This window comes from Tachypleus tridentatus, chromosome 6, assembly GCF_004210375.1.
Source record: "Tachypleus tridentatus isolate NWPU-2018 chromosome 6, ASM421037v1, whole genome shotgun sequence".
NCBI lineage: Eukaryota > Metazoa > Arthropoda > Merostomata > Xiphosura > Limulidae > Tachypleus > Tachypleus tridentatus.
In genome coordinates, this window is record NC_134830.1 from 81,674,790 (window position 1) to 81,818,968 (window position 144,179).

The following is a 144,179-nucleotide window of genomic DNA, read 5'->3' on the forward strand; positions in this document are numbered from 1 at the left end:
TGTGGCAGTAAACTTTTAATTCAATTTTATTTTAAAGATGTTTCATCAGATTAAGATACAGTGATTGTGGTAGCCAAAAAAATGACTGAAGGTAGTGGCTTTATGCTTATTAAAAAACAAACAACAAATAAACATATTTTTTACTTTCAGCACTAGTCACTGGAATAGTTGGTTTGATGAAAGGGGAAGATACAAGCTATTCTTGAAGTTTTGAACCCACAAACTCAGCTCATAACTCCACCTTCAATAAACACCTAAATTCAACTACGATTTGTTTTTTGGTTTGTTTTGAATTTCGCGCAAAGCTACACGAGGGCTATCTGCGCTAGCTGTCCCTAATTTAGCAGTGTAAGACTAGAGGGAAGGCAGTTAGTCATCACCACCCACCTCCAACTGTTGGGCTACTCTTTTGCCAATGAATTGTGGGATTGACCGTCACATTATAACGCCTCCATGGCTGAAAGGGCGAGCATGTTTGGTGTGATGGGGATTCGGACCCGCGACCCTCGAATTACGAGTCGAGTGTCTTAACCACCTGGCCATGCTGGACCATTTAATTACGAAGGTTTTGTTTGTTTGTTTGTTTGTTTTTTGAATTTCGCTTCTTAAATTTGGTTTCCTTCTTACTGGTTTCCCGATGGCTTAGTGTTAAACGTGAGACTTATAAAACTTATTGAATCTAGGGCAAGATTCTCCAAGGTAAACACAGCTCAGACAGCCCATCGTGTAGCTTTTTATTTTAATACAATAACATACATTTTCTTATTATTATTGAAGGGGACATGGAAATGAAGCTCCAGTTTCATACTGTTAAGATTAAGTAGCAAAGTAAAACTACTTTATGGTAAAAAATTTAGTTTTTAAACTATTTTAGACACTATCTTATTAAAATTTGACCAAAAGTTTTGTAATAATTTCAAAAAAATTAGTGCTTTCCGTATGATATTGTTTATTTTTATAAATAACTCTTTTTTAATTTCCAGTTTATGTTTACTTATGTAACTTATCAGCAAATGAATGAACAGCTAACTTCCAAATAATTGTAATTGCATTGATGCATGAAACACACGAAATGTTTCTAATAAATTATGACTGTAGAATGGTATGTGGTGACATCATTACAACAATCACGACATGGTAGCCAACTTCTACTACTTGAAGTGGTCCTTAGAGCTTTATGGAGGAGATCTTTATAATTTGTCTAATGCAAAGAGAAGAAAATGTAAAAGGGTGTCACACATTGTTTCAAACACACGGAATTGCTTTTTCATATCAAGACTATGCGTGATGATATAAAAGTTGTACAATTTGTACAGTCTTCTTTGTTTGTTTTCGAATTTATTTCAAAATTATTTTCCATGTTTGTATCCACTTGGGTGTGTGAGTCATCATTTTCTATGCTAGATTTTTTCAAGTCTAGATACAGATCTCGGCTTATTTACATAAATTTAGAGGCAGCTCTAATATGCTCTTTGAGCATAGATATTAAGCCAAATTTCACGAATTTGTTGATGAAAACCCCATCAATTTTCACACTAAAGATCAGTTGAAGTGCAATTATTTTGATTAAACTAATATCATTCAATATTTTTTTTAATAATGTGGCCAACGTTGTTTTCATTAGCCACATTTGTGGCTGCTATGAAAAATAAATTACATGTCCCTGCTGTAGATCTATTTATCTCTAACTTATTTTGGCTATCTTTATATCACTTGAGCTAGATTTTGGTCACGTATTTATAAATATCCTAACTGAGGTCTAGAACTTTCCATAAACTAAGATATATTATGTTGTAATAGTTCTCGATAATTTTTGTTTGTTTGTTTGTTTTTGAATTTCGCACAAAGCTACTCGACGGCTATCTGTGCTAGCCGTCCCTAATTTAGCAGTGTAAGACTAGAGGGAAGGCAGCTAGTCATCACCACCCACCGCCAACTCTTGGGCTACTCTTTTACCAACGAATAGTGGGATTGACCGTCACATTATAACGCCCCCACGGCTGAAAGGACGAGCATGTTTGGCGCGACGGGGATGCGAACCCGCGACCCTCAGATTACGAGTCGCACTCCTTAACACGCTTGGCCATGCCGGATTCAGTACTCGAGGAAAGCATGTGTTTTTCTTATAGCAAAGCCACATCAGGCTATCTGCTGAGCCCACCGAGGGGAATCGAATTCTTAATTTTAGCGTTGTAAATCCGTAGACTTACCGCTGTATTAGTGAGGGGCAGGAGGAAAGCTAAAAAGTTTCTAGTAACATAACACAATAACCACCAATTCAACTACCCGCGGCGTGATTCGCACAGTTACGTAAAGAAACATGGTGTGAACTATCGCTTGCAAAAATAAAATTCAAAACTCCTACTAGAAAGCCGTTTAAATCTAACACACCGTCATAAGATAATTGTACCTAACGTTACTCAAATATTAAGTTTGTTTTACAACTCTCACCCATAACTGGAACATTTCAAAATTCCCACAATCCATTTATATGGTGAGTAAACTATATGGAGTGCATGGATTGTGAAGAAAGTTGTGACACTTTAGACAAAATCCACTTCTGCTGTCATAGATCTCAGACTTGCTTTTGAAGACCTTTGACTAGCCCTACTTTTCTAAGTTTGAGCTCATTCATGCCAAATCTTTCTCTCTCTATGGTACAAACTGGTGTTGTGTTGCTATATCCTTAGCAAAATGTTTTAAATCAAAATTATTGTGAACTTCTTTTTCTAGCTTCAAGAACTTGCAGATTCGTTAAACCTTGGCTTGCTTTATATTTCACGCAAAGCTACTTGAGGGTTATCGGTCCCTAATTCAGCAGTGCAAGACTAGAGGGAAAGCTGCTATTCATCACCACCCACTGCCGACTCTTGGGCTTCTCTTTTACCAACGAATAATGGAATTCACCGTCACGTTATAACGCCTCCACGTCTGAAATGACGATAATGATTGGTGTGACGGGGATTCGAGCTCGCGACCTTAATCACCTCGATTCGCCAAACTTACAGTCGAATGCCTTAATGCAAGACACCTTGGCGTCACGATGTCGTATGGATGTTGCAAACTCAGGTGTGTGTGTGTAAGTATACATGTGCATGCTAGGTGTGGCACATGTGTATTAAACTACATAAAGTTATTCACAACTGTTGCTCAACACAAAATAAATCAGTCACTGACAGCATAAGGAGCAAAGAATTAAGTGATAATAGTTTCATCTGAATATTTAGAGTTATGAAGCTAACTGTTGACACTATCCTCTAAGGCAGTAGATGAAGAAATAGTAAACCATTGTTTCATTTATACTTGTGTTAATGTTTTAGTTCAAAGTAGTATTGCATTTTCTGGAAATGCATATGAGAAATGGATGACTTCCATATCATGCTTGCAGTAAAACAGTTCTTACCTGTATTTTACAGATGTTGGCTATCTACATTTAAGTTGGCTTGATCTGAAATGGTAGTAATGTGATATCTGTAGAAAGGAAGATTCATAAATAGTGCAACTGACATGATAAATGTAAGTTTTAGGTACCCAGATTTTGTTTCATTATGATGGAATTGTTTTCATTAGCAGACTGAAATATTCCTTAAGTACTTAATTTCTTAAATAATTTCTAAGTATTCACTACCAGTATAAAGTAAGTCATAGTGCACAAAAATGTAGACTATGCATAAGTGATGGAGGCAAAAAGTAACAATTTCTTGTGAGATGAAGAAATTCTCCTCTGCTTAACTTACAATTGAAGGAAATAGAAACAGAAAGAAATGTTAGTGTTATGGAGTTTTAATGGTCAGATGATCTAAGTCAACATTCAAATGACACTTGATCTAATTTGTTCACTTGTGGAGGTAACTAGATTAAAGTCTCAATCCTCAATTCCTTTCTACAAGACTAGTACTCTGTCTTGGACTACCACCAATGTCCACGTGGTAGTGGAGAGAACGTAGTAAGGTTACAGGAGATTTCTGTACCATTCTTAATGCTTATGAGAACCTTCAAGACAGCTAGTTTAGGTCAAGCTGAGGTTAGTTGTATCAACTTAGTTGTCTGCAAATAGTTGGGATCATGTTCTACAAGCAAGTTAGCAAGCATACACTAGTCTTTAAACATATAACTTGGCCAAGGTTTATTACAAGGTTTTTCAAACTTTGGTCATAATAGGACTTTCCAGGACAAATTGTTGTTTTTGGAGCAAAGCCCTACATCTTAAACCCACACTCTTAACTATGTTTTCCTGACCAGTTATAATTCTTTTTCATTCTGTATTTTGAATTATGACTATTTCTGTGTAACAGCAAACTTGAAAACTTTCTGGCTATTTTGAATCTTTTAACCTACTATTTGAGGTGTTTTATTCTTGTTGCTGCTCAACCCCAAAAGTTGCCAAATCATGAATGGATCTATTGATAAGAACTTCTTTTTTATTTTAGTGATTTTGTAGTTTCTGTTACTGCATTCTATGCCTAAGGCTGGTCTGAAATTTTTATTAGAGCCAATGAGTGAGAATGTACTGTAGGACAGTATACGGGTGGAGCAACCAATGGCAGGGGTTAGCCCTCAAGACCCTAGAGAATCCTCCAATGACTCCATCTGCTGTAGATCCAGGGAATATGGGTTCATCCAAATCCATAAAAGATTAAATAATATAGTGCAACTGACATGATAAATGTAAGTTTTAGGTACCCAGATTTTGTTTCATTATGATGGAATTGTTTTCATTAGCAGACTGAAATATTCCTTAAGTACTTAATTTCTTAAATAATTTCTAAGTATTCACTAACAGTATAAAGTAAGTCATAGTGCACAAAAATGTAGACTATGCATAAGTGATGGAGGCAAAAAGTAACAATTTCTTGTGAGATGAAGAAATTCTCCTCTGCTTAACTTACAATTGAAGGAAATAGAAACAGAAAGAAATGTTAGTGTTATGGAGTGTTAATGGTCAGATGATCTAAGTCAACATTCAAATGACACTTGATCTAATTTGTTCACTTGTGGAGGTAACTAAATTAAAGTCTCAATCCTCAATTCCTTTCTACAAGACTAGTACTCTGTTACTTGGAACTACCACCAATGTCCACGTGGTAGTGGAGAGAATGTAGTAAGGTTACAGGAGATTTCTGTACCATTCTTAATGCTTATGAGAACCTTCAAGACAGCTAGTTTAGGTCAAGCTGAGGTTAGTTGTATCAACTTAGTTGTCTGCAAATAGTTGGGATCATGTTCTACAAGCAAGTTAGCAAGCATACACTAGTCTTTAAACATATAACTTGGCCAAGGTTTATTACAAGGTTTTTCAAACTTTGGTCATAATAGGACTTTCCAGGACAAATTGTTGTTTTTGGAGCAAAGCCCTACATCTTAAACCCACACTCTTAACTATGTTTTCCTGACCAGTTATAATTCTTTTTCATTCTGTATTTTGAATTATGACTATTTCTGTGTAACAGCAAACTTGAAAACTTTCTGGCTATTTTGAATCTTTTAACCTACTATTTGAGGTGTTTTATTCTTGTTGCTGCTCAACCCCAAAAGTTGCCAAATCATGAATGGATCTATTGATAAGAACTTCTTTCTGATTTTAGTGATTTTGTAGTTTCTGTTACTGCATTCTATGCCTAAGGCTGGTCTGAAATTTTTATTAGAGCCAATGAGTGAGAATATACTGTAGGACAGTATACGGATGGAGCAACCAATGGCAGGGATTAGCCCTCAAGACCCTAGAGAATCCTCCAATGACTCCATCTGCTGTAGATCCAGGGAATATGGGTTCATCCAAATCCATAAAAGATTAAATAATATAAAATATTATCTTAACTACTTACTTAGCTACTGAAAGTTCACAAACATGAAAACAATAAAATAATTCAAAAGACCACAGAAATATGCATACACATAAATACAATTTAAGAACAACAAGGGGCCTGTTGATCTATCTAGATTCACAATAATAAACTATAAAATAAAAACAAAACACTCAGTCAATAATTACCATTCAAAAATTTATCAAGCCTTCTCGTAAACTCCCTTAAATTAACTGCATTTACCAAATTTGAAAGCAATTCATTCTAAAGAAAAATAAAGCTGTTTTAGCTGAAGATGAATTCTACCCCACCAAAATTTACATTTCTATCTTCAAGGCTTTTCAAATATTTGATTATAAAAATTTTACCATCCAAAAATATGTTAAGTCCTTTTGTTTTCTTTCTGGATTTGCAGTATTATGTTTCTTAAACATGTGGCAGCCATAGTTATCATGGAAGTACTAGTTTGTATAATATATAAAATTTTTGTAATATTTTCAGACTTTCATAGACAACAGTAAACCTGCAACTTGAGATTGAAATATTTCTCCAGAGGTCAATAGCCATGAATTATTTCTGTTTTTATAGAATTGTATGACTGAAACTTATTGTTGCTAGCCCAATTTTCCCATAACAATGCAGTAGTCAATTTGCAATATTGTGTTTGATTAGCTGAAGTTAAAAATCATAATTTCTCTCTTCTTTGATTGGAAGCCTGTCTAAAATTTGAGTCAACTGTGTCCTTGTCATCACATAATGAGCTTTAATAGAAACACTTGTCCTCAGTTTTGTGCTTTAAAACCCATTTCATGTACTGTTGGTTTTGTGTAGTTCAGTGAAGAACCAAGCACGACCAAGAAACAGCATTATTGTTCAATTATTTTGGTGTGTACAATGTTTTTCTTCTTCATACTACACTACTTCATTAGGTTTTTCACATCATGATCTTAAATTTTAATCTTCAACACACATAATTTCATACACTGAGATGATTCCACCTTTATTATTTTAACTTCAGTGGTTCAGTGCTACTAGATCTTTATCTTCCTCTGATCACTGTGGTTATGAATTACCTGTATGTATCCTTTTACTTAAAAATACCACAGTCACACACACAAGTAAAATCATTCTATCCTTAATTTGCTAAGAAATAAATGTTTCCTTATCATAATTAACACACCTATAATCTCACTCTTTCTTTTTGTATTGGCAAATGTAGAAAATCCTTCAGATGCATTTTATATAAATATTATATGTATCTAGTAAAATAATGCAACTGTATATAGAACTTCTTAATATTTTAAATATTACAAGTATGAGACTTACACCCTTGTGCAAATTAATTGAAACAAGATAGAAAATTACGATTTTTTCAACTTTTTGCATTTTATTTCTGAGAATCCAAAATTACTCACAAATTAATACATGATATGGCTGCCTTTATTTTTCAGAAAATCATTAATCCACTTTGGCATCGAGTCAACGAGTTAACTGCTATCTTTACTAATTTTTGGATCGCTGTACCACACCTCAATTATGGCCTCAATTAGCTTATCTTTCATAGTACAGTCTTTTCCCCAAAGCCTTTCTTCACAAATCGCCCAGAGATTTTCCAGGCCAATCCAGCACCTTTATTGTCACAAAATCCTTCACAAGTTTCGATGTGTGGCACAGAGCCAGATCTTGCTGAAAAATGCCAGATCCATCTGAAAGTCTCTTTTTTCAATTCTGGAACGACTCTTCTCTGCAAAACTTCGATGTACTGATGCCATAGTAGTTGAAAAAGCCCCAAAACATCTTCTTCAAGGGATGTTTTACGAACTGATTGATGTGAGATTCTCGAAGTTTCTCACCTGGAGATCTGCAAACATGCAGACTTCTTTGACCCTGTACAAAGAAATGAGTCTCATCACTGAATAACACCTTCCTCCATTGTTCTTGCATCCAGTTCTTGTATTTCACATCCCATTGATACCGTTTTTCTTCATTGAGTTGGTAAGAAGTTGTTTTTTGACTGGTCTCCTTGCCCTTCTAATGCAATTTCGAATGATGTAATATTCCTCAAAATTCTGTCATATATCTCAAAAATTGATCAACCATTCTGCAAAACACAGCTAATGATGCTGTCTCTGTGAAAAAATGACTATTAAAGGAAATCAGCAGGTCCAGCAAGCCTACACTGGCTGCCATGCTGAAAATATTGTAAAATTGTTTCAATTAATTTGCACAAGAGTGTAGGTGTAGTAAGAGTATAACATAACAACTGACCTAATTATTTTATGTGTTTCTAACAAATCACTCTTTTACTGCACACAGTAAGAACACTTGAGTGAATTGGTGGTCTTTATTTGAAACTGGAACAATACCTATAAATATTAATCTTCATAAAAAAAAAAAGCAACAATACACTTTTATTAAAATACTACATTTTTATAAACATAAAATCCTTACAAACTCATTAAACCCTAATGACTATATATGAAAAGATCCCCCAAACACTTTCTATTGCTCAATTTCATCTTTTCCCTAATGAATTCTTCAAACAAAACTTTTGAATTTACAAGGTAAATTGCTATCAGAAACAAGTTATACATTTAATTAATATTGTTAACTAAATTAAAAAGGATAAAACCATATAGTTCATCATTTAATATTAACACTTCTTGAACCTACTTTTTTCTAATATCATGGACTTAAATTAAATATTATTAAAATATGTTCTAAGTTCTATATTGTAATGTATATGTTAGTTTTTATCTTTTTTTGTGTTAACTTTTTGTATAGTTTGCCTTATTAGTTATGAGTTACCACTAGTTTTGGTATAAAACTAACTATCAATGAAAGTGAAAATCTTTTAAATGATTTTTCTCATGAAATACTTGGGAGCAATATATCTTATTACTTGTACATTTTCTACTTTTTTCTTTGGATATATATGAAATGTTAAAAATCAAAAAGATGTTGGAAATAAAATATACAAGTACAAAAAAGTATAAAGATTTAATAATCTGCAGTTTCTCTGTTCTTGCAAGATTTTTACTTGGTTGTATGAAGCACTTTTTACTTGCCTAAGCAGAAAAACTCCTGAAAGGAAATGGAAATATTACAGAATATAAAATAAAATAAAAATATTTGCTGTATTTTTCCAAAGCAGTTTCTTGTACATAGGACATTTTTAATGCAAATTTCTGATTGTCTCGATTACAAATATAAGTTTGCTATTATTTTCAGAACAACTATTTCAGTCTGAGCACATTTAGGTAAAAAACATAACAGCATGCCACACTCTACAGTAACACAAGAATTAAAAACTTTAAAACTCAAAACAAATTTAATACAAGTAACATGTTAGAAAAGATTTGTAAAATTAAAATCTCATAATGAAAAAGTATTACTAAATTTAAGTAACAATTTTTAAAACCTATAACTAGAAGTTCCACATCAAATGCTACAATTGACTCGTAGCTAATATTCCATCTGTACTATATATTGTATGTTCATTTACTTAAGATTTAATTAAAAACAAACCATTTCCTATTTTACACAATCCATTTCACACAAGGAAACTTACCACACAACATGGTAAACATAGCTTTTTAGCACTGTGTGTGTATGTATGTTAATTTTTTTATCTAACAAAAAGAAAGTTTGACTAAGCAGAATGTTCTGATCTTGGGTGATTTATTAAAATTTCCCCAAACTAACCATAAACAAAAAATATCATTTACACAAGACACAAAAATAAAGGCATGATACAAGCTACAAGGCAGGAATAGTAAGATTCATCTTAATACAATATGAAAGAGGCCCACTTGATGGTGGTAATACACTATCTATAAGTACATAAGATTGAGTCCAGAGTACAGTACTGAAATCATAAGATGAACCTTGGTAAAATAAACAACTACAGAAATGGTGTCCACACAGTGTTGGAGATAAACAATCTGTTAGAAACTACAAATAAAAATAAAAGTTTTATACTAGAGGCAAAAATGAATGACAGTAGTAGGTATTAGATTATCTGCAATCAAGATGGGAAAAGATAGTTTATTTTAATGACAAAAAGAAACAAGAAATAAGAGGAAAACATATTTATAAGACAGGTCACAACAAACAACCAGGGGTGACAAATAAAAATCTTCTACTATACACGTATTTTAGCATACAAGAAATCAAATTTACATTATACAACAACCTTCAAGAAAACAAATACTAGATTAGCATTTCTCTGCTGAATTGAGGGTATGTAAAAAGGTTGTAACAGCCCACATCAGACCCCTATATGAATATGGATGCCCCATTACATGTAATATGCCAAACATATACAAAAAGATCCAATAGCAACAGCTCACTCATATCAAGACAACATTCCATCTCTCAAACTAACCACACAAATGTATGCCAACAACCTCACTGTCCTACCTCTTATTAAGGATTGTATTAACACTATAGCCCAAAAATACTACAACAAAGTTTAAAACAGAAACAACCAAACTAGTGCCTTTCTCATTCTCCCAACCTGACCTTCTACATGGCACACATACATTTTTTGTTCAATTACCTTTATAGAATTTAGCATGCATGTATTACTCAATTATTTCCTTTTCAGTTTCACATCTTGGACATGAGCCAGGTAGATTATTTGGCACTTGACCTGTGAAAGTATGCTTTCCCTGGGCATTCTGGTTTCCCCCTGCTTCAAAATTTCTCAGGGCATGGGATTATTTTACCCAGCCCCCCTTAAAAGGGGTGTTTATCTAGCAAGTCTATCAGACTCACTTTAACCTTAAAAAGTTTTCTTTAAATCTCTCAGAAATCTATTAAAAAAGAATCATGCTCACTCAGTATGTATCCCTCTGCTCCAGTCCTCATCAACTGCTCTTTCATACTGATGCCATTGCATTGCCATGTGGACAAAGAAATGCACATTTTGCTCCAACTATAGAATGATGGTCTTTTCATTGCTTCCCTGGCATCTTCCTCATCTTTGTGCATTTTTCAACAATATATGCTATGTGTAAAATTAAACTAAGCCCAGTGGCTATATCACAGTTCATTTGGCATTAACATTTTCAAAATACAGAGTAAAGAGAAGCAGAAATTTCTAATCACCTTGGGTTGTCTTTCAGACTCCCAAAATCTTTTTAGAGGATTGAAAGATTTTTAAAACTAAATTTCTGCAATGAATTTGATTTAGAGCATAAAAAAACAACTGAATGTACATAATTATATCCTAAGTATAATACGAACAGCATAACAAAACCTAAGCATAGGTGATGGAAAATCTGAATTTATCATCCACTGTCCAATATATTGTAGAAGTCTGTAGAAAAAGATTGTATGAAATAATTTTTGAATAGTTGGTTATTTTTAGAGTATTAATTTGTGTAAGGTTATCGAAACAAAACTTTATCTCATTTGTACTATCATCTCATGCCTGCATAAACAGCATTTTTATATACTCTCTCTTAATACAAAGCTCTATTGATGCCTTCTTGAATATAAAATATTTTATCTTCCATTTAATATTTAACATCAAACAGCTGAAAATTTGCTCTTAATCACATCTGAATATTTTAATATATATATATGTATACACACACATATGTATTAGAAGTTGAACTGAAAAGGACATGTGACAGTGTTCAAAATTTGTTTCCATACAAACTTGTTTTTTTAATAGTGGATCTTGGCTGGCTTCATTTTAGATTAAATGATATTGTCTAATTACCTACTGTTGTGATAGATGTTTTTGCTCTATGAAACAATATTCAGAAGCTCATTTGCTATTGGTAATTGTTTAAACTGTACTACAGATAATGAACCATAAACATCTATAATTTATTATTGCTAAGGAAAAGGTGCTTATGCCATAATTATATTTAAGGTACAGCTGTCTATGACATAATTACATTCAGTCTAAAGTAGGTTTGTATATCTTATCCAATATCTTATTTACAAAGAAATAAAGTAAGGAAATAGATCTATATGAAGCTTGCATTTGTACTTGCTCAAATTCAATACACAATTAAAAAAAAGCAATATAAATATACGAGTGTTGGCATATATTGAATAATTTATAAGCATGTAAACACACAATACTTTTTTCATTTAATACTGACCTAGTTTTATTTTTGAAGCTCATTACTAATTTGTACACAAGACTTAAAACAATTTAACTCATTTGATCATGTTTCAGAAATATCCTAATTCATTAACATATTGTTTTAATAATTTTAGAATTAGAGTAGGCTTATTTGTTTTTATCCTACATTATAATTTTTACACTGTTCTTCATATACAAAAATATTTGCACGTATCAACAGACAAAGTATTAGAGAATAAAAATGACTAATGTGCAAAATGAGTTTAAATACTGTAATACATGTGAGAATAGTTTAAAAATATTGTTGGTGAAAACTGTTTACTTTCTTAAAAATTTAACAGGTTTTATTGTATGATGTGAGTTTGTACTGTGTATTAAGATATTTCAAACAAAATGTAAGGTTAAACTAAGTGCTTGATCCACTAAAAGGTGGATAAACTTAAATATCTTTTTCAGACTGAAAAAGGTTTAAAGGGTAGAGTATGAATAAAAACATACGTGAATATTATTGTATTTTCAGGGCTTATGATTTTTGCCTAATTCACTAGAAGACCAGTATATATTTTCTCCAAATGAACTTTCAACTGACTTACTTGGGTAAATACATATATAAATTAACTCCCTAAAGAAATTCTTTACTGCTAATATATAACTACTTAATAGCATCAAAATTTATCTGTTTTGATAACTTGCTCTTTCAAAGACCAAACAGTGTTCTACATTATGTTCCAAAATAAGAAATCTTATTACCTTTTAATCAAATTTCTGAAATATAAGAAAAACATGTATAATCTTATTATGGTCAAATTCTTTATAAATTGATAAATGCACTACAAATTATGGATCATTCAATTAATCAATATTTATAAAGTAAGGGAACACTTGGAATTTTAAACAAAGATGTGCAAAAACTGGTCCTATATATTATAGTTAGTCAATTAAAATACTGTTTACACTGTCAAATACCACTGACCTGTGTCACAACTTGATTTATTTAAGAAACGTTAACCAACACTAATTTAAGTTTATATCTTCACTGCCTCATATCCTTTTATTAATATTTTATTAATCAACTCACACTAACCTCAATTCTATTAACATATGATGTTAATTGATCAAAAATCTTAATAAATGCTGATTTTGAATAAAGTAAAATAAAAAGTTAATTTTAACTTCTCATAAAATATATAGATAGATATATTTTATAACATCTATGTGTAATTTCAAACATTTGTAAGATTTCATTTTGTGCACTCCATCAACAACTAAATTTTGGTAAACAATACCACCACACTATAATGTTTATAAATGCACCCATATGTTATCATGAAATAGCAATTACAAAAAATGAGTTTTTTGGGTTTAAAAAATAGTGTTTTGTGCTCATAAATGTGGCTGAAAAAGTTTATTAACATTAAAATACTTTCTTAGGAGAAGCTGCTGCCCTTACAAGAAGTACACATCTCTAACGATGCCCTTATTTACCAATGTATTTATTTTTCTTTTTAATATATATATATATATATTTATGAATTTTAACAAATACTTATATTTACACAAGGCCACTAAAACTAGCTAACAATAAATTGGACGGATTCACAAAAGATATTACAATATACATTCCTAATTATTCCACACGGGGTTCTGTGCATCTTATATGGTGAAATGCTGCACACAAAATACATGTGTAAGTAAACTGCTATGGTTTGAGGTAAGAATTGTACACAAAACTAGCTTAATAATCTGAATAATTTATAGCATACAGTGTCAATTATTTAGTTTTATAAAAACAAGAAACTATTATAAAAGCAAAATATCTAGATTTAAAAATCAACTTCAAGCAAAATTTTGAAGAATAATTACATTTCTACCACTGTGAATGTTTCAAGAAATTAACAAATCAAAAATTAAATGAAGACAGAAAACAGCACTTACTACTTAAATGCAACTCTTTACAGTTTAAAATAAAAAAAGATACAAAAATAATGATAATGGTAAAATCTGTAAGTTGTGTATAAAGTTTATATTTGTTAATACTTAAAAATCTAATGGTTGAAGTATTGCATCACATTTAAATATTCATAACCAACATGTGCATTTCAATGCATTGTATAGTTTCTGTTACTGAGAAACTTTTTAAATACTACAGCATGTCACTTGCATGAGTCTGTCCCTTAAAATGGATAAGAGTTTTGTTAAATCTTACTTAATCTGCCTGTTAACATAAAAAAACAACCATTACCATGATTGAAAAGGAAAAGATATTTGTTTTAGTACTTTAAATATTTTGAAGTGTGTAGTAAAAAGTGTATTTTTAGATTAAGGAGAAGGGTTAACTTCTTAATCTAAACATTAATTTCTATGTTGAAAGAAGGTGAAATTTTAAATGCAGTATTAATTGAACAAAAACTAAAAAAATTACTATATACAATATTTTCCATTTTCAGAACTATATTCTGTTTTCAAACTAAAATGTTCACAACTTTTAATGATATTTTAATAAAACTATTTTTAAAATGTACTCATACAGGTTACTACCATATGTTTACATAACTTTGGATGCATTCTAGAGATTAAAAATAACTATACTCTAAATGGCATTGTATGTACAAAATATTGTTACTTGTGAAGCAATACCACCATCCATCCAGATGGTTAAGGTGCAGTTTACTATATAACAATATTACTTCAGCTAGTATGTGTACTAAAATGCAACCTTTGAGAAAAGGTTCCAAACATGCAAATCTTTAAAAACAGAAAGCTTCAGGCACTGCTTAAAAAGGGTACCCCAAGCCCCAGACGCCTGGCACCACACTCACAGCAATATTTTGCACTTGAAACTGGATACCTAGTTCCACACTGGTGACAGAAACGAGTTGTAACAGATAGTTCAGAGTTCTGTGTGCGAGTGAAGCCTGTTAATGAACTATCACTACCACTACTAGTGCTAACCCTGGTTTCACCATCACTGGCTGGCCCAACAGAGCTTGGTGATGTCACTTCACTGCTAGAAACCATTGGAAGGCCTGTAATCTCACCACCATGGGGTACTTGTTTAGTCCAACTGCAAATAATAGTGTGCAATAAGTAAGAGTATAAAAATTATTTTTAATGAAACACATATAACATTATTACAATTTTAATATACAGTATTCAATATTAAGACACTAAAAAATTAACCATAATAAGGTATGTGCAGTGGAAGATCTTATAACATTTTCAGAAATGATTACTGTTATGTTTTAAAACAAGTACATGTATAAGAACTTAAGGACCAACTAAAGCTTGTAAAATTTTGTAACCAAACAAGAAATAAAATGGAAGAAAGAACTTTGTAAGAAGAATACATTTTAATATGAAATAAATCTGAAACTTCTATTTCATATGTAAGTAAATGTAAGAGAAAAATAAACAAAAAAACAAATATCAGAACAAATGGAATGGAAAACTTGTTAAAAATATAAACAAGTATTCATCATTAAAATAAAACACACAAACATAAGAATTAAACAATGAACATCACAAATTAAAGGTGTTTAATCCTATCAAATAACCAAGCATGACCACATTAAATGCATAATTTGCAGAGGATAATACTTAACTTTAAAATAATAACAAACCTCTCACTGGACCACAGGAAAAAAAATATTAAAAACTCATTTTACTAAAAATCTATGTAGAACAAACTGTGGTTTCACAAACCAAGAGTTACATATATACTACTAATTTATACCAATTAACAATAAATATGAATTTCTACACACATCTCTAAAATTTCCCTGAAGACATCCATTATTTAATTTTCATCTTTCCAACAAGATAATCATACAAATGAGTCAGATGTCATTCAAAGGCACAAGTAAAAGATGTTAATAAACTGAAATAATAAAGACCATAACTTCAGTCACACAAGAAAATTTAGTTTACAGTTTTTTGTGTCCTCCCTATTCTGAACTTAGTTTTTTATAGTTTATGTGTGAGAAATTTTAGGCTACTTTTCCTTAAAAGGAAAGAAAGGTTATCAAACCTTTGCATACAGTTTAAAAAGGTTATCAAACTTTTGCATACAGAAAAATATACTCATTTTTAGCTTGGACTGCAGTAGGTTTAACATTTATATTAAATGAATTTTGAATATTATAAATTATCAAGTCATGTAACAATTACAACTGATATAAAGTTGGAGTGAAAAGGCATATATCAGATCTACATTTTCAGAGTTATATATAAGTTTTGAGATAATTTCCAAACACAGAACCATAAATAGGACTGGCTAGAAATATTCAATGCAAAAACCATTGAAAAGTATGTGAATTTTTCAAAAAATAAGTTTATAATTCAACTGATTCTGAATCTTCAGACAATTTTCCTGATATCCTCAAATTACCAAAAGTAGTTTTTCCTTCACTTTGCAAACAATCAATCTATCTTAAAACTGTTTCAAACTTTCTTTCCAGTGATTACTAAACTTATTGATAATCTTTGAGTTTAGAAATCCAACCACAAATCTGAGGATTTAAAGAGTCTTAAGATAATTTTATTAAAATAACATAAGGCAATACTAAATTATTCTAAACAAACATACAAACAAAACTTTTTCATGCATATACCAAACATAGAAGTGATTAGCTGTACACTATAGTGTTTCAGAATGACTCCAATCCTGGATCATAACTAAACATTTCTGTTATTAAATAACTTTCTTTTTTCAGCAATTCTTTCTAGTTTCAATTTAATAGTGTTAATTGTGTGAAGCTCAAAGGTCTAAGTATGGAAAATCTAGTTTTACCTGTTTTAACTAATATATTTATTATTATAACAGCAGAAATTACTATTTCCATCTCCTCCCCATACATCAACTTTCTGGATTCATAATATGGATGACATTTTTAGACATGTTTTAGGGATTAAAATTCAATTCATAGTTTTCTTTTTGGTTTTACCTTCAAATAACAAGCTTCACTAACAAAAAATTTCATGTTCAACAAATAGATCCTTCCATAAACAGAGCTTTTATAGAACCCATTTTAATCAACTAAATCAGAGTCAATGCAATGCATAGTATTACACCCACAGTGCTAGATGGATAGAAGATGTAAGCTCAAACAGTTCTTTTGGTATCCCAAAATACTTCATTTTTATCTCAGAATGTATCATGCACTCACTGTCTAATTTGCATGAAATTCAATAAACTCTACATAAGAGACCACAAAAATGTTAGAAAGATTATGTCAGAAAAGTGACATGTTATGTATTAAAGTGGGACAAGTGATGATTCTGCAAAGATGCACAACAAGCTATATGTGCTCTGTCTACCACAAGGAATTAAATAATGGATTTTAGCACTGCAAGTTTGTAAACTTAGAGCTGGCTCATGGGGTGATATGATTGTCAGGAACATTTTTGTTTTTAATTTTATTTTACCAATTTCAGTAGTAACCATTTCTGGTTATAAATCATAAAAACACTGCATAAACTGATATAATAACATTTTTTACAATGAAAATATATTTCTGATAGGTACTTCCCTTTTCTCACAATATTATCATTTCTTATTTTGAGCTGCCCTCTGAAGATGATCTTTTTTATAACACATGCCTGAAGCCTTTAGAACTTCCCTACTGGAAGAAAAGATTTCAACGTATCTCTCGCACAAATCATCACATGTCACTTCTCCATCAGTACATGAAATCTGTGATGTATATGACTCCCTCTATACACCTATACCAAACTATCACTTTGAAGTTTGGATGTAGATGTAAGCACTGAAGAAAAGTAGGGAGGAAATGTGGAAGTACTTATTAGAAATACATTTTCAGCATAGAAAAATTATAACTTCTGATACAATACTTACCTCCCCTTACAATATTAGCTAGAATCTCACATTGTAAAGGAGGAGGGACCAATGCAATGAAAGAATAAATGCACCCCTTGTAAGTACCTGAGAGATACCTCTGTAGATGAAACAGATCATATGTTCTTAGGAGGAGCATTGCACCTCTTCTGAATCAGATATCTCTTTTCCACGAACAGAAATGAATCAACACGCCAGAAAAGAAAGGGAGCACATTTGAATGGAAGAGGATAAGTGAAGAAAGTGATCCCAATCAGATAAATAACTTAATCCTACAGAAGTTAGTGAATAAAGGATGATGTGTCCCATGGTGTAGAATGGCTAGGGCACAGCTGATCACACTTAGTAAGTCAATTACATCCAAAACCCCTTGCTGGGAACTGATATCTGCATGAGGTAAGGATAATGATCATATCATCTTCACCCCAAGCCCTAAAATGGTGGACATGAGGAAATGACCAACTCTAGGGTATGACACAGGAGTTGCATTGAGCTAGGTATCTGGAATTGTGTTGACTGGTATCTGAAGAAAGTCCATCATGTGCAATCAACTTCTGCAACTGTGAAATTGGTCTGAAATAACCAAAGAACAATAATATCACAGTTGCAAGAAAATGAGGGAATTTCCTAGACAGAAAAACTCACACACACTTTCCATTACCTATGAAACACAGAGGGAAGAATCACGGGCAAAAAATGGACAATCCCCAAGCCTGTGTGAGGACTTATGTTGATCTGTTCATATGATATTCAAAACCAGCCTGTGGGGTACTGACATCCATGTGAGGGAAGAATGACAGCACACAAATGAAGAGGTAAATTGCATTGAGATGTCTCATTCTGTTGTATGTGGATGTATCCAGATGATGGTATGTCTTATATACCAGCAAAACACCATTGCCTTACTCTCAAATGGATGGTTATAGCCATCTATGTAGAACCCATCAATGAGGATGCCTCCATAGTCAACTACCCCAGTAGCTGGATCTGGTAAGTGGCAAGGACTTCCATACTCCACTTGAAGAAGAGTTGTTGAAAATGTGTTGGAGAGTCTAGAGGAACTAATACACCCAGTGCAATGGGTGATCATGAAACCCTATTTTGAAAAGCACATCACACAGTTATTCAATCAAAACATAGCAGGGATGAATAGCTATTCCCTCCTGCTTTACCCATGCAATCCATGGATGGTATGATCTAGAATGGGCCTAGTTAAGAAACATAGTGAAAATTTGAGAAAAATGAATACCTGGCCAGGTATCATCTGCCACAGAGTAGGCAAGAAAAAGCAAGGTCCCCTGTAAGAAGAAAGCATTTATTAAAACTTATCTAGTGTTATTGTTGCCCCAAAGTCTGAAGTTTAGCCACAGGATGCAGAAAATATGACATGATGGAGATAACTAGAAATGAATGTCTGAGGGGTGGACCATATTCCTGATTACAGAATTTCCTCCAAAAGCAACTAAGACAAGAATTCATGGAAAAGGTGATGTATTGGATTTGATGGAAGGTAACACATACTAAGAAGGGAACAAAGAGAAATAAGCCAATTGGATTAAACAACAAATTCAAATGGTAAGGGTAAACGGAAAAAGATCATGAGGGAGGTTGCCAAGAGATGAGGAGATGGGAACAAAATCTCCTGAAGGAAGCCATGTGGGCAATATAGCAATGAAAAAACACACACAGGGCAAAGAAATCTATCTGAATCAGGATGAGGGTAGAAATAAGAAACAGAAGGAAGGGAAATGGATAAAAGGAGGTTACCTTCTCAAGTCACCAAGGAGAGCTAGTCACCGAGCAAGTCAGACGTGCCAATATCTCTGCCAACATGCTATTTAGAACGAAATGTTCATCCTCGCCAGTCAGGCCGTTAGTGCCGCCGGTAATTGTCAACGGCCTACAACCGAACCTCATGCCGTACCAAGTCGCCACGTTGATCTCCCGAGCCAAGCCTGGGGCAACCATCGAACCGTCCAGGACCAGAATTTTACGCCGGGGCAGAATCCTCATCCAACCAACCACTACTGCAGACCAAATTTATCTGTGCCAGCCATGGAACACTAAATTTAAAGTAAGCTGTTCCCCACTAAAAGTCCAGTCAATCTTTATTCTGTATTCCTCAGGGGCGTCGACCCATCAATTCAACCAGAAGAAATCAGACAAACCATAGAACCCCAAATACAAGCCAAGGTATATGCAGTTCATCGAATTTTTTCTAAGAACACTAACCATCCTACGCACTTCATGAATATAGTGACAACGTCAAAGTACAGTGCTGACTGTATTTTACGTGACGGCTGTTATTATCATACATTTCATTTTAGAGCCGAACGCTCACATCAACAACCACTCAATACTGGTTCAAACAAAGCACCCAGATATCACAAACAACCAACGGAAATCTTCCAACATGAAACTAACAAAATACCGCCAAGTCCAAATCTAATTAGAAGAAACATGAAGACAGATTCAAACAACTCGACTCAGAAGACGACAACTCCCACTGTTAGCAACACGCCAAGTTCCAGTAGTTCAAGAAAGAAAAAGGACAGTTCATGCCAGACTTCAATCCCAGTTCCACAGAATTCAACAACCAGCCAGACTGAAACCATTACCAAGATAACCATCGACGCGACAGTACAAACAGAAAAACAAACTACCTCCACACAGAAAACTCAAACCAAAATCTCGAGAAGAAACAAAGCATCACAGACCAGCGAAGAACAACTCACCGAAGAACATCCAGTAGTTCCACTACCGAGACCACGTTTTTCACTTGCACCAATGGGCTTCAAGTGTGAAAACAAGTTCATGACGAAGTTACCACCTGATCTACAAGACTGCAGCTAACAGTTTCCACGTATACCACCAACATAGTTCATCAGTTGTTTTTGGTTTTTTTTTCTCTTTCCTTTCTCTTCCCATCTACTTCCGGGCACGGTCTGGGTAGATTTTTTGGCGCCCAGGCCATGAAAGTGGGTTTTCTCGGGGTACTCCCGTTTCCCCCCACAGCAAAAATCTCTGGCATCGGATCTGTAGGTCCCAGCCACATTCTGAAAAGGGCCGTTTATTTAGTCTTAGTCATAGTTCAACCAGCCATAGTATAGTAAATTTTAAATCCATTTGCCAGCCGCCAGTGTACTCCGTCCTCGGGCCAAGGTGTGGCCCGCTTCTCTTCACTTATGCTGATCTCGTCCAGTTCTCCCGTCTTGTCTCTTACTCACAAATACTCCACCTTAAAAATATTAGAACAAAAGTAAACGAAAAAACCTATGGATATTCTAACAATTTATCATGAGAGGGGACGAAAGAGGAACTACAACGTTCCTGAACACCCCAGTTGGAGAGAGAATTCTTCTGATTTCTCCCTCTCTAAACTAAACCCCTGCCACGTTAGTTTGCGTTTGCATAAGTCACCAAGGTATGGGAAGAAAGGAACAATCTGAATAAAGGAGAAGATCATTGGATGGTACAGTGTGACAGTGACATCAATAATGAATATATTCAACTAATGCCACCCCACAAGCCAAAAGGAGAAAGAAATATGCCTTAATGGAGAGGTGGAACAAAGTGCATGAGAGATTGGGTTGAAACAGAGGTAAAATAAGGGAATGGAGTACAATGTTAATGTCCCAGTCTGAAAGTACAGGACACCAAGGCAATCAATGTATCTGAAAAGAACAGATCAAAATAGTATGAACAAGGGAAGGAAAGACCTTTGTTAAAAAGCCATGAAATTAACTTGGAGACATCAACAACTGTTGGATAAGAAGCCAGAATTTCCCTGAGTCAAGACTCAGGTGCAAAAAACATTCCACTTCTGGTAATAAACAGCTATAAATGAAGGACAAATGGAATGAGCTAAACAAAACAAAACTTAACTGGAGAAACCAAATCTCCTCACCAGAGATCATACAAAAGCCAGGTGTGAAGTGTGGAATAGAGGACCAACAACTGTGGTTAACAAAGCAGGTCAGTGTATAAAGGGAGAGGGATGGGTAGGAACAAATATATGTGGAGTAAGTGAGGGAACCACAGTTTGGTGGGTCAGTAAGAAGCAATCAAAAGAACCTAGCATGTAGTGTTATGGATAGGGGAGGCCAGTGATAAAATAATCAAATAGGAGAATGAACTTAGAGGAATTTGTTCAACCAATCCTGGCTGAAGGCATTTATAGTTAAAATTTAAGGGCAGGGGCAAGGGATCAAAACAAAGTCAGCTGGAAATTGACAGAGGTAGCAAATGAATCAATATGAAGGGTACCCCAACAATTGTAAAGCCACATAAAAACATGGGGATGAAGAGACCACTCTGCCAGGTAAAATCAATCTGGTTGCAAAAACCAATCCACCACTAGGTTGAAAACAGCTGGTATCTTACATGTCATCAAACAAATGTGATGATTGTGCTTCATCAGTAGTGATTCCCACAGTAGCAGACCAGCTGTGGAACACCTCCATGAAAGAAGAACATATGAAATGAGCATGAAGAAAAGCTGCTTGATGGGGAAAACCAGATCTCCTCACCAATGAATGGATAAAAGCCAACAGTGAAGACATAGGACATAAATGATGGGATGTAGAACTGGTGACCAATGTTGATGTAAAAGGGAAGGAGACAAGAGGTGTACTGGAAAGAAAAGTTGCAGCTGGTTTAATAACTGAAACCATTGTTAATGGAGCGATCATAAGGATTCAACATGAAGTGGTATAGATGAATGAGATCACCCAATGATAAACACAAAGGAATTTATGGGAACAATCCTGGTTGAAGGCATTGACTGCTGAAGTCCAAGGATGATGTATGGGGACCAAAAGTGGGGTAATTTGTGATTTAGGGTTGGTCAAATGCATCTGTGTGAAAAACCCACAGATTATAAATCTACCATAATATGAGGAGATTTAAAGACCATTCTATTGGATAAATATTTTTTGGGCAGGAAAGATAATCTGTTATGAAATTGAAAGTACCTGGAATGTGACATACAATGAAATAAATGTGGTGCATGCCAGCCAAATATAAGAGATCCAATTTATGAAAACAGAAATATCATGGTGATTGGCATGTGTTATAACAATTGTTGGAATGAATCATCACCAGAGAAAATCTGGCAAAAATAAAAAAGTGATTTAAAGCCTGACAAACCACAAGAAGCTTAAGAATGTTGATGTGCAAAGGCTACTTGCTGACATACCAGCAACTCAAAGTCTCTTTGTGATTGACCCATGCACCTCATAGTTGAAAAGATGTGTCAGCAAACAGATGTAAATCTAGATGAGGAGGAAAAAGCAGGATACCTGCCAATGTATGGGCCTTGTCCAACTATCAGAGCAGACTGTCCAACAGGGTGTGAGGAAGGATTACAGGAGTTGCCAATGGATCCCAAGCAAGGTTCCACTCACTGAGAAGAGCCCACTGAAGGGATTGCATATGTATACAACTGACAGGGACCAGTGATGTCATTAAAGACCACATTCCCAAAAGTGATACAACCTAATGAGCAGAAAGTGAGTGTACCGAAAAGGTATGGCTAATTAACACTTCCATGGAATGAAGTCACAGAGAAGAAAACTGGGCCCGACTGAGATGAATGTCTAGAAATACACCTAAATGAACATGATATCATGATGGACTTCTCAAATTTGATTAACCAGCTCACCTGAGGTGCCACATGAAGGAGTTGATAAGTGTGACAAGCCAACTTCAGTTCAGAATAAGCCTGAAAAAGCCAGCCCTCCATATAATTGTGGAATTGCAGCTTCAAAGCATGAAATATGGTGAGCAAAAGCTCTGACCACCTGATAGAAAACATGGGGCAGAAACAAGCTCAAAGTGTGGGGCATAAAATTGGTGAACCACTTCTTGAGGGATGAAGAGAATACACTGAGATAAGAATCTGGAGATAATCAATGGTGATGTCCATCTTGGTCATCCATAAGTCTGCAGATAAAAGCTCACCAAAGGGTAAGAAATTACCTCGTGGTAAAACAGCAAAGTTGAAGGAATCAAATAGGCAGGACTAATTGACAACAGCCTTCCTATTCCCGTTTTTTTTTTGGGGGGGGATGAAAAAAGTGGCATAAAAACCTGGTTAAATATGTAGAACAGTTTCAATGGTCTATTGAGATAGTAGATCCTAAAATGCAACTGACAGATTCTGGCCAGTCATTTGATACAAGGCAGAGGGAGGAAAAAATATAGGAGACCTGTGAGGTGGGGGAATAAAATAGAATATCACAAAAACCTTCTTATAAAACTTGATGAACTCAATGATCATTGACAAAAAGACACCACTGATGAAGAAAATAGGCAATTTGAGCTCTCATCAGAGCAGAACCCAGTGGGTAGTCACCGATGTTGTTAGAAAGATGACGTGTTGTCAAGGAAAATGACAAAATAAACTACTCTTGGAAACAGGGACAGGTAGGGTTTGGAAAGGGGAAGGATAAGAAACTGTAACAGATGTCATACAGGATTCTTACCAAGACAAATGGGCAACAAGATTGGAAATGGTAGGCTGTTGTTGTATTGATGTAATTCAACTCGTGACTCCAAGGGCTCAAGACTCATATTAAATATGTAATGCCACAAAAATATGGGGACACACATAAATTCCAAAGATAAAATGTTGCTAAATGGATAAGAATTAAGGTCATATTATGACCTATAAGGTCCAAACAACGGAAAAACCACGTATGCAAATCCAGGGCCAAAGATGACTAATGAGTCAGCATGGAGAAAAGAAGGGAAAAATGTCACTAGAAATCTCTTCAAAATTTTGGTGGAGAGTCTTAGAGTGGAGATGGAAGGTAGAAAGACACCATACAAGAGTTGTGAGAGTGAGACAAAGTCAGAAAAATTGGGCATGGCCAGACTTAATAGAACACTTGGAGACTGTCCCTTACACAGGTAAAATAGAAACTAACAATTGTTGGTCTAGTAAAGGGCAGCCTTCCTGATGATATGCAAGAGCAAACTGATCTGAAGCCTGTGAGGAAAGGCATGCCAATCTTGTCACTTAAATGTGAAGCAAATTGGTCAGTATGCACCCAAATGTCTGAGAAATGGGGAAGAACCAAATAAGGACATGAAGACTGATCATGGAGTAAGGAAGGATGTGGTTCATAGAAAATGGGGATAAAGGGTAAAACAAAGGATGAATCAAGAGTATAAAGTATTATTTTTCTTCTTGAAAATTAACACTCAGTAAGTGTCCATTGAACTATATATGTTAAATCACTTCCTTATAACAGTTATGTGTTCATGTAACTCCACATAATTCCGAATTATTGTAACACATTATTTTTTACTTGGAAAACAAGAGTTAGATAACATTTTGTGTCATGAACCTAAAATGATACTTAAGAAATGATATTGTTATAGAACATTGTTTCATTTAAAAGCACTTGCAAATGACATATGCTTAACCCGATACATCTCAAAAAGACTGTGGAATTATGTTTTATGGTTAATTAAATGAGAAGAACACACACATCAATTCTAGTTGACTGAAAGTTTGAGCATATTATTGTAGTCACATCTGATTACTTGATAAAATCAACATTTTCTAATACAAATATTTAAATTCAGATCCTTATTTCAAATTTTACCAGTATATGTCCATACTCTTATTTACAGCTATCAGTGCTACTAACAATACGTTTTCATTATTTGATCTCACATTTGGCATAACTTACATTATTGTAAATTTCATTAAATAGAATTCTGAAACACATTTCTTTAAATTACAGGATGATACATAAAAAAGAAGTAATTTCACTCAATTTTTAGAAAGTTTTTACACTAATATATGCAAAAGACAAAGGTATAAAATTACTTAATGTGAAGTAATGTTCAAATCTTACAAGCAGTAAATGGTATATAAATAAGTTGTCAATTTGAAGGTTAACCACAAGTAACATTTTTTAGAAGTGGATAACTAATATAAAGAACAAGCCTTAAATAAAAATCTGTAGTTCTGAGCCAGATTGGAAAATTTTAATACATTTTACTGAAACTTGTTAAACCTAAAAACCATATACCAGCAAATAATCAGAAACACATAAAATAACTTGGATAATAATCAGAGATATTACAGCAACCTGTTTATGGTTTAAATTTTTGAGACAGGATATACATATATATGCTCATTTTCAACTACTGTTACTATACAGTATTTATCAAATTTGTCTCTGCACCTGTATGAAATTATTTGTATCATAAAGTAACAGAGAAACAACTCTTTACCTTGTATTAAAATCTGTAGGAAATCCATTTGGTAGTCTGATAGAATTTCCCAAGTTGGCCAGTCTCATCTGGATAAGTGCAAGGTCTGCTTCTGGGTTACTTACAAGTCTAATGAATGAAAAAAAAATTAGGAGGCTTTCCTAATAAGGCTAACAATAAATAACTGAAATAGAACTACAAAGAAGTTTCTGAACAAAATAATAATATTTTGCAGTTAGCATTATCTAGTTGACATGGCCATTTTTTTGGGACCTAAACTAAAACAAGGTAAGAGGTAACTATTCTAATACATTTCAGTAGTTCTCTTCTATTTTCAGTTTTAGTTTTGTTAGTTCAAAAATATTTTAGGCCAATTTTTGATAATTTCAAAATATGTTGACATTTTACATTGTCTTGTCCTATCATCCATCAATGCATTATGACCCATAATTTGGGAAAAAGTGGTTTAGCAGATAAGTAATTGTTTGTAAAACTTTGAAACACACTTGCAAATGCTTGATATTACAATATGAGGTTTTACTATATGCATTTCACCCACTTAATTAAAAATCATTTTTTATTGTTCCTCAGATGGTGCTCAAGTAGGTTACTAAATTTCACTTTTTTTAAGAGACAAACTAGATTAAGTGAGGAGTAAGTAACCCACTTATTTGATTCTCTTACAGCAAAAATAAAGTTGTTTTCAATTACTGAGTTAAATTACTTTTGTCTGATAATTCAAAAAAAGAAATGAATGGATTCATCTTTGATCTTCATTGTTTGTTGTCCAGCTTATCTTACAAGAACCAACAATTATTTCTTGAGCCAGGAAGCTGAATGTTTATTGACATATTTAAAGCAGTGTTGGGGCTTGGGAGAAAAGATTTATAAAAATTAACAATTTATGTAGAATACTGGAGATTATGACATAATATTCATGCAATGTTTCCACAACTTTTAAATTCTATATGAGAACTTCTAGTATTGGTATATTGTTCTGCTGTTTTATTATCTAAGAACTCCTTGAGTTTGTTACATTAAGATTAACTTTCATTTTCATTTGTGCAGGCATCCTTTGGTTTACAATTGTAGTTTACTTAAGTTGTTTACATTTACCAAGATTGAGCTTTGAGTAAATTACTTCATGAAATAGTGGAGTGTAGATTTATATTTAAAGTATGTATTATTATTGTTGAAGTGAAATTTAAGTAGGAGTTTAGATTTCACAAAGATGAGCCTTAAACATCAGTATTTTACATTTTAGCTTGGGAACACTTATTCTCTGCATTTCTTGTTTATATTCTAAACTAAGTTTCAGAAGGAGGAACCTAAGCAGTCAAACCTTAACCACTGTGTACTGCTAATAATAAATAGGTGCTAGCACCTTTCAAGCTAAATAATACAAGTCAAATAAATCTCAGATGCTAAGCCTGCATAAGATATTTCATTTGTGAACATAAATAAAGTCATAAAAATATTATACCATAAAAGTGAAAATAATCAAAATACCCCAAATTACTTTTAGACTTCTATTTTACTTTTGTCACTAATAAATAAGAAATAGTACCTGTTGGTAGCCCAGTAACCACTCATGTCTAATCCACCAGTACGTTTTCCAGGAACAGTGCGAGGCCCTTTGTTTGCTACAGTGTTAGTTTTATGCAAATCTTGCAATTGTAATGCTGCCTGTTGATAAGGGTCATATCCATCCTCTTTTTCTGCATTCTGAGCATATCTACAGTTAATAGTATTTCATTATGCTGATAGACTTACATTTTGGTAAAACTTTAAATGCAATAATTCTTTCTATAGTGAGTTATCACATCCTAGTTATCACATGTATTACTTCAAATATAAAGAGGTGCAGGACATATTATAGATATAAAGCAAGAGACAAAATTGCATGTTGTCAGTTTTCCCATAAAACCTTATGAATAACTCAAAAACAAAAACAAAATTAAGATTGATCAGCAAGCTTACTACAAATTTAATAAAGTTACTGATGGAAACAATTTTCCCATACACTCTCAATTAGTAAAGAAAGGACTAAACATGTTATTTTGCCACTCAAAAATAATTTTTCAAATTTAGAAACCTTTAGAAATCTTTCTACCTTACTATTAACAAATTCTTGCTTGGAACATGTGTTTTTGTTACCATATCCATGAATCAAAAACCTCTTAAAAGAAATGTTTTAACAATGAAAACAGAATTTTGGGGGAAACAAATTAAAACTACATTTCTGCATAATAAGTTACATAAGCCACATTCAAATGATAAAATTCACTAAAGAGCTTTCAAATGTTTTCAGTGACCTCTTTCTCCTGAATTTGATGATTAGATATGTAACAGTCAGTGATCTCAAAAAATTGTAGAAAGCTGCATGATAATAATCTCAAGACATTTTCCACAATGCCTTTATTGAAAACTTTCTTCTCAGTTTTAGGTCTGCTCCCCATCTCCATTAAAATATTTAAGAATGACCAAGGAGCAAAGTGCCTAAACATATTAAAGTCGTTTAATATTTATTTATAAGAGGCAGTTAGTTTTTTTTAAACAGATCATGTCTGTATAAGAATGTAAAGTGTAATAATTAAATTAGATTTCATTTTTTGATTAAAACTGTTAATCTATAATTATAATTGATATTTAGCTTATTAATATACAACTGTATTTCCCTTTTTTAATGACGTAAAGCATGTTTAATGATAAAGTTTTATAGAATGGTAAATGTGCTTGAGTTAAAAGAAATTCACACAGATTTATATATGTATTATGAAAAATCATTTGTATGATGCAAATATATAGTTTTCTAAATGTGTTATATAAAATGAATGATATTTAACTTACTTTGTTGTTGCTCGATTTGGAAACTTTTCCTTGAACTTCATAACTTGCGGAGGCTTGTTATCCTTTTTATTTGTTCCTTTTTTTTGATCTCTATACAAAAATTTTAAGAATGAGTTTTTTAAAACAAATATATATTTCATTTCAAAATCCACACCCATGATTATTACAAAGATATGAATAGGATTATGCCATTTTCACATAAAATATCATTATGCCAATTTCCTCAAAAATCATTGATACCAACTTTTCTCAGATTCATTTGGAATTAATTAATGTCAGAAGCAATTAACAGATGATCTTGTTCCCAAAAAGTTTGGAATTTTACTTCAATCAAAGATCTATTGTTGTACAATGCACAATTAAAATTCTGTGAATGTTTATAAAAATCTATGGTGTGTAAATTACAGAAAAAAAGAATATATAATCCAGCAAAATACAGGTTAAATGTAAAGAATGTTTTAATCAAAAACAGCAAAACTTTACATACTGAGAAAATTAATACATTTAAAAATATAAACAATATGTAGACAAAATTCACAACGAATGTTTAAACACATAAAAACAACATATAACATCAAATGGTTACACAGTATGTTACTTAAAAATAATTTTGTGTGTTATTAATTTTGTAATACTCACATTAGATGTATTGCAGTAGACTCTAATAATTTCCAATATTTTAAAGTATTTCAAATTTTTCATTTGGTGGTTGTTTTGCAAAACTGATAAATTAAACTTTAAATAAATGCTGAAAACAAATTAAGAATGAAACTAAGAATTGAAGATTTCAAGAAAGTCAAATAAAGAAATGTTATTAAGTGTAACCTGAACTTTATAATTTCTAAGAATAAAGAATATCTAAAAATAATAGCGACATAACTAACAATTATGTTTGAAAGTACTGAACAATGCTCAAATAACATTTAAAAATATTAAATTTTTATTTATTGATCAAATAAACAAAGTAAACAGGAATAAATTCTTCTAAATACACTGGAGCACCTGACAATTTTCTTTTTCCTTTAAAATAAACATTATAACTGAAAATTCTAAGTATCATGGAAGCGAAAAGTAAAGTGGCTGATATATTTCAATATAAAATTTAATTAAAATATTGTGGGTTATTTCTGTTTCTTCTAACAAAAAATATTAAGAAAAGCAAGAACTAACTTTTCTGTTTTTTTATTGGATTGGTGCTTCTCTTTATGTTTGACATTCATTTCTTTACCCATGACAGCAGGTGGTGAAGTGAGAGGACCTTCTTTAATGGTTTCTTCTACTGGCTGTTTCCTTGATGCAGGAGGACCACCTGATTTCTGACCAGGTGATGGGGCTTTATACTTGAATAAGAAATAAGTATACTTAAACATTAATTTCTAACAATGTTCTTGAATTGCATGTATAATTTATTATATATATATAAAACAAATTAAATGAATGTGGGGGGTATTGTCTGAACGAAATTCATCTGAAACACCGTAAAATTATATTTTAACTGTACTGAAAATAAACCTACTTCATTACAGTGTAAAACATTCATGAAACAAAAAGATAATTCAGACAAAACCTTCAGGTGAAATTTCAATAATTAATCTTAAAATTGCAAATCAGATTAAAAGATTGTTATTCATGTACATAAGATTAGGTTTCAACGAAATTTCAACTGGATCAGATTTTATGTTAAATTTATCTATATCTAGTTACACACACACAAATTAAAAATACTTCAAAGCTCATTCCCACACCTGTGGTTTCATTAGATAATAGTTAGGAACAGTGAAAATTTTGTTAGTCCATTCACCTAAAGGCAAAACATCAGTTAAAATAATGTCAATCAGCAATCATCCATTTGACTCACAAAAGTATTAGCTAATTGCACTAAGTAAAAATATTCAAGTTGCACATAAAAGTTATTAAGAAAAAAAGATTTAACATTACACCAACAGAAAAAGCAGCAATGAAAGAGCTCAAAGCAAATGACAAAGTAATAATAAAAGAATCAGACAAAGGGAAAAGTTTTGTAGTTTTAAGCAAAAATAGTTACCAGGGTAAAGTTGAAAAACAACTTTAATAAACATCCACCTATGCCACACTAAACAAAAGATCCATCCAAGATGGTTGAAGAAGATGCGAAAGATAGTTAAACATCTAAAAAATGAAATTATTTTACCAGAAAATTTTCTAATAGAATCAAAATCCTCTCACAGCTATATATGTGAACTACATGAAGTCCCTAAAAGAAAATAAACAAAATTTATCTTTAAGACCCATAGTGTCAGCATATGACCCTGTAATAGCAATCACATCCTAGTCACTAAACAAACTGTTTAAACCATGTCTAAAGTATTTTGCATTACACAACAAAACACTTCTTAGAAAAGATATGCTATTCTACACAAACAAAACATGCTTTCTAATTTTCTTTAGACGTAACTGCCTTGTGCTTGTCCATACTCGTAGAAGGCACAGATAGCATCAATAACTTCATATCTTCACTTTTACGATGCATTTTACCCTGAAGATCACATTCAAATCATCTGTGATAGGCTTAATTTAGTCTTGTGTATCAGTTATTTTAATTTCAGAAAAATTTGTACAAACAAAAGAAAGGAATAGCAATGGATAACAGATCAGCAGTCACATTTGCAATGATATATATGCATACACTATGAACCAAAGCTCTTGACACACAGAGAAGAAAAAAGGTTTAATTCCAGAAGTATGGTATGGATATATTGACAACATCTTTGATATATGAAAGCATGGATAAAAATCACAGCAACAGTTTTACTATTTCCTCAATAACTTCCAACTGTTTACACTAAAATTACTCAACACAGAAGGAAATTTAAGATATCTACGACTCTTAGATATAACATTAAAAATTCAAAACAAACAAATCTGGAGTTCTGTGCATAACAAAAACATATAAAACTAATGTTTCTTCATTAAAAATCACACCACTCAGAACAAGTAAAAAGTGGAAAAATAATAGAACTAAAAGAAATAAATCAAAATTGCTCCACACCAAATTCCATTCAAACAGCACAAAAACACTTTAAAACACTATTATGCAAAACAGATATCCTGAATATTGCATTGACAAAGCAAAAAAAACAAAACACATTACAATGGAAACAGACCCCAAAACAAAAAAGGCATATATGAAAACACCTATAAAGAATATTCCTTTCAAAAACAACACAATCCCAATCAGCAATCAACATAATGCAAAAAACACATAAAACACTGAAAGAACTATTAGTTTACAATTAATACTTGGAAAAATATGTGCCCAAAGCAATGCTACATCAGAGAAAATGGAGCAGGATAAATGTTCCAGACCAAAAATGTAGTCTTTTAAATCATATTTAAAATGTGGTGATGCATTTAAAGAAAAAAATGGAAGACCTTTTCACACATGCATCTCAGAATATATCATTGCATTATATACACTTAACTACCACAAAATCTTCTCAGCAGAACACCATTTATACAAACACAAAAAATCAAAACTCATTTACAATTTCAATCTTACAAAGAAAATCAAGATTATAAAGATATATATACAGATGAGTGCTATACTTATTAATGAAGAAAAAATCCTACAGAAACAGAGACAATTGATGGTAAATATAATCAAACTAAAATGTAGATCCAGATCAGATGAGGACAGAACCTATTTGAAGAGAGACCAATCAATTTAACATACCAGGTGATTTGTCAACTGATTACTCAATTTACTGTATAGGCAGTGAAACTTAAAACAATGGACATGATAGTATTGTTACCTTCAAAAAGGAGGGATTGGAATCATATACAGAATATCCAGTGCTGAAGTTGAAGCAGATGCACTATACATTACAAGATGATTTTCTAAGCAGTTATCAAATCACAAATATCATTTTTGCAAATAAGAGTAAATACAATAAGACTGATATAATATCCATGATGGTACCACCATAATATACTTCATATAGATTTGGTCATGTCACATTCACTTTAATAAATAATTTTTATTTTTCAAGTTGTGTTGAGCTTCATTCATTAAGATGTATCAAAATAACCCTAAACTGTTGGTTTTTGGAATGACACTCTCCTCTTATTGACCATCCTAGACTCGGTACTAAAAGATGCTAGACTGACTCATGTGGCAAATGTTAATATATTTACAAGAAAATTCCAAAATACTTATTTTGAAAATCAAACACCACTTTGTACTCTCTAAGATAAAACAAAATACTTGTGTAATAAAATGTTATATCTGTTTGTATGATGCAAATAACACTACAATAACAGAAATTCATTCTACATTTCATATTAAGTGCCCCATGCACTCTTGCTAATCAGAATGCATCATTTACTGCATTAGCTTTAAAAGATGTAACAAATTACATACTTGAGAAATAGTACATATATAAACAACTTTGTATGTGATGTCATAAAATGTGCAAGATCACACACATGCACATACATATATATACAACAACAGTGCATATTATCCCACATGTCAACAGTATCTGAAAATCTACCAATGACTGGAACACAATAAATAAACAAACACATACCGTATTTTACACCTTGTAAGATGCTACATCATGGAACACACACCCAAATTTTGAAAAGACAATTCTAAGAGAAAAATATTTTGACTCAGCAACCAACACATTAATGCAGCCTTTTTTGAATTTACTGAGTAAATACAGACAAATACATCATATTCTTCAAGGTATATTGACAATATTTGTTAAAATGAATGTTTTATGCTATTTAAAATACTTTTAATAGGTAAGTAATGAAATTACGATCTGTATGAGAGTATGTTTTGAGTAGATGCTAAGCTAACCTCTTGCCTTAAACCCATCACTTTTGTCTTGAAAGATGCATTGGGATTTTTCAAGGTATTTTTAAAGAAAAAAGTGCATCTGACAAGGTGTAAAATACAATAGCACCTTTCCTACTACTTACATCCCTAGAGCCATACTACCAGTTACTGTTCCACCATCTACAAGTCAATAAATTCAACTCTCTCTCTCAACATAAGTAACTGATTACAATCAAAATTCAGCTTAACTAAGACTACTCATCTTTAATTTATCCAGTCTGAATGTTATAATTTCTTATACTGAAAATGTATTTTTGATACATACTTTTGCTCATGTAACAGTTGTCTTGTTCAGTGCTGCCTTCTATATGCAAATCTTTTACTTGCCACTAGCCTTGATACTCAAACCTACTGCCATGTGTTTATACATGGTAAAGCTGTACTGTAGCAGGTAGATAATCATGTAACAGCTCTCCACTAACAGGAGTGCAACACACATTCCTAGTGCAGTGGACTCCTTCTACACTGTAGAACCTTACCTTCACTTTGAGATTAGACAAGAAAAAAAGCCCTAGAATTCTAGTAGGGAGGATGAGTAAGAAATGTGAATAGAAGTAAGTATCTATCAGAAATACATTTTCAGTACAGGAAAATTATAACTTCTGATACAGTACCTTAAATTTGCAACTGTAGTAGCTAAAATACCAGTGCAAAATGTACTTAGATGAGCACACTTTAGAAACCATGTGAAATGAGCTTACGGAATATGAAACTTCAATGTAGAGCAACACATCTGAGGGAGGCCATGCCACAACTGTACCAGGTATACTCTTTTCCCCCACACACAACATAGCTTATTGAGCTTGACAAATGGCACAGAGTAACAAGAGTGTATCAGAATGTATTCAGTGGGTGAACTTCAGCTTAAATCAGGAAGCATTGGTATTTATCATTTGGTATGGAGTAGAAGAAGGCTCAATAATATTTTCACTTCAAGGTTAGGAAGCAGAAGGGAAAATGCCAGGGTACATATGTGCAGAACCAGTATACAACTAACACCAAGCCTCTTGGAAAACAACATCTGAACAACATTATAGAGAGGGAAATGCAATGTGGTGGGTCAACTCTAGTCAACCTGGTGGTTTGGGGAATTTTTCAGTCTGCAGAAGGAGGAAGGTCTCTACCAGCATTCTGTATGAAGACTTATGTAAGCTGGTTCTGCTCTAATCCAACATGAGACCACTTGTTAACCGATATCCAGGTAGCAGCAGGAGGAGAGGTCCCAGCCAGAAGGGGAGAACTGGATGTGGTGGATCCTCTCCTGTCCAAAACCATATGAGGTCAGGAATTTTTCACCCATTGTGTGATAGGAGGAGAGTTCACACCATGTATCCCAACAGAACACCACTACCTTACTCTTAAATAAGTGGCACTGATTACATCCAGCAGGATACTTTCATAGTCCACCACCACAGTGTCTAGTAGCTGAAAAATGGTAAAGACTCCTTTACTCCATTCTAGAGGCAACGACACAGTGGGGGAGAATGTAACACCAAGAAAGTGAATAGGTGACAACAAAACCCTAGTTTTAAGAGGGTACTTGTCCTGATTGATTCAACCAGGTATGGAGGAATAGGCAGCTATCTCAACACTGATTTACCTATAATACTCCATGAGTTGTATGGTCTGGAATGGACTTTACATATGAGGGAAAACACATTGAGAAAACCTCAACATTCTTGTTAAACACTCCTTTTGAACAGTGAACGTTATAGACCTCAGTGGCCATACAGTGCAGATTTATGGATTAGTATACCTGGATAGGCACCACTTACCACTGATTGGGATTAAATGAGCAAACATTGCCACTGCAACAGAAATGAAGAAATACTTACTCACTCAAAATTGAAATGAGGTGTGTACAAAAGCAATGGGCAGTATTCAGCATCCTTGGAAGAAAGAGAAAGTCACATGATGGAGATAATAAGTAAAGAAGGTGGGTGATGTGGTCCATATGCTGGCCTAAATGATCGCCCCTAATGGACAACAGAAATGGGAAGCCAAGGAAAGGGTAAAATGAAGGATCAGGTATGAGGATACCTGGACAGGAAGTGGGACACAAGGAAGAATAAAACAACTGAATAAGATGGCAAATCCAATGTGATAGGGTGAAAGATGAAACATCTTGGGTAGAGGAAGGGTTCCAATGGAAAAAAAAAACATGCATGAACTACAGAAAGATGCCATTGGAACATCACAACACTGAAGAGCATGAATATGACAGAGAAGACAATCTGGACTGGAGCAGGAAGACAAACGGGAAATGGAAAGGAGGGAAAGAGGTGTGAATATAATATCACTTTCACGACTTGCAGACATCTGGGGAAAACTACAATTTGAATACAAGAACTTAAATGTGAAGGTAAAGGATATATGCCATATTCTTTGATAAACCATTAAGAATGAAGAAAAATCTGACTGGGAAAGAAAAAATACAACACATGTGGATCATCTGGACATTCTTGTATGAGACTAAACAAATGCCATGAATGAAGGCAGAATGTAGTAATGATAAGATGACACAGACAACTGGGACTGCTAGAGAATGGAGCAGGAAACTATAAGTGATAATGGAGGAGATGACTGAGATAGGTTAAGGACTAAACACCATGATTGAGTAGGCTACAAAGGAACAATGAGAAGGACACAACATGGACTGGTGTGCAGAAGGAATAAAATCTGAGGTAGGAGGCAGATAGGATAGAAACAAGGGAAAAGGTTGGAACAAAAGTTGTGGAACTGAGTACCATACAATGGATAGTTTGGAATTGAGGTAGGTAGTAAATGTATCCAGAAATGGGGTACCCCACTGGGCACATATCCACCAAAACACCTGGGGATTGAGAGACCACTCCAGGGAGAGAATGCTATCAGAATGGTACAAGCAGTCAGCAACAAGATGCAGAGCACCTGGGACATGATATGCCATTCACTGTATGTGAAATGAATGTGTCCAGAAGAGGAGTTTCAATGATCTAAAACAAAGCAAATGTGAATAAGTGTCCCCTTGTCAAGAGGTGTAAGATACAACAGTCAAATTATCAGGATGAATCATGATCAATTTGCCTCATATCAAAAGTAGGAAATGTTCCAAACCTCAATAAATAGCAAGTATCTCCAGAGGATAGATGTACAGAGCTGATTCAACCAAAGACCAATGACATGAAACCTCCTGGTAATCCATAAATGCCCCTCAACCCATCACAGAAGCATTATAAAAAGAATGCAATTTAGGATGGAGAGGTGGATGTGGAACACTGTGTCCTGTTAAACCACCATGCTAAATCAAGATATAATGAGGAGGGAGAAGAAGAATAGAGCTCAGGAGATCCTGAGCAAGATTCCATTGATCATGCAACACCTGCTGAAGAGAATATATATGAATCACCTAAAGCAATAAGAAATTCCACAGAAGCCCAAGTTCCCAAAAGAGACAAAACTTCACATGCAGTGAGGGAGGGAAAGAATTAAACTTTGAGAATTAATAGTTCCATCATTCTCAATCAGAGAGGAGAATACTGGGTCAGACTGAGATATGAGTTAAAAATACTTCCAAATGGATGAGGTATTGGGTTGGGATGAGAAAAGACTTCTCCAATTTGACTAGCCAACTCACACAAGAAGCTTCTCAGACAAGTGAAATGTGTGTGGGATGTTTGTTGGGATTGATCTAAAAGCAAATAGTTGTCCAAGTAACAGTGAAACCACAGACTATGAGAATGAAGAAAATGGTCAAAGGCCCCCTGACCACATAACTGAATACTTATGGTCTGGAAGCCAGACTAAATGGAAGAGTGCAAGTTTGATTTCCTTATCTTTGTTGACAAATTGGTGAAATGAGTCAATAAAACAGTTAAGACTAGAGAGATCTATGACAGTATAACAGTTCCCTGTCTTCTTAGAAACTATGAACAACCAAAAATAGAACCCAGAGAAGAGTGACTGATGGGTTTGATAGTGTCTTTGTGAAAAAGATCTTGAATCACTTTGGAGATGCTGGAAGGAAAGTGGATCCTGAGGAGAAGGGAAGGAATGGGATATGAGGAGAATGGGGTTGGGGTTAGAAATGAAAATGAAGGAAGAATCCTGTGGGTAACAACTAAAGCATCCAAGGATCTTTGGTGAAACAGCTCTATAGGTGAACGAACCCAGCTAAATGTTTCCCAACTATGCCAGAACTGGTAATGTACTCACTATTACAACTCATAGAAGGAGATCTGGTGATAAAAAATCTGCTAGCTAACTGTAAAGACTCGGGAGAAAGAAAAGGCAAGGAATGAGAAGGGTGAGATACAAGAATATGCAAAGGCTACAAAAGTTGAAAGACCAAGGAGGAAATGAAAGATTACTGAAAAGTAGTCTCTACTCTGGACTTCAAAGAGTCAGAAAGATCTCCAAATATGAACTGCTGTTAAAGTTTGTAAAACAGAAGGGAGTAAGCATTTGCTGAAATCCCCTCAGGGGAACAGTGTATAGCTTCAGATAGGAGATGAAGAGAGGAGAGGTAATGCAGAATGATGGTGAAGAGGAAAATCTCAAACTAAATTCAAGTTCAGATCCTCACACCTGACTGAAAGACTTAAATGCTGTGAGTATAGAAAAACAAATTTCCAATTATCAGACACTAATAAATAAGAATTATAAGGATGAAGGATATGAGGAATGCTTATCTCAGAATGTAATTGTGCTAGATAACTGAACATTATGAACCATAATACACTGAGATTGTAGGAAGCAGTAACCTGAACAAAGGGTGGCATGCAGGAAGGAAAAGGAGGAACTATACAACACAATGGACACAGACAAAATGTATATTTTTCACAGATAAAATGTAACCCACCTGGGACACCATATCAAGAAAGGTGTAAAAAGGTATGGGAGCAACCACAGATGTGACCCACAATTGCATAGAGAAGTAAGGAGGTGAGGAAATTGCAACAAAATCCTTGTCCTGACTAGGTTCTCCAGGGAATGAAATGACTGATTATGGGTCAGGAGATACAGTAAGTTGCATGATGGACTTCAACTCCTGGCAATTTAAGACTGAAACCATTTCTGCAGAAAAGAGAAGCCAGAAGCCTAAGAAACTATAGGTTGAGGTTCAGTGACAGTAGTAACAAGAGCAGTATTTGTTGTAATTTGAATTCATATTTCAAACTGAGTGGGAATTTTCAGATCAACCAACAGTAACCAAGTTAATCAAAGAAAATGAATCAACTGGAAATAACAAAAAAACTTCCATAAAATCATTGGAAAAAAACACTAAAAGCTAAAACAAGTGAAAATTAAATATGTCTGCATTCTAATACATGAAACTGAGAAGTGAAGATTGTATTCTACAGTACAGAGGAACTTTGTTGCACTAGGAGGGTGTGTCAAACTCCTATTTGTGGGGGACTGTCACATGCTTATTTGCATGCTACAGTGCAGTTTTACTACATGGAGGTAGGTAGGAGTATCAAAACTATCGGCAAGAGAAAATTGCACATACAGTGGGAAGCACTGAACAAGAAAAGCTCTTGTATGAGAGTAGGTAAGAAACAATATTTTTAGTGTCTACTACAGAATAGATTAACACATACTAAAACTGATGAAAGTACAATGTTCAAGAGCAAAATATATTTACTATTCTAGAAAGCTAAAACACTACAGCAGAGCCATCACCATATCTTAACTCCATGATGAATCTATCATAGGCTGGCACTGTGGAAAAAGAAACAAACAAGTATTAATGAAATACAGTGAAGCAAGGGCTTTTCCACTGTGGTGTATTGTAGCTATATTAATTTTTTGTATTAACTCTCTTATAATGAAGTCAGTCAATTCAACAAACCTTGTAACCATTTTGTACTTATTATAGTTTCCAAACTACAACTTTTATAGAAGTAAGTGTTATAGTCACAAGATTTGGCAGACTTTTAGTAAATATTACAAGCCTTATGTACATAAAAAATTAGATTTTTTAATGAAGTATTTTTGTTAAAGATGTATCCATGAATATATATATTGTCTTTTTTTAAATTAGTCCAAGTGCAAAGTGATTTCCATGTTCACAACATTAAAAACACTTTTCTTTTTCTAAAACCTCCTAAATAAGTTTCAAAATTTTTCAATTTGACAAATCTTGTAACCAGCAGAAAGGAAAAATGTTAAAGAAGCATAAATTACCCCTTTTTCTTTCTAAATAGCTGAAAGTGCAGCTCATGCTCTACTAACAATTTTTTTTATATACAAACTACTTAGGAGAGTGCCTCACGAAAATATTTTTATTATTTGTTTCACTTAATCTAACCTTAACTCACCTGAAAGTTTCTTATTTTTGCATTTTAGTTACTTTTGTAATAATAAGTACAGACACGAAAAACAAGAAATAAAGTTCCTACCTAGATCATTTTTTTTCTTTTTTTGGCTTTTGATTGTCAATAGCACTTAACCCACATTTTTATACTAACAATTATACTAATGGCAACAACTGCACTAAATATTTTTTATTTTATGAAATAATGCACCAAAGAATAAAAATATGCAAAGACCAGTATATGTCCCATAACTAACCTCCACCAATCATACTGTGCCATCCACACTAGTGTAGTTAGTTTCCTTTACTAATCTAGTACAATAACCAACTTTGAGAACAGGCAGTTACAAATGAAAATGCTGGCATATCAGTGGGAAAAAGGGTGGGAAGTGGATGAGACAAGTCAAGTACCTATCAAAAATTCATTTTAGCAGGGAAAATGTTATCTTTCAAAATGATACTACCTTCCTTTACATGCAAAGGCATGAGAGCATTCAAACAGGCAGATAATAACTACCTGAAAATAATAAGTGTGTCAGGAAAAGAAAGTAAGGCATACAAGTGGGGGATAGTACTACTACTACTGGAACAAGTATGCTCCTCACCCAATAATGAAACAGTAATATATATAGTGAAGGCACCATATACATAAGAAAAGATTGGTTGGTTGGTGTTTATTGATGAAAAGCAATTAGGCTATCTGCATCAAATAATTGGTAAAAATATTAAAAATAAAACTACTAAAATATGTAGAAAGTGAATCATGTTAAAACAAAACAATGGCAAATTTTCAAATTCAAAACTTAAATAGAGTTAAAAAGGCCAATGACTAAAAATTTAAAAACACAAATGAGGATGATAGTGTCACCACCACCAATGACACTGTCCATTGTCAGAGGTGAATATATGGTAAAAATGTCTAAAATGTTACCATCGCTCATGGTTGTAACAATGGCATGACAGTAAAAAGTGGGCTAATGTGACTTGAGTGCCATACATTGGTGCATCAGCCCCAAGTAAAAGAAAATGATGAGTTAAAAAACTGTGACCAATGCATAGCCTAGCCAGAACAACCTCTTCCTTCCAATCCTTATAAAAGTAAGATGGCTAAAGAGCAATAGAAGGTTTGATCTAGAAATGTTTGTTATCCATGTCAACTGCCAACTGGCTCAGAGCCGAGCCTTGAATACAAGACCGTAATCCATGTATGGGACAAATAACGACATGGCCCAATATCTAGAAGAACTGGATATGAATGGATGATAAAGAGAAATGGGACAGTCAGTTTTGAATATCAACAAGAATAGGGTAAGAACTAGTGTAAAATGACTCCAGAGCCACTAGAGAGCTAAGTGAGTTGGATTAAATAGTACAATTTGTGTACTGCACAGCTTCTACATAATCCAGGGCAAGAGATATGGCATACAATTTGGCAGTGAACACAGAAACTGTAGAGGGATCCTATATGCAATCACCGAACCAAAACATACCATGGCAAAGCCCACAGAGTCACCTGATTTTGAATCATTGGTATAAGTGGGAATGAAAGGATGGTGTGAAAGATATTTGGCAAAAAGAAGATGGTGCTTTTAATCATGAATATCTACTTTCCTCATATGACTCAAAGAAAAGTCACATTTTGAGATGGTAATAAGCCATGGTTGGATGGGCTTACCAGTCGAGACATAGCATCATCCAAGGTCAAACCCAATTCAGGCAAATGCACCTGGACACAAAGCCAAAAGGAACAATGGCAGACTGTTTATTTTGAAAAAGCTTGGCTCACTGAGGAAGAAAAACACAACTCTAGGAGGAATGCTGTGGAAAGGATCAAAGTTTTGAAGTGTACAGTACAGACAATTGCAAATGACAGAGGTGTAGAGGAGAATCATAAGACTCAGTGTACAAACTCTAGACTTGAGTTGAGCAGAAAGTCCCCATGCAGAACCAAAGCCTCTGATGGTGAATGAGGTCCAACATATTCTAGACAGAGGTCCTGGCAGTGTCATAGATCAGAGACCCATAGTCCAGTTTTTCAATTGAATGAGAACACAGTAGATCTTTAGCACAAAACTTCAATCTGCTCTCTAAGAGATGGAAGATATGACAGAGAGGATGTTCAGTGCCCTTGTACACTTGAAGCATAGCTGCTTAATATGTGGAATGAAAGTTAACTTATGATCAAATATAAGCTCCAAGAACTTAGCCTTGGGGACCCCAGGAAGTACAGAGCTTGGGATTGGGGTGAATATCACATTAGTGGCAGAAGTGCATGAAATGGTTTTAGAGAGAAAAAAGGTAAAACCTGTTTGCTATGAAATTAATTGAAGATTCCTTCTGGCTTTGCTGAGCATGCACACAGGCTGCTGGAAAGCAAAGCTCTTTGAAAGTGTGGGATGCTTACAAAAGGTATTCCACCATAAGTGAGAATATTGTGGAAAATGTGTCGAGGGTTTAGGAATACACTGAGTAGCTGCTTGGATAATGCATGCAGTTATCTATTGATGGCTTACAGATGATGGCTGGATCATGTTTCAAGAGAAAAGAGAGTCAGTTGATATGGTCCAGCTTCCACTGAGACACATGGGTTTGGATAGCATCAAAAGTGGCCAGTATCCCTCAAAATGATAGGAAAATGATCTATGCCAAAGTGAATAGGAGCAGATAGAGAGGTCAACAGCAGTAAAAGAATGATTAGGTGCATAAAAATAAGTATATGAAGAGAAAAAGGTTGTGATCTGAGAGCACACACTCTATGGAATGATTCTGCTCATCAATATCAGCATTACCCCAGATAGAATTAAATCAATTAAAATCCCCCAAAATTAGAAAGAGAGATGGCAACTGTTCAATGAAAGCATCAAGGTCTAACTGTTCATAGATCTCTCCAGGAGACAGGTAGAGAGAACAAACAGTGAAGATACCACTCAAGGAAACACTGATGGCTATGGCTTCCAAGGGTGTATCAAGTGGCAAAGACAGGATGGGCTCATGCTGACTGACCAGCAGTGCCACTCTTTCATGCACTCATCCATCACACAATTTGTCATTTCTGTACAAAGAGAACAACCAAAAGGTGACTGTATTGGCAGGTTTCAGAAACATTACCTGTAAGAACAGACACACAGGATGATAAGAATCAATCAAATCCTTAATGTCATCTATATTCACACACAAACCTCGACAGTTCCACTTTATCAATGTGGCCATGTTTATTAAGGTGGAAACCTGGATGGAGAACCTTTCAATTTATGACCACGTCTTTTTTCTTTATTAAGAGGAGGTCTTTCAACCTTTATAGATTCTGCTCTGGATCAAGTGGACAGGTCTGTGTCAGTAGATGTAGAGTCCAGTAACTGAGGTCAAAAATAAACAATCATTTGACATCTTGGGGCCAAAGGAAGTAGACAGAATCAGTCACTGGATGGATTTGTAGGTACATAGATTGAAGTAAACATTGACTGGTCTACTCTATTAACCATGGAGGGCAAAAGACTCTTCACATAGTTGGAGAACAACTCTAATGAAGGCAAAAAAGACCTGTCTGCACTCCCACTGAAGCAGTGGAATGAAGTGCAGCAGCGTATGTCTGAGATAGAGTAATGAGCAGTAACTTTTGAGCCTTGGGGTAAGAAATGTTGTGAACCATTATCAAAGGCTTTTTCCTCCACTGACATAGGGCAAGAATGAAAGTAAGAGGGTTAAGAGTACTACAATTAACACAATAAGAATACATTTCACACTTGTAGGCATTACAGTCCTTGCTACCACAATGAGCACATGTCAAGGAACCACAACACAATGTCTTTGAGTTACCAAACCACTGAAAATGGAATCATCTGTGAGGATCTGTAATATATGGCTGTAACTTACAGTTTAAATAACTTGCTTTGATGGTGTCAGGTGGTCGTGGTTGAAGTTGACTCATATACTTTCTTAACCAAGGAGGGCAAAAGACTCTTCATACAGATGAAGAATTACTCTGTTGGAGGCAGAAAGATCTGTCTGCACTTTACTATAGCAGTAGAATGGAGTGCAGCAGCATATATCTGAGATGAAATGGTGGGCACCAACTTCCCAGACTTGGGATATGAAATATTGTTTACAGTTTTTAAATGTTTACCTCTTTCTCTCCCACCCATTTATGGTATGATCAAAATTACTAGAGGTATGAACCATTACAGTTAACACTATGTGGTTCCAGTTTGCACTTGTAGGCATTGTGGTCTTTGCCACCACAATAACCACATGTTAAAGATACATAACAAGAGTTCTTTGAATGTCCAAACATCTGGCACTGGAAACATCAGAGAAGGTTGGGAATATATGGCTATATCTTACAAATTAAATATACTGCTTTGATAATGGGAGGTGAACATGTTATGTAAATGTCAAAATTTGTACATTTCTAGATAGCATTATTCCATCCATCTGATTAGAGATATGGTGCACCACACAAATGCCTTGGCTGGAAAAACCAGTGAGAATCTCCAACTCAGGAATGCTCTTTAAATCATTCTCAACTGTACGTCCTCTGGAATAATTCAAACTTGCATGGGAAGTAATCTGGTAGAGTATATCCCACATGGTCTTTGACTTCAAGAATAGTTTGGTGTGTTGAGGTGAAGATGTTTCCATTAACATGTCTCCTAAGGACAGCTTTATTACAGACTTGGAGGAGCCAGCAAACCCCTCTAATCCTTTTTAAAGAAAAAAGGGGACATCTGCCCTAAAGATTTCTCTGACAATGAATGGAGAATAGGTAATATAGGTGCTGAGTCCAACATTGATAGTGATTATACAACTGTTGTCCATACCTAGTCATTTTACAATAATCTGTTGTTTTTTCTCAGTACTGAGTGAAGGAAGAAAAACATAATAATCAAAATGAGGTTCTCACCCATCACGAAAAGAGAGAAATCAAAGGTTAAGGGTGAAGTGCTGGAACATTTGACATACCTAATCAATGAGGTGCAGAAACAGCAAACTCAACAAACTCTCTTAATTCTCAACAATATGAGACTGACCAAAAAAAAACTGGGGCTGGAAAAATAGGGTCACAATTATTTTCTCCACATATAAGTTATTCTTCAGAAATTATTCAGGGAAAGGAAAGAACAAACCAAATGCCAAGCAAAAGTGCCTAACTACCTGCATATTAAGGCTTGAAATTTCTCATTACATATTGTCAACCTACACTGATGGGGCTTAGTGAAATTATTATCCTCAATATTGGTGGTAACGTGATCCTCCACCACCATAAAATTTGAATTTGTACTTCAAATTAGAAATGAAATTATGGAATAATTCTTTTCTTTAAGAAACAAAACTAAAGTTTGAAAGCAAACACTTTGTAAGTAAATATATATCTGTACACTGTAACGGGAATCAAGAAAGTAAGAACTGTGTTAGGATGGTAAAAGGAGCTACTTCCACTAGTATAAGTTAAACAGCATAATTTGTGGAGGGTAGTTGCATAATATGCACATTATGGAACGGCAAAAATACAGAAAGATATAATACACTGGTGTACTATTATAAAAAAAACAAATAAACAATGCTTGGAGGGCAAATCAAGGCCAAGATATCTTTGGGTGACTAGATGTAGTACCATTTCAGAAATCATGATACCTAGTCTAATATAGATTAATGGTAATGCCTTCTGTAAAACTCAGGTCCTACAATACCAACAAATCTGTCAGTTTTGGAGTTTTTTATTATTTACAGCTAGAAGTTGCAATAACTGAAATCAACAAAACAAAATATTAAAATAAACATGTTAGTAATAACAAGGAAGTTAAAACTATTTGGATATATAAAAAATTGAAAGTTTCCAAACATTAATAAAAAACATAAATTTAAAACAAAAAAAATGATCTTTAATATTTGTTAAAGATGTGTCACAACAAAATTTTGGAAATTTCACTAGCTAAAACAATCATACAATTTTTTGAAAGCCAAAATTACATGCTGGTACTATTTAAGTTTGTACTAAGTTTTGTGGAATTAGGTTATGTATTTCCACAGTAAAAAGCAAAAACCAAGGGATACCAGAATTTTGGAAATTTCACAACCTAAAATATGACAGACAAACTATATAAAATGATATAATTTTTTTAAGGCCAAAACTACACATAAGCAGTATTTATCAAGTTTGTACTGAGTTTTATTCAATTAGGTTATATTTCCATTGTAAGAAGTAAAAAAGCAAGGAATATCAGAGACATTCCAGCAGTTCTGGAAAGATTAATCTTTACATCAACAAGCTGTTCTAAAAGGTGAGCAAGCCAATAATCATAGAGATAAAGATCACAAGATAAATGATGGCCTTCTATATGATCACTAGAGCAGTCAAATTTCTCTCCTCAGACAGTCATATAATTTCTACAAATATCTTCTTCCTCATGCAAATGTTTTATTGAGTCAAATATTTAAGTGTCCAGATTTGACATCAGACATTGCACGACTTGTTCCTGAGTATATTTATTCTAGCCAGTTACTTGACTTGAATACTTAATGAGAAAGTCCAGGTCTTTCTTCATAATCCCATTCATTATTATTAAAGGTTTCTATTTCCCCTCACTGCAAGTGACCTGTGCTTATACTTTTGGTCATCAGAGTGACACTTTACTGAATCAAACTCATTTTTCAGCATTTACTTGATCACAAACAGCTCTACTCTTCTCTCAGATAAGATCCCATCAACCCACTATGTTAACAGCTCCTTCACCCTATTTTTGATGCAAGATAAGGTAGCTAGATGGACTTCATCCTCCATCAGCACATCTAGATGACAGTGACTAGTTGCAACATTCTATTCCATTTATCAACAAGTTTAGGTGCCCTATAAAGACCTCCAGATTACAAGACACAGAGCAAACCTCAGTTACTTGTATGCCCTGCATTTTCTCATGTTATAAAGTTGCAAAATTCAGTTTTTCCACAAATAAGCAAGTAGCAACTGGATGTAAACTGTGTATAAGCCCTTTTGCACATGTAACTTAAGGCTGACTTCCAGGAGAGGGCTTCTCCAAGATCTGGATCATAACTTCCTTTCCTTATACTCATGAACTCCTTGGTATGGAAAGTGTTACCTCTAACTTTCATCAAAGTTTAAACTTGTATTCTATGAAGATTACACAAGGAACAAATCAAAGTCCACAGAAATGCACTGAACAAATTATGTGATCATGGTATCAAAGTTTCAACCTTACTACCTACTCTGTGATTTTATTAAAGCTTAGAGCTGTAAGCTCTCTAATTAGAGAATTGGCAGAAAATGTGTTACAGAGTTAAACTCAATTCCGACTTTACAGAACTATGAAATAAGATGGACATCAAATTTGATTGTCGACAAACATTTCTGCTCAATGAAGAACCATACTCATTAGAAGAAAGACAGATGAACTTATTTTGAGATTTATGTGAAGTAAAAAAGCATCTGGATAAGGGTCTGATCTGAATGAATTGAAGGAATCATCCACTATAAAACTATCTGAACAGGGTCAAATCACCTGGTTATCTCACCAGCAAAAATAAGGAAAGCAGTCATCACGTATTTCCAAACATCTATACAACAGATGTTACTAGAGGTTATATCAGTGTACATCTCAAGAATCTTCCAGAAACATATTTCACAGGAAAATTGAAATATAGTAAAGATACTTGACAGGTTGTGACTATCTAATAATAAAAACTTTCTAAAGATGGTATTTTCTGTGAACTACATACCCAACATGGGGGCCAAACACAGGAAATTGTTTAAAAAACTGTAGCATTTAATTACTGAAAAATATTTATCTTTTTAAACTAAAAAAAAAAAAAACAGGTATGTTTACACAAAGATCATTCATTGAAACTCTTAAATCCTATTATTAGTTTTTAACAATGGTTAACTGTTGAAACAGTTGTAAGAACAAACACAAAACAATTTATAGACAGTTTAGTAAAAGTATTATAATGTGCACTATAGGAATGCTTTTTACTACGAATATACAGGGTGTAAGTATGTTTAAATTCTGTCCATTTTGACTTAATCTGTACTCTCCCCAAGTATAGGAAAAAAAATCATTTCAGTTTATTTCAGGGTATGCTTTATAAAATGCTTCTACAGTGTGACTATTATGTTTTGTACAATGTTGAGTCATAGAATATTAAATTTTGATATTTACAAGTGATTGTTGCTGAAGTGTTTTATAACATTCCACATGAAAAATAACTGAAATGTTTAGAAAAGTTAATATACATTTTTTAAGAGTACAGTAAGTATTTTCTTCAATGCACTGTGAGTATTAATCCACCGACTGCTGATTTATCATATAGTGTGTGGTATACCTGTGGCAGTTAACTACAAGTGTCATATACAGTGTACAGCTTGAAAGATTCCACACACTTATAGAGCAGTCACAATCAATAGGTTAATTTCAAAATCACACCTGTCTCTTTATAAGGTACATTTATGTTTTAATAGTGCATCCTTTGTGCAACTTTCTCTTCAATCCTCTTGCTCCGAGGGTTTAATAATAAGTATGTCATGACATTTATGGATTTAAAAACATGGCATCAAAATGTAGTTAAATCAAATTTTCACATTACATAAGTTTTAATTTATTAATTTCAAAAGGAAATATTTCAAAAAAATTTTAATAAACATTTGTATGCACATGGTGACATTTGTTCACAAAACTTCCTCATTCTCTGTTTTTCATCACACCTCTCTGATGTTTTGAGTTTAGTGTAAATTATTCATTATAGTATATATATCAAGGTATACCATAATTTTCATAGCTTTCAATCTTCTTTATTTATAAAGATAAGAATAAAAAATCAAACTCACTTGCCACACCCACCAATCATATTCTTTTTTTCATAAATTGCCAGTAACTCTTACTGATGTTTTTTATTATTTTATTTATAACCAACAGAAAATTTTAATTTTCTTATTTTACCTACAGACTGAAAGTTGTTATCTCAAGTTCAGATTGAGTAGCTAAAGGATTTATTTATGTTACTACATTTTAATAAATAATTATGTAGTTTTGTTCCTCTAGCTTTTGTAAAGGTATATCTTTGATTTGACAGCTTTTTTGTTTTTTTTATTATTATTATTCAAAATATTATGCCTCTTTCACCACTTTTCATTACAACTATTTAGTCATTGTTACTAAAAACTTCAATAATTAATTTTTATTTACTGGATTAACAGGTTTGAATCCAAAATAATAACTATTAAGACAAGATTCACTTAAGTTCTAAAACTTCACAATTATCAGACTTGTTTTTTTGGTTTTAAAACCTGTTGTAACAATTGTTATTGTACAAGATAATTTCCAAATTCAAAAAAAAAAAAAGACAAATGTATTTTCTAACAATTTGTTTTCTTCCTCACTCAGGTGTAATTATAAAAAACTGTATATTATATTATTAGGGTAAATAAAAAGGGTTTCTTTATAAAATATCTTCTCAACTGGTTAAGTTTATCCAAATATTTTTATTTTTTATTAATACTTTATTATTTTATGCACTGCTAAAATTTACAGTTTCATATGCTGTTTTTTAAATTATTTTCTTCAAAAACTCACACTATGTAAAGTTTAGATTTCTAAATTAATTAGTTGTTTTTTTAATGAGTTAATATTATACAGTGATTTTGAGGTGCAATTCCAAAGATGTTGAGTTGCTAAGTACTGTACATTTGTTATCTGAAGATCAATAAATTGAACTAAAAACTATAAAACAAATTGCTCTTTTATATATATATTGTATTTTCTAACACTTTATATATATATATATATATATATGCTTTTAAATTCTTCTACAAAACATTTTATTCTGTACCTGATGATACTTTTCCTAGCAGTAGGATGGTCACAATAAATAATGTATTTGTGAAATGTACAATTCTCTTGTTTTTCCTCAATTCTGAAATTATAGAATTTTATCAAGTACCTATGGTTTCAAGCATCAATTGTATGAAACTTTGTAGATAGATGTATAATGTTGCACAATAAAGGAAAAAGTTCTTGATACAAAATTAATTTTAATCCTACAAATTCTACCTGAAGTTCATACTCATACTTTTAATATATAACTTTAATACAGTAATTAGGATTGTGTTATTCTAATGCACAGCAATTCATCTTACACATAACAGTAGTAATGAAAATAATCACAGTAATGGCAGAAAATATATCACAGAGTAAAAACTGATTTTCATATAGTAACTGACAGAATTAGGGGAAGAGACTGAACAAAGTTGGTAGCAAAAAATATGAAATTTATTACTGAACAATAAAACAAACAAGTTAGAAACATCAGAATTTTTCTCCTGGTGAGTGGCCTGTATTAGAAAAGCTCAATTAAAATGCAGAGAGAGCTAACCACTATAGAGAACTAATAGGAACATCTGCCTCTGACTGCATGCTTTATTAATGTTACTATTGGTCATTTTGTAAGTGAAAATATGGAAGTTAATTGGGTATCAGAAGATTACCCAATAGTTAACATTATATCCAAAACCTTCACAAACTGTTTAACAATCAATTTCTATGGCAAAATTTAACACAAGGAAGTACATTTGATACTAAGAATTAATGACTCAGAATAATGCTCATCTAGGAGAGAATGAATTTAGCCATTTTTCAAAACCAATTCTCAACCTTTTACTAAATACAAGCTAAAATACATGTAGATGTGGAAAATTTTGATAAATTTTGTGAAATAAGAAAGGTTGACTTGTATAAACAAAAAGGAAAAATAATCATTATACTTTAGTATGCCTGCATACTACAAAGTTAACAAACTGCCCACCCCTGATCTACAGTCAACTGAAACTACAAATCAAAATCCTAATACATGAGAGAAGAGAATATCATATTTTGTGTTATTTTGCAAAGAAACTAAAATATATAATAGTTTGTTAAAACAATAAATAAGTGACAAAGACAAAAAGATTCATCCAGGTATTTTGTATGGTGTTCCAAAGGTACATGTAAAAAATGCAGTCCTATTAGACCTAAAGGTTCTTCTACAATTACATATTATCATGTAGTTGGTTTTTATGATCAAGTTTCTTCAACACTATACACATAAGAAATACACCATAAGAGATAGTTTGATGAAAATGTTTATTGTAAATTTTCTATCCACAAAAATTCCTTTGGAAGAGACAATGCAACAACAGATATTTATAAAAGACAACATTATAATAAAGTTTATAAAATGTTTTCAAAAGTTACTGAGATATACTACCAAAGGATCTAATTTTTTTATTTCACAACTTTGTATATAATAAAACACATGAAGATGCAATGGAATCAGGTTTGTATCATCACCTGCCAGCGTGTTTCTTTGCTACTATGAAAAACAGTGGTGGGGAAATTGTTGAGTTTCAAACAAACATATTACTGGAGATATTATACTTTTTGAAAGTATGGAAAGAGGTAAATGAGGCCACTGTGTTTGATTCAATACAAAATCAATATTTCAGCAAAATAAAAAGATATGAGGTTCTTATTTTATATTCTAGTTTGTCAGCATTGGTTAATTTGGGTTCCTAATTTCTACAAAACTATAGACTTAGTATTTTGATGTAAAAAACATCTAATTTTATTACTGTTGCATTCAACATACCAAATGACTCACTAAATTATACATTTAGGTGGGTTTTTTAACATTTACCTTTAAATTAAGAAATTAACTCATATAATATTACAGTTTGAATTGTAATCTACAATTTGATCTCAAACTTATTGACATAAATTCATAAAATAGTAGTTCACTAAAATTTTTAATGCAAGTTAACAAACACGATGACAAGGCCTTTCACCTGTGACACATCGAGAAAGCGTTAAACGTAAAAATAATCAGGTTTCATATCCAAGGACAAAAACAGATAAAAAACATCACACTCGAAAACATCTAATTTTGTATATGAATTTATATTTTCTAGATATAATTCTACACATAATGAGTTAAACACCAGATGTCAAGAGATAAAGAAAATTGCATGTAAATTTGATGGCTAATTATAATTCCTTTATTCTTATCCACACCCTCAGTAAACATGACCTAGAAACACATTACAGCTCACATAAGATTCTTGCTAGGGAAGCAATAAATTAAAGGTTTACAAATAAAAAAATGCCTTTTAACAAATAGATCTGAGTCACAGATCAACGAAGCAATTTACTGTAGCCATACCTGTAGTAACATTGTCAAACATTTTAGTGAAAGCTTTGATAGGACAAGAGTGGTATATTTGTTAATACTGAAGTCCTTTACCTTTGTCCTTGCTTTTAATCTTTCTTTAGCATCAATACTTGCTGGACTTTTTGGTATTCTTGCCTTTTGCTCTTGACACCATGGGATATGTCTATCAGCTGCACGTTCATTAAAGTAACGCCCACAAGAAGGACATTCTACATAACCTGTGAAAGTCAATTATAAAAAATAAAAACATAGACTACATCCGTTGGTAATTTAGAAATTAATAAACTATTTATCAACCCAATAACAATTTACAATTGAAGACAACAACCTTAATGAAGCAGTAGGAAGTAAATATATATTTGATAGTTCAAAACACTGATCATCCAGTCCATCAAAGTTACACCCACAATGAAAGCATAAATGCTTGTATTTAACAACAAACACCACACAACGACCACCAAAGACTACATTTTCATGATATACCAGTTCTCATTATCTCTGTGAAGTTCAAAATAGGCAGTGTTATACAATGTAATTTTATACTGATTTAAACTATATTTTAAATGTTTTATTTCAGATGTCAGCTACAGGGTGCTTGATATTAATTTCATGTAAGTTCATAAAAGTATCATAGAATGCCCAGAAAGATTACATGTTGTCAAGACTTTGATAACTTTAACTAATATTCATAAGGTATATAGCTATAAATATGAGCAATTGGTAATGAAGTAGTAGTTAGTTCAGTGATTGAGAAATTAGTAAAATATTCATTATGTGCAAAGAAATTAGTAAAATATTCATTAAATGCAAGCTGTTCACTGAGATCAGATTGACTGAGTAAAGAAAGTTATTCAGAAAGAAACAGTGCATCTATAAATTATTAAGTTTGTTAAAGGCTGGTTGGTTGGCATTTATTGATGCAAAGCAATTAGGTTATTTGTGCAAAACAACAAATAAAAAATAAAAGTAAAATTATTAAAATATGTAAAAAGGAATCATGTAAAACAAAGTCCAATTTTCAAATTCAAAACTTAAATAGAGTTAAAAGGGCCAATAGCACTTGAAAAGCTAAAAACACAACTGAAGTGGATAGTGTCACAATTCACAATGATGCTGTTCAACAGCAAGGGTGAACCAATGGTAAAAATATATCTAAAATGGTGCCATCACTCATGATTGTAAAAACAGCATGACAGTAAAATGTGGGCTATTGTGACTCAAGTGTCACACAGACCATGCACTGATGCATTAGTCCCAGATTAAAAAAAAAAGTTAAAAACTGTGAACAATGGGTAACTTAACTGTGACAACTTAATCCTTCCAGAAACAAGATGGCCAGAGGGCAATAGAAGGTTTGATCTGGAAAAGTTTGTTATCATGTTGCTCACTCCAAGTCAACTGCAAACTGGTGCAGAGCAGAGCCTTGAATACAAGAATAGTCCATGTATGAAACAGCCACAGTCATGATAGCATCAGAGCAGGTGAACTTAGCCACGATGTTAGTGAACTCATTCCTGTGAATATCAATGTGGCCCAGTATCCAAAAGAACTGGATAGAAATGGATGATAAAAGAGAAATGTGCCAGTCAATTTTGAATATTGGTGAGAAAAGGGTGAGAACAAATGTGAAGTGATTCCAGGGCCACTATAGAGCTAAGTTAGTTGGTATAGATAGTACAATTCAAGTATTGCTTAGTTTCTATGTGACATACAGTTTGGCAGTAAACACAGAAACTGTAGAGAGGATTCTGTGCACAACCACCTATCCACAACAATTCATGGCAGAGCCTACAGTCACATGATTTGGAACCATCGGTATAAATGGGAATGGAAAGATGTTCAGCAAATAAAAGACAATACTTCCAACTGGGAGTATCAGATTTCCCAGATGACTCAAAGCAAGGTCACACTTGGGGATGGTAATAAACCATGGTGGGATGGGCTGATCAGTGGATACAGCCAGGTCATCTAAGGACAGATCCAATTCATTCAACTGCAGCTGAATATGAAGGCCAAAAGTAACAATGGCAGATCATCTGTTCTGGAAAAGCATGACCCACTGAGGAAGGAAAACACAACCCCAGGTAGAATGCTATGGTATGGATTTAAGATTTGAAGCATACAGTAAAGATAGTTGCAAATGGCAGAGGTATAGAGGAGGTTCATGAGAGTTAGTGTACAAACTCTGGACTGGAGAAGCATGGAAAGTCCATATTCAGAACTGAAGCCCCTGATGGTAAACAGGGTCCAATATCTTCAATGCAGAACCATATACCAGAGACCCATGGTCCAGTTTTGATCAAATGAGGGTATAATAGACCTTTAGCACAGAACATTGATCTGCTCCCAAAAACTGGAACAGAGGGCACACAGGATGTTTAATGCCTTTGTTCATTTGATAAGTAGCTGATTGATGTGTGAAATAAAGGTCAGCTTATGGTCAAAGATAAGCCCCAAGAACTTTGCCTCTGGGACTACAGGAAGTATAACTTCACCAACATGAAATTCAGGGTAGGGGTGAATTCCCTGTTGATGGCAAAAGTGGATGCAAACAGTTTTAGAGCGAGATTAGGTAAATCAACTTGCTGTGATCCACGTCAGTAAACAACTGAGGGCAGACTGTAGCCTCATGCCTGATGGCTGACACAAGATGTGGAAGTCGCAGATACAGAGTCCATTTGCAACTGAACAGTGGAGTTGTCTTGTCCACTGATGGCATTAATCTTTATAATGAAAAGTGTGACACTTAAGACACAGTCCTGAGGGACTCCAAGTTCCTGTGGAAAGAATGGGAAAGTGTTGAAACCACACAGATTGAGAATCACCAGTCCATTAAAAATATTTAGTGAAAATGAATAAATGAGTGGAGGTCTTGAAGGATGCCATACCTCCATGTAGTATCATAAACTTTTTCAAAGTAAAAAAATTAAAGAAACAAGATGTTGTCACTTGAGAAAGGCTTCCTTGTTTGACATTTTAAGTTGAATCATGTGGTCCATTGTTGAGCACTGTCATCAGAAACCATGCAGGGTGGGTAAGAGGAGGTTGTTTAATTCAAGGAACAAAACAAAATGAGCATAATCCATCCTCTAATATCTTATAAAGAGATTTTGTCAAAGCAACTGGATGGTAGTTTGAAGGAATCTTGAGATCATTACCAAGCTTATAAAAAGGGAGGACAATAGCATGGTGGTAAGCATCAGGAAAAACATTCTCCTGCCAGATCCAGTTAAAAACAACCAAAAGAATAGCAAACAAGGTAGGAGAGAGATTGCACAGCATCTCGTAGTGAACATCATCAGGTCCAACCGATGTACTGCCAGATGGATGAAAAGCAAGCTTGATTTCCACTAGTGTAAAGAGATGAGTATAGTCATAGAGACAATCAGCCCAAAAAGAAAGAGACAACTGCACTGCCCGAGTCTTGATGGCTAAGCAAGTAGGCGATGAGGCAGAAGTGCTAGATGCATGAGAAAAGCTTTTGCTGGGGTATCAGCAGCTTCCTGGCCACCAGAGAGCATGATCAAAAGAGGGAAGAAAGTATACTGCCCACTGACCTTCCATATCTTGTCCTATATGACTTTGGAACTGGTGGTAGAAGAGATGCTAGTTGTGAACTTAATCCAAGATCCCTTCTGGGTTTGACATCTTACCTACCAAGCATGCACATGGGCTTGCTGGAAAAAAAGCAGTTTAAAAGTGTGGAATACCTATGAAAGGTATCCCAGGTCTATTTTTGAGTCTTCAGTGGCACATGGCAGGCAGGATTCCACCACGGACAAGGATACCTTGGAAAACGTGTAAAGGTTTTAGAAATAGATTGAGCAGCTACTTGGACAAAACAATCAGTTATTCTGCCACACAACTGTCTATTGATGGCTTACAGACAACAGCAGGGTCAAGTTCCAAGAGAGCAGTGAAAGAGGGCTAGTTGGCCTGGTCCAGCTTCCACTGTGACACGTGGGTTGCATGGCATCGACCATAGCCATTCTTCCTGAAAATGATCACTGCCCTGTAAGTTACTGTTAACCCTCCAAGAGAAATGCAAGAAACGTGAAGGGAAGCAGATAGAGAGATCAACAACAGTAAAATCAAATTGATTAGAAGTTTTCAGGGGTATGGTATGCTGATTCCCTCACTTAAGTATGAGACAGATTGATCAGTATATACCCAAACACCATAGGAGGAAGGCAAAAGAAATATCGTTAGAAATCTCATTTATAAAATAAGGAAGGATTAGGTAAATCAGAGATAGGGGAAATGGATAAACATCACAAACCTTAAGACACAAAATCAGTAAAGACCAAATTAGACCTTGGTGATACCTCAGGCTGGGAATGAGAAGGAACGGAATCTCTGAAGGTGGAAACAAATGCTCAAAGTGTGCATCATTCTGCACAGGTTCAGCTGACTCAAGAAGAGCATGAGTGATCCTCAATGTATAAAAACTGACAGATTCATCATTGAGTTGCCCACATTTGAGGCCTGAGAAAAATGCTAGGCACTCTTGTGACCTCTAATGTGGTTACAGGAACTTCAGAATTCTTTGTACAAAAAAAGGTTCACAAAATCTGAGTGCAGAAATATGTGACAAGAATGAAGTGATAAATATTAATGTATGAATTAGTGGAATGAATGAAAATAAATTAAAATAAACCACTTCATGTGAAGAAAAAATCATTTGTTACACTGGAAGCATTAAACACACAAAAGAGTTTATCTTAACTCAAATACTGCTGAATGAAAAGTGACAGTTTGGTAGAGGGAGCCACATGCATCATGTAAGCATATCATGTTACTACTGTTTAAGAAGTGACATGAGAAACATAATAATTCCAACAGGGGATGTGGAAGGCTTGCAGTATGCATAAAGAAAACGTTTGCATATAAGGGGTAGCATTGAACAAGAATAGATAATCTTGTGAGAAAAGGAGAAAGTACTGTATCTAAAAGGTTGTTTTACTAAGCATAATACCTCCTTTAAAGGAACTCATTACTAATATTAAGGGTATTTGAAATGTTTCATATCATGCTTAACCATCACTCAATGGGCTCTGTTAATTTAACTGACTTTTTAACTCTTAAATTGACCAAAATTTTCATACTATAACTTTCAATATGTAAGCTTTTACATGCAAGGGAGACATCAGCTAAAACTAACAGTGACATTCAGAACATTAGAAAAGAGAGTATCTGTGTCAAAAGTAGTGAACTGAACTGTAAAGAACCTATTCAATTGAGCAACAGATTTCAGCTCTTGACTAATGTTGACAAGGAACTATTTGAGAAGGGAAAGCAAAAGGAATAGAGAAGGATATAAATTACAAACTTAAAGAGTTTATAGTTATAAGTGATTCCTCAACATGGCATATGGAAAGAATAACCTGTTGAGTAAAGAGAGAGGAAAGAGTTAGATTATGCTAACCTGGGGCACAAATAGAAGACATAATTGATAGAGCGAGATATATAATGAAGAGTGGCAACAATGCAGTTTTTGTTGTGCAAGTCAGGCCTAACAGTATAGGGAAGAATAAGTCAAAGAAGCTGATTAATAAGTATAAGGCATTAATAAAAGAATTTAAAGATAAAGCCCATAAATTTACTCTGTCTGGGATACTGTCTAGAATTAACTGGGGAGATGAAGTTTGGAATAGGTAACTAGGGCTAAATGCTAGACTGAAAGTAATATGTAAGAATGAACAGGTTAGCTGGTTGGACTTGTGGAATCAGTTCAGTGGGAGGAGGGAAGTTTACAGAATGGATGGTTTACAAATAAGTAGAAAAGGGTCTGGCATATTTGTAAGGGCTATTACCTCAGCTGCAAGGGAAGTTTTATGCTAGGACTAGATACTGGTGAGGGCAAAAATAAACTAAATAAAACAAACTGAAGTGTATAAGAGAGTTTAGCATAGGAAATTAATAAAAAATGTAATTACAAGGATAGACTTAATTGTTACTACTGTAATGCTAGTACTATAAAAAATAAAATACATGATTTTAGGGCACTTGTAGGAACAGAAGATTTTGATATATTGGGAAAAACAGAAACATGGTTATATATTACTTAATAGGGACAGAGTATTAAAGAGAGAAAGAGGAGTAGCTGTGTGTGTAAATTGGGTTACATCCTACTAAAGTTGAGAATATTAAAGGTAATAGCAAGGAGATAGAATCCATTTGAGTTTCTGTTAGTGGATATCAAGGGAAAAAGCTCTTAGTTGGAATTTGTTACAGACCACCAGATGAAACTGATGAAATTCGTGAGATCAAGATTTTAGCTGTTACTGAAGTTATAATTATGGGTGATTTTAATTTTGGACATACTGATTGAGAAATACTTGAGTCAAACCATGAAGAATAAAGGTTTCTGCAAACTGTTCAACATGCATTTCTACATCAATTGGTCAAGCAACCTACTAAGAATAAAGCTATTTTAAATTTATTGTTAACTTTTAATACAGAAATGGTCGAGAAGGTGGAAAGTGTGGAACACCAAGGTAGATGTGATTATTGCTGTATTAGGTTTGATGTTTTGCTGCATATAAAATTAGGAATAATGTTTTGATTAAAAATTTTTAAAAAACTAAGTTTGAAGGAATGCAACAAGAATTATCTGTTGTGAATTGAGCAAGTGAGTTATTTAGAGATGCTGAGTAAATGTCGAAAATGTTTAAAGAAAATGTTTTTTAATATTTGAAACAAATATATTCCTTACAGAAAGAAAAGCATCATGAATTTAAGAGATCTAAATTGACTGGTATTGTACGAGATCAAGAAAGTTGATGAAACAGGACATTAGGACATTCAAAAGGATGTATGAAAAAAATTTGTTTGAAAACAAAAATTAATAGTAAGGATTTTTTTAAAGTACACTAAATGCAAACAAAATATTAGGATGGGGATAGTATCCTTGAGGGGTGATAAAGGAAGGCTTGTATCTGATGATTATGAAATGGTTAGGTTATTAAATTCCACTTTTTTTAGCTTTAACTCAATAGTGAATGAGTAACAACAGACCAGAAATTAGCTAATGTCACTCTTATCTTGAATGGAGGTAACAGAAGTTCTCCCAGTAATTACAGGCCTATTATACTTAAATCAATTGTAGAGAAAGTTTTGGAAAGTATGATAAAAAAATACTTTGCAAAGTCATTTAACAAAGTTTTGAATTTTATCTGGTAGTCAACATGGTTTCACTAAAGGAAACTCTTACAGCACAAATCTTTTTACATGTTTTGAAAATATTACTGTATATGAAAAAAAGGGTAATGGTATAGATTTGGTGTATCTTGATCTTCATAAAACATTTGACAAAGTGCTACATAAAGGGCTTGTAAAAAAAACATATCAATAAATGTTGATGATAAGTTCACTTATTAAATAGACAAGTGGCTTAATGGAAGAAAGCAGAGGGTTATTACAAGTGGAGTTCAGTCAAACTGAATCAATGTTGCACGTGGTGTACCTCAAGGCCCATTCTTATAACGACTGCTCTTTTTGATCTACATTAATGGAACAGAATAAATTGGTTGGTCTTTTGGCATTGTATGGCATAAAGCAACTAAGCCACCTGTGCCAAAAAACTGGTTAGAAAAAAAATAAAGTAAAATTATTAAAATTCATAAAAAGAAATCAAAATAAAACAAAGTTTAATTTTTGAATTAAAAACTTAAATAGCATTAAATCCTATTTTTAAATCTAGTTTACAGCAATAAGGGAGAGAAAGTAAAGTAATACCAGTTTTAAATGTCTCTCTATAGCATAATTTTCATTATTATAACTCATCAGGACGACTAGCAGGTAAGTTAAAACTTACCGTGATATCACGGCCATTTTCTAATTTCATATTGAACTAATTTTACTTAAATTCATCAAAAGAAATCATGTTAAAACACAAAGTCTAACTGATGAATTAAAATTTAATAGCATTAAAAAGGCCAATGGCCTTTAAAAAACTATGTGTAAGGTAGATAATGTCACCATCACCAATGACACTGTCCAATGTTAGGGGGCCCGGCATGGCCTAGCGCGTAAGGCGTGCGACTCATAATCCGAGGGTCGGGTTGGCGCCAGTCGCTAAACATGCTCGCCTCCCAGCCGTGGGGTGTATAATGTGACGGTCAATCCCACTATTCGTTGGTAAAGAGTAGCCCAAGAGTTGGCGGTGGGTGGTGATGACTAGCTGCCTTCCCTCTAGTCTTACACTGCTAAATTAGGGACGGCTAGCACAGATAGCCCTCGAGTAGCTTTGTGCGAAATTCCCAAACAAACAAAACCAATGTTAGGGAAAAGGCTTGGGACAAAACATGTCTAAATAGTGTCTTTAAGAATCGTAATGATCACATGACAGTAAAATGTGGGCTTTTGTAACCTGAGTATCACACAGACCATATATATTTGTGCATCAGTCCCAGAAAAAAGAAAATGATGAGTTAAGAAACTGTAACCAATGTGTAGTCTAGTTATGACAACTTCCTCTTTCCTGTAGAAAAGAATGAGAAAGTGTCAAACCCACACAAACTTGGAATCTCCTGACATTAAAATATTTTTAATAAAATGGCTACATAACCCATATAAGTGGGTCTTGCAAAATATCCACGTAATATCACAAGCCTTCTCAAAGTCAAAGAATATTGATGCACGATATTGTCATTTGAGAAAGGCTTCTGTGATCGATGTTTCATCTCGAGTGGTCCATGGTGGAGTGCTGTCGTCAGAACCCACACTGGGTGGGTAAGAGGAGGTTGTTTGATTCGACGAACCAAACAAGAAGAGCATTAACCATCCTCTATAAGGTCATAAAGAGATAGCTCCTAAAAGCAATTGGACACTAGTTTGAAGGAATCTTGGGATTCTTCCCAGGCTTAGAGAAAAGTAGGACAATAGCCTGGCACCAGGTATAAGGAAAAACATTCTCCTGCCAGATACCATTAAAAACAACCAGAAGAATAGTAAGAGAAGCAGGAGAGAGGTGGTGTATCATCTCATAGTGTATATCATCAGGTCTGACCAGTGTACTGCCAGACCGATGAAAGGCCAGTTTGAGTTTTACCAGTGTAAAGGGGTGATTACAGTCAAAGAAACGATCAGCCCAAAAAGAAATAGACAACAGTTCTGCCTGAGTCTTGATGGCTAAGAAAGTGGGGAATGCTCTGGGTATCAGCTATTTCCTGGCCATGAAAGAGCAAGATCGTAAGAGAGACTGAATTATACTGCCAACTGACCTTTTGAATCTTGTCCCATATAACTTTGTAACTGGTGGTAGAAGAGATGCTGGTCGTGAATTTAATCCAAGATTCCTTCTGGCTTTAATGTCTTACCTGCCTAGCATGTGTACAGGCCTGCTGGAAAGCAATGTGGTTCAAGAGTGTGGGATACCTATGAAAGGTATCCCAGGGTTGTTTTTGAGCTGTCCATGCCATGTGGCAGGTAGAATTCCACCATAAATGAGTATATCATGGAAAATATGTCGAGGTTTTAGAAATACATACAGCAGCTGCTTCTACAATACAGTCAGTTGCTGCTGCCATGCAGTTGTCTGATAGCAGGATCAAGTTCTGCAATAACTGAAAGAGAGCCAGTTGACTTGATCCAGCTTCTACTGGGACACGGGGGGTCAAGTGGCATCAACCACAGCAAGTCTCTCTCAAAATTATAAGAAAATGATCACTGCCTCTTGGATTACTGTCAATCCTCCATGAAAAGTGAGAGAATAGTGAAGGGGAGCAAACTGAGAGAACACTAACAATAAAAGATTGACTAGGCAAATGAAAATAAGTACACAAATAAGTACTGAAGAGAGAAAGGTTGTGATCTGAGAGCATATGCTTCACAAAACCTGTCATTTCTGTACAAAGAAAACTGCCAAAAGGTGACTGTATCTGCAGGTTTCAGAAATGTTTTCTGAAAGGAAAGACATACAGGGTGGTGAGAAGCAATCAGTGCTTTGATGTCATCCAGATTAGAACATAAATCTACAGACTTTGTATCAAAATGGACATTTTATTTATGATCTGAGAGCATATGCTCTATGAAGCAACCCCTTCCATCAATATCAGCACCACTCCAGAGGAGATTACGTCTATTAAAAGTTCCTCAGGATTATAAAGGGAGACAGAAACTGTTCAACAAAAGCATCAAGGTCTAACTGATCATAGGTCTCTTCAGGAGACAGGTAGAGGGAACAAACAGTGATGGTACGACCCAAGGAAACACGGATGGCTACGGCCTGCAAGGATGTGTCGAGTGGCAAAGACAGGTTGGGCACATGCTGGTCGATCAAAAATACCACCCCTGAATGCATTTCTCCATCATACAACCTGTCATTTCTGTCCAAAGAAAACTGCCAAAAACTGCTTGTATCAGCAGATTTCAGAAATGTTTCCTGTAAGGAAAGACATACAGACACTAGTAAGAAGCAACCAGTGCTTTGATGTCAACCAGATTAGAACACAAAACCTTGACAACCTATATACTTTGTATCAAAGTAGCCATTTTTATTTATGTGTAGGCAAATTGGGTGGAGAGCCTTTCTGTTTTCAACCATGTCTTTTTTCTTTATTTGAGGAGAATCTATTGACCTTCATGGATCCTGTGCTGGGTCAAGTGGGCAGATCTTTGCTGTTGAAAGAATATTCCAGTGACTGAAAGTGTAAATGAATTACTGTTTTGCATCTGGGGGCTGGAGAAGATGTAACTGAGGAAATGCCCATACCCAGAACCAAAGGAGATGGATCTGAGGGTTTGCTGGAATGAATGGTAGGGTTTGGTTTCTTTTGAATTTCGTGCAAAGCTACACGAGAGCTCTGTGCTAGTCATCCCTAATTTTGCAGTGTAATACTAAAGGGAAGGCAGCTAGTCATCACCACCTACTGCCAACTCTTGGGCTACTCTTTCACCAATGAATAGCAGGATTGGCCATCACATTATAATGCTTCCATGGCTGAAAGGGTGAGCATGTTTTAGTGTGACAGGGATTCGAACCCATAACACTCAGATTACAAGTTGAGTGGCTTAACCACTGGGCCATGCCAGATTGAATGGTAAGGACAGAGATGGGTGTTGATGTTGATTCATCAACTTTCTTAACCATGGAGGTCAAAAGAGATTTCATATGATTTGAGAATGATTGTTTTGGAAACACTGAGCGATCTGTTTGCACTCCCACTGTACCAGTGAAACAAAGTGCAGCAGCATACATCAAAAGTGAAGTAGGAGACAGTAACTTTCTAGTCTCAAGGTAAGTAATGTTTTGAATTGTTTTCAAATGCTGTACTTCTTCTTCCTCCAACCACTTAGGGCAAGAACAAAAGTAGGATGGGTGTGAGCCATTATAATTAACCCAATAAGGGTATGTTTCATGTTCATAGGCATCGTGGTCCTTGCCATCACAATGAGCACACATCAAGAAACCACAACATGATGTCTTTGAGTGACTGAACTGCTGACATTGGAAACATCTAAGAGGGTTCAGAATATACGGCTGTACCTTGCAATTAACATAATCTGCCTTGACAGTTGCAGGTGGACATGGTGATGTAAATGCCAAAATTAGGACATTGGATGGCATCATAATTCATTCTTTGCAAGTGGAGATATGCCTCACTGCAGAAACCTCCTTTGATGGAGAAACCAGTGAGGATCTCTAATCAGGAATGCTCTTCAAATTCCTCTCAACAATAACCTCTTGTGACAAATTAAAAGTAGCATGGGGAGTAACCTCAATGGTTATATTCCCAATTGCCTTCAAATGCAAGGGGAGTTCACTGTGTTGAGATGTAGATATTTCCACCAATATGTCACCAGAGTGAAGCTTTTTTACTGACTTAGGAAAGCCCTCTTGTCCCTTCTGAATAAAAAAGGGGAGACACTTACCCTAAAGGTTCATCTGAAAGAGAATGCAGTATAAAAAATAAGGTACAGGTGTTACAGAGGTTGAGATTGCTGTTCAGAATCTTCAAAACTTGGTCATTTACCTGTGGACTATTTTTCACTATTTTATTTAAATTTTTATTTGGGGAATCCATAATAAAAAAGAATATTTCAGTATCCACTAACCCCACCCACCATGGAGCCCTATGAGGGGACACACTACAATGTCAAACAAGGACACTGCAGCATTGTCAAAGTTTCATAAGCACTATAACAAAACACCAGCATCAGATACAATGTCCACAACACCTACTGAGAATATGCAACACTGGTATTTGGTTGACCCCAGCCCAAGTAGACCAGCCAATTGATGCTGGGGGTACACCCCAAAGCCGCCTGTCTACAGGAATTCAAGGCCAAAGAAAGCTTGAGAGATATATGAAAAATAAGGGCTGGCTTTAAATTTTTTTAAACTTATTTATTTTATATTTTTATTTTAGCTAAGAGTCTAACCTCCATAAAAAACTATAAAATAAATTAAATTTACCATTTTTCTTTCTAGAATAACTGTAAATTGTAACAGAATACTACAATTCTTTATCCTACATTTATTAATATTTAAACTTTTTTGTTTTATCGTTCATTGATCCATGTCTAGTTAATAATTCCACCACCCAACTTTAAATCACTCATTAAATGCATAATTCATGTTACAGTATTGAATGATATGATACATAACCTGCTCACAAGCATACCTCATTAAGATTCTTTTCTTCATTATTTTACTTAATTTAACTTTATGTAATTTAGTAAGTTTCTAATTTTTACTTTTCTGTTAAATTTATAATAATAAAGAAAGAATACACATGAAAAACAGGAAATATATTATCTCTGACTTTTTTCTGTCAGTAGCTGATGAAATTTAAGCTTATGTTTTTATACTATTGGTACTAGTAAATTAAACAATTTTTATTTACTTAACTGATGCACCTAAGAACACAGAATAATGATACACACAAACCAAACTATATCATAAGAGCCTTTAAGTTTTATCTTAAGCCTGTCAATATAACCCCAGTTAAAGTCAAATTCAAGATGAAATGGACAATACTCTGTACTGAAAAATAATTTCAAATAACATGTCATTTGATAGATTAGAACTTTGCTGTTTTATTGGTTATAAATAATAAAGTATAAAATGTCAGAGAGAACAACAAGTGAGTTTGGCAAGTAGGTCTGATTTTCTAATTTATAAGTCCATAAACAAATAATATTGAAGGCTGTAAAAATTAAGCTTTGCCTTAGTAATATCTATATTATAATGAGTAATGTATTTTGAATTCTGTACTTCTCAGAGCAGTGATAAATACATTAGAGAAGAGGAAAGACCTGTAATATATATGTTTCAATTCTCATAAAAGGGAAGACTAAGGATATTTTAAATATCAGGTCATCCCATAAGTAATGTCTGAAAATTTAATACAGAAAGTGCATCATCATTTCTGACTTTGTATAAGGCTTTAATGACTAAAATATGTAGTAGGGCATGTATAAAAATGTTCAGACAAATGAAAGAAACTAACCCAACTCCACTTTTTCATATCATTCATCAAATAAACCCTTATGAAGATGGATGTGTCTGAGAAGCACTTCAGGCATATAATGATTTATGAGTTTACAAAAGGCAATAATGCAGCAGATACTACATGAAACATTCAAGATGCCTATGGTGCAGAGTCTATCAATGAAAGAAAATGATGAAAGTGGTTTCAGAAATTCAGATCAGGTGACTAGAGCTTAAGTGATGTGCCATGTTCAGGTTGTTCTGTTGAGTTTAATGATGACTTGCTGATGGTTGCACTTGATGAAGATTGTGCTGTAACAGTAGAAGAACTAGCACAGAAGTTTAATTCAACCCATTCAACAGTTCACCATCATCTGCAACAGCTTGGAAAGGTGTCCAAACTTGGAAAATGGGTTGCCCATGATTTGAGAGAAACCAACCTTAGAGTAAAAGTGGACACTTGCATTTCTCTGCATTCTTATGAATGTAACTCACCTTTTTTTGGACAAATTAGTGAATGGATATAAAAAATGGATATATTATAAAAATATTAAGAGCTGCAGACAATGACTCAGTGTAGGTAAACTGGCTAAAGCACAGCCCAAAATGGACCTCCACCTTAGGAAAGTCTTGTTAAGTGTTTGGTGGGATATTGTTGGTGTGATCCACTTTGAGTTGCTGCCACTCAATGCAACAATTGCATCAGACTTCTATTGTTAACAGTTACAGTGCTTGAATGTTGCACTGAAAGAAAAGAGGCCTGCTTTGATAAATTGTAAAGGTGTTGTGTTGCACTAGAATAATGCACAACCCTATACAGCAAGGATCACATCTTCAAAGATTGAAGAGCTAGACTGGGAAAAATTTATACATCCTTCTTATTCTCCAGACCTTGCCCCATCTGATTATCATCTATTCCATAGTTTGCAGAACTATCTTGATGAAAAAGAGCTTGGAACATATGAAGAAGTCAAAACTACTCTCTCTACATTTTTTTTCCTTCAAACCCCAAGAATTTTATAAAAGTGGCATTCAAAAGCTTGTGAATCATTAGCAGGAAGTAATTAATAATAATGGAACATACATTATTGATTAAATAACATTAAAGAGTCTGAAATCCTTTCTCTTTTTCTGAACCTAAAATCAGACATTACTTGAGGGATGACCTGATATTTCCTTGTAGAATTAAAACTTACATGATATTAAAATTTGGTTTATTAACTACATGTTGAAGTCATATATATTCATACAGAATGATAGTAACATAGCTTAATTAAATTTTCAAAGTACCTCTCTTAAAAGTCATGAAATACATTCTTTGATCTACCTAGTAAGGGATTTTTACTATTAATTTAGTCTGTTGTAACTTTTACACTGTAGAAAGTTTTTAAATTATGCAGTGAATGCATAAAGCTTTGTGTTTTTATGTATTATAATTATTGCTGTCTAAAAGAGACATTTTTAATGTATTTATGTCCCATATTTTTCAGCACACGAGTTGAATGAGTTAAATTTCTCATTTTTCAACATTCACTCACATATAAGTCAAACTGAAATATAAGACAAGAACAGATCAAGTACAGTACCACTGTGTCCTATACTGGACACAATCAGAAGAAATATAGTTAGAACTATGCAGAATTTGATGATAGCAAAATTTAGTTTAAAAAAAAAATCAAAATGAGTTAAAATTCTTTTATTTTTCACTGTCTTAATACTCACAGTAACTGGCCACATTGGCACCATTTACCTCTGAAAATTTTGACTTCCAGCTTGAATGCTACTGTGTAGGATTCATATGACTAAACAGGAGGAATTGTAAGATGAGGTAGGTTTTCTTGTTGGAAATTTATACTTGTAAGGAAGACTGACAAAGGTTAAGAGGGTGTGAGCTTGTTGTTGGCTGGTTAATTAAACATCTTTTATTGAGTATTACACATGACAATCTTCCTCTACAAGTTCCTAGACTTCCAGCTACATTGACGCTGTATAAGATTTATAAGATTTAATGGAAGTAATTGTAAGATGAGGGAAGTTTTTTTGGTGGGAGTAATTATACTTATAACAAAGATTGAAAGGGATCAAAATGTCATGGGCTCATTGTTGGTTGGTTAATTAAACAGATTTTATTGAATACTACACATGATGATCTTCAAAGCTGAAAAAGTCTTATAAAGTCTTATTTAATTTCTGAAACATTGAGAAATTTGAATGACTACTGTGGTGTACAAGTCTAGGATCAGTCAAACTGTGAAAACAAAATCTCACCTTATGCACCAAAAACTATGTTAAATGTATTTCTTGCAGTTATGATGCTTTCTGTTCTGGTAAAATGTTTTCAGTGCTTAGCATTTTAATAATTAGCCTTATGTAATTGCTTTTAAAGTATTTATGACAACACTGAAAAGAATGTCTTGTTAAAACTATAAACACGGCATTTTTGTTCTGTTTCAATAGTAATAACATACAGATTGCCTGTGACTTGAAATGTGGTTTGCTGTATCAGATTGCTTTTGACATGTATTTTTGTGTTTAAATATGCATATGTACATACAATTCAGAATGTTTTGCAACACTTTGTTTCTCTGTTTCATACTTTTTCTATCATTAAGTTCAAAAAATTAAAAGTCCTATGATAAATGAGACAAAGAAAGGATAAAAACTACACTTCTGTATAAAATTTGGAGATAAAAAACATGAGATGTAATGATGGGTGATGACAGTAGAACAATATTAAAGTAGAGGACTGTTGTAGTATTATTTATTTTAATCTAGAAAAAAAATGTCTTTCACTCAAAGCATACAGAAGGCTTAAGAGAAAAATATGTATTTTCATTAACTGTGAATGGCAAAGAAATAATACACAGGTTTCAAATTTGTTTTCACACTTGTACAGTTGGAAAAAACAAACATGTCCAGCTAAAACTCTTTAATCTTTTATCAATCATTACTGTACATTTAAACTCAGTGTATTGTCGACACAAAAAGAACTGTTAAACATCTATACACAATAACTTTAAAAATGATACAGAACAAAAACCAAAATAAAAAATTAAGTTATTACAATATTATAGGAATTATCTGTATATAAAACATTTGTTAAAAATACCTGCTGGAACTTTATTTGGTTTTGAAGAATCTAGGGACTCATTTTCTTCTTCCTTGTCAGGCTTTCTAGCAGCTCTTATGGCTTGGATCAGTTCTTCATGCTTTTCTCGCCAGTTGGACTTTGTCTTTTTCTTTACTTCCTGAAAACATTTGAAAGAGATGCCAAATGACATTTTTTAAAACTACAAAAAAAAAGAAAAAGAATCACTTCTACATGAAATACAATATTTCTTTCAGTATTATCTTATATAGAATCCTAAAGGTTGCATTAATTTCTCTAAATAATGAAATATATTTCACTATTATGATTCTAGTACTAATGTTCTCACTTAAACATATTGTGATTGCTATTAGTAAAGTAAAATAAACCATTTAAGTTACTTATTACGTCAGTTTGTTTGAATAGATTAAACAAACAATAAAACAATATTTAAAAAATAAGGATTTGAGTCATCAGAATACTTTACAATCACTTATTGTACTCACTAAACCTAACTAAATTTTACCTGATGTCTTTCATCTAAGAAAAAGTTTGAATCTTTCAAAACAGATATAAATAATGCACAAACACTTTCACTACAACTAAAAACTTTACCAAGAAACAATAAACTACTGCTCAAACCATGATATTTGCTTTATTACGATTTGAAAAATGTAATTTCTATTTCATCCAGTCATATTTTCAAAGTTGTTTCATTTGTAAATAATCAAACCGCTTAATGTGACATCATAAAATGACAGAAAAAAAAGACAAAGTAAACACCTAATAACCAAGAGATGCATAATAATCTGTCAATTGTGAATTCAAAAATCATTCTGTCAATTATATTTTGACATTTGAAAGTAGTTCATTTAACAAGTACTTATATTTATTTTTATCTCTAGATACTAATATTTTTGGTCAAATTCTGTGTAATCTTGAAAGTGTTTTTAAAAATAATTTTATTTTCAAAAATGAAAGACATTCAATTAACTGACATCTCACATATGTCTATGTCCAAAACAAGTTGCATTTTGAAAATATCTTACTTGAGTTTCATTTTAAGTTAATAAAATGTATTAATTTAATATAAAAAGTTGTTAGACTATGTCTTTAAGTATCTTCAGAAAAGCAATTCTGTGTGTCAAGAGTCAAGTGAGCAATTTTTGTCTTGAATTGCCTGTAACTCTTTGTGGAATACATTTACTCTGGACACATGTGGGAGTTGAAACAGTAGCCATGTAGACTATAGCATGTGCAGACTATGAAACAGAAGACTACTGGTAAATGGATGCCAAAGTTAAATCTACAAGTGGTCCAAGATGAGCAAATGAGGATTCTGACCTAATGTGGTTGTTATTTGCTGTCCAAAAAGGACAAGTCTAACCAGCACTAGCAGAAAACGGATGCACATAACATGTAGCAACTGATTGGTCAGCTAAAATACAAGAAGGTATGCTGATCATCGATATACACTCTTCACTGTCAACTATTCTATAAAGTGAGCCAAAGATTATCTATTGGTCAATACAATAACACAGACAGTGAAAGACGTGTTGGCAGAAAACTAAACAATATGATATGATTCACCTCATGATCCATATGGATGAGGGACTTAAATTCAACAGCTGACTCTTTGTTGAGTTGCCTAAAACGATAGAGATGATAAAGTGTTGTACTTAACCTTACAACTCCAGTCTAATGATTTGGCAAAACTCATAATACTCAGTCAAATGGATGTTTGCAAAATTTGTTAATCCTGAGAGTAGCAACTAGGACAAACACTTGCCCTGTGTGATGATAACATACAGAATAAGGGTATAAAAATTTACAGGCTGTTTTCTAAACATGTTCATGTTTGAATTTCTATCAGTTATATATTATATAGTATTAAACCTCAAAGAGAACTACTGGCAATTTGTGAAAAAAAGGATATAACAGGTTAGTATGGACAAGAAGGATTTGATTTTCTAGTTTATGGCTCAGTAACCAAATAATATTGAAGGTTATAAAAAATATGTTTTTCTAAGTAATACAAGTGGTATAATGAGTAATTTACCTTAAATTCTATACTTTTCAGAAAGGTGGTGAATAAACTGAAAATGGAGAAGAAGGAAGACCTAATGAGCAAATGTCACAATTCTCACAGCAAAGGAATTTAGGATATTTTAATATTGTTTCACAAAATTAAGAATGTAAAACTTATATGGAAGGAGTTAACATCCTGTCAAGTAACTAGATAGGTTCTAAATGGCAGTGTGAAATAATAAAACCAGTAGCAAGATGTGAAAAGATCAGATAACTGACCCTGTTTAGTGGATAGTTTTAAATGTCTGTTACAACCTTCTGTCATTCTTCAAAAAAAAAAAAATTATTTCACAACTTTCAACATTTCATTTTATGTAGATTTTGGTTTTCTATAGTTATTGATAGGGTAGAGAAAAATAAAGACAAAGCACACAGTTTCACAAAAAAAAACTTGTGGTATTCTTTCAGGAAGTTTTAAAGTAAAGCAAATGAAATAATAAACTTTAATATTAAAATAAATATGTTTTTCTTAACAAGAAAGTCACTTTTCCTTAAGAATAACTCAGTAGCAGTTTCATAAATCTGTAAATGAATCTTTAGTGAAAAAACTTTAATAAAAATTATGATATTTTGGGTACAAAATATTTGTAATGTTTACTAAACACCTGCCAAATTTTATGAAGATACACTTAGTAAGAGTGGGGTTATAGCATGTATAGTTTCACAGTTACACTGTGGTTAGAATATCAGTCAAACTGACTAAGCCCATATAAACAATGTAACTAACAAAGTCCAGCTGAAAATAGCAAAAAGAATACAACTGACATGTTGCTTTCATAAAACCACAAATTTCTATAAATATACTGTTTATTATGGCAGTCCAAAAATATAAAAATTAAAAATTATTTTCCACAATATTTCGTCATATTCCACTATCACTACCTATGTTATAAATAAAAAACTGGATCGATTTGTGCATATTTGGAGGTGACACAGCTTAAATACTTCAGTATCATTATAATTCATAGAAAAAGATAAACAAAATAGATCTTATTATGGTTTTTATTCAGTAACAAAACAACTGCAATAATGTCTTATGTATATGAATAACATATAACTATAATAATAATAATACAACAATTTATCACATCACTTATAGCATCAAATTTTGAAGATTAGAAATGTCTTTTGGTGTAGTTTAAATGTGAGAAAAAGATATTACTTTTGATCTTTAACCTTTGTAACAGAAGAGTTAAATGCTTGAATCACAACTTTCAACCCAGCAACTGCCTCCTACCTTTCTTGTTATTCCAGAACAATTTTCCAGTCTATCAGCTTTTTATCCATGAATGTCTTTGCTTTCTTTTTCCAATATAAATTTATGACACTAAATATGTTAAAAGTCCTTTCTGTTACACAGAATTGCAAAGGAGCCTTAATATTAAAATTATTTCCCCTAGTCAATGAAAGTTTTCATTCTTCTCTGGAATATCAAGATTCTTCACCATTCAACATTAAGTAGTTCTCTAAAGTTTATCATTAAACAGAGCCAAATCAACCAAGTTTTCTAATGAATAGCATAAGTGCTGTTTGAAACCTGCCACTGAAGCACTGGCAACTGAACAATATAAAAAAAACCGTGGTGTCACCTGACGTGATGCTGAACTGCTTTTCCTTAAATCTAGAAAATGCATAGTAAATGACCCAATTATATTAAATTATAAAATACCACTGTTTGCCAATCAATATATAAAGAGTAATTAAGAAATGTAACAGGAGAAGTAAACGTTTGGCAAATTTCTTCAAATGTGCACCACCCTTAAATATTGATGTATTTAGTTTTAAATTCAACCTAAGGTTTGTCTCATTACGAGTAGTGCAAAAAAATATGCATCAAGAGTTCTCATTCTTTACCACAAAAATGTGGACCACTCTACTGCACACAAAAGTATTTGTAACCAACAGCATAATCACCAAAACAAAAGTACCATACTCAAAGGCTTGTTCTTCTGTCAATTGCACATTTTTGAAAATCTTTCAATATTCTAGTTTTTCTACTAATTTTGTAATTTTTTCACAATTTATACAAACACTTAGAAATACCTTTGACTGTTTTTTCACTTGGGCTGCAGGCACTTCAGTACCTTTGATTCTCATTTTAGATGAATCAAAAACTTTCCTCTTTTTGGTCTTTAATTTCTGACATATTTTCTGATGGCGTTCCTATAAAAAAATGATGATACAACTAGAACTTTGAATAAATAAAACTACAGTCTTAAATAATTATCATATTTCAATAAATTATTTAAAACAGGTACACATTATACAGTTTTGATTTTTGAACTTTTTTTTAGGTTAAAAACTAAGTTGTTTTTTATTTTAGTTCAGTTTTTAATTTATGTGCAGTACTTGCAGAAACACTGTACTACTGAATGCACTGTAAGAATGATTGTAGTCACATTCCTGAGTATGGCTACAGGCAAGATCAAACAATTTTGCATCTAGAACAAAGCCATTGTTATTACATAATAAATTTTAGTCTAAAGAAAACAACAAAAATCTTATTTCATTGAAGAACCTATGCTCATGGAACATTTTCTTTAATGCAACAAAGATATGAATAGAGACAGAGGAAGAGAAACAAGGGTTCCGGTGCAGGTTTTCATTGTAGGTCCACGTCTCTTTTAAATTTGAACATAAAACATTTATAGACAAGCCAGTTCATCTTTTTAAAACTTAACATTTAACTATCAAAATACAAGCATATGTAAAACAACATACACAACAGAAAAGTACCCTGCCCACCAATTTAGAGAGGATGTTGCATGTCTTTTATTCTGAAAAGTGATCAACTATCTGTTGCATGTTCAATTTCCTTGACTGTTTAGTTTAAATGACATTCTCAAACCACAAAGTCTTTAATGTCCCATAGTGCTCCTTAGATATTTCTTTATCAGTGTGATTTTGAAATTGAATGTTCAACATTTGCCTCTGTCACTGTTAGGGTAAGAAATAGCAGAAGTACAATACAAACTTCTGAAGAGCTAGATGTCAAGACACTGTTGTCAACAATTAGTGCTTTTGCCAAATCAGTGAATGATGATTGCTTAGATATATGTGATTTTAAACAATCTGAACAACAGTAGCTGTCTAGGAAAGTCAGGAAAAATGTTGTTGCTGCAATGATTGACAAGTTTTTAATTATATTCATACATAAATCATCATCACTTGCAAAAACAAGAATACTCGGCTTGATTATTCTGATTTTATCTGTAACTGCATGTAAACTTTTAACTCAATTTGTGATGATGAGAAACCCACATGAAGTAAAAATGTATCTCAAGATGGCTGTTTTAATAAAACATTTATTAAAAAAATTAGAGAAAAATGTTTTGATCGTCTTAGGTCATCTTCAGTTTAGCAAAGAGAGTTTACAGCAAAAGTGATTTTTTTTTATTATATTGACCTTCCAGTCATGCTCATCTAACATTACATAGTTTGCACTGATGTGGTGCAAGAGCACTTAGGTCACATATCCAGTAATATAATACTGACCTTTAGTCTTCCCTGTCTTGGCTATGTTTTAATGAACAAGTATTTTATAATATACAGTCACATTTCAATTATTACACATTATTACTATTTAGAAACAAGTCATTAAATTTATTTTTCTTAAAATATAAAATAATTCTCTCCTTGCTATGACCTTTGTACTCAGTTGTATTTGAATATAGGTTGCTAAGCTTTGTAGAATTTCGCACGTGGAAGATATCAAACAAAAATTTTTTTTAGGTTTTATGTATACAGTTGAAAAACCAAAAAAAATCATAAATAACTACACTGATACCACAGAATCCCACTACAATTACTTAAGGTTAGTAACTAAGGTTTTTTTATATTTTATAAAATATGAAACTTCAAGCAGTCTAAAGACACAACCTACCTCCTTGAAAACCTGAATCAAAAGAACGCGGAAGCCTTTCCAAAGGTTAAAATGGTGGAAAAAAATCATTCTTGGGGCATTCTAAGCCATTTACTGGTTACTTACCTGTCATATATTGTAGGAGAAGTATATAAGGGACTGTTTCAAAAAAAGAGAGAGTTGAATGATGCAACTGTGTTTGATTCAGTACATAAGCCATATCTCAGAAAAATAAAAAGGTATGAGGTTCTTATTCCATATTCTAGCTTGTCAATATTATTAATTTGAGTTCCTAATTTGTATAAAATTATAGACTTAGTATTTTGACATCACAAACAGCACTGCATTCAATATATCATGTGACTCATTAAAGTCTACATGTAAATGTTTTAATATTTACTTTAAATTAAGAAATTAACTCATGTTTAACATTAAAGTTTCAATTATAATCTACAATTTGGTTCCAAACTAATTGACATAAGTTTATAAAATAGTAGTTCAATAAAATTTCGAATGTAAGTCAGAAAAAAGCGATGATATGGCCTTTGAACCCTGACCCATTGCAAAATTCTCAAGACAGAGAATACAGCCACAGCTACTCATGATTAGACTAGGTAATCATAAAACAAACAAGTATGGCTCCTTAGAATGAATGAATGAATGCATGAACAAACAAATAAGTTATAAATAAGTTGGATGGCTCTAAAAATTAATACATAATAAACCAAATGTTTGAGCTAGCCAAAGCACCCCAAACAAGTGGACCAATATGAATTACAGCTGTTCTTCCACCATATGATTTGTAACCATGAACAGATTCTAGCAATATTACGTGATGAGATGCCTGACATTATATACCACAAGTCAATGTAAAGTGCATTTACAATGAAAAAGGCATTAGATGGTACTGTTTCAAAAGAACAAGATCAAGTATTAAGTTATCTATTAGAGAAAAGCAAACATTAAGAGTATATAAGAAAATATGCATTTTAAGTTTGAAGACAAAAATTATCTGAAAGAAAATCAAATATGAGAAGAACTTATAACGTGTGTTGATATAAATGCTGATGAAACTTCCATCAAATGTCTGAAAATACAGCAAAATGATGATTGAATAATTGCAATAACCTTGAATGAACTTGTATCTGCTAAAGTTCATTACCACAGGACCTGATATAAAAGCTATACAAGAGAAAAATATAAGGTTATAGCAAATGAACACATCTCAACTGGTACAGACTATAACAGAATTATTGAGTTTGGGGCTTACATTAAGGATAGTGTGATGTACCAGATCCAAATACACATTAAGACAAATTCTCACTCAACAGTAAGTATTTATCAGTATTCATCACCTTATCATAAAGAAAGATGCTAAATATTGAACATGCCAGCATCCATGTGTAGCTGATATTCTAGAGGTTTCACTGTTAGATGTGGGCAGATCAGAAATTAGCAAGATTCTCTCCAAATATTGACGTGTTCTCATCCTGCACATGCTTACTGTCCTGCAGCCAATGGGACAGTGCTTTTGCATGTACTATAGTTAAATGATTTCACTGTGGTTAGGGTATCAACACAGAAGTTTAAGACCATGACATTTTCTCTAACCTGATGTGCATAGACATACCCAAAGATTACTACTAAAATATGATAAACAGTAACTTTCATGTACGTTTCATATTACAATTTAAAAAAAATGAAACTATATTTAATCAAACAACACAGTAGTTTTGCACACAAAAAAAAGTAATGCAGTATTTCCTGTTTATGTAGTTTGTTCATCAAACATAAAATATGCATGTTCATTGCTTTTTTCCAAAATTAAAAATAGGAAATGTTTTACTTTTTACCACTTCTAGAACAAGTATGCAAAATTTCATTCACCAGTTTTGCCTACTTTTAATTCTAGAGAAACACAAAGTGTTCCAGAAAATTTCTAAATTTTCAGTACCTTGAATCTTTATATAGCAATAATAAAAAGTATTCTTTTACTTAGTAATATATCTATATGTGTGAAAAGGAAAGTGTGAACACTTTTGCAAAGTATGATTGTCAAAAATGTAAAATCTACTTTAAAATGGCTAATAAAGTAACTTGCATTTTGCCATTATTTGCCAGTAAGGAAAAAATTCCAAAAATAAAGCACACCAAATGTATTAATGAACATTAGACTGAGCATCTGTAATGAGCACCCACTGGCCACAGCCAGCAGATCATTACTTACAAACTTTCAGAAATTTTATGATATATAATAATTATCCTAGCACTAGCAGCAATGAATTCATTCTATATTTATTTAGCTCAAGCATTCAGCTGTTTTTTATAATAAACACAGCAAAATAAAGCAACTGGACTTTATTCATATCATTTTATTCATATGCTATAGAAATTAATTCAGTTTGGCTGCTAATTCACAAAAGAAACAACTAAAATACAATGAAAAAATGTGATGTGGTAAATAAGGAGCGAAACAGAATGTGAAATTCAGTTTTAAGGTACTGAATAAAACTATGTATTATGCCAAACTGCTTCAGTTTGTTTTTTTTCTTCTACAATATGCTACTTCTTGTTTGAACTAAAACAAAAATTTGGCTTTTTTCCCCTTTGCTCAAGCATCTTGGATGATTATATACTTATGAAAACCCATAACTCAGTCTTAACTGTACATTCTGGATGTCACATACAATAACAATGTCTCAATCTTGCTCAACCTAGTAGATAAGATGTTAGAAGAGAATATGAGATTAAGCCCTAAACACTTCCAAAACAAATAGTTTCAAAACTGAATAAAAAAGTTTTCTTACCCCCTCCCCCCAAAGAAAAACAACAAACTTACCAAGGTATCAGAATTGAATGTTCTTCCACATACTGAGCAAGGCACCAAATTAACAGGAGTATCAGGAGATGTATCTTATGGAAGAGAATTAGAAAAGTAGCTATTTGATACAAATATTAACTAAAATTTAGAAAAACTGGTAAAAATAAAAAAGTTTTATCTGATTTTATTTCTTGAAGTTAAGTTGAATATAAAATCACTGATCATGCAATATATGATCATCTAATACATTTTAAACATATTCTATAATTCATGAAGCATGCAATCTTTCAAACCTGTTTTACATCAGAATATATACTGATGCAAAATATTTATATTTATATTGTAGCTTTCCAAACTTTTATTTACTTTCACCATAAAGATTTAAGCTTTAAAAATGTCAGTGTATAAAAACATTGGATACGAAAGTATGATGCACGTGAAGAAATGCACTTTCACACATAATATGTACATTGGTATAAATGTGCAAATGGATATTAACAAATTTCAAATCTTGAGCTCAACAAGTGTAGGGGGGTTAGTTTGGATTTACCCAAAGAAAATTTGTTAATATTAAATGCTTTATTTAATGCATTCTGGTGAATTTTAGTTAACCCTTTTGCCATATAGTTTATATTGTTTGTTTGTTTTTGAATTTCACACAAAGCTACTCAAGGGGTATCTATGCTAGCCATCCCTAATTTAGCAATGAGGAACTAGAGGGAAGGCAGCTAGTCATCACTACCCACTGCCGACTCTTGGGTTACTCTTTTACCAATAAATAGTGGGATTGATCGTCACATTATAATGCCCCCACGGCTGAAAGAGCGAACATGTTTGGCGTGATGGGGATGCAAATCCGCGACCCTCAGATTACGAGTCGCACGCTTTAACACCCTTGGCCATGCCGGGCCTATAGTTTGTATATATCCAAACAAACATTTACACCCACTAACTGTAAAATTTGGATTCATCCCAAAGATATCGAAAACGTTTCTTTCAACTGCAACATGAGGGAATGTCCCCTATACTTGAAACATCTATCAAACCTGCATATATGCTGCCATCTATGTTCTGCACTGTGAAACCTGGATGTTTATATTTCTTGTTACAAAATTGTTAACTTTGCAGGAACACAAATAGTATCTGTATCTTTAACATTGTTATTTAAATAATTTGGATTATATTTTGTAACAATTTTGACATCTTATTTCAATACTTAATTTTGCCTAGATTTATGCTATTTACTGGAAGAACACTTTTCTTCTAATTTTTCTCTTTTTTGCTTAAATCATTATTTTTCACTATCCAATACAGTTTTCAATATCATTGTCAGATATAGAAAATACAATTTCTTTCAATGTTTAATAAGTAATACAAATGGTCAAATTCATACTTTTAATTTTTGGAGGTCAACTAAAAATTTTGTGAACTAGCCTGAAAATTATTTGTGCATTTAAAGCATTAATTAAATGCACAATACCTAACCATACAGCAACACTGCAAATAATTTTTTCAAGTTAATTAAATTAGGTGATTGTAATACTGAGGTACGCAACTAATTTAACTACACAACCTAAATACAGAAAAAAGATCAAAGTTTTAAAAACATATACAAATATTTATTCAGAAGCACACTTCAAATGTGTTAGTAGTTTATTTTCATCTTTTCTCTCAGATATCCATAGTCTTTTCAGCCACATGTTCTAAGCTTAGCACATCTTATCAAAAACTATTCTCCTTGCCAGTACAACAAGTATTTTGTATTGTTCTGCATGTGACAGTCTCAGTACTTTTCTTGCAATTACATATTTTTGCATACTCAGATGTCACTTTTTTATTATTTCCTACCTCTCTTTATTCTTCACACCCAAGCCAGTCAGTTAGCAGTCATGTTTTAAATTATGCTTGTCTGAGTCATTGTCAAATTAAACATGGCTGCTGGAGCAAACGTCATTCCCAATAACAACATATCTCAGTTTACAGAGTTTCTATATATTAACAGAAAAAGATGTACATCTACTAACTAATATACAATGTTATATTTCATTTCAAATAAAATGTTTTCTTATGCTATACAGTATATTCTCACAACAAATTGCTATTAAGTTCTATTACAAGCTATTTTAGACATTAAAGTACACTCAAGTAATACTGTTTGAAACTTAAAAATTTCTTAGAGGGACTTACTTCATCACATACAAACAACTATTCTATTTCATTTTTAATGCACCCCACAAGCTTTTTATCTCTTCTCCATTGGAAATGACTGATTCCAATGAGTCTTTCATGGAAATGATTATGTGTCAGCCCTCCACCAATAAGAATGCAACATATTTCATGATGCATGTTACTCTCTCTACTCAATTCTACTGAACTATCGCTTTGAGTTTTAGCAAAAAATGAAAGCACCAGTTTTCAGTGGGAAGGAGTGTGAGTGAAGGTAAATACCTATCAAAGATACGTTTTCAATATATGAAAAGTATACCTCCCAATACAATACATTATATTTTCTTACATAAATAGCTAGAATCCCACACCGACTAGATGGATGGACCAGTGCAAGAGAAAGAAAGAAGTATCCTCCAAAAGTGTCTGAAGGCCATTGTTTATGAGGAGACACTCAGATTCTAAGATCTGTTAAGGTGATCATACCAACTATGAATTAGGAAAGAGGATTTTACAGGTTAGTCAACTACATTCCGAAACCTAGCCAGATAGTGGAGGTAAGAAAGAGGATCATATCATCTTCATCTCAAGTTCACGAGACTGGAGGGAAGCAACAGCCATACACCCATATATACCCAAAGCTATATATTTATAGCCACAGTTTGTGAAGTACAAAATTCATCTAAACACTTAGATGAATGCTTTACAGTTTTATCTAACTATAATGCTACCACTTCACATACTCATGTTAATATAGAAAATTGAGAGACTGATTCTGAATCCTGACATTTGATATAAAAAGATGTCTACATAATACAAACATCTTCCTCAAATGTGAAATTGACCACAATGCCCCAAGTATAGTAAGATCTTCAGGATAATAAGCATTGAGGGATAGCAGAAGGGACAGAAGTGTAATAATTTACAAATATCTCCACCGTGACCCACAACATGGATATAGTAACAAGAGTATAAGTTAAGGAATATAGATATCTGTAATATATGTGTGGGAATTTATGTTGACTGGTTCAGTAATAAATCCAAAACCCACAACTGGGAACCAACATCCACATGGAATTGAAATAAGGGATAAACAAAGGTTTAGTGCCTTACATTCAACATTTTATTAAACTACTTTTTTTTTATGTTATACCAGTTAGTATAATATAAAATTTTAGCTAATATTTCATATTTTAATAGTATTTAAATTTTAAGTTTTTATTTCTAGAAGAAAATATTCACAAAAATTCTGAGTTTCCTCTAGTATGATACATGTAGCACATTTTTCTATTCATTACTTTATCCACTACCCCTTCAAAAAGTACAAAATTAAACAAATTACTCACAATAAAATTGTCATTGCTCTGATAAATCACAAATTTTAAAGCCTTCAATTCTATTTGGTTACACACCCATCTGTCACATCCTTTCTTTCAGAAGTTGTTAATAGTTCTACCTCACATTTATCTATATATTACGTTTTACCAACAGAAAGTCAAACTTCAAATGAATACAAATAGGTTGTGGTTGGTCAAATTAACCAAGCCTGTGTTAAAAGAGTTAAAACTACCTGGTCAGGCACCATTTGCCACAGAGAATGATCCAAGTGTTGAGCAATAACAAAAGGAAAATGACCCTGAACAGGAAAGAATAAGAAAAAATAACTTACCCAATCAGAGCTTCATTAAATTCTGAAGAACGGCTACAGAAGGAAGACAACAGTTCAAAGAGGAGGAGCCACAATCCAGTTCAAATATAGAGAGACGAATATATTATAGGTTGTCCACATGGCCAATTGAAGAAGTACCTCCAAGAGATAATGAAAATGAAACATCAATGAAAAGGTAAGGTTTCAAATAGGACGAGAAGGCACCCAAAACTAAGTGTGGGATGAAGATAATAGAGAAGAGTAATCCAATTGAAATAATAACTGAATCCAAATGGCAAAGATGAAAGGTGAAGAATCACAAACAGAGCATGGCTGTCAAGAAAGAAAGAGGCAGGAATGGGCACCACAGAAGGAATCCGTGTGAGTAATATAACACAGAAGACCAAATACAGGATAGAGAAGTATGTCAAGAGCAGGCAAAGGATAAAGGTGAAAATTAAGAGGAAGGGAATGTGGTGAAATGGAGGAGTTTTCTACAGCTGATGAAGAATTAGGGAGGAAAAAAATGATCCAAAGAAAGGACAATAAGTGTAGAAGGATATAGAGTATATGAAACACTGATAGCAAATAAACAAACCACCAATATCCACTAGTAAATAAGAGAAGGAAAGAAGACATAAAGGAAAAGTAAAACAAGAAGCATGGGGAGATTAAGTTAAAGTAAAAATTTTTTTCAATGTAAAGAAATTTCATTTTGGTAATTAAATTATTCAAATCACAAAAACAGTTCACGTAAAGAGCACCAAAAGAAAAAACACCTGAACACAAGAACTGCCAAACAAAAAAGATACTTCACTAAAATTGAACAGAGACACGTGCATCATGAGATTATATCACATTTTGACTGGTGACAAGTGGATTCATGATGATGTTTACAAGACACTTACTCAATGAAATCAGTTAATTCCCATGAAGAAGGGATAATCATTGAAATCAGTTAATTCCCATGGAGGAGGAATAAAAGGTTTGTGGTATGCATTACCATTTTTGCATACAGAGGACAGCATTGAACAAGAATAGTTATTTATGTGAATCGAGGTAATGTACCATAACAGAAAGTACATTTCACAAGCCTCCATGCAGAATAAATAATGCATGAGTTTTATCAATCTTTCATTGAAAATTTTTACAAAAGAAAGATATTCATTCCAAATTCTTCTCATTGAGAAATTCTGTTCCAAGAAAAGAATATATTTCTTTTGTAAAAATTTTCAACCAAAATATTCCAAAAGCATAGTCATAATAGGTATTGTAGAAAGCACATTATTAGATGTACATGTTTGTCTGCCTACTAAATGACACACACAGTTTCACAAAAATGGAGTAATCATTACAAACAACATAATTCAACTATTCAGTACATGACCCAATCATTCTATCTACTTGTATAATATCAACAGGAAAATATCTGAACCTTGATTTTAATGATAATGTACATTGAGGGAACATCTCACACTCCTTGAAAGGTTACTGAGAAACAGAAGTCATTAGTGTACGTGCATATATATATTTTATATAAACCTTACCAAATTCCATTTTCTTTCTTTTTCCAGATGAATAAACAACTTTTTTTTACTCAACTACTTCAATTTCATGTGCTGCATAAAAGCAAAATACTTTTACTGCATCACAGCCTGAAAAAAAAAAATTAAAAAAGAGCTTAACATAAATTTCTCATTACCTCTTTCAATTTCTCTAACTATGACATACTTTACAGTAAAAAATGTAGTTCACTTGGAAACTAAAACTACTGTATAAAACAATAAATTACTGCATTGATACTTTTCTAAACAGCATTTTGTTTACTGGTCTATCCTGTTTAGTGATGAGCATGGCAGTAATTAATGTGTGATTTCAGATAAGTTATACTTGCAGATGCTTGCTTTTGTGATACGCTTCCAAGTTTCAGAATCTACAGAACTAGTAGTAATTAAAATTTACATTGTGGCTTTTCCCAAAGTTGAAGTGATGCTGTTTACTAACCTAAACACCTCAATTCAAATTATTTTAGTATCTCACACCTAATCCTAAAAACATGAAACATAAAACATATTTTATCACAATGGATAATAAATATGATTTAACTGTTAGATTTACTTTACTGTAAGTTCTCATATTCATAGAATGTCCTTACGCTATAGAAACATTTTGTTTTGGAAAAAAAATTATTTTTAATTTTTGAATTAATGAACAAAAGTTTCAACATGTCCAGAAAACAAAAAAGAAATTAGTTTTGGTTAATCCAAATATGACATTTATTACATTACAAAACTGTTTTAAGTACATGCTTTTACCTCAAAATTTTCATATATTTCAGGTCACTCTAGTAAACAGTTTAATCTGTTTAGGATGCAAGATAAACCACAAGCATAAAAATATCTGTAATCTACTGCTGGGTTCAAATGCTCATTACAATTTACAGATGCCTCAATGTAATGATCAGCCTCTTCCATTATTTCCAACTACTTCTGTTATTACCTCCAAAGGGTCTGTATCTCAAAACAAACCCTATTAGTATACTCACCAATGACACTTAAGCATATGCGATATATTTGGTCTCACTAGCTTGTAAATGGTGTATGATAAATTTTAAAAATGGCACCCTCAACATTCTGGAGAAGAGCAAGAAATAGAAATTCTTTGATGCCAGCTTTGATTACATTGACCTTGAAAACCTACTCCTAGATCCTCATCATGCCTTGATAATAATGTGGATCCATTTTAGCCCTTCATGGTATGGGGCTACATCATACAGACAAGGAAACTCCTTGGTCACTCCATTTCTGAATGCCAAGTTCAGTCTTGCAACTCCAAATCCATGAGATGAGTTTGAGGACAAATAAACAAGTTCACACACAAAGTGAATAAGTACAGGATTTGCAAGGACTTTGCTCTTGAATTGTCCAATATATATGAAAGAATTTCAATCACAACATGACCACTGAAGACTATCGAGTATGAGGGTGTTCATACTGTATCAAAGTTTTAGACCTAAACTTAGTTTCAACATCCTTTTACTACAGCTAAACACTTAGATAAATGCTTTACAGTTTTACCTAACTACAATGCGACCACTCCACATACTCATGGAATAAGTCTCTTACAAGTTACTATTTCTTCTCTGCTAACTTTACATACATATTTTATAATATTGACACTTGTATTTCATCGTCTGACCCAGTCATTAAGACTGTCAAAGCTAGTTTAAATGAGACATTTTCAATAGAATGAGTTCCTCCATTATCTCAAAATAACAAAAAATTGGGAAATATTGATGTCCAAGGAGCTATTCAAATTGCAGGGAAAAAAACAAAACAAAAACTAAAAATATATCTCTAACAGACAGACAGACCACTCATTGTATTCTCCCAATTTGCAAAATTAACATTTTCTTTATATGAAAATATATTTCTCATAGACATTTACCTCTCTTGAGAACTGAGAGTAATCACCTCACCTCACTACTGAAAAATACTAGTGTATGTACAAGTGCAAGCCTCGAAAGAAACTCCAACCCCTATATTTATTAATGTGTATTGCACCAACCTATGATGTAATCAACATTTGAACACTGCCCTCTCTCAGCTGGAGGGCAACATGTCCTCCAAGAACAGTAAACCCTGTAACACTAACATTTCAACAAAATCTCACTGTTGACAAGGTAGAAGAAACACATTGGAAGTGGGTGGGACATTCTACAAAGAAATGAATACATATCTGATATGTTTAAGTAAGGAAAATATTAACTTCAGAAGCATTACCCATCTAACCACAGAACAGCTCTGATAACTAAGGGTCCTGTGTATATAAAGAAATTAAAAATTTGAGCTCCTTTCTAAAACTGTAGCATCAAATTGTAAAAATTCATGGTGTATGTCAACTTCTATAATGGGAACACCTAATGGGACATCATTTTGTGAGAAATCACATTATTTACATGCACAGAATACTCTTCACCCATCAATGGTTTGTCAGACACACCATTTGCATGGTGCTAAAGTGTCACACAGGTGGGAGAATTTTAATTGTTCAGATGGCCAATATGTCTTAATGTCTTAGTCGATCAGCTGAGCACTAGTGTGTAGTGCAGCAGGGTAATAAATAATTCAGACTGTATAGTACCTGAAAAAATACTAAAATAAGAAGATACAAAATAAATATCACAGACATGTCCCTCAAAGTGAGCTCAAAACCCATCCAACTGGCTTAACCACCAAGAATGGCTTGGTTCACAGTGTTGAGAGTAGCCTGTACTATAATTTCAGGTTACACCTCACCCTACTTTCAATCAAGGGCTGTGTCACTTGGTCACATACCAATGAGATTACACTGACTCAAAGGGGATCTATCCAAATCAACCTTCCAAAAGGCTGGGGAATGGGAAAAAAAGGGTTATTCCTTTATTTCACTAGAGGAAAATGGAAAGGAGAAATTGGCATAGAGGAGGACAGTGAAGAAGTGTTGATCAAACAACTGTTTGTTGTTTTATTGTAGTTCTACACATCAGAATATCTGTTCTTTTGCTACCAAAGGGAATATAATACCAGATTTTAGCATTATAAATCCATAAAATTACCCCTGACCTTCAAGGTGTCTGAGAAAACAAGAATTTTCTATCATTTGCATAATGTCCAACACTGAGACTGTGCAATAGACTACACCAAGCTCTAGTCAGTTCTGAAAGCAAGGTTACACCTGGTTCTTTTTTTTTCTTTCCTGAAGTATGACCTGAAAGGTAAGGTACTTACTTTACAAATCCAGTCTTGCAGAAAACCCCATCTCAACTATGAGCAATGAAAAAGGGAAGATTGGCTTAACACTATCTGTTATCCCCCATTCAGTATGAATGTCAGAAGAAAAGGAAATAGTCCCTGCTAGGCATCACTAGCCACATAGTGGGTTCCATAATTTTCAATATATATATTCACAGAGGTATAATAATAGTGATGAAATATCTATAAAAGCATTTGATCAGTCTCTTTGTACCACAACCTCTGGAAAGATTGGAGAACAGCTATTGTAAAGCTAAAAAACAAAGAGGCAGGTGAAAACTAAATGTCAAGTAAATAATAGAACACAAGTTAAAGGGGTCATATGCATCTCTAATCTTCAAGATCTCATTAAGAAGATATCAATGGTTAGAAACAAGACAAGAAGTAAAAATTAACATTTTTTACACTGAAAATGTATTTTGATAGAGTCTTACCTCTACTCACACAACAGTTTTGTCTGACTTCTGCTGCACTCAATATGCACAAAGTTTTGCTTGCCATTAGCCTTCACACTCTAACCTACCTTCACATGTTTTCATGTGAGAGAGCTGCATGAAAGCATGCAACAACTCTCCACCAACAGAAATGTGAGACAGCTTGTAGGTTAACTGACCCACTTTGTGCAGCTTAGCCAAATTCACTTTGCGATTGAGCAAAAGAACATACACCAGAAGTGTGGAGAAATACATTCTTAATGGAGGAAAATGCTAACTTCCTATATGATATCTTACCTTCTCTAACTGAATAGCTAGAACCCCACACTAACCCATAGTGGGACTAGTATAATAGTACCTTGAAAATCTCCCTTCAAAAAATGTATTTTGATAGAGTCTTACCTCTACTCACACAACAGTTTTGTCTGACTTCTGCTGCACTCAATATGCACAAAGTTTTGCTGGCCATTAGCCTTCAGACTCTAACCTACCTTCACATGTTTTCATGTGAGAGAGCTGCATGAAAGCATGCAACAACTCTCCACCAACAGAAATGTGAGACAGCTTGTAGGATAACTGACCCACTTTGTGCAGCTTAGCCAAATTCACTTTGCGATTGAGCAAAAGAACATACACCAGAAGTGTGGAGAAATACATTCTTAATGGAGGAAAATGCTAACTTCCTATATGATATCTTACCTTCTCTAACTGAATAGCTAGAACCCCACACTAACCCATAGTGGGACTAGTATAATAGTACCTTGAAAATCTCCCTTCAAAAAACTTACAAAGAAAGCCCATGGGACGTGTGATTAAAGAATATGTAAGGTATCCATGGAAGTCTGCATCACTTTTGAGCCAGATATACTCCACTTATGAAACTGAAGTGTCATAATAAGAGTAGAAGCACATGGAGGGACCCCTGGTGTAAAGTGGCTGTGGCATCACAGACTGCACAGCAGAGTCCAACCTCAACCAACATTGGCAAAACTGTAATAACAATATCAAGTCCATATATGGAAGAGGGTCCTCTACCATTAACCTCAGACACAGGAACTGGAAGGGAAGAAGATCATTCATTTCAAGGACCTGCATACTTATATGGGCATGTCCAACATAGCTAATACTAGTACCTCTTAGCAACTGACATCCGTTCAATGGTAGAAGGATGGACAGTAATGTGGCAGTTCAAATTCAGTCTGGAATCAAACAGGCAGTGTTGGGAATGATCCATCCAGTCAGAATTAGTACGAGAGTACCTGAGCCACTCATATGAGGAGACTTGTGTGTCTGGTCAAGTACCATCCAACACCAGTAAACCCTATAGAACCAATATCTGAGCAATGGTAAGAAGGATGATGACCACCTAGAAGAATGAACTGCATCTTGACAGAAATAATTCAGTCCATAATGAGACACCATCTGGAAAAGTATGCTATCTACACTAGCAGAATGCCACTACCCTACTCTCAAATGAGTAGAACTGAAAATACTAAAGAAGAAACTTTCATGGTCCACCATCCCAGCAGCTAAGAGCTGGGAAGTGGTACAAAATCGCACCAGAAGAAGGGGATAAAATGCACAAGAGAGTCTGGTGGAATGCAGCACCAGAAATAGTGCAACAGATGACCATGAAACTATATTTTGTAAAGCAAGCAACTTCTGGATCAGACAAACAAAGGAGCATCAGGGATGGGGAGCAATCACCTTCTTTATCCATGTGAGTCCATGAATGTACGGTCTAGGACAAACATATTTATGATGCAAAACACTGGAAGGAAAAACCTACAAGCAGTCTTGATGAATATCCCATCTCAACAGTGGACATTATTGACCTAAATGGCCATATAGTGTGGGTTTAAGAATAAGTACACCTGGTCAGGCAACACTTGTACAGAGCAGGATCCATAAATGTGAGAAAGGCCCCTTTAAAGAAAAAAAAACTAGAAAAACAGCACCTACCTACTCATAGAGAAACCACAAAATTTACACTGGCAAGGGTAGATAGACAATAACTTTTAAAACAGGAAGTGGCAAAACAATAAAGGTAATGTACAATAAATGTATAAAGAAAGGAAAGAATTCCAATGAATGAACATATGTGAATCACAGAAAGGTGAAGTGAGAGCCATGTTGCAGTAAAGCCATGACAGAACATTAGAGGTGATCCAGTTTGGAACAAAAATAAAGGTGAGACATGAAAGGGAGGAAAATCATCTTCATGTGTAGACAATAATTTGGGCAGAAAAGATTGATCTTGGTAGAGGTGACATAAGTTCTGTGATAAGATATATGAGAAACACCAAAAGCAAACAAATCTGAATATCAATATCCACAAGCCAAAAGGAAAAGGGAAAAATATCTTTAAGGAGAGATAATATAAGGAACAGGATAACACAGGCTTGAAGAGATGAAGTGTAAGGGTACAGAAGAAGACATCCAAGTTCCATTGAATTTGAGAATGGAAAATCAGGAAAAGACTGTTTAATTCAATGGTCTTTGGTAAAGTTAAGTCTACAGACATGCAAAATGGGAGAGACAGGCACCTACTTGACTGGAACAGCTCTTGAAACAAGTAACTTTCAGGATGTGTGATATTTCTTTAGAAGTGACGGAAATTATATAGTAACAAGATCACCACAGACAGGAAAGAGAAAACCCTGCGAGGTTCTTAAGGAGGAGAAATGTGATGGGGTCTGCTGGTTTAATTTTTATATTACATTATACCTTAATCTATACTAAAGTAACGACTACATACACTTCTCATAGTTATTTAGCAACTTACTTTAATTTACATAAATTAACCGGATTACACATCACTTAGGTATGGCTAACCAGTTAAAATAAATCAGAAACGGTAAGCCTAAAAAGTTTGACTGTTACATTCATGATTACTAACACTGTATTATTTTTATGAAATCATTCTTATATCGAACGTTTTAAACTTAAATTTAAAACCTTACTATATTTTTCCCACTTGACGACAAGCATAACTTACTACTGAAATAATACATTTCCTAAAATCATGTAAGATTGTATTGCCGACAAAAGTACATTAACAAGTATAACCCTAACGAGAAGTATGGGAACTGAGTTATGAAAATAACGCCAATCTTCCCATGAAGAATTCACAACATGTAAACAAACTCATTTCCAACGAATGGTATCTAAGACTGTCGACGCGCTATCTATGAAAACGGATTTGAAATTAATAAATAACTGAAAATTTCCACTAACAGATATGCGTTGAAATTGAAAGAAAAATATAGTTACCTTTTCTATATATTTTAGAAAATATCGATTGTATCAATTTTATTTAAGATTTTAGATATTTCAATTTGATCACCCTGTATTTTCACGAACGAACAACTTAAGATGTCTTAATATAAATTAATTTATCTCAATTCAAGATAAGTCCGATTACTTCAACGAAGCTTATCGACAACTTAATAAGACAAAATAAAAAATGTTGTAGGTCAAACCTCTAAGAAGTTAATTACCAGCTTAATGACATAAACCACTATAAAGAAAATGAAGATAGATTTGGGCCCCATATCGTAATTTCTGGAAAATAACCGAAGATATGCTACATACGAGGTCTGTTAAAAAAATACGCGGACTGACGTCATAAAACAAAATGTACTTTATTTAGAAGTTACAGGTCTGGGACCCCTTCAAAGTACTCTCCTCCCCAACGCACACACTTATCCCAACGGCGTTTCCACTTGTTGAAACAGTCCTGGTACGCTTCTTTTGTAATGTCCTCCAGCTCCTTCGTCGCATTTGCCTTGATTTCGGGAATCGTCTCAAATCTTCTTCCTTTCAAGGGTCTTTTGAGTTTGGGGAACAAGAAAAAATCGCAAGGAGCAAGGTCAGGTGAGTAGGGGGTGGGGAAGAACAGTGATCGAGTGTTTGGCCAAAAATTCACGAGTTCTGAGGGCTGAATTTCGCAGCAACGCGGTGCATCTTCAATTTTTTCGGTCAAAATCTCGTAACAAGATCCAACTGATATCCCACACTCTTCAGCAAGCTCCCTAACAGTCAGACGTCGATTTGCTTGCACCAGAGTATTGATTTTGTCGACGTGTGGGTCGTCAGTTGACGTGGAAGGACGTCCAGGACGCTCATCATCTTCAATGGACTGTCGACCATCCTTAAAACGTTCATGCCACTTGAAACATGCCGTACGCTTCATAGCAACATCACCGTAAGCCGTGTTAAGCATAGCAAAAGTTTCAGTCGCAGATTTTCCAAGTTTAACACAAAATTTCACAGCAAGTCGTTGCTCCTTCAGGTCATTCATTCTGAAATCCGCCAAACGAAAAGAATCGCACTTCACTTAAAACCGCGTAGCTAATACACAAATGAAGATATCTGCAATCGGGAAATGGCGTCGTAATCAGCTGATCTGTGCGAACCTAGCGACACCAAGCGGATTCCCCTGGAACCAACTGGAGCCGCGCAATTCAAACAGTCCGCGTATTATTTTTTGAACAGCCCTCGTAGTTTTACAAATTATGGTTGTTTGTTTGTTCGCTTATGAATTTCGCACAAAGCTACTCGAGGGTTATCTGCGCTAGCCGTCCCTAATTTAGCAGTGTAAGACTAGAGGAAAGGCAGCTAATCATCACCACCCACCGCCAAGTCTTGGGTTACTCTTTTACCAACAAATAGTGGGATTGACCGTCACGTTACAATGCTCTCACGGCTGAACGGGCGAGCATGTTTGGTGCGACAGGGATTCGAACCCGTGATCCTCGCATTACGAGTCGAACGCCTTAACCTACCTGGCCATGCCAAGCCCTACAAAATATGAGGATACAATTGAAAAGAGAGGACGTTAAAAATTTAAGTTCTCACAGATTTATAAAATTTGTTTAATATTTGCATTAGCAAATTATAGTACTTAGGTTAAGTAATACAATAATAATTAGTTATAGAAATTTTGATAAATGAAAGTAACACGGTAAATGCTTTAGCTTCGAGTTCAGTGTGTGTGCACACGTGTTTTGTTACAGCAAAGCCACATCGGGCTATCTGTTAAGTTCGTAGAGTTCAGTGGTGTAAATTTTACTGCAAAGTTTGTTTGCTTTGTTTTGGATTTCACAGAAAGTTAAACGAGAGCTATCTGCGCTAGCCATCCCTAATTTAGCAGTATAAGACTAAAGGGAAGACAGCTATTCATCACCACCCACCGCCAACCCTTGGGCTACTGTTTTACCAACGAATAGTAAAATTGACCATCACATTATAACGTCCCCACGGCTGAAAGGGTGAGCATGTTTTTGTGGCGAGGATTCGAATTCACGACCCTCGGATTACTTACTAGTCGGGCTTTTCTGCAAAGTAAGCTTAATAGGAGTAACGGTACTTTAGGCTTAAGTATATTTCAACTAACTGATAAATCGTAAAACAGGATACATGCACTGTTTTATTAAACATATACAATCTAAAAACTAATTTATTGCTTCTTGGTGTTTGAAGAATCAACTTGTTTACTTGAACTAAGATCCATTAGTTTAACTTTATCTTATACTGTTATAGACTTAAGGTAGGTTATAAATCCGACTAAATACATTTTATTATTAACGTTACGTAATTTGTTAGTTCCAATAAATCATAAAGTTCCATTTCTAAGTTTTAAATAATTAATGATAACATTTATTACTTTTTGTGTGAGGACGAAGTAGTGTTTCTTTGTTTAGAATTAAGCACAAAGCTATACAGTGCTCTGCCCACAATGGTTATCTAAACCCGGTTTTTTAGCGGTGCGAGCCCACAAACATACACCTGTGCCACGAAGGGGGGGGGGGGACAAAGTAGTGAGCAAAGAATAATAGTTTTTTAAACGTTAGGATTAACAGTGTTAACAATAGGCTACTGGTATTTAACATTAAGTATTTATTTCCAGTCTGTAAGTATAAATACAGTGGTGGCCCGGCATGACCAAGCGTGTTAAGGCGTGCGACTCGTAATCCGAGGGTCGCGGGTTCGCATCCCTGTCGCGCCAAACATGCTCGCCCTTTCAGCCGTGGGGGCGTTATAATGTTACGGTCAATCCCACTATTCGTTGGTAAAAGAGTAACCCAAGAGTTGGCGGTGGGTTGTGATGACTAGCTGCTTTCCCTCTAGTCTTACACTGATAAATTAGGGACGGCTAGCGCAGATAGCCCTGGTCTTGAGAAGCTTTGCGGGAAATTCGAAACAAACAAACGAAGCTCTCATATTTAGCGAAAAAAAATATTAAACCGAATAATTAATTGAAAAATACAACAACTAAGCTCTACAGCACACAAGTTTTGATTTTAATCTAACTCTTCTCAGATGATAGCCTGATGCTATGGGTAGAATTGGTTTGGTTTGTTTTGAATTTCGCACAAAGCTACACGAGTGTTATCTGCGCTAACCGTCCCTAATTTAGCAGTGTAAGACTATAGGGAAGGCAGCCAGTCATTACCTCCCATCCCAACTCTTGGGCTACTCTTTTACAAACGAATTGGGGATTACCGTTACATAATACTGCCTCCACGGCTGAATTGGCAAGCATGTTTGGTGTGACAGGAATTTGAACCCTCGGATAACGAGTTGAGTGCCTAACCACCTGGTCATGCTGGGCCACAATGGGTAGATGTTGTTGTTTGTTGTTTTGAATTAAGCACAAAGCTACACAATGGGCTATCTGTGCTCTGCCCACCACGGGTATCGAAACCCGGATTTTAGCGTGTAAGTCCGCAGACATACCGCTGAGCCACTGGGGGGCCTATGCGTAGAAACGTTAAGATAATTAAAATTAGAAGTTTATTTTGTAAAAGTTACTGTTGTATTTTTGAATCAGTTGAAGTTCAGCACTATTAGTTACATACAGTCTGTGTTTTAGTGTAATGCTCTTGAATGAGCTGTAAAGGGAAAGGTTTAATTTAAATAAAAAAATAATTTTGGGGTTATATGGTCGTTTATTACTTGTATTAAAACAACAATAATGGTTAGAAACGGAAAATGAGAATTGAACTATATTTATACGCCAACTACTTTGTCAACATCTCATCTGAAAAGCATGACATAATCCTCTCTCATGTTTCTCCGCTGTTTTCAAACTGTCGCACCAATATTCAAAAAATCACATGCTAAATCACATTGAAATATTTCAAACAATTTATGTCTGGCCCTCTACCATACAGGTAAACCAATCAAGTAAGTCTATGCCATAATCTGTTCAGTTAGAGCAAAGTGTTTTTGATGAACAAGAGAAATTGTATGCAACATTGATTGACGTACATCACAGCTGTTGTTTTGATGTATTACGTACATTTGAATGTGGTATAGAAAACTGTATTATAGCTTTTGCTGTAACGTTTAACGTTAGTTATATCGTAATTTATTATTATTAAATGTAAGTGAGGAATGTATTGATGTTGTATATAAATGTGAAACTTAAAAGTATGGATAGGGGAATTTAGTAATAGTTAAGATATCTACACGTTGGTTTATAGTTTCAATTTAAGTAAAAGTTCACAGTGTGAGTGCGACTGTGGCGTAGGTGAGGCAATTAACTACGACACGAAGTATGCTCATCTTCGCAAACTGATCGTTGTTAATTATACTGCTAGACTGTGATAGCACTGAAAAGTGCAATTTCTACAGAGTGCAGTACAAATTACTATAATAGTACATAAATAATAGTTTTAATAATAGCCGGACTATAACTACCAATATTAACTTAACATTTATGTTGTTACTGTTAATTATAATTAGTATTACTCAAGAAGGTCCACAGAAAGTAGTAGAAAAGACAAACATCTTAAACAGTAACTTTTTAAAACTAATTTAATTTTTACGACAGTTAAAAAGAACACGATGATAAATTTTGTGGAAAAAAAGAAGCAGTTATTCTTTTATTGTGACTTGTTGCAATGGTGGTACTTGTAGTTCTGTTGTAGTAGTGATAGTATTGAGCTATTTAGTGTTAGCTCTGATATTATAACACTTAGTATTTAACAATACTGCGTTTACTTTAAGGCAGATATGTTATCAGCAGTAGTGGACGCCAACACTTTATAGAAGATTATATATTTTCTGAAAAGTAAGGGTAGATTTAAATTTTAACTTTTTGTTTTAATAAGTTAATGTTTATGCAACTACTATCTTTAAGGATTGGATGGTCCCTTTTCATTTGTGTTTATAGGTGTACAGCGATAGGCTTGTCATTGCTATTGATGAATCAAGCAATTCCTTGTTGCCTGTATTGTAATGCTTGTAAACGAGCACAGACTAATACCTTTTGTTTTAAACATTTATAAGCAAATATTCATCAGTTAACACTATCATATGATATCAAAACTTTTCTGCCTGAAAACAGTGGCAACAACTAATTTTTCTACCAGTATGTATGTGTATATGTAATTAACTCTAGTGTTCAGTATTAAGGATATTAATACTTTGTTACAAAAATGTGTGTACATGATATGTCAGTTGCAACTATTTAGAAACCCTATGACACCTAACTGTGGTAATTATTGTTACTTATTATTATACATTTCAGTCTTATGCATTATTTTCATGATCAACAGTTCAGTTGCAAATAGCAGCTTATTTGATAATAGGAATTGCTGTTTGATTTTTTTTAGCAGTACAATCAGGTTATCCTAATAACTTGTTAATCACATTGTTTTTCCCTTTGTTATCAGATACATTTTAAAATTTATACTATACTATTAGTGGTTTGAACAGTAATATGGTAGTCATCATCCTATTAACATATGGTCAACAAGGGACCATTTGTTTTTGAGTTATCCTTGAACACCTACTGTTAGCAAAATAAAATTTGGAATCACTGACCATTTAAAAAATGATATATTTTCCTCATAAATTCCTGTAAAGTGCTATTTTATGCTACTGCTGATAGCATGTTATTCATTAAGTCAATCATCCTGTTAGAAAAATAAAACTCATAACTGAAGTCTGCCTTACAGTTTACAATATTTAAATGTATGTCATTTTGCTTTATTGTTTTAAAAATAAAGTAGAAAGAAAGAAATTGGGGACTTTAATCCTTTTGATTTCCAGTATAATTTTCTGAATTTAAGATCACTCTTACATCCTTTTCTCAAAAGAAAATATGTTAAGAGATCTTGTCTCTAAAAGATAACTTTTTGATCTCTGGAATCATGCTGTAGCCCTTTCCAGAACTTTACCCTAATATTCAATATCCATTTTTGGACAAGGAAATAATACAGCATTCCAAGTGAGGCCTAACTTGTGATATTAAGAAAATTACCTCTTTTTATTTGTAGTCAGTATGTTTATCAATAAAATCTAAATTTTTATTAGCTTTACTAATAACAATAAAACACTGCCTCAATGGTTTAAGTGACTAATTTACCACTGTGCCAATATCCTTTTCTCCAGTCATGCTAGTAACTGGGTTCTGTGTATGCAGTCCTGGATTATCTAGTAAGCACACTAAACGTGTGTGGAGCATGAGCAAAGAACAAGCACCAAAAAATGAGAAATCTTTTTGTTTTTTTGAAAGAATTTGATATTTGAAAGAAAGCATGGAAGTAGTCATCATGGGAAAAATCAAAACTTTGTTAGGCTTTCTTATACTCCACAACGCACACTTTCCCCATTTTTGTTCTCTACGTCAGTTCCACTGTGAAATGCATGCAAAGTTTAATGAAACAGGAAAAAGAAAATTCAATCAACCTGATCTTCATGACACCCTAGTGATAGACGGTACAACGTACATTTACAAACACAGATATCGCACTATGTATTTTGCTTACACTGATGATTACTAACTGCACTTTTTCTCATCTGTAAAGAATAAACAACCCTTAGAGAACAACAGTGTGTCAGGACAGACTTGATTCACTTTCCTTACTGTGTGTAGAAGCAGATGTGTTTCGTTGACTCAGCTTTGATGAAATTATCCAAAATTTTACAATTAGAAAATCAAGAAAGAAGCCATTTTGATTTCAACATACTTCTAAGTTTGTTTCATTTTGAAAGATAAAAATGTATTTTATGGTTTAGAATTGCTATTATTTTAAATTACATAGATGGGACACCATAATCTTTTCAGTGTTTATGGTATTAATCTGGCCCACATGCATGTTAAATATGTAACCAGAATTATGAGAATCTAAATGCATTATCTTACACTTGTTATAATTGAAGCCCATTTGCAAGCAATTTGTCTTAGTCTTTATCACTCTGTAGTATTTTAACATTTTTAGTACAGGTAAGTAACCAAAAAGTATCAGAAAACATTACTCATTTACAAGTGATGTTTTTGTAAATGTGATTAAATAATAAATATCAAAAACCAAAGCATTGATTCTAGAGGCACCCCTCTAGTACTTGGGTCTGTTTTGACTAGATTACATTAATAACATTTTGCTTTAGCTCAGTCTGCTACTCTGCAATTAAATTGATAGTCTTTCTTTAATCCATACTGATGTAGTTTTCTTAGCCAAATATGGGCAATTTTCATCACCCAGATAACTTTCAAGATTTTATTTGCTGATAGGTTAATAAGTAAAGATTTCATTTAATGAATTCATATTGGCTGTTTTCTGTATTGCATTGTGTTAAACAGTTTTATAAATTATTTTTAATTAGGCTATACTTTTCCTTATTATATAATTAAAACTTAAATAGCTTATATTTTTCAAGGCAGTTCTCATCACTCTGCTATAAATACCGTGTATACACATGTTCAGATGTTATATATAAAAATATCAGAATTACTGTATATGTATGATGTATATCACTGTTATTGTGAGAGATAGAGTATGTGTAAAACAAATAGGTGGTGGGACTGTATTGAATTTAAGGGGGGGGAGTTATTTCCTATATTAACTATGACCATTGTTTTGAGAAATAAAACTGACATTCCCTAATAGTTTTTTGCAAGTCATGTTTCCTACTTAAAGGGGACCATTTGGAGGTGACTGTGTTGGAACAGTCTTTTTGAAGGACTTAGTGATCTTTTGTTGTCATTATATTTTGTTAATATTTTTAAGTTTTACCAGGTTTCTAAAACTTTTAAATGTATCTTTCAAATTAGTTTTAAAATTTTAAAGATGCCTATATTTATTTATATAATGCACATATATACATGGAAAATATAAATAAAATTTAGTAAAGAACTTTATAATTGTTGAAAAGGTTATTCAGAAATTTTCTAAAAAACAACAAAAGTGGGCATGCAGTGATAGTCTTGAAGAACCAAATTGTTTCATAGTTACCATTTGTGTAATTTTTCAGAAAAATGTTTCTGCTGGAATGGATGACAAATGTACTTAGTTTCTTAGGTAAGTTTTTTATTATGTTTCTGTATTGCATTTTATCTTGATACTATTTTAGTAATTAGTTTATCAGTTATCAGTATCTTCCTGTCAAAGCAAGCTACTTTCATTGATCAGAACTGTAAAAATGTAGTTAATGTACCAATAACTATGGTGATACATTTTTGAAATGTTATTTTATCCATCATTTTGCCTTTGCAACTTTATTAGGGTTAGTATGTACAACAATATGGAGTATAGATGTTTTTTATTTTTTGTCAAACATTTTTTACGATGATACAAATATTTTACATCTTTGCATTTATCTGAGTCAAATAACTTATTTTTTACTTTTCAGAATACAGTTAGACTTAAGTATGGAATGACATTATGTTAATGTAATATGTTGAGAAAAAATGATATATATACATGATGAAGTGATTATTTATGGGAGAAGATACGATATATTTCAACAGACGTAAAGAAAATTTATAAAAGAACTTTATAATTGTTGAAAAGGAGATTCAGTAATTTTCTAAAAAAACAAAAGTGGGCTTTTTGATGTGTAGTATTGAAGTGATTATTTATGGGAGAAGACACTATATATTTCAACAGACATTGACATGTTTTCAGGTCTAAAGAATGAGATTTATTTGTTGATCCAGTTATTGGTGTGTGTTTTTGTAGTAACATTAAGATCTTGTGTTGTATATGTAAATATAGTAGACTGATCAAGGAACAGAGCTGCATACACTGCCTGTACACTTATTAGGTTTCATAATATGATTTATTTTAAATTAAGAAATACAAATGTGATCCTCAATTATTAGAATTTCCTCTAGAAAAAAAAAAAAGGAAAGCATCATAAATAATAGATTAAGTATTTATATGTTTTTGTATTTGGGGTCATAAAGCATACAGAAAATGAGTATGAATGATGTCTTGCATTTTGTAAGTTGATTGGAAAAAATGGTACAAAAGTGATAAATGTAAATGCATTTATCATACTTTATTTTGTAATTAGTAATTGGCATATAGACATATTTAAAGGAATATTGAGATCACTTGAAAAAAAAATAAAATTTATAAAAATGAGAAATACTATGTTTTGGATACTTCACTGAAATCATTTATTTAAGAGCCACATAAGCACTTTCAATTCACTGGTGAGATAATTGCCACTAGACCTAATAGCTGACCAAAGTCAAATCACGGCAAAAAAAGATCGTAACCATAGGTTTATAAACTTTTACTTTTGTTGTCTTACCTATTGTCAATATTTTGTAATATTAGTGTATTGTATTTCCAAGTTGATAGTTAATAGCTTAGAGAACAGGCCTATATTTATTGCAAGTATAATTCACCTTTTTAAACCAGTATCACTACAAGTGACATTATTTGCCAAAAGTTGTCAGCATATAAGATATTAAAATTTACTTTATCTTAAGAGTGTGTCTCACAGTAATGTTACCATACACTAGAATAAAACTATGATGTATGCAATTTTTTCTTGTTGACTTAAGTATAATACTTATGATTAATTTTTGACAAGCTAATCATTCTTAGGGAGGAAGAATACCACAGTGAAAATTATTACACTGAAAATATTCAGTATAGTCATAATTAAATTCAGTTGCTTTTAAAACAGCAGTAATAACTTATTTCAAAGTAATTTAAAATGACATGTAAATAGTATAACCAAATTCTCATGGTTATTCCTCATTGTATCATTTTAAACCAAATTTGATAAATGCTTCATTCTAAAAGTTAAATTTGTTTCCTGTCTTATGGAGGGACAGTTGTAAGTCAACAGACTTACAGTTCAAAAATACAGTTTGATTACCTGTTGTAAACAGAATGTAATGCCTATGTATAGCTTTGTATGAAGAAAGCATTTGTATATTTTATGTGGTCATTGTAATAATAATTAATGGGAATGGACCTCTTCATTCATCTATCCTGTCTCATCCACTAAACTAAATTTAAATAAACAGCAACAAAAACTCCATACCAGACCTTATAATTTAAATACTTAACTTAAGTTCCACTCCAAAATAAAACTTCATTATACTGATAAATCATTGTCAATTCACTGTTAGGCTTGTAATTACTATAGCAATTTTTATCACTGATTTTGTAGCGAAGAACAACATTAGCAAACTTTCAATCCTCTAGCACTTAGCTTAGTATTCAAGGACTTGCAAAAAATAGTAGTAAGTAGCTCACATATAAAACTTGTAATTTCCTTTTCAACTTTTGAGGAAATTTCATCTGGTCCATGAGCGATAACATTTTTAAAACTTTTGAAGTTTGTCTTTCAAGAGCAAGATAAATTATCTTAGACTTTGGTAGATTTTGTATGTTCTAGAGCTATAGAAATTTAATCTGTGTGGTGTTTGTGTCTTGAGTTTATGTATAGTTATGAAGAAATTGTAGTCAAAATTATAGGGTAGTAGATATAGGATCCCTAAAAGCTATGAGGTTAGTATTATTTTTTTCAAGAAAATGTGTGATTTGGTTATGTATAAAGTATGACTGAAGTTAATTTTAGTTTTCACATATTAAATTGTGTTGTTTCATGAAAACTTAGAACTGATTTAGTAAGAAAAGTTAACTTTGACATAAATTCTAAATTCATAGTTGTATTTAAATATTTGATGTATTGAGATTCAAAATTATTTTGGAGGTTGTTTTTCAAGTAAAAATTTAGATTGGAAATTCTATGAAGTAATTAAAATTAATTTTTAGAAACAAATTCGATATTTTGACAGTAGTATCATGATATTTGAGTAATGTATTGGCTGAGAAGTGATAAACTCAACTACTGTAACTAAAATGTAACACAAATAATCATAAATGATGTCCTTGTACTTTTGTTTTAATTAAATCAGTGATAGATTCATAAAAGTAATGAGTAAAAAAGGTCCACCTTTGAATAGTGCTCAGGTTATAGGGTTTTTATTCATTTCTGTCAAGACTTTTTAAACCTACTTGTTTTAGTAACATCATGAGGATTCATAATATTAGTATTTTTGAGTGAGCTTTAGCTGGTATTGATGGAAAGTTGTATCTTTTTTTTGGAAACCAGGATTATGGAAGAAAAGTGGAAAGCTTTTGTTTCTTGGTCTGGATAATGCTGGTAAAACAACACTACTGCACATGCTTAAAGATGATAGAATGGCTCAGCCTGTGCCCACCCTTCATCCAAGTAAGTGTACCTTTCAGTCTAGATATACATCTTTGAGGAATAATGTTTAAGCTGACACTTGTTTGATAAGACTAGTGCTGAAAATTTTTATGTTTCACTAGAAGTTTCATTAATCCATTTAATCTGATGATTATATGATGAGGTTAAAATTCTGTTATCGTTGTGAGCAAAATTTCCTCAGATGACAAGCTTTGCTTGTGAACTGCTGACTCTGACAGTTAACAACAAACAAACAACCATAAGAGTATACTGTACAGTACAATGTGCTTTTCATATTGGTTGTAAAGATATCCATTAAATAAATACACGTTTTGGACAATTACCCTAAAACTATGATAAAGTGGGAGGAACTTCTATGGTAGTCTAATAAATTTATTGATATCTTGAGAAATTATGCATGTAAGAAGTTCAAATTTTGCATGCTGGCTTGCTACTATATACAGGGTGGCCCGTAAGTCACTACCCATCCATATATCTTGTGTATCCAGGGTGTCACCAGTATTTTTGCACTCATGTACCCATGTACTTGTCACAATACACTCTTCAAGTGTAAATGGGCTTACATTGGCCATATTTCTCTGAAAAACAAAAAAGAAACAAATTTATAATACATGCATAATTGAATATAACATAACATATGGATGGGTCGGGACTTATGGGCCACCTTGTGTATATAGGTTGTAATTGGCTGAAGGTACTGAAACTCGTTACAGTACAAGGAAACCCTATAGGGGAAAATTAATAAGTAAGGTGCATCATGTGACAGTGAAATGAAAATTGAAGTAAAAAAAAATAAGACTTGGATTGTATAAAATATTTGAATTATGAATTACATTTGGTGCATTATTGAATTAAATAAATTTAGTGCAATGGTACCATTAGTATAAAAAAAATGTCAAAAGATTCAGGTATATAATTTATTTCTAGTTTTCATGTGTATTCTTTATTATTATAAAAGTAAGTGAAATGTAAATATTATAAACTTTTTAGGTTAACTTAGAGAAAGTAAATAATAATAAAAACATTTTCATGAGGTATGCTTGTGAACAACTGGAAAGGTTATTTTTTCATTAAAATACTTTAATAATAAAAATATTTAATGAATTTATCAGAGCAGTACCTGCTAGATAATCTGTATTTTATATTTAATGACTGTCATTTTTTATATTGAATGTATAAAACTACATTCAATAAAATGTTTGTATTACAAGCTCTCATTTTTCATAATTGTTAATCATATTTAATGATCTCTAATTATACTACTACCATACAAACAAAAAAGAAATGTTTCGTCAGATGTGGCTGGATCCACAGCTTTGTCACTTTGCTACATTCTATCATAAATATGCCCGAGCTTTTCACCTGGAATGCTTGAAAGCTGTAATTGCTTTGTTGTTCATATAAATATTATAAAAGGTTTACACCTAAGGATTTAGGAAGCTTGTCAAGCAAATGGAAAAAGGAAAATAACAAAAAATACAGTAATAACAATACTTTGAGACTGAGATCTGAAACTTTTTTACTGATGTTGTAATTCATCCATAAGATTACAAATTCATTATAGTTATGATAAATTAGAACTTTGTTGTGTGTATATATTGGTTTAATTTGACTTTTATTACAATGAGTGCAGATAATTGGCTTACTTGCCACCAGCTCTATTGCCTTTTAGTTTTTAATCTTTCCCTAAATCACTATATTTTGGTCTAAAATAGATAATTTTTTATGGATATTCCTGATATTTTTCCTTTATATTCTCATCAAACATTTTCAGCCATTAATGCCATTATACTTGTGGCAGTGGTTTTGTATGATACTTACTATATTTCACTATATGAGTAATTATTAACCTTCAGAACAAAATTAATATTTTTTTTCTTACTTTCTTTGTCAACATATTTTAATATGCTGCTATAAGCTTATAATTAAAGCTATGGGCATAAAAGTAGAAGGTTCTGGCAGCATGTAGAAAGTATATGCTATTTTGTTACAGGACGAACAGTTTAGTTGGCCCAAGTACAGGATGAAAGTGGTTACTTGAGATTAAGGTAAATTCATGTTGAAAGGGTAATTGCTTGTACCAGTGAAGAAAACTGTGGGAAAAAAATGTTTTTCAAATTTGATTATGAAAAAGCTAAATTCTCAGTTCCAGTTTGTTACAGTTTTGTATGAAAAACTTTGATCTTATGTGTGAAATGATTTCAAAAGTTAATTTCAAATATGAATGATTTTAATTTGAAATTTCACATATTTTTACACATTGACCAGAGAATTTATGAAAATATTTTTAAAAGTAAATCTAAATAGCATTACAAAACTATATCATGGATAATAAGATAGAGAGTATTGTATATCCTGTTGTATATTTTAACTCTTTCTTACTGTTCTTTTTTTGCTTACTATTATGCTGAGGGACAATTTTGTGCTATTTTCTTTTCTCTCATCAATAGATGATTAACTTTGAGAGCTATAGTACATACTTGTATGTATGCAATTTAGGTACTGTGAAATATTTCATTATTTGTTACAAGTAAGAATAAGTTATCAAAATTTACTTGGATATCTGGAACTAAACTAGCTTGGCTTTCTAGAAAAGCTGTAGATATTTTTCAGTTTCAAATATTCTAGTATCTTTGCAAATGTAACTTGGATACATATGTATATGTTGTCTTCAGGCCATTTTCATTCTTTGGTAAATTGCCTGACATTGTTTTACTATACGAGTATTTTCAAAGAACAAAAATAATGTAGCAGGATTTCATCTTTTTCAACATCTCAGATTCAAGTAACTAGGGTAATCCTAGTAACTAGGACAAGGGTCTTGCTGTTGTCTATGTCATGTTGGATCATTAGCTAATGTCACTGTTTACCATTTTTGTCTCACCAAAACCCTGATAGAGGGTTTCTAATATTGGTCGAAGCTGTGTCCACAACTTATGAATAATGGAAGCATATCACATTTCTTATAAAGGCCTATAATGTTCTGCCCATGTCTGTATTATGGGTTATCCAAATATACATATATGCTTCTTTATCAGCATCTTGTCAGCACTTCTACTTTGCTCATGAGAATAGAATGGCGAGTTGGTTATCTTGTGAAAACTGAGCAAGGTATGCAAATATTACTATTTACATGAACTTTTGTATACATGTTTCTCTTGTTCTGTTGCTTTAAATAATTCCTTTTATCTGCCCTACGTTTTAGACATTTGTCATATTGTATCCTTATAATTGCTTCACTACTCTATATTTAACTGTTTTTTCACCTTTTAATATGATGAAAGACCAGTTGTGACTATGTTGTAATTACCAGATTTTTTTATGAGTGTGTCACATTCCAGTGTTATCTCAACTATTATTTTCTCACATTAGTATGTGTTGTAAAGTCACTATTAACTTAGAAAACAACCTTATCCACATTGGTAAAATACTTTCTCTGTGACTCTTAAGAAGGTTGTTATTTAAACATATTTCATATAAATATTATAATTAGTAGTTGAGTGTTTATTTAAAATCACTTATTATGTGCATGTTGATAATTAAATATTTCTTGCTGATTTGAATACTAACATAATTTAATACTTCAGGTAACTGAGTTTTATCCATATTAAAATCCATTACTGAGTTATTATACAAAATTGTTACTCTTTGCTTCTTTTTTTAATCTAAATATAGTAGTAACTTGTGATTTAATTCTTAAGTAGTCACTGTCTGAATCTTGTTGAATTGCCCATAATTCTAATTGGCATTAACTTGTAAACAATACATCATAAATCATATTTTGATCTGGATTAGCAAAATGTCCTTTGAAGAATAAATTTAATTTTACATTTGGTTCACTGCATTTTTGCTTTCCTTCTTATAATTCTGAATTATTTGAAAATTGAGTCAATTTGGACTGGTGAGGAAGAAATGGTCTTTTATAGACAGTGTGATAGCATCTGTAATGTCCACTTCTGTCAACATATAATACTGCTTGCAGAGAGAGAAGTGGCTTACAGCTAGCTTCTCTGCCACCGTAACCCTTCCTATAAAGATAATCTGTCATGATATTGAAACACACTTGTGCCTGTCCTGCTATAATAGCTGCTGTTTGATGTTGGTTATTCTTTGTACTTTTCATAACTTTAAAAGAGTTTATTCTGTTGATTATGAATATTTGATTTGTACAGAAATTGTTGTTGTTTGATTGAAATGGAATTTTCTTGCCTTTGTACTCAGCATGGGTGGTGATGTTGCAAACATAGCAATACAATTCATATTTACACATCTGGATTAAATTGATATGACATACTGGACATTGATTTGTAATTTTGGGGGATATCATTTTATCTCTTGATAGGCTGTTCAGGGTTCAAATTGAGAAATAAACCTCTGAAGTTATTACTATAACCACAAAATCTAAATTTTCAGTTCTACTAGTACCATTTTGAAAATCTTATTTTGGAAATATTCTCAGTTGATTTTTTGTCATTTTCTGGGTCCTTTGTAAAAGTATATTTCTGTTAATGTCTGGGACATTAGCACAGGTTTTTAATGTTTTTTAACAAATACATGCATAAATTTCTTGAAGTATTCTAATTTCATACTTAATCTATTTTGCACTGTAACAGTAGCTGTTTTTGCAGTTTGATAATATATATAGTATCCCAAGCATTATTGTGCTTACATATTCCAACTGACCTGATGAGGTATATAGCCAAAGGGCCTTGTTGGCATTCAGTATAGCTGATAGTGTGGGTTTCATTATACATTCCTCTTTACTTTCAATCGTAAGTTCTTACAATTGTATACAAAATTTTGTATCATTTGTTATAAAATATCCTAAAAATGCAAGAAAAGAAGAAATGTAAACAATTCTGACAACATTTAATGGATATACATAAATGTGTGTGCAGTGGTACCTCGGTTCTCGAACTTAATCTGTTCCAGAAGGCTGTTCGGAAACCGAACCAATTTTTCCCATAAGAAATACTGTAAATTAAATTAATCCGTTACAGAGCTCCAAAAAATATGCATTATGAAGCATTTTAAGTAAAAATATTGCTTATTTATACCTCTATAATAATACTTACATGCATAAAGTCAACCACAAAAACTATAAACACAATAAATGAAAACTTAACTGCACTCTACCTGTGCTGAGGAGAGCTGATGGCATAAGTGAAAGGTGGTGAGGAACGTGGAGAGTATAGGAGGGTTATGATTGTTTGGAAGGGGAGTCACCTTCCATAAAAATGTTGGGTAACTCTCCTTCTGGTGTTTTTTCTTTTCTGTTTCTTTGCACTACTGCAATCTGCTTGAGACTCATTGGACCTATTTCTCACTAAAAACTTGTCTAATGAGGTTTGTTTCTGCCTGCATTTTAAAATGTTTTTGAAGTAAGACATTGTCACTGAAAAGGTTTATGCTGCAGTTTGCTACAGCTTTGTCAGGGTGAAATTTTTCCACAAAACTTTGTAACTCTCCCCATTTTCCACACATTTCCTTGATTAGTGAACTAGGAACATCCTTCCTTCCCTTCTCCTCATCTGAAGACACTTCCTCAGTTGCCTTCTGTTGCTGCTCCTTCTGAAGGTCTTGGAGTTCTTCCATGGTGAGCTCAGTGTTGTGATCTTCTACCAACTCCTCCACATCATCACCACTCACATTCAAGCCCATACACTTGCCTAGTGAGACAACATCCTCGACAACAGGCTCAGCCTCAAAGCCTTCAAAGTCTTTATCTCAGGGGTTCCCAACCGGTGGGTCGCGACCCCCAAGGGGTTCACGAAGCTTTGGCAGGGGGGTCGCAAAGCCTTAGCAGGGGAGTCGCGTAGCCTTGTTAGAAGTAGCTTGGGATAACATTAATTTTATTTCATCAATTACATTTTCAAGTTGCGAGTGTCAAAAGGTTGGGAACCCCTGCTCTATCTGCTACTGAGTCTGGCCACAATTTCTTCCAGACTAAGTTCATGGTCCTCAAAGACTCTTCCCTCCAGGCTTTGTCTGTGATCCTCAAGCAATGGAGGATATTAAAGTGATTTTTCCAGAACTCTCTGAGGGTTAACTCTGTGTCAGAGGTCACTTCAAAGCATCTTTGAAACAGTGTTTTGGTGTAGAGTTTCTTAAAGTTTGATATGACCAGCTGGTCCATGGGCTGAATGAGAGGAGTTGTGTTAGGGGGCAAGAGCTTCACCGTAATGAAACTGTACTCCTCCAGCAACCCGTCCTCCAAGCCTGGTGGGTGAGCAGGTGCATTGTCCATCACAAGAAGGGCCTTGAGTGGCAGCTGTTTTTCCATGAGGTAATTCTTTACACTTGGGGCAAACAGTTTATGGACCCACTCCATAAAAAAAATTGCCTGGTTACCCATGCTTTACTATTTGCCCTCCACATGACATTTAGTTTACTTTTCAGGACATTATTTTTCTTAAAACCCTTGGGTTCTCAGAATGGTACACAATCAAAGGCTTAAGTTTTGGCCTTAAGTTTTTTAAGACAGGCTTGAGTTAGCCTGTCCTTCATTGGCTTGTGTTCTAGCAGTGACTTCTCCTCCTTGGTGATGTAGGTCCTCTCTAACTGTTTTTCATTTACCCAAATCAACAGTTTTTCTACCTCTTCCATTGTTTGTGATCTTTGTTTCATAAGCACTGTCACTCCTTTAGCATCATCAGCTTTTTTGACGACTTCTTAATTTTTCAGTATGGTACAGACTGTAGACTTTGCCATACTAAACTGCATAGCAAGGTCAGACACACAAACACTACTCTCATACTTCACTGAGAGATCTTTTTTCACCTCTATTGTGGCTCTAACAAATTTTCTTTTTGGTTTGCTGCTTTCTTTATCCTTCTTTGACCCCATGGTGGCTTATTTAATCAGAATATTTAGAAAAACAACAACAAAAAAAAAAGAAAAATGAGAACATTCATAAGATTTTAGCGGGGGTGTGGACTGAGTGACAGGTGCGGGTAAAATGTTTTGGGCAAGCTTGGCGTGGGCTGAAAATGATTGAAGGGTCTTTCGGGGGTTCAGGCCACGACAGCTTGGTTTGGGAACCGAGTTTATGTTCAACAACCGAGACATTTTTTTATCAAACAATATGTTCAAAACCCAAATTGTTCGAGAAGGGAGTCGTTTGAGAACCGAGGTACCACTGTAAAGTAGTAATATGCCATTTGTAGGTTTATATATTTATTGACTTGTATCCATATATATCATAATGTATGTAGATAAGGTTTTATAGATATTTTTATATGGCTTGTATATTTTTTATTTTATATAAGTAATTTTAGTCTGTGGTTGTTGTATACAAGTCTTAGATTTCAATTTAAGTTCCTTAAGTTTTTATAAACGTAAATTTCATGAGTTATAAACACATGAGGTTGTCTTTCATATAGAAACTAGTGTGGCTGGTGTGTTTCTGTATATAAAATAATTACAAGTCAAATTTATTTCTCATAATTCATCCAGCTATTTGCCATTAAGATACAAAAAATCTACGGAGATGGATGACAGTTGTACACTTGAGCAGGTTAGCTTGGTCAGGAAATTCCTTAGAGCAAATAAATTTTTTGATTCACTACTGTAGTACCTGAACATTTTGAAAAGTTCAAGCTCTCATTGTAAGAGATTGAATTTTTTATTTTCATTCATGTAATTTTACTTAGATATTGTGCAGTTATAAAAAAAAAGTTTTTGTTTTTCTGTAAATTTGAATTTTTCATAATAAAACTGAAGATATTTTTATTTATTTATTTTATTTTTTTCCTAGCATCTGAGGAACTTAGTATAGGAAACATGCGGTTTACGACTTTTGATTTAGGAGGTCATCATCAAGGTAATTTTTTATGGGTTTAATTAATGATAATAAAGACTGAAGAGTTTGAAGTAAACTTTCTGACAGAAAAATAATACTTTGTTAGCATTTGTAATTCATTAGATATTTTTAACTTTATTGTTAAAAATTAAAGAAAAATCAGCATGAAGAAGTTATGTAACTGTGTGTTTGGTAAAATATATTGACAAACGTTTAGCATTTGCTATATAAATTGCTTTCGCTGCTGTTTTACAGCAGCATTTAATGCAACTGGCAATAGTTCAAATTTGATTTTAAAGAAGTGGGAAAATCAGGAGCTATTAGTTAATGGTAATATTTAGATTAGAATAGGTCATATGGTTAATTTCTAAAACAGAAATATTTTGAATAAATAAATAAATTTATGAATTTTGAAGAATGCAAAAAATGTCAGTCAACCTTGGCAGGTATCAAAACTGAATTACATATATTTCAAAGTATTTGGCAGTGCAAAAAAACAGTAATAGTATTAAAGAATCAATTACCTAATTTGTTTAAATAACCAGACATAATATTGTTACACAAGTAGAGACATACTGTTTTTTTTTCTTCTTCCAAACATTTTAAATCAATTAGTCCAAATCTTTCTTTTTTTATTTAGGCATTTTTAATGTTTTATGGGGTCAAAAGTAAAACCCAAGAATGATTATTTTTGGCTCCTATGAGGTCACATTTACAGTATTAAATATTAAAATTGGCAACAGGATAAATTTTCATGCACTAAATACATTAATGTAAAGAAGGTTGGATTTACCCATTTGAGCTGTTTGTGTTTTAGCTCACAAAAAAGCATAATTTTGGGATTTTGCTCAATTACTCTACAATTTGACCAACTTATGTGAGATTTGGTACAAATATACTTTTTTATACATATCCCATTAATAGACATACAAAAGTATGGGCTATGCAAATTATGTGAAGATGCAAATTTCATAATGCAGAGTTAAATAAGGTGAGCATGTTCAATAACTAATTTTTTTCTAAATGTGTTTAAATGGTAGGTAGGTGTGGCAGAAATTGAATTAAAAACGTTGATGCTGGAAATGTGACCTATTTTTCAATGTAGCAGTACGTGTCTGTTCTTTTCTTAGATTAGTATTGAAGTTATACTTGAATTTTTAATTAAATAATAAGAAAATAATAGTCATTATTTGAAATTTAAAATATACATAAAGAAAACATTAAGACTATTTTGGTTTTAAACTGTAGTACAGTATAATTTCCAATAGTGTCTTGTCATTTTTGAGAAATAGTGATAATGTTTCTGGAAACATAATGTAAACTTGCAGTTGAAACTGATGATCTGCAAGTGTAGATGGTGCCTATTCTAGAAGAGTTACTTTAACCTTTTCAAAATAGGTCAGAGTTCAAAAGCCATTTTATTATGTTTATTGACTTGCATTGAAAATTTTATTGAAGTACTATTTTATGAATTTATGTTAAGAAGTTTGCAATCAAATTGTAGATTATATTCAAACTGCTCCCTACTAGTACAGCTGTAAGGCAGTGAGGCATATATCTACTCACAAAGATGGAATTATAGTGCCAACTAATGTCTCTATTTCTCATATTTACGTCACCACGTCCGCCTGCCACCATCAAGGCAGGTTATCTTAATTGCAGAATATGACAATTCATTCCAAACCTTCTCCAATGTTTCCAGTGTCAGCGATTCAGTCACTCAAAGGCGTCCACGTTGTGGTTCCTTGATGTGTGCTTGTTGCAGTGGCAAGGACCATGATGCCTGCGAATGTCAAACAGACCCTCATTGCATCAATTGCAATGGCTCTCACCCATCCTACTTTTGTTTATGCCCTAAATGGTTGGAAGAAAAAGAGGTGCAGTGTTTGAAAATGATTCATAACATTACTTATCCTGAGGCTTGAAAATTGCTGTCTAGCACCTCATCTCGGACGTTTGCTGCTGCACTTTGTTCCACAACTAGAGTGGGAGTGGAGACGGATCTCTCTTTGTCTTCAAAAGAATTGTTCTCCAAACAAATGAAACGTCTTGACTTCCATTGTTAAAAAAGTTGATGAATCAACTTCAACATCCATCTCTGTCCCTTACATTCATTCCAACAAACCCCAAGATCCACATCCTTTGGTTCCAGGTACAGGCATTTCCTCGGATACATTTTCTTCTTCCATCCCAAGATGCAAAACAATCATTCGTTCACGTCCTCAGTCATTGGAATCCATGGCGGTCGATAGACCTCCCTTGAATAAGAACAGTAAAGGAGAAATAAAACGTGGTCAAAAAAAGAAGGGTTCTCCACCCAATTTGCCTACATGTAAATAAAAATGGCCACCCTGATACATTGGAACTGTCGAGGTTTATGTTCTAATCTGGATGACATCAAAACACTGATTGCTTCCTACCATCCTGTATGTTTTTCCTTACAGGAAACATTTCTGAAACCTGCCAATACAGTCACCTTTCAGATGTTTTCTTTGTACAGAAATGACAGGCTGTGTGATGGATTAGTGCATGGAAGGGTAGCACTGCTGGTTGATCAGCATGTGCTCACCCTATCTTTGCCACTTGACACACCCTTGGAGACCGTAGCCATCCATGTTTCCTTGGGTCATACCATCACTGTTTGTTCTCTCTACCTGTCGCCTGGAACGACGTATTATCAATCAGATTTTGATGCTTTCATTGAACAGTTGCTGTCTCCCTTTTTTTATCCTGGGGACTTTAATGGACATCATCTCCTCTGGGGAAGTGCTGATATTGTTCGGGAGGGGTCATTCTGTAGAGCGTATGCTCTCTCATTCACAACTTTTCTATTTTCAATACTGATTCTTTTACTTATTTCCATGTACCTAGTCAGTCCTTTACTGCTATTGATCTCTCAATTTGCTACCCTTCATTATTCTTCTATTTTTCATGGAGGGTTGACAGTAATCCATGAGACAATGATCATTTTCCTATAATTTTGAGAGAAACTGGCTGTGGTCGATGTCACCCAACCCACATGCTCCAGTGGAAGCTGGATCAAGCAAACTGGCCCTCTTTCACTACTGTCACAGAACTTGTTCCTGCCATCAGCTGTAAGCCATCAATAGACGATTATGTGGCAGCAGTAACTGACTGTATTATACAAGCATCTGTTCAATGTATTCCTAAAACCTCAACACATTTTCCACGATATTATTGTCCTTGATGGAATCCTGCCTGCTACATGGCACGGTAAGCTCAAAAGCGGACCTGGGATACTTTCTGTAGATATCCCACACTCTCAAACTGCATCACTTCCCAGCAGGCTTGTGCACATGCTCAGTGAGTAAGACGTTAAAGCCAGAAGGAATCTTGGATTAAGTTCACAACTGGCATATCTTCTACCATCAATTCCAAAGTCATATGGAACAAAATTTGAAAGGTCAGTGGGCAATATAATTTTGTCCCCCCTCTCAATCTTGTTTTTTGATGGTCAGGAAGTAGCTTATACCCAGAGCATTGCCAATACTCTAGGTGAAAGCTTTTGCTAAGTATCTAGCACTTCTGCTTCTTCTTCCAGCTTCTTATCCATCAAGACTTGGGCAGAGCAATCACCTCTTTTCGTTAGAGCTGATTATATCTATGACTACAATCATCCCTTTACACTGGTGGAACTTAAATTGGCCTTTCATCAGTCTGGCAGTTGGACCTGATGATGTATGCTATGAAATACTGTGCCATCTATCTCCTGCTTCTCTTGTTATTCTTCTGATTTTTTTTAACCGGATCTGGCAGGAGTATATTTTTTTTGATGCCTGGTACCAGGCTGTTGTCCTACCTTTCTCTAAGCATAGAAGGATGCCAAGATTCCTTCAAACTACTGCCCAATTGCTTTGATGAGCTGTCTCTAAGACCTTAGAGAAGATAGTTAATGCTTTTCTTGTTTGGTCCCTTAAATCAAACAACATCCTCTCGCCCAACCAGTGTGGGTTCTGACGACAGTGCTTTACCATGGACCACCTGATTTGAATTGAAACGTCAGAGAAGCCTTACTCAAATGACATCTTGTATCAATATTCTTTGGACATTGAGAAGGCTTATGATACAGCATGGAGGTGTGGCCATTTGCCCATTTCCATTAAAATTTCTTTAAGGGACAGGAAATTCCAAGGCTGTGTAGGTTCAACACTTTCCCATTCTTTTCTACAGGAACTTTGAGTCCCTCAGGGCTGTGTTTTGAGTGTCACACTTTTCTATATAAAGATTAATGTCATCACTGAACAACTACCTTTCACTGTTGCAAACAGGCTCTATGTCGACAACTTTCACATCTTGTGTCAGCCATCGAACATAAGGCTCATTGAAAAGCAGCTACAGATTGCTCTCAGTTGTTTTCTGAAGTGGACCACAACAAATGGCTTGAACTTCTCTCTCTCTAAAACCATTTGCATGCACTTTTGCTGCAAACGGGGTATTTACCCTGATCCTGAACTCTGTCTCAGTGAAGTTGTGCCTCCTGTGGGCCTGTATGACAAAGTTTACACCACACATCAAACAGCTACGGTCAAATGTACAAGAGCACTGAACATTTTCCATGCCCTCTCTTCCACCACTTGGTGGGCGAATTGATGTTCTGTGCTAAAGATATATCGGCTCTTATTCGATGGAAACTCAACTATGGATCACTTGTCTATGGCTCTTCCAGAACCTCACCCTTAAAGATGCTGGACCTCGTTCATCATCAAGGACTTCGGCTTTGCACTGGGATCTTTTGCACTTCCCCAGTTCAGAGCTTATACATAGTCTCATAAACCTTATTTGCACATCTGGTATTTGCAACTGTCTTTACTGTGTGCTTTAAAACTTTATTCCTTACCAAAGCATCCCACTTGGGGTTGTGTTTTTTTTTTCTTCCTCAGTGGGCCATACTTTTTCAGAGCAGACTATCTACCATTGCTTCTTTTGGTCTTTGGATCCAGGTGCAGTTGAATGAATTGGGTCTGTCCTTGGGTAACATTGCTGTATCCACTGGTCAGCCTATCCCACTATGGCTTCTTACAGTCCTCAAATGTGATCTATCTTTAAGTCACCTGAGAAAATCAGATACTCACGATTGGAAATACTATATGTTATTTGCTGAACATCTTTCGAACCATCCTTCCATTTTGATTTGTGGAGATGGTTCGAAATTGTGTGACTGTGTGGGCTCTTCCATGGATTGTTGTGGTTTGGCAGTTCTGCACAGAATCCTCTCTACAGCTTCTGTGTTCACTGCTGAACTGTACACCATTTTTCTTGACCTGGATCACATAGAAGCTAAGCAGTACTCAAATTGCACTATTTATACTGACTTGCTTAGTCCTCTACTGGCCTTGAAATCACTTCATGTTAGTTCTTGCCGATATTCAAAACCAACTGGCACATTTTTCTTTAAACTCTATTTCTATCCTGTTTTTCTGGATACTAGGCCACATTGGTATTTGTTGGAATGAGCTCACTGATACCTCAGCTAAATCTGTCTACTCTGGCACTATCTCTGCTCTGCCTGTTCCATGCATAGACTATGGTCCTGTATTCAACGTGAGCTATGTGGAAACAAGCTTTTTCAAATAAAACCCTCTATTGGACTTTGGCCATCTTGCTTTCATAAGGATCAGAAAGAGGAAATTGTTCTAATTAGACTATGCATTGGTCACAGTTTTTTAACTCATCAATTTCGTTTATCTGGGAGTGATGCACCAATAGAGCAGTGATCACGAACACCAATACATTCCCAGTTTCCACTCTCTTGATCATTTCAGTATTTGAAGTTAACATTTGAAATTTCAAACAACATTGTTTCTAGTAGGCTCATTGACTAATAGTTGAAGAAACTTACCTTGAATGGTTTTCAAAAACTTTCCTCCTTCATGGTTTGACTAACATTTCCCATTCTAAACTTATAATTTGCCTGCACAGCACAGATGAATGCTCGAACAGACATCATGATCACCAGTAGGTGTAAGAAAAAAACATTCCTCATGCAATTTTCCTGTATTTTGAAACTGATAATGCATAAAAACTAAATGTATCAAAAATAAGATATTTTATTTTTCTGAAACTACATACCTTTTAGAAAATTTCCTGTCAAGTTTCAGACATTTTTATCTGCTAATTGTATTTGTGAATCAAAATTTAACTCGAGCGCTCTGTTATGTTCTCAGAGTATAAGGATACAGTGGGTAGTGGGTAAAGAGTTAAGGAGATGAAAAGTGCACAGAAATCCATTTATTTATTTTAGCTAAAGTGTTTCATTTTTCATGACTTGTATAAAATCTGAAGCCTTTCAATGCTCAAAGCAAAAATTCTACTTTTTACCATACAGATATAATTTTTCATTTTTTCAGCCTGTTGGATCTTCTAATTGAATATCAAAAGTTTATTTTAGTAAATGTTTTCTCAACCATAACATCAGTTGTAGTAAAATCATCAATGTTCAGTGCAGTTAAAGTTCCATAATATGAAATGAAATTAATAATACCATTTTGCCCTTTGCTCTGACTTATTGATCCAAAAGAATCAAATTATCATAACAGTTTTAATTTATTTTCTTATCTGGTTTTCTTAAATTTATTATCTTATTTCTGTACACTGAAATGACTACTGTGGGACTGCTGCGGGAGCCCATTAGCTGTTTCCAGTGGAGTTAATGTACAATTATTGATATTGTCATGTGATATTTCACACCAGCACTGGAGCCAGTGTAATTTTAACTGTTTAATTTTAGTTAAGCTGAGAAGTGTTATACATTTTGCATTTTGGTTACATTTGTTAAAAAATATATAACAATAAATAATAAGAAAAAAAGGATTTATTGTACTTGCTGCATACTGGATGCATTTTGCATATGAGTGAATATTCTTTTATAAGCCTTATGCAGTCTAACAGATTTGAAGGTTTGATAAATAATTCATGTCATGAAATTTGCATTTTAATATGCAACACATATCAATAACAAGACTGGAATATTCCAAACATGGTACAGTTTATCATTTTCTAAGTAAACTAAAAAAGTATAAAAAAATCTAAAGTGCTTGGAGTACTTGGATATGAACACCAAATAGTTTTGTTGTTTATTGCTTTGTGGTGAAGAAACTAAAGGAGGACTGTTGAGATTTACATAGAGGAAAATCTGTTATTTTTGTTAGTAATAAACATGTTTTTCAGTCTTGTAAGATCAGTTATCAAACTATCTAGAAGGAGAGTTAGTGGATGAAATTCTGATTGTTTTTGCAGATTTATTGTATCTAAGCAAATAAAGAAGGTTGGAGGTACAAATTTTAGATTATAGTCTGTAATTATGTATGGCTCATGTTTCTAATTGGTTGAATACTGCAGAAGACTATTATTGAAACCAATGCACCATGTGATGCAGAAGAATAAGAATTGGGAATTTCCTAAGTATTTGTTTTTGAAATAATATAATATAAAAATTTGGATTATAAATTGAAAGGTTTATTGACATGTATTCATAATTTGTTTTTAAAACTTTGAATGTAACACTGCTAAATGTTTGGCCTAGTTGTGAAGGTTTAATCTGCTGATATTAGTAAATGTTAAATATATTTTCATTTATCTTCAGTAAGATTAGGTATTACAGCACATATGTTGATGTTATGGCTTAATGTGTGTGGTAAGCAATGGATTATGCAGTGTGTCACATTATTGTTTATTTTTTGTCATAAATATACAATATTATTAAACTTTCTCATTTTTTTGTTATTGTAGCCAGGAGAGTTTGGAGGGATTATTTTCCTGCTGTTGATGCAATTGTTTTTCTGGTTGATGCATTTGACAAAGAACGATTTCCAGAATCTAAAGTGGAACTTGATGTAAGTTGTATAATTTTTAAAATGCTGTCTTGACAGTTTATGCCAAATTTTAGCATGCCTCACAAAATGTGGCATTCATCTTGCTCTCCCCTGTGTGTGTATGATGTTTAGTTTCTAATAAGATAATAATTAAAAATATAGTATTTAGGGCAATATGGGATCTGTTAGTCTATCTTGGCTGTTCTATCCTCTAAGCCAAATTAAAACTATTTTCAAAAAATTTAAAGTCTGCCCTTATCATTCATATATCTATCAAGCTTTCTTTTAAACTCACTCAAATTTACTGCTTCTACAACATCTGAAAGCAACCCATTCCACAGACCAAATCACCCTATTCGAAAAATAAAAATTTTTGTAGCTGAAGATGGCATCCTCCTAACCTAAGTTTATATTTGTGTTCCCTAGTTCTATACTTCTGCTATTAAGTATGAAAAATATTGTTCCTTTCTACAATGTTAAAGACTTCAGTCTGATTCCTCCTAATTTCGTTTTCGAAGAGAGGATAGTTTTAAGGATCTTAATCTCTCATATGGCAATCCATCCATTCCAGTTACTATTTTAGTAAACACTCCTCTGAATCCTTTTCAACATTTCAATGTCTTTCCTGAAGGTAAGGAGCCCAAGATTGAACAAAATACTCTAAATGTGGTATAATCTAATTATTTTCTTCTATGTCTGGTGTTATCTACATGAAGCAGTCTGTGGGTATGGGGAAAAAAAATAGTCATATATCATTTATCATTTCATATCTGTTCTTTATGCATATCCACATTTCTTGATCAGTCAGCACTAATTTTGGAAAACTACCAAACCAACAAAACTTAACACAGCAATAAAGGATTCTTGAAAAATGTTTTTCTTTTAAGTATTGAGACCTTTATGTATTTTTATTTCACTCTTAATGATTATTAAAAAATTGATGTACAATTTTTTATTCTTTGTTTACAAACAAGTTATTTCACCCCTGCAATGGTTAGGTGCTCCATCTACCTACATAAATAAAAGACAAGTGTATGTTTGTCTGTCTGTTATCTCATTGTGCACAATTTGACCAGTAACTGCCAAACTTGGCAAGGTTTGAACATGGGGATCCTCCTTTACTTTCAGAAAAATTCCTAATGCTGTATGTTCCTCAGTATTAGAATGAACTGTGTAACCACCATTGTTTGTTCTTAAAGTCTTTCTTTTCACTGTTGGTATCTTTGTGTATTTTTGTTGCACTTTTAACATTTATTATGTTAAGAAAAAAGCAGAATTTCATGTCTTTTGTTACAAATGAGTTTTTATTTTATTGGTACTCCAGTTAATTTAATATAAAAAGGTGTGTTATATGTAACTGTATCAAGTTATGTGTTAAGCATTCTTTTACATAAAGTGTTCTGTAGAAATACTTTCAAAACTTGGAGTATATTTATTTTTAGTAATTATGATATTATGAAGTGGAAGGTTAATTTAACAGTAGGTGAGTGTTCAGGTATTCTTCACTTGTCATTCACTCTTCCACATCCTACCTGAGGATTCTGTTAAGCCCTTGTTGGATTCCATTTTTTGGGTATGTGATATTTTGTTTGTTTCTCCTGTTTTTTATGACCCACAACCTTTCCTCTTGCATGATTATGTTCCCAACCTTATTTTCTTTTTCCCTTGTGCCCTGATATGTGGGATAACATTGGGTGTTTTGCATTTGAGTTAGGTGAAGATGTTAGTTTGCCTCATTTTCTGCAGGCTTCAGATTGGCCCACTTTCTCTTATTGGAGGGCAAACTTTACTTATCTGTGCAGAACATAAATTTCCCTTTCAAACTTCTAATGCCCAGTATTCCTGTCTTTGAGTGTAGCACTTATTCCTGTCTCTTGATCCTCCCCTTTCCAGCCTTTGCTTGTTCCTCCTTCATGTAAAGCCATTGTTCATCATTTTTCACAATGACACTTGTTATACCAACAATGGTTCTGTTGACTACCTGATGAGCTCAGGTCTGTTGGGAGCTCATCTGGCAACCTTCATTCTTTGATGGAGTCTTTTCATCTTTGATGTTTGGGTTCACTGGATTTTGTCAGTTGGATACACCATACTTTTTTTTTTACTCTTCTTTTCTTGTTCCATGTGACTTTATTTTCATCCTCCTCTGGATTCTTCATCACTCCAGCATTTAATCAAGGAGGTGCAAGGCCTCCTTATGTAGTGGTCTATTGAAGATGCTCCACACGGTTCAGGGGTTTTACTCCTGCCTGTTTGAAGTTCCCAACAAGACATGTTCCATCTTAATTGATATGTTCACCCCCACACTTCACCATGGAATCTTGCCATACTCTTCAACTGACCTTTTTCTTTTGATCTTTGGATAACCAAGATAAACTTCTCTAGTGCTTATATCTGCATACTGGAGCATTCTCATCCTTATCTACAACTTGTTCATTCAGACTGGCTTTTAGCACTTTACGTTTTCTGTTCAGGTGGTGCAAACCTTCACTCTACACTTTCATGCCCTGAGTTTACATTTTTACACGGACAGCTGGCATTTTTGTCCCCAGTTCCCCATCCTTGGGCTTTGGTTATAAATGCCTTCAGTCAGGATTGGTTGATCAAGTTCCTTTACATTTATCTTCCTGTTTGATTACTTCATCAGATAGTCTCCCACTTCCATACCACTACTTACTGGCTGCTCATCTGTGATTTCCTCAATTACCTCAGTTACAATTGTTCTTATTCTTCTTTTTATCCTGACCTTCTTTATCAACCACAGTTGTCAGTTCTACATTCTGCACTTCATATCCTTCATCTTCACACTTGGCTTTTGTTCTTACCATTTCATTTAGCTCGTTCTGTTTGTCCTTCATCCATATCTGTGTATCAGTGGAAATGGAATGTTTTTCACACTTGGGCCCAAGCTTGAGGTATCCCAGCTTCCTGTTTTATGGTTACTGGTATCTCCAAGTTTCTCATATGTCTTTTTTGAAAAGGGGTCCTTGGTCTTCTCGATATTGGGTTATCTGACGGCCCTGTACCATATTTTGTTTTTCTAGTTACCACAGGTTCTTTTTTTTTCCCTCCCTGTTCTTGCTGTTTTGATTTGTATTTGCAGATATGTTGATTTACTAGGTGTTTGGTACTTTCAGATTGGGATATTAACATGGTAATCCATCATCTTACTTAACCTTTGTTTGAGTACATTTCCTCATGCTATTGGTTTCATCTATCCCTATAGGTTTACTTTCTCTAATTCTCATCTCTATTCTCTTCTTGATCCAGATAAACTTCTATGCCCAGTGTGTGCCATTTGTTATTACATTGCACACTTGGCTTCTTCAGATTGAATGACGTGTCATATTGTGAGATGTCTTGGTGAAGTTCATCCTTTTGATTGGGTGTTCTCATCCTACTTTCATACAGATGTCAGTACTCAACAAGCTGGTTTTGGGTATTGAGTGAACCAATCAACTTTATTCCTTCTATATTATGGGTCATTTAAGGTATAAGTGGTATATTTCTGTTTCTCTTCTTGGTACTTTCTTGTTCTCTCTTGCAATTGGGTTGTTATTGACCTTCAGACATTTCAGACCAGTCTTACAATTGCAGGAGTCGATTGCACATGATGGACTTTCCTTGGATATTGGATGGCATATTTCTGAATCCCTGGCTCAACAATAATCCTGTGTTATGTTTTGGAGTCAGAATTTTCCTTACATTCATGATTTTAGAGCTTTAGGTGAAGCTACTATGATCCTCATCCTATCCTTGCTCAGATGTTGGTACTCAGTGATGAGGTTTGAGTGCAGTTGACTTCCCAAGTATGGTCTGTAATTCACTAGCCATTCTACTCCATGGGATACAACCTACGTTACCTACTTTATGTCTGTGGGATTGAGTGTCCATATTTACTTGGTGGGAATCACATTCCTAACTTGTTCTCTCCCATTTGGATGTGTTCCTTTCCTTTTTCACCATGTTTGCTTCTAGCTGGTTGTGGTGAGGGAGATACCTGGTTCAGAGGTGTTGCTGTACCTCTCCTCTAATTCTTAATGTGTTTCTCTCTTCTACAGAAGTACCCTTCAAACACTTTCAGGGTATATGTTTGTTCTTTCCTTGTGCTGGTCCCTCCTCTTTTTCAAAGTGGGATTCCAGCTAATCTTGCAAAGACAGAGAAGTACTGTACTGAAAGTTATAATTTTCCTATGTTGAAAATGCCCAGTAGATACTTCCTTCTGCTCACACTTCCCACCCTCCTCCTTACAATCTTCTGGTGCTTATATCTTCTGCCAAACTTCAAAATGATTGTTTGGTAGTGGCACATAGAGGAAGTAACATGCACCATTTGTGAATAGATGATGTATGATTTGGAAGGCTTGTGGGGAGCATTATTTAAAAAAAAAAAATTATAGAAGGCAACACAAAATGGGAAAAGCTACTCATGAATAGAGGGAAGTACCTTTCAAAAATACATTTTCACTATAGAAAAATTATAACATTGATTGAAAAATTGTAGCTTTGTATTGATAATTAATTGAAGTTTTTTATTTCAGCTGGTTTCAAAATAGCCAGGGTAATTAAGTATGCACACCTCTGTTCCTTTCACAAAAAAAAATTCATGTAGCTAGTTATTTCTAAACTTTAGATTTTAAATTTGTGTTGGTGTTTTGCACATAATTTAACTTTTTTTTAAATTTAATTTCTTTGTGTTAGAGAATTGCTTACTTTAAATGTGAAGATTTGAACATATTTGAAATATAATGGCTATACACTTCTCAAATAAAATATCAAAGTAAAAAAGGTTATTTACAACTGTGAATATGTAATCAAAAATTTATTCTTTAGTGAAGTATACTAGAACAAGAAATTGCTCCAGTGTAAAGCACAAAGCTGTTTTCCTTGTTGTTAAACTTAAGTAAATGTCAGTTTGTTTGAAATCTGAAAAGAACATTTTCAGCTGTTCTGAGTGTGAATACTGATAAGTCATCCCAGATATTACAAGAATGGCTTTTTTTCCACTATTAATATGTGACTTAACCATATAATCATACCAAGATCTCTAACATATAGTGATAAATATTCATATTAGGTCAAGTAGTACTAATTTTTAGTCTCAAGACAACAAAAAAATTAAACAGATTTTGATACAATTTCTGAACTGGTTCTTCATGTTAATGTACTTTGATAATGATTAGTTGCCATATTTGCTAAAAACTTTGTAAAAAACACCATTATTTCAGCAGAAATAATAATCAGAAGTACTGAATAATAGCAGTAAAAGACAAAGTATAAGATTTTCATTAATTAAAAAAAAAGCTTTAAGGAGAGCAAGGGATAGATTTCAGAATGGTCTAGTAATTAGCATGTGGTTTAGTGTTGTTGAGAATTATTTTCAAACAGTCTTACTTGTATTTAGAACCAATACCCTGTCTGCCATTTTTCCAGTAGTTTGTGTTCTAAGTAGTTTTTTCCTCTTTTCCTGTAAACCCCAATGCTGCCACTACTTTTTGTAAATTCCTGTGTTAAAAGAAATTGTATGAAACAGTTTTACCCATCCAAATTAACTGGTTTCATTTTTAGTTACTATTTATGGCTCTTTACAGAAACCAGATTTTGTGTGCAAAATGTTTCATTGAAAGCATGACAAACAAATGATATGGCCAATTTTGGTATTTCAAGTTTGAAAAGGACATGGTGTTATGAAAATAATTTTGTTAAATTTTCTATATTGTATTGATTGAACCAGAATAAAAATTCTGGAATTAATATTTACACAAAATAGCTATGTTTACATTTGTGTAATAAGTTAACCCTTACAAACTTAGGTGAAGTTTGGGTTATATTAAAAAAAGCTTAAACTTTTCAAATATGCATTTTTAAAACATACATATTTAGCAGTCTATCAAACTAATATATTTCAGGGTGAGGAAAAAAGCTGAGTGCTAGCAAGAGCCAAACTGCAAAATGCTAAGAGTAGTTAGAAGCATTTCTTAAGAATTACTGTGTGCCAGTTTTAAAATAACTGTTGAGAGGTTTAGGTTCAAAATTAGCTTTTTCTGGTGGATATAAACATGTATTAAAATATTTACTTGCATCTTGTAAGAGAAAGTGGGTGTGACTACTTATTAGGGCATGAGAAGATGTATGTTATTATGTTCTAAATTGACCTGAATGAACTTGATAGTTGAATAGGTAAATAAGGCCAAAGAAGTAGAATTCAGTCTAGAAATACCCTTACACTGTTATACATGTTGTTATTCATACAGTTTGGATAATATATTAAGATTCTTAAATGCTTGTATGTCATGTTACAACAAAACTGAAGTTCAAGTATTTTTTAAAGGTTTCTTTTGAAATAAAGGGATTAAAACTTGTATACTATAAAACTTTGTATTACAGCATACACGATAATGCTAATTTTGTTAAAATCCATTGATAGTCAAAATGGTTAAAATTTGAATTTAGCTCATTAAAACATTGTGATGTGCAGAAAGGAGTTTAAAGAATGTCTGTACATGTGCTAAACTAACATCACCTCAACTGGGGGTGATTTATTATGTACTTCACTATTATATATTTATTATTATGTACTTCACCTTACTCTCTGTTTCAGGTAATACTCTACTATTCAATAAATTACCTTAATCTTTTATGCTGTTACAGAATATCATTTTAAGTGTGTTCTTTTTCTTTTTTCCTGTGTTATGCATTATTTTTCATTTTCCTAGTTAGTAACTTGTTTCTTGGGTTTTTCATTTTTTCTCTTTGCTTGTCATTAGGATTTACACTGTTTTCTTTCTCATGATGAGTACTTTGTCCCCACCATGTTTGTGGCTACTTTTGTTAATACTTTAACTGTCTTTCTTTTTCTGATTCTCTGTCATTGGTTTTTATCTTATCAGTTTTGGGCATGGGATCCTTACTTTCTAGTTTCCTATCTTTGTGTTTTTTGTCTTTTGATCTCTGAACTTTTATATTCTTTCTCTTACTTCCACCTTTTATCTGTGATGCTTCTTTCTTCTGGTAGTGTGTAAAGATGTTCATTTCTTTCATTATTTTACTTGTTCCCCTTATTCTGCTTTGTTATCCTGCTGTGGGGACTCATTGGATCAAGGTGCATTTCTTTGTACTGTACCTCTCCCTTGTCATGTGTGTATTATTCATCTGGTTCTTTTTATTTACACAATCTTTTTTTGCATTTATGTGTTACTTCTGCTAGTAATCTTGTTTGTTACAGTTTACTGTTCTTCCTCATTCAGCTCTAGTTTCCTCTAAATGATAATTCTGTGTTCCATCTGCTTTTCTTTCTTACAAAGCTGTACACCAAAGGGTTCTTGGCTACTGCTCTTCCCAGTTGTCAGGCAGTCATATCCATAGCTTTTCTATTTTCTCTATGAAGATATTTTTCTTACCCTATGTTTTTTGTTCTGTTCCTTTCCTCTTTCCTACTTGTTCTGCTTCCTTTCCTGTCTAAATCCATATTGGGGTTTTGTTCAATTTTGTGCATGCCTCATTCAAGCTATAGTCTTCTTTCTCTTTGTTAGTTTTCTCTTCTGACTTGTTTCCTCCTACTAATATCATACAGTTAACATATTTATAATGTCTATCCTCTAGATGCTTCTTGCATCTTTTCCATCAAACTTGGAGGTAAACCACATTTTTTCCTATCTCCCTTCCTTCCATGTTCTACTGGATTATTTGGACATGACTAATATGTTATGTCAGCCAGTTCTGTATGCTTTACATGGACTTATTGCTTTAACTTACTTATGATCTTTAATAAAATCTTACTATATTATCTTGTACACAAATAATGTGAACTTTCTTTACACATCAGTCTCTGTAACTTCTAAGTGTTTTATTTCCTGATGATTCTTGGCTACCACAGGTCACCATTCTTTCCTCACTTTACCAACTTTGATTACAATGTACACCATTTCCCTTTCAGGGCTCTACTTTCATTCAATAGGGTACTACTAGGTGCTAGTGTTGCCTCCTATAATATACTTACCAAAATTCTTCATTGAGTAAAGATAATGGAAAGTACTCATACAATCAGTGTTTGCTCTACTTGTGCATACTGTAAGATGGGGTGTTCAGCAAGACAACTTGAGGTTTCCTTGGGGTGTATGTATAATGTATACACACTACGTTTCACATCTGATTCAGACTATACCCATTATGTTGACTGTCATGATAAAAGCAATGCTAGAGCAGTGTCTCTGTCCACTTTTCAGGCTAGTGCATGCTGACTTTTAAGAACAGGGTTTTGTGGTCACTCATTGCATTCTTTCCAGTAAAGGACCTTTCCAGATGGAAATGTCAGTGGATCTCTGGGCACATTCTTTGAGTCTGTCCTTTGCAAACTCTCTTCCCTTAGCATATAGTGTATGGAAGATTTGGTGATGGATCATATAAAATCCTCATTAGTTGAGATCTAATTGCTGGGCCTAAAGTGAGGGGTTCTTCTCTGACAGGAGGTGGGATAACAGTGTAGTGTGAGTCATCTCATGAAACATCATAATCTTCAAATGGACTGATAATACAGCTTCATATATCTGACATGTGGCTCAAAGAGACTAATGATTAAGTGAGTGTGTATGCATTCACACTGTATCAACATAATGTGATGCCTTTTTCCTGCAGCTAGCATGGGTGACTGTAGTGACTGAAAGTAGAGTTAAGGTGAATACACTATATATATAGTAATAGTAGGGAAGGTGAACATGAATATTTATCACAAGTACCCTTTTCCCACAGCTGGTTTTATCCCATTGAGTATGATAGTCGAGTAAGTGAGCACACAAGATAGCCAGAATGAGACCCAACCTCGGTATACATTTGCTGTCCAATAAGTTTTGTACAAATAATTGGACTGCTATATATTTGTTTTCTCTGTTCTTTCAACATAATTATGGCTTCTCTGCTTCTTCTGTTTTCTTGTATGAGTGAAGAATGAACTCTAGATGAGGCTAGGTATGGACTCCAACAGATATGCTGCAATGGAGCCTTTGGCATTGGATGTTTCACCCTGTAAACTTCCTTCAGATGCGTTCTCAGTGGAGTTTGTCAGGGTAATCTTTGCATTATTCCCTCCATTATTTTAATGTGGAATTATAGTTATTCTGTGCAAAGATTTGTTTCAGATGTTAACATTTTCTTTACCTAAAAAATATATTTCTGATAGATTCTTGCCTCCACACATGTTCTCTCTCATCTCCTCTCTTTTCTAGGGCACATTTCTTTATTGTCTCATCAAAGAATGAGGATTCACAAGTGAGAAATGTATGTGGAGTATTTGTACTTGGAGATAAGGAAAATGTTAACTTTATATATACCTGTGTAAGGAATTTGTTGAACTGGGCATAATATTGCATATAGCATTCTGGTATGTGGATCAGAAGGTTTAAATTCTTTTATGCCAATGTTTGGATGTCTGTACATGGTTGATGAAACTCCCAGAGAAAAGCTTCTGTCTCTTCAGTTTACCTGTGTGATCTGAACATCAACCTATCTGTGGCAATCTGGAAAGGGTGGGATCCTGGTGGTTGAGGATCCAATCTCAACACATCACTTTAGCCTTGAATTCTTGCAGACAGGTGGCTTTGGGTCAACTGAGTACTAATATTGGATGTTCTCAACAGGTTTTGTGGACTTTGATTCTGGTCATTGGGTATAGTGTCCATGAAATCCTGTTATTGCTGCTGAGCCTTTTGCTTTTGGTTCTGTGGTGCATCCTCTTGTGGAATTCCATGGTTGGTGGGGTCAATAGAAACTGAACTTTTCTTTCTGAGGGCTTCTTACACCTATTGCCTTCTCACTGCTAAACAACCCTTAATTGGTAAGCAACCATGCTTGAAGGGCTGTAATACTCTGTTCCAATCTACAGTTGATAGTGTGTTTTGATTCCTCATTTTTCACTTGCTAACTTGGAAAGTATCTTGGTTGGATATCACTATTTCATATTCAGAAGGGATTGGAAAGGCTAGCTGGCTCTCCAAAATCTGTCCAAATATTAAAATCTGGAGACATTTAGTTTTGAACATCAAAACCAGAACACACTGAACTCCTCCTTAAGTCCAAGACTTTTGGGGATTTGTTTATTCAGGTTACTCCCCTTGTTACCCTGAATAAATCTTGGAGTAATTGCTGAGAAGGATCTTAACATCCCTGAATTGGGAATTATTGCCAGTCTCTCCAGTCAAGGAGTTTCAGCTGTGAGATGTATCTTCACTTGCAAGGATGGAATACTTCTGCCGATCTCCCTTTTCATTTTGAGGTTCACTTCTCCATGCCCCCTTATATCTGTGAAGGCGAGTTACTTGCATTGTAATGTTTGGCGCTATGTCCCTAATTCTTTGATGTTTAATGCCAGCAGTCTTGTCACTAAGACCTTTTGCCATGGCTCTTTGTGCTGTGCCTGTAGTGGTGGCAAAGATCACAAGGCAGATCTATGTGATCAGGACCCTCACTGCATCAATTGTGATGGCTCCCCCCCAACTTTGGTATTCACATTTTTGTCCCGTGTGGATCAAGGAGAAAGAGGTACAGCACTTGAGGACTGTTAACAATGTATCATATCCTGAGGCACTGAAACTTTTGTCTTTCACATCATCAAAGACATACTGCTGTCTTCCACTCTACCATTCCCTGCCTTCTTAAAAGTCTTTTTCATCTTATATTCAGAATTGAGTGCCCCCTGTGAAAAAGGGAGTTTACAACTCCACATCAACACCTGTTTCTGTCCCTACCTCTGTTATAAAGTCATTCTCACAGTCACTAAACTCACCATCTTCTGATAGAGATCTGGCCACTCAATCATGGACACAAATCATGAAAGTCGATAGACTTCTGTTTACTTAAGAGAAGGTGCATCGCCATAAACCAAAAGACTTTTTACCCTCCTCCCCCACTAAGTAACAATAGTTAAACTGATACAGTAGAATTGTTGAGGTTTATGTTCCATCTTGGATGACATTAATGCCCTTATTGATTCATGCCATCTAGTCTGGCTTTTCGTACAGAAACTTTCTTCAATTCTGCTAATTATACACCTTTCAGCAGTTTTTCTCTATAGGAAAGATAGGTTGAAGGATGGTCAAGCTCATGGTTGTCTGGCTTTGTTGGTCACTCACCATTGCTCTCCACATCTGTGCATTAAGGCTATGCCAGTATAATTCCCTATGGGTCATACCATTTCTGTTTGTTCCTTCTACCTGTATTTAGGGTAGACTTACAATCAGTCAGAGCTTCATTTTTTTAGATCAGTTGCCATTTCCCATTTTTCTCTTGGGTGTTTTTAAAGGACATAGCCCCCTCTGCAGTGGTGCTGGCAATGATGAAAGGAGTCATCCTCTAGATTGTATACTCTCAAATCATAACCTCTCTCTATTCATTGATGCTTCTTTTACTTACTTTCATGTATCCAGTCAGTCTGTTATTTTTATAGATCTATCCATCTATTCATTTTCACCCTATTCTTATTTTTCTTGAAGTATGGAGAATGACACATGTGGCAGCAATAATTTTCCTATCATTAATGGAACTGTGCCACAGTGGAAGATGGTCCAGACTGACTTCCTTCTTTCACCACTCTCTTCAAACTTGACCATATCATTGTCTGTTTGCCATCTGTTGATGACTGCATGGGAACAGTAACTGACTGCATAGTTCAGGGAGTTGTTTATTCTATTTCTGTGACTTCAACATATTTTCCACAGTATCCTCATCCATGGTGGAGTTCTGCCTGCCAGAAAAATCATCTAGCTTCCATCTTCTGTTTTGAAAAGGCTTATGATTCAAGATAGAGGTATAGAATTTTGTTACCTCTACTCTTACTTTTTGTGTGGTCATTTGCCCTTTTGTGTTCAGTATGTGTTGCAGAATAAGTGATTCCATGCCTGTGTGGGTTCTACACTTTCTTGTTCTTTTCCACAGGAATTTGGAGTCCCTCAGGGCTGTGTCCCGAATGTCACACTTTTCAGTATTAAGATGAATACCATCATTCATCACTTTCCCTCAACTGTTGTAAATAGTCTGTACGTTAACAACCTCCCTAGTTTGGGTCTATCATCTAACATGAGGTTTATCGAGTGGGTAGTCTAAACTTGCCTTTTCTTTCTCTTCTTCAAAAACTATGCATGCACTTTTGCCACCAGTGGGGATTGCATCCTGACACTGAGCTTCAGCTTATAACAATACTTTTCTGGAGGTGCTCAAAATGAAGTTCTTGGTTATTGGTTTAGACCACAAGCTGACTTTTATTCCACACATCAAGCAGCTTTGCATCAGGTGTACCAGTGTGCTGAACATTCTCTATGTCCCCTCTTCCATCTTTTGGGGAGCAGATAGATCTTTTGTACTAAAGATCTATTGTGCCCTCATAAGATCACAACTCAATTATGGTTCTCTGGTCAGTGGTTCAGACAGGCCTTTGGCACTTAACTTGCTGGACCCTGTCCACTGTCATAGGCTTTGTAAGGGAGGCATTTTGCACTTTGCCAATTTAGAGTATGTACACTGAATCCCATGAACCACCTTTCTGCCTTCAACAATTGTAACTTTCTCTGCAGTATGCTGTTAAACTACATTCCTTGCTACAGCACCCCACTTGGGATTGTGTTTCCCATCTTTGGTGGGGTGTTCTATTCAGTAGAAGCCTTTTGGCCTCTGTATTTTGAAACACATGAGCAACTTGGATCTGGGAGTGAACAGCATTTCTGAGCCTAATATTTGGCTCATTCCTCCATGGTGTGTTACCATTCCTACATGTAATCTTTCTCTGAGTTATCTGAAGAAGGTGGATACTTTTGACTGGAAGTACCACCTTCTCTTTGTAAAACATTTCTTGACCTGTCTTTCCATAATTTTTTTATACAGAATGTTTGAAATCAGATGCTTCTCTGGGCTTTTCCATGGTTTATTATGGGTTGGTGGTTGTGCAGAGACTCTTCTTTACAGTTTCTGTGCTCACTACAGGGTTATGACATATCTCTTGCCATGGATCATGTAGTAGTTAATCAGTATTTTGACTGTTCTGTTTGTTCAGACTCTCTTAACTGTCTAAAGGCCCTGGAATCACTTCATGTGATTTCTCACCCTGCTCTCCTTAACATTTTGAACGAGTTGGCCCAATTTCCTTTTATCTGTTCAAGCTCTAAGACACAGCAGCTAAGTCTCCAACTGTCTTAGGCTTGGCTTCAAGCTAGTTGGCAGTCAGTTTGGAGTGGAGAATGTTTCAACAAGCTTTTCTATATCAAACCTGCTTTGCACTATAGTTGTCTAGATGTTGCGGGGACCATAAGGTTGTCTTGACAAGGCTCCATATTTGCCACAGCTTTTTAACACATTGTTCTCTTTTAGTGCACCAACTTATGTTGCCTTTGTGTAATTCACATCGTAATAGCCCACATTTTGTCATGCTGTTACAATCATAAATGGCACCACTGTATTAAACATGTTTACACTCAGAATTTAACACTGACTTTTGACAGTTGCACTGATGATTGTGACATTGTTTGTCTTGACTGTAGTTTTAGTTTTTTATGGGCTATTGGCCTTTTTAACTTTATTTGGGTTCTACCTTTGAATGGAATTTCACCATTTTACATTTTCTTGGCAAATTGTTTTGCTTCAGCAAAGAAATGAAATAATTCCTTTTTTTTTTTTTGCTCTTTAGCTAACTGTTTAGTGCAGATATCCTCGTTCCGTTGAACCATTTAATGCTAACCAACATCAATGAATATGCTCTTTATTTTCATTTGTATGTGTAGCCTTATAAATTATGACACTTATTTCTTCTATTGGGTTAATAGTAGCCATGCAGGCTATCCCCCAATTTTATCACTTGTAGTCTGTGTATTGTGTAAAATACAGTTTAGAGTAAGTACAGTATACTAAGAAATTCATTCAACATGTAATGTTGTGAGTTGCTTTTGTCAAGCAATTTGTTCAATATTGCATACATATAGAATTTTTACAAATCAAGTACAGTAGAAGTAAATAACACATGAGTTAATATTCTATTTAATAGCTGTCATACATAGAACTGTTAAAGTTGAAACAGCTTTAATTAATGTAAGGGAAATATCAGCCATCCATAATTAACTTCAGTCTGAAGTGGCTAGCAGTGTTTAGAATTCATTGTTTTGTACAGAAAGATTGATTAGGCTATCATCTTCATGTGAATCAAACAAGAAATCAAAACTCCTGAAAAAGGCAAGTCTACCTTCTGAAAGCACTTGTCCTGTTGATTTCTTTACTTGTGATTAAGTTTTTATCTTCCCTAATATAATAGTATTGTGAATGTGTCTTGGGTATACACTGTTATTTCATATATACAAGACTTCAGAAAAACAAAAAGGCAGAAGGACTTCAACTTGTCAATACTGACACACAAAAGTAAATTTTTGAGAGACAAGAATTTTTATAAAATATTCTACTTGTAAGCACTTGTGTCTAATTTACCAGTCTTAACATTTTCATTACTAAATATTAAAAAAAATGTGATCAATTTCCTTAACAATCCTAAACATCAGACCTCCTCTATCTCTTTGTTGTTGTTTTTTCAGGATGAAGTTCAGGGATTATAAGTGTTTTGTAAAACAACCTTTCCATCCTAGGTATTATCCTTGCAGTTCTGCTGTGAACTTTTTCCAAATATTCAGTCTTCTTTCTAAGCTAAGGAGCTCAAGACTAAACATGGCTTTCCAAATGTAGCCTAACCAATGGCATATACCATGATGTTATGACACATATACACTTGTATTCAATACATTTTTATATACAGCCTACTGTCCTATTTGCTGTCATGAACAACAGCATGTTGCTTGGATGGTTTAAGAGACTGATGAACCAGAACACCAAAATATTTTTCTTCCGTAACACTGTTAAGGTTATTTTGACCACAATTATATTAATAAATTGTGATATCGCACATTTATTATTTTGTATTTATTGTAATTATAAACTCATCTGCATGTATTTACTCAACTTACAAAATAATCCAACTCCTTTTGTAAAGCAGTAGTAATTTTGTAGAAATCATGTTCACTATTCAATAAAATCCTAAACTTTCTTAAATGACATTGCAAAACGTCTTTTAACAGACTTTTCAAAACTTTTCCACATAACTGATGGAAGACTAATGGTCTATAATTACTAGGACAATTTTTATCACCTATCTTGAAAAGAAGAGTTACATTACCTAACTTTCAATCCTCTGGTACCTGCCTTTAATTCAAGGACTGACAAAAATAGTAGTAAGTGGCTCACATATCTAATTTTTAACTTTCTTCAAAACCCTTGGGGGAAATATCTGCTTCAGAAGACTTGACTTTTTTTAATAATCTGTTATGTGTTATAGTTTATCCCTGATGAGTCTGATTTATTATGTTACATAATTATATATTACAATTTCAAATAACCAGAAGTTTTAATTTCAATTTAGAAATTAATTGAATGTTCACAAATTTATATTTCCAAGATTGATACGCAAAGTTTTCTTTCTTAACACAAGCATATTTTAATATACAAACAACAGTACAATTTATAATAATGGTTATTACAAATAATTGTTTTTATACAAGAGTTTTACAAACTTAGAAACAATATTGAATATTCTCTCTGCTCTGGAACTGAATCTTTTATTAATGGTTTGTTCACTGAGAGCAAATTAATTCTATGTTGGTACACAGGTACACTTCTCTTGATGGTAAAGCTAGCTTGCTCTATTCCTGGCTTATCTTCTGTGGTTTATAAGTTCAATTTTTACCAAGAAGATATATAATATCATTGTAGGAATATTAATATCTGAAGTTAATTCTCTGAAGTTGGATGTTTTATAATGTTCAAAATCTGTAAATTTTCCTATCAAATATCTGTAGTTTTCTGATTAATAAGCATTTACCATAGTTATAGCTTCCAAGAATGATAGTGTACTGATTGTATCAGACCACCAGTGTTATACTGTCTTTCTGTGTATTATGATAGCTCTTATACTCATGAGGCAAAATTCTCTAAATTTCAGCTGGCAGTAATACTCTCAGTCCCTAGCATTTTCATATTCACACACAGTACATTGATTTATTCATATTGGAATCTTCTACAAATTTAGAAGGTAGGACTTTCACAATACACATTTAACAACTTACGTTACATGCTTTTCTAAATACATATTAAACTGAAACAAACAGATATTAAATATATTAAATTCATTACACATCTCATAATTAATGGAGTTATCTTGTTTTATCTTGTTTCAATTTATCACCTGTTCAAGATATGGTATACTTCTTGGTCAGTAAAAACTAAAGGAAAAGCAAATTTTAATAACCTAGCCATCTCATAATCAGATTTTAGCCTTTCTTTATGTTCTGTCAAGGGTTCTATCCCCATTCTAACATTTTACTTGCTCTTAATATATTTAAAAACTCTACTATAAAATTTGCATTCTCAGCCAACCTTTTTCATTTAATTATTTCCTCATTTCTCATTTGATCATCTCACTTGATCTTCTGTTATCCCTCAAATCTCCCATTATTGCAGTAAATTTGAAATTCTTGTATTCATAACATTTTTCTGTAACCTTTTATGAATAAACCTGTTTTTTCCTGCAGCCATTTTGTTGTCTATAATGAATATGCCTATGTTGAATATTCAAGGTTTTGTTTTTCATTTTTTTCACATTTATTCAGTATCTTCAGCTAATTTATTTGCTCAATTCACATTACATATTTTGAAGACATAAGACAAGAATTAAACTTTTTTGAAACTTGGAACAAAAACTTTATTATTCCTGATATCTATATGCTGTAAAACATGAATTTAATTGAGGAGGATCACTTGCACCCAACTTGACAAAATTAAGTTATAGATTTTTTACTTTGAATGCTTTTTTAATGCCTTTTACTTAACACTTAACTTCTCTCTCATGATGACAACCTGAAGATGACCCAAGAATGTTGAAATGTTGTTCTCTACTTTATTATAATGAAAGTTTTAAAACTCATGCAGCTGACTTGCGATGCAACTCCTATTTGCTTTTTACTACAGCATTTTCCCCTTTGTGGACAAAAAATCCATAAAGATATTTGAAAAAAACTTGCTCTGTTTGCTAAAAGTTGAGTGTGATTTAGATTTCTTGTTAATTTATATGAACTTAAAGCTTGCTAATATATTCAGTTATTATAGTGTTGGCAGTCTTTATGTGAATTTTAATTGTTTCCATGAAATTATTTCATTGGCTCTGTTCAACAAAAGAATTTCTTTTGAAGCTACTACGTATTCTCATGATCAGCACAAATGCTTTTTCCATGCTCTGCGAGAACAACTACATTTGCATATAGCAAGAAAAGATTTTGCTGAATTGTAAAGGTACATCTGTGTCTTTTCATGGTGGATTCCGTAGTTTCACTTTTATTATTAAGGTTTTTATTTAAAAGTGGATTTTTTAAATGGTGTATTAAAAAAGCATTTGTGTTTTCTCTGTTCACATAGGATTCATTTTCTACAAGTGTAGGTAATTTTATAGGCATATGGACACACTGCCAATTCGTGAACTAAAATTTTCAGTACTGCAGCTGATGCTTTTCACTTGGTATATTATGGTTACTTAAAAGTGAATGATAAGAGTAATTGCACTGGCTAATAGCTAGACTCACTTCTATCCATAATTAACCTTGTGGAGTGCTTGTAACAGCACACGTGTTATTCAGATTGCTGTAGCATGAGTGCCCTAGATTTATTCTTATTATCTTCAGATCCTGTGATGAATGCTGTAATTACAAGGCTTCTAAGGTATCTGATAATTAATTTATTCAGTAGTTGAAAACAATTCTTTAAAACCTACCACTGAAGTAGCTGCATAACAAATAGTGCAAGATAACTGTGCTTTAGTGTTGATTGCATTCATTGTATCTTGCTAATTGTGCTTGTTAAATCAAAGAACAAAATATTTATGAGTTTAAACTAATTTTCTTAAGTTGTAATTTTGTTTTATCTATACTTCAGGGATAGTCATGATAGATTGAAAACTTTTAGAATTGGGTTTTAGAAATTTTGCACATTATCAGGACTTAGAATTATTATGTGCAGAACTATCAAATATGAGCTACTACAAACAGTTAACAGCTGTTGTAGTGACTGGTGTGATCCTTAGCTGAAGACTAGAGTAATGGCTTATAAAAATAAAAAAAATTGATACTGAACTTGGTTTCACTTGAAAAGAGCTTAACATACCAATTTAAAGTTTCACAGTTAAAATTATTTGCTCTGTGATTCCATGGAAACTGGTTGAAAGTGGTGTTTTTTCTGTTATATAAGTAAAGGAACCTGGAATCAACACATGAACACAATAGCCAAACAGATTCTCTGTGTAGCAATTTCTTATATATGAAAGGTTGTGAAAATGTTCTAAAAGTGGTCTGAACAATATTACATTTGAAAATTTAGTATATGCTTGTTTTTTTTTCCAGTAATTCTTCATATTTAATGAAGTACTTGGTATATATTTACTTGTATAAATTTTCTGAGAATTTATCGTGAACTTCTAATAAAACAAAGCTACTTGCATATAGTAATAAGAACTAAATAGTTAACCTATTAATTAATATAGCTAATTTAATATACCTTTTCAAATTATAATGATTAGAATGGATTAATTCATTATTTGGGTGGGGTGCCCTCACTTACAGCAATGTTTTTGGCCATAATCGTAGCAGTATTTTTGCAAGGTTCAGGGAGATTAGATCATTTAGATGAGTCCCAAGTGAATTTTTTTTGGCTAACAGTACTAAATAATACTCATAATAAAAGATACGTACACTGCGATAATAATAAAAATGAATTATATATTTTAACCCATACTGTTAAAGAAGCTATATGAAAGAAAGAATAGGATATATATTATTTAAAATATACAAAACTAGTTTCCTATATATATTATTATTGATTTTCTTTGTCCATCTGCTTTTATGGATGTTACTTGTATACAAATTCTCTATTTTCAATAAATGTTTTTGTAATTATTATGATACATATTTCACTTTGATAGTGTATATATTCGCTGTACATACACCATATACATTTCTGATCATTATCACATGTTAGTTAAAAAAAAGGTTTTCTCCAGACTGCATTGTAACAAAACCAGCAAATTAGGATAAAGGAAATTTAACAATGTTTTCACTTACTACTGCACTGTTAGTGATGTTTTTTTTTTCACTTCTTCTAGAGCTTATTAACAGATGAACAGTTAGCTAATTGTCCAGTACTTATTTTGGGGAATAAAATTGATATACCTGGAGCTGCTAGTGAAGATGAGCTTAGAGCTCATTTTGGACTTTATGGACAGACAACAGGAAAGGTAAGACTTCCATATTGAGGTTGTTTAGAGGTGACCTTTAAAACTCGTAGGTGTTAGAAGTAATGTTAATTTGACATTTGTGAAAATTGTCTTCAGGTACCAACAATTTTAGATGAGTATAAATTCAGTATGTGAAATTTAACTATCTATAATTTCAGGGACTTGTGTAATATTGACAGGGTGGAGTCATAAAGGTCTTTTTCCTCCAGTGACTCAGTAGTAAATCTGAAGGCTTCTAGTGCTAAAAACTGGGTTTTGATACTTGTAGTTAGTACAAAGTGAATAGCCCATTTTGTAGCTTTTGCATAAAAACAAAATATAAAATCCTAGAAAGTGATTAAATAAGGAAGATAATTCATTTGAAGGTAAATTTTATTTAAGGTTATTGAAAACTACATTTGAAAACAAAACAAAACAAACAAACTTAGCTTTCATAAATAAAGCAGGAGAAAAACATTGTACCTTTTAAAGTTTTATTATCAGCTTATTAACCCTACATAAATGTCTTGTAACATCCTTCAAACATATTTTTGTTATTACTTGTATATACTTGGCATAGCTAAGCATATGCATGTGTGCTAGTGTATAATATTGAAAATGTCAGATGTGAACTTTCTTTCCTTTAAAATCTTAAATATAAGAGATGTAAACAAATTTGTTATACAGAAGAGCTTATATTTAACTAAATTTTGATAGTATATTTAGAGAATTACATTTTTTGCATTTAAAATGAACATGCATATGGTATAAATAAATGAAACTAAAAAGGGAAATTTGAAACAATTGATAGTGCAATGATTTTATGAGAAGGTACATTTTGTTGTTATAATAGTGTGTCAGATATAATCATTTTGTGCCAGTTTATCCTTTATAATAATGAAAAAAAACAACTAAATTCATTATTGCAAATATGTCTGCAATATAATTACTTGAACTATTAAAGCTGGATATTTTCTCCCAGTGATATGTAGGAAAAGTCAATTAATCAAAAGGATTTTTTAGATATAATTTTTTTTTATAATTGTAAATGTATAAACAGATCATTAGACTGCACTTTTGGGCTTAAATTTCATAATAATTTGTAATAAGAGCAGACTCCATGTGAACATATAACTAAACCCTCACATTTTTCACCATGTTGTTCATTTTGTGGAGCATCATGGCTGTTAATAAGAACTGAAAAGCATGAATGCACAGATTAATTTTTACAAAGAATTAAAATTTCATACAACAGGAGCCTCTAGTCAGTAACTGCTTATTAGGCAGATGCTATAACTAAGTTACCAAGCCTTAAGTGCAGCAAATTTCAGTTTTCACTTGCTTGTTTACCGGAATGTACCAGGACTTTTGAGCTTTGCCAGTTTGCTTGCTTGCTTAAAGTTCTTTCTTTGTTTTTCATTTTGTCTGGAATTATCAGTTTTAAGTGTAAGCTGTATTTAAGTATAGTGAAACAAAATTTTCCTTTTTTCTCAAGTGTGGTCAATATAATATATATTACAATGTTAACATTTAAATACTGATCTTTATCCTTGACCCTTTCATGTCAAGAATGGAAATTTCTGAGTTGACTGTATGTATGCTTAAATATAATTATTCTCATTTTTGCATACACTATACCAGGGGTTGGCAAACTTTTTTGGAGACTGGCCGGATTAGAATGTTTCTATGTCTTTTGGGCTAAGGCGAATAAAAAATGAAACCATAATCATACAAGTATGGAAACAGCTTGATTTTAATTACTTTAATGTTTTTCATTATAGGCGTATATACTTACATAAGCTTGTACTATCAATCAATGGAAACTATGAAATTCTTTTTTTTGGGACAAAATATTGTCAAATTGTAGTTCCTGTAATCAAAACTGAATGCAAGTGGCGATCAGTTAACACTGACCTGTAAACAGATCTAATATACCTCATATTTGAAGACGTTTTTTTACATAAATAGGTTTTGTGAAATGCTGAAACCCATCCCCAAGCAAAGGATTTTAAATAAGTATATCCTTCGAATGGGAGGCATTTATAAAAGTCAGTCAAGTTTCCTCTTTTGTACTTGTCTTTTAACATGTCATTTGACTGCAGGTCAATAACTTCCAGTTGAAGATCTGATGGAAGTTTCTTGATAATGCAGTCAAATGGATTTTGAAAGATTTTTAATGCTTTCGAATTTTCATTGAGATCTGAAATGTGCTGTTGAAGCTGTAGCTTCAGACTAGTGAGAATTTCTTGAGTGAACTACAAATGGAGAATTTGCTTCTTGGTTGTATTCTTCACAGCAGGGAAAGTGGTTGAAGTTATTTATCATTAGCTGGGAGTAAAAGAAGGTTAATTTATATTAAAGCTTTTGCTGCAGAGTATATGTCACATATAAGCTCAGAATCATCTTGCAGTTTAAGATTGAATTCATTAAGATGTGTCATTAAGTCAGCCGAGAATGCCAATTTTCACAACCATTCACTTTTTGCAAGTAACAGGTGAGCACAGTTTTTCTTATTAAAAAAAAAAAGTTAATCTCCATCTGAAGTTCAAAAAATTGTGAGATAACTTTACCACTACTAAGCCATCTTACAGCACTGTGGTACAGCAAATTGCTATATTCAGCTTCTGTTTCTTCCAAAAATGTTCGAAACTGGTGATGATTGAGTGCATGCAATCGAATAAAATCCATTGTTGATATAACTGGTTCTATCACATGACAGATCTAAATGTTTTCCACAAAGTGTCTGCTGATGAATGATGCAGTGAAACACTATAGTTTTTGTACATCTCATACTGTCACAAGCTTTGTAGGCTTGTCCAACGAAACCTTTTCCTACACCACACAAATTTTCCCACTATCAGTTGTAATACACTTTAGACGTTTCCAAACCAGATTGCATTTAGTCAATGTTTTCTCCACCTCTTTCTAAATGTCTTCACCAGTAGTTCTTCCATGCATGCTGCTCACTGAAACTAGTTCTTCCATCACTTCAAAGTTAGCATTAATTATTTGAATGAACAATAGCAATACCAACTTTTCAGATACATCTGTTGATTCACCAAGAGCCAGAGAAAATCACTGGAAACCTTGTACTTTATTGTTTAATTGGTACAGCTAATAATGTTGTTACCAGTAACTAGTCCACAAATAGGTGAAAAAAGACAATATACAACCTTGTGCAAATTAATTGAAACAAGATGGAAAATTACGATTTTTTTCAATTTTTTTGTATTTTATTTCTGAGAATCCAAAAATTACTCACAAAGTAATACATGATATGACCGCCTTTATTTTTCAGAAGATCATTAATCTGCTTTGGCATCGAGTCCACGAGTTGACTGCAATCTTTACTAATTTTTGGATCGCAGTACCACACCTCAATTATGGCCTCAATTAGCTTATCTTTTGTAGTACAGTCTTTTTCCTGAAGTCTTTCTTTACAAATTGCTTAAAGATTTTCAATAGGATTTAAATCCAGAGAGTTTCCAGGCCAGTCCAGCACCTTTATTCGCGTTGTAGTCATAAAATTCTTCACAAGTTTTGATGTGTGGCATGGAGCCAGATCTTGCTGAGAAATGCCAGATCCATCTGGAAATCTCTTTTCAAATTCTGGAACGACTCTTCTCTGCAAAACTTCGATGTACTGTGGTCATTGCATCATACCTTATACTATATGTAAGCTTCCAATGCCACAGCAGCTGAAAAAGCCTCAAAACATCTTCAAGGGATGTTTTACAAACTGATTGCTCTGAGATTCTCGAAGTTTCTCACCTGGAGATCTGTAAACATGCAGACTTCTTTGACCCTGTACGAAGAAATGAGTCTTGTCACTGAATAACACCTTCCTCCATTGTTTTTGCATCCAGTTCTTGTGTTTCAGACCCCATTGATACCGTTTTTCTTCATTGAGTTGGTAAGAAGTTGTTTTTGACTGGTCTCCTTGCACTTCTAACGCAATTTCGAATGATATAATATTCCTCAAAATTTCGTTATAAATCCCAAAAATAGATTGACCATACTGCAAAACACAGCTAATGATGACGTCTGTGTGAAAAAAATGACTATTAAAGGAAATCAGAGGGTCCAGCGAGCCTACACTGGCCACCATTCTGAAAATATTGTAAAATGATCATTTGCTTCAATTAATTTGCACAGGGGTGTAACAGAGGTTGTTTGAGCAGCATCGGCACAGACAGAATGTAACAAACACTGAACAAGTTCAGAACTTGTTAACGCATCTGAGACGGGGTCTGATGACACTAATGTGCTTGTTTTGTCTTACAAGTGGCAACGTATTCAGCTTACCACAAAAAACATTTTAGTTAGCATTTAATGATGTAAAAATTGGTATGTGCCATGTTTGACGAGGCATGCAGTGAAGGGTTAAAACATTTTTAGTTATAAAATATTGATTCATTTGAGGCCACTGTAAAAATGAGACTTATGCTCTATTTTTAGATACTGAAGTTTATTGTTTGCTAACCTAAGATAGATAAGGAAAGCAAAGAATGTTTGCATGCATCGTCAAGTATTCAGTGAAGTCAGCGGACCATAATTTGCTGATCCCTGCCCTATGTTTGTTTGTAACATTTGAGTGTTCAAGTTAGTACTTCTTTGTACAAGTTAAATTTGCCTATGTCCTCTTTGGTACACATTTGCACCAGTGTATTCCATTTTTATGGAATGCTGTTTATGATGTACTTTTTTGTTACTGTGTATAGTTTTATTATCGTATTATCCTTAGATGTGGAGTTCTATGTTTCCCTGTGATATAAGATGGTAGTTGTATATTTAGCACTGTTTACTTGTGTATTACACTACAGTAAAAAAAATAATTTAAGTTCTTTATGTTCTTAACACCTTGATTACTGCATGAACAGCAACAAACTGACCTCCTACTATACATTTTGAACCTTGTTCCTAGTTGCTGAATTCAGTTCAGGATATGTAGGTACATATAAGTACACAATCATGTTAAAGGTAACACTAAAAGCTAACTTGAAAATGTAAGCATTTTGCTGATGAAGCATGTGCCTGAACTCATGGACGTAATAAAATTATAAAATACATTATTATTAATATAGTACATTGAAATTCTGTGTACATAAAAAAAATTCAATAGTTTCTGAGCTGTAGGCAGAATAGTGAGGAACCTTAAAATAAGTTATTTTCATCTCCCAATGAAGATGTCTTTGCGGGAGGTTGAGCACTTTTTTTATCAATTCTTGTTTACTTGTAATTTTTAAATATACAGACGTTTTAAATCTGAGTATTACATATGTTATAATTTTAAAATAAAATTGCTAAATCAGTGTATTAGTCTACAGTAGAAACTGTACATATCCATAGGTTTTCAAACATTAAAAAGCTATTGCTGCTCGAAACAACTTGAGGAACTTGGTACACTAGCAAATTTGACAAAGTTGTATTGAAAATAAGCTTACAAAACTGCTGACAAAACTTCAGAATTTGGTTTGAGGATTACTTTCTTATGTAATGTTTAAAATCTATAAATTTTGTATCGTTAAAAATCTTTTGTATGTCAGGATGTTTTATAGGAATGAGTATTTATGAGAAAAATTATTTACTTTATTGTTATTATAAGCAAAAATTCCCCTTCCTCTGCTGTTTGTAGTCTTGAGTCTATAGGACCAAAAGATGCATAAAACTATAAAAGATGTAACTTGTGTTTATATAAAAAGTTTAAGATTCAAGCAACTACAAAGTGTATGTTGGTTGATTAACATTTAACATTTGTTTTTAGGGAAAAGTTGCTCTGTCAGAGCTTCCAGGACGACCTTTGGAACTTTTTATGTGCAGTGTGCTAAAGAGACAAGGCTATGGTGAAGGTTTCCGGTGGCTTGCACAATACATATGATTATTGTCATATTAGTAAATATGTAGGTTAATATTCAATATTTTGAGACAAAACCAATGATTCATTGCATAAACAAAGTAAAATACATCTGTCTATAACAGGACTTGGTACATGAATGAGTTTTCAAGATCATCCCAAAATCTTTTTCCAATTACCACCCCTCTTTTGATACATTCATAATACTTGAAGAAAAATAGTTTTTATTAATTTTAGCTATAAATAAAGCAAGTTGATTTTCTTGGCTTCTTAGTAAAATAATACACACACACACACACACACACACACACACACACACACACACACACACAAATAAATATACCTGCATAATTTTATTTTAAAATATTATTGATGTTGAAGGAATTTTCTACTGAAACTAACTCATAGGAAAAGACATAATTTTTTACAAGAAAAATGGACATTTTTTTGAGTTTTGTCATCTGTAAATTACTGGAGAGTTTATAAATCATAACTTTTATGATAACAAAGAATAAATTTGTAATCAATTCTTGTTTTATTAAGTAATTAAGGAGAGAGACTTTGAAAATCTCAAACCCAAAAATTTATATAAAACTAAGTCATAAGCTAATTTAAATTTAAAAAATGAGGAAATGTGTATTCTTTCAAGGATGCTTGTTAACTCTTAAAGATGTGTTTTCTTTTGAGGCAATAAACCACCAATTTTGAAAACATCAAAGTTCACTACTCAAGTATTAATTTTCATGAGTAAAACTAATTCTGTCGTAACCGTTCCCAGTACTAAGCTTGAATTTAATTATTATTATTATTATTATTGTACAAAATTTTTCAATCTGCAGTATCGAACAATGAAAACTGCAGTTGTGTTAAAAAATAAAAATATATTACAAATGGTACTATTTGTCTGAAATCTTTGTACTTGATTTCAAAAATTAAACATTTACATTGATTCATCCAATAAAGTAAATATTTGTTTTCTGGAACACTAGTAACAGTAGCTTTGTAATTTTCTTAATTTTAATTATGAATAAACATTGTTTTTTTTGTTAATTTATCCTGATCTACAGTCATAAGAATAATCTGTGTAAATAAGGCATTTCTTAAACATGTTGCACTTTCTTAGACATCATTATATAACCATGTACAGCTAATACGAGTTGTGGATTAAGGATGTACATGTCGAGTCTAACATTTTGGGTTGAAATTAATTCAGTGCCAAATCATTTTAACAAAGAATTGCATGTTTATAAATTCTCTGAATTGGCTGATTTTTGTGTTACTGAAATATAAAGTTAAAATTTTCTTTGAAGCAGAGACAGAAAATATGGTTTAGAATAGATACATCTAAAGAAATGGTTTTATAGAAAGAAACTTAAATACCTTGATAATGGTGGTAGTTATCTGTAGAAATCTTAAACAGTAAAGAAATCTGTTGTAAAGTTTATGATATTTAGAAAATATGAAAGTTGTTTTGGTAGTTAGGCAATAGCTCTTCAAATGGGTTAAAACATTAAACCTTAGAGGAAGTTTCCAGAGTAACAATAGGTTTATTAACCGTTTATGCATTAGGTGGTCCTTTGGACTGTTTTTGGCTGCAGTTCCAATTTACTGTGTTTGCACAAAATGTGGCAAGCTTTTAGCAAAATGTGCATGTAAGTATTGATACTCAGGATATGTCTATCAATTGAAGACATTAGTTGAATCCAGACCCTGAGAAGTGAGAGTGCAAAGTGATGTTGATGTGAAGAATGAAAATACTTTTGTCCATTGTACAATTTGGATATTGCACTTTCATAACCTTTAGAATATTTGAAATGCATATCTTCATTTTTTTTTTCAGTATACCTGTACATTATATCTGTTTTTACACTCTTCTTTACCATGGAACATTGCTAAAACAGTTGATAACTTTAACATTAAAACAATATGTTAAATGGCACTCTCTAAAAGGTCATGGCAAGTGCATTTTGACCTCATGTATGCACGTAAAGTTAAAAGGAAGTGTGCTGTTTCATCTGTAATAACCAAGTAAACTTAAAATAGCTTTTTTTTTTAACTTGTTTCCAGAAAGTAAAGTATAAGAATTAAGCAAAACTTTTAATTTGGGTGTGAGAATAATTTGTCCTTGGAAGTTATGTACATGTATTAGAACTATGAGAAATAGTGCCATTCTGGATTCATGCTGGACTAAAGACACTGAGATCATTTTATCCTATAATGTTTTACTACTGTAGTCCAGAAATGGGGAAGGTTTTTTTCATAACATATGCATATACGATGATACTTATAAAGATG

General features: G+C 33.5%; 2 protein-coding genes across 13 annotated transcripts; one reads left to right on the forward strand and one right to left on the reverse strand.

Moving 5' to 3' along the window:
- Positions 1–9,471: 9,471 nt before the first annotated feature.
- On the reverse strand, positions 9,472–89,732 carry LOC143252914 (uncharacterized). 5 transcript variants are annotated; one of them, XM_076505762.1, is made up of 12 exons: positions 89,535–89,732; positions 82,892–82,999; positions 77,549–77,622; positions 72,891–73,010; positions 68,781–68,919; positions 52,309–52,454; positions 31,014–31,076; positions 30,014–30,183; positions 28,844–28,933; positions 27,561–27,728; positions 26,015–26,122; positions 9,472–14,974 (listed from the first exon to the last, which is right to left on the reverse strand). In XM_076505762.1, exons 2-12 carry the CDS (start codon positions 82,899–82,901, stop codon positions 14,674–14,676), a joined length of 1,389 nt encoding a protein of 462 aa, XP_076361877.1. In that variant the 5' UTR covers positions 82,902–82,999; positions 89,535–89,732; the 3' UTR covers positions 9,472–14,673. The 5 variants fall into 5 exon arrangements, with proteins under 5 accessions (XP_076361877.1, XP_076361878.1, XP_076361879.1 ...); XM_076505763.1 differs by having other exon boundaries at positions 89,570–89,725; XM_076505764.1 differs by lacking the exon at positions 89,535–89,732 and adding an exon at positions 89,357–89,514.
- A 3,875-nt stretch (positions 89,733–93,607) lies between these two features.
- On the forward strand, positions 93,608–142,780 carry LOC143252917 (small COPII coat GTPase SAR1B-like). 8 transcript variants are annotated; one of them, XM_076505775.1, is made up of 8 exons: positions 93,812–93,888; positions 94,588–94,651; positions 97,840–97,886; positions 100,948–101,067; positions 108,824–108,889; positions 116,618–116,721; positions 135,920–136,051; positions 141,795–142,780. In XM_076505775.1, the coding sequence occupies exons 3-8, from the start codon at positions 97,844–97,846 to the stop codon at positions 141,906–141,908; spliced, it is 579 nt and encodes a 192-aa protein (XP_076361890.1). In that variant the 5' UTR covers positions 93,812–93,888; positions 94,588–94,651; positions 97,840–97,843; the 3' UTR covers positions 141,909–142,780. The 8 variants fall into 8 exon arrangements, with proteins under 8 accessions (XP_076361895.1, XP_076361889.1, XP_076361893.1 ...); XM_076505781.1 differs by having other exon boundaries at positions 94,592–94,651; XM_076505779.1 differs by having other exon boundaries at positions 93,845–93,929; positions 94,592–94,651.
- Positions 142,781–144,179: the final 1,399 nt, after the last annotated feature.

Excerpts from the sequence above, each read along its gene's own strand:
- LOC143252917 (XM_076505774.1), top strand. The coding sequence starts at position 93,727 with ATGTCTGGCCCTCTACCATACAG. Across the intron at positions 93,750-97,839 it reads TCTGGCCCTCTACCATACAG|AAAAATGTTTCTGCTGGAAT; the intron begins GTAAACCAATCA and ends GTAATTTTTCAG. Across the intron at positions 108,890-116,617 it reads TTTAGGAGGTCATCATCAAG|CCAGGAGAGTTTGGAGGGAT; the intron begins GTAATTTTTTAT and ends TTGTTATTGTAG.
- LOC143252914 (XM_076505762.1), bottom strand. Across the intron at positions 52,455-68,780 it reads ACCAAATAAAGTTCCAGCAG|GTTATGTAGAATGTCCTTCT; the intron begins GTATTTTTAACA and ends TGACTTTCACAG. Across the intron at positions 27,729-28,843 it reads CCAAATCGAGCAACAACAAA|ATATGCTCAGAATGCAGAAA; the intron begins GTAAGTTAAATA and ends TATTAACTGTAG.